At 61.8% G+C, this 135,988-nt stretch overlaps 1 protein-coding gene across 6 annotated transcripts; it reads right to left on the bottom strand.

Moving 5' to 3' along the window:
- Positions 1-14,550: 14,550 nt before the first annotated feature.
- BAHCC1 (BAH domain and coiled-coil containing 1) lies at positions 14,551-81,454 on the bottom strand. 6 transcript variants are annotated; one of them, XM_064583099.1, is made up of 28 exons: positions 81,282-81,454; positions 74,357-74,760; positions 50,678-50,857; positions 40,291-40,413; positions 35,558-37,297; positions 35,115-35,220; positions 34,603-34,811; positions 34,276-34,434; positions 33,904-34,076; positions 33,443-33,773; positions 32,082-32,909; positions 28,079-28,278; positions 27,819-27,955; positions 27,357-27,485; positions 25,199-25,316; positions 23,794-24,089; positions 22,867-23,045; positions 22,474-22,775; positions 22,056-22,163; positions 21,810-21,966; positions 21,616-21,730; positions 21,452-21,527; positions 21,246-21,354; positions 20,541-20,660; positions 20,253-20,429; positions 18,973-20,150; positions 18,066-18,302; positions 14,551-16,741 (listed from the first exon to the last, which is right to left on the bottom strand). In XM_064583099.1, exons 1-28 carry the CDS (start codon positions 81,401-81,403, stop codon positions 16,535-16,537), a joined length of 8,220 nt encoding a protein of 2,739 aa, XP_064439169.1. In that variant the 5' UTR covers positions 81,404-81,454; the 3' UTR covers positions 14,551-16,534. The 6 variants fall into 6 exon arrangements, with proteins under 6 accessions (XP_064439169.1, XP_064439168.1, XP_064439173.1 ...); XM_064583098.1 differs by having other exon boundaries at positions 35,115-35,223; positions 81,282-81,452; XM_064583103.1 differs by lacking the exon at positions 81,282-81,454 and adding an exon at positions 75,494-75,509 and having other exon boundaries at positions 35,115-35,223.
- Positions 81,455-135,988: the final 54,534 nt, after the last annotated feature.

Raw genomic sequence — 135,988 nt, 5'->3', positions numbered from 1 at the left:
CACGTGGGGCGGTGAGCGCGGCGGTTCGCGGGCCGCGGCGGGTGGGCGGGACGTGTGGATCGGGGCCGCGCCTCGGGGGCCGGACGGCGACCGCGCCCGCGCTTCGCCCCTGGGACCCCCGCCCCAAGGCTCCCGCGCCGCTCCAGCCATCGGCGAGGCCCCCGGAGCGCCCTGTGCTCGCAAAGCACTCTACCATCTTCTGGCTGATTTGCTGTGCGGGGCCGGGGTGGTGGCTGCCCTCGCTGCACACGCGGGGGTGAAGTGACAGCCTCAAAGCCATCCAGTCTGTTAGGGAGGAGGCCGCTGCTCGGCCGCGGGGCCTCCCTTCCCCTGGGGGCCGGGGCGCAGGGCTTCTCCCTCCCACCCCGCCCCCCACCGCTGTGCCCCCAGGGGACTGCGCTCAGGGACCCGGGAAGGAAGGAGCGTGTCTCCGGGCTAGGCCGGCAGGCTGAAGCAGGTCGGGTGGAGGGAAGAAGACGTGGTCTGCTGTGGGTGGTGGAGGGACCGGGTGCGGTCTGTTCATTCATTAATCGAGTCCGCTATTGATGCGTCCTACTACAACGTCCTGGGGATGCAAACGGCAGTGGCCCCAGCGGAGGCTAGGGGGCTAGCCTCCCCCCGGTTTCCATTAATTACTCCAAGCTACTCCAAAAGGAACATACAAGAATGTTCTTTGATACGAGTCACTGACATGGTCTTACATTACATTTTTATAGTACCCTCAGACAGGGATTTGAGGGGAGAGTTGAATAAATGGAAATCCAATGAATTAAAGGACAGATTGTGCAGTACCCAGGGCCAGCAACAAAGGGGAGCTGTTACCACTCCAGACCTGATGGGCAGGGGTAGTCACAAGAGAGGCACCGCCAGCAGGAGCTGTGACCTTGGGGAGAGGGACACAGCGACCTGGCACGGAGGAGAATGGATATACATACTGACCTCGCTTTCCTCCTGCCTGCTTTTCTTGTCTGCAGGCTCCTCATTGGCTAAATCCAGCCGGAGCAGGGGCGAAGGAGTCCACTGACACTGTGCTGGCTGGACAGCCTCTGGCTACCATGCAGGGCAGCTGGGGCAGTAAGGTGTCCAGTGCCTCTTCTGAGGTGTAAAATCATCTTAGAAATGTTGCTGTTTCAGGGGCAGTGGCATATAATGTAAGTGAAATCCATGTGCATCCTATGCAGAGGTAGCCTCCCAATGCGTGGGACAGGGCTCAGCTGAACCCTTCTCTCCTGCAGAACCATTTGGAGGCTCTCCTGCCAAGACAGCCTGCAAATGATGGGTGCAAGGCAAGGCAAGGCAGTGGATGAACAGTGCTTCTGTCAGTGCACGTGAGCAATGAAGTCCAGGTGCCTCCTCCTCCAGGAGGCCTTCCTGGATGCTCCATTTTCATGAAACAGTTGCCGTGGGGGACTATAAATCCAGTGGTAGGGACTGGCCTTGTTCACTGTCCCCTCTTCACGGTGCCTGTGTCTGCTGGGTGCTCAGCACACACCGGAGGAGGAATGGACCATGCCTTTTGCCTGGCTGAGGCCAAAGACAGGTCTTCCCTCTGCAGTAGGGGCATTTATTCACCCAGAGGGAGGGGGCCTTTCTCTGTCCAGCTGGGTCTCAGCCCCAGGGGACCCCAAGGAGAAAAGAATGTGTTCCAGGAGGGAGGTTCATGTAATAGCACAGCACATGTAAGTTCAGGGTAAGGCAGCCTGAGCCAAGGACCTGCAGAGGTTCGGCGGGGAGAGGACTCCTGGCAGAATGGGGACAGGGGAAGGAGGTGGTCCTTGAGATGGCTTGAAGGGCAGGTAGGAGGGGGGGCGGAGGAGAAGGGGAAGCAAGGGACAAGGAGGGAAACGTGCGGCCTCTGGGGAGCCTGATCTTTAATTCATGTTGATGGAGCCACCTGCCGGTCCTCCGAGGCTGGCCCCGCTCAGCATGAGCCATGTGCTTCAGCCCACTGCTGCGTCTGTCTGTTCTTTCGCACGGCTGTGTTGTATTTCCTTGTATGGGGGTGCCATGGTTTATTCTCTCAGTCTGCTGTTAACGGACCTGTGGGCTCTCTCCAGTTTAGCGGTAGTGCTGCTATGAACATTCTAGTGCATGTCTTCCGGGTTTGTGCCCGGCAGTGGGGTTGCCGGGGGGGCACGTGTCCAGCTTGGGTCCAGATGCCACCAGTCCTTCAAGTGGCAATGCTGACCGCCATTGCCACCAGCAGTGTGGCGGGTTCTGGTGGCCCTGTACCTGTGCTGGCCCTTGGGGCTATCTGTCCCTTCCTCTGCCACTTGGGGCTGGGGGGACACACGCCGCCTCTTGATCTTCCTAGTGCCTCCGCGAATAGGGGGCAAGGGGTGTTATCCCCATTTAGAGGACAGAAACTCTGGCCACATCTGCCAATGAGCACTGGAGCTGCTTCTGGAATTGCAGTCCCAATTCTTTCAGAAAATGACATGTGGCTGGTATGGATAGCTGGCCGGCCCTGGGGCACGGAGCTCCATCGGGAGGTCAGGACTGGGGCAGAACAAAGCGAGCTGGGAAGGGGATTCTGGGCTTTGGGGGAAGGCAGGGCCGGGGGGGGGGCGGGGGGGAGGGCCTATGGTGTCAACAGGGTCAGCACACAACTGGTGGGGCTTTGCTGGGTGCATGTTTGTGCCCGGACCCCGAGCCGGGTGCAGGGACATGGCGGTGAACACACACAGGCAGGGGCCCTGCCTGCACGTTAGTGGCAGTCCAGGGCAGCGGGTAATCAAGGAAATCCACAATAAACACATAATTACAGGCTGCGATGAGCAGTCTGCGCTCTGAGAGGCCTGACCCGGCCTGACATGAGGACCGAGAATGAACTGGCCTCAGAGATCACAGAGTCCCGGGGACTCTTAAAGGAGGTGTTCCAGCAGAATGGGGATGAGGGTCTGGGAGGAAGTGCAGAGGTGGAGGGGGTAGCCCTCCGAGCCTGGGGCTGGGGGGGGCGGGGACTAAGCCATACCCAAGCTTGGCATTTGTCTCCACAGGAACTCCAAAATACAGTGACTTAAATGAGGGAGACCTTTCTTTCTCTTTCACGTAAAGCCTCCAGGAAAGCTTTGGAGGCTCCAGGGTCATCGGGAACCTGGGCTCCTTCTGCCCTGTCGCTCCATTATCCTCAAGTGCGGCTTCCTCCTCGCGGTCCAGTTTGGCTGCCCCAGCCATCACGCGCATGACAAGCAGCAGGAGGGGAGGAGGGACGAGGAGGAGCACAGCCCCGATACTGAAGGACACTTTCCCCTGCACATGCCACTGCTGTTCACCCTCATTGGCTAGATCGTGGTCCCAGCGCAGCATCTAGCTGCAAGGGAAGCTAGGGCACGTGATCTTGACCTTGACCCTGGACAGGCAGGGGCCCAGCTACACGTTGGGATTCTGTTACTCAGGGAAAAGGGGAAAACAGGTATCAGGACCGGTCTCTGCCCCCGCCCCGCCCCCGGAACTGGAAACCAGGGGATGCTGCTGAAGGCCAGAAATGACCAGTAGACGGGATCCCCATCCTTCCCAGCACATAATGTGACCCTCAGCGCCCAGCAGTGGAGGCCGCGGGGTCACAGGGCGCACCGGAGCCCCCACCGATGCCCTGTCCTGCTGGCATCTACTTTCATCTCATTTTCAGAGATGAGGAAGCTAGGTCTCAGGGCAGCAAGGGCCCACGGCTGACAGACAGACCAAGAGAAGCAGGCCTGCTGAGAACTTTCCAGAACTCTGCCCATCTGGGGGAGATTCAAGACCATGAGGCCCCCGTCACTCCCTTACCCAGGATGCTTCCTCTCTCCCAGTCCCTTGTTGACCGAGGCTGTCCTTGCCCCCTCTTTAAGCAGGACAGGGGAGGGGCCATAAACCCCCTCCCATCTTCCCAGAGCATGGGAGGCAGGACAGGGACAGTGATGGGTGGCCAACCCCTGGATGACGAGTGTGCTCTCAGTGCTGGACAGGAGCCCAGGCAGAGAGGAGAGGACCTGGGAGCTGCCCCTCTCAGTCCTGGCATGCTCCCCCCTGACCACCCTGCTCAGCTCTCCGTTTGGGCCCCAGCGCAGCATCCTCCCCCACCAGAAGGGCTCTCAGATCTGAGTCATCGATGTTAACTCCCTGCTGTGTTCTCTGTCTTTACACTCACCTGAAAGTTTACAAAGGGGCACATGCTTGTAAAAATAAAAACAGACATCTCCGGGGAGCATGAGGTCTAAAGTCAGATCCTGCTCCCCAGGTGCGCTGACGCCTCACCTACAGGACCCAGAGTTGATTCGGGGTGGCGGCTGCCAGACCGTGTCTATACCCACGTAAGTGCCGCATGCACACACACAGATGTGGAATGGGCCATGGGCACGATCAGGCATACACCGCCCCCTTGCTCCCCTCCCCGGCCGGACACACAGCGCTGAGCGGGGTCTGCCCAGTCCGGTCGGATCGCTGCTGACGGCCATGTGGGCGCTTCCAGATTTCTGTTGGAAGTCTTGGCCTTGCAGCACTTGTGCGGTGGCTTTGGGGGGGTGGGTCCCCAGAAATTCACCACCCTTTCTCCCTCATCAGGCCTCCACTGGCCCCATCGGCCACCAGAGCATGCTTGCAGGACCAGAGCCGGGGGGCGGGGAGAGGGTGTGCACTGGCAGGAGGGGCTGCTGTGAGCCTCGGGCTGCTCTGGGAGAAAGGGGTGGCAGGCCGGGCACCCAACCCTTGGGGCTGGGGCCCCCAAGCCCCTCCAGTTATGACTGAGGGACTCCCAACGCCAAGTTGCTCACCTGAACTTGCCACCAGAACAGCCAGGGGCAGCCCTGGCCTCTGGGTCTCCGGAGCCATCAGAGATGCAGAGTTTCTCTTGTTGCTGGGCTTGGCTTCTCGGCGTGCTGGCCAGGCCACCTGTCCCAGCTTGGTTACCCAGTAGGAACACAGGGTTCTCACTGCACGTCCAGGAAAGGGCTTCCTCCCTGGGCCAGGGGTCAGTGCACTGTGACGGTGCTGGCCTGGGTCCTGAGCTCACCGCCGCGCGGGGGGAGAGGGAGCGGGGTTCGTGGCTCTATAGAACTGTGTGGATCTGGTGAGGGCAGTTCCTGCAGGAGGCAGGGGCATCTGCTGTGGGAAGAAGTGGCCAGGAGGCCCCACTCTGGCCCCGTGGAAGTCACACATTCTCCCTCCACTCACACCCATGACTCCGGGGGCCCTGCTTGGCACAGTGCAGCTGTCTGAGGGTCAACAAAAATATTTCCTGGGGTGCCTGGGTGGCTCAGACAGTTAAGCATCTGCCTTTGGCTCAGGTCATGATCCCGGGGTCCTGGGATCGAGTCCCGCATCGGGCTCCCTGCTCAGCGGGGAGGCTGCTTCTCTCTCTCCCTCTGCCTGCCACCCACCCTGCTTGTGCTCTCTCTCTCCTGTCAAACAAATAAAATCTTTAAAAACAACAAGAACAAAAAAACCAAAACATTTCCTTCCCCAAAGAGGTTGACCTAGAGCACGTGACCATGGCAGTGGGAGGCGATGGGGACCACAGTCCCCTGGGGCGTGTGCGCTCCCTGAGTTCTGGTGAGATTATGCCCAGTGTCTGTGGCCTCCAGTAGATGCCAGCAGTACCCACTGCCAGCATCTGGACACCTGCTGGGTGCACCTGCTTATGGTCAGGTGGGCTAGGGAGCACTCAGTTTGACAAATAGATGGGTTTCAAGGTCAACCCACTGTCCCACAGTAACAAATAAATATAGGATATCGTATAAATTAAAATTTTATTTTTTATTTTTTTTTTTAAGATTTTATTTATTTATTTGGGAGAGAGAATGAGAGAGAGAGAACATGAGAGGGGGGAGGGTCGGAGGGAGACCCCAGCAGGAGGAAGGAAGAGAAAGGAGGAGAGAATAAAATGCATCCAACCCCAGACAAGTCAAGATGACCTCCTTTCTTCTCCCCGTGGGGTCACAAGCCACTGTTGGTGTTCCTGATCCCTCTGCTGCTGACCTTCCATATTGCCCTCGCCTTTAGCCGGTGCCTCAGGTGGGTGGGTTCTCTCCCTGGTGGGCTCATCCAACATTTATTGCTGAGGGGGTCAGATCCCTTGTACCTTTTACCCTCCTGGGATTGCAAAGGTCCCCCCTTAACACATCAGCACGCCACGGAGGAACGTTCTTGAGGTCCCTGGTCCCGCCCATGTCTTCCTTCCCACTGCAGACCAGCCTGGTGACCCCACACCCTTTCCTCATTCACTCAGTGTGGCCCCAACTCCCATTTCCTGGGCTGGCCGGGTCCTCCCCTGGGTAACACACTGCAGACCAGCCCAGCTCTGAGTCAGGATAGAAAGCAGAGCCCAAGTTCACTGGTACAACCTCAGAAGCTTTGCCTTCTCCTCCAGCTCCTGCATGTGTCTGGGGCTGAGCAAGAAACAGCCCTTATGTGGGGCTGTGGGTTGCACCCCCTCAGCCCAAGCTGCAGATGCCAGGGCGGGTGTGGCATGGAGATGGTCATAGTCCTTTGCTCAGAAAGGAGTTCCTTGGTTGCAGGGGCTGAGGGGGATGGTTTCCTGGGCAGGTCCAGGGGTTCACAAGGCCGGTGAGGAATGCCCTGGTGGAAGGGCCCAACGTGATCAGCTTGCTGCACAGCTGCTAGGTCCCCTGAGGCCCCCTGGTAGTACAGTTGTGTTGTTGCTGACACTTGGGTATTTGTCAGTGGGGATCTAGGTCAGCTCCTGGGAAGAAAGTTTCATGGTGGTGTCCTTGTGCACGTCCTTCCTGCCCACTGTGTTCTCAGCATGAGCCCATGAAGCAAGCCTGAGGCTGACTGGGGGGAGGCGAGCTGACAGGCAGTCCTGGGGTGGGTCACATGCCTACTGGACCATGCAGGGCTCTTCTGTAATGGACCTCCGATGACGTTCACATGAGCAGGCAGATGTTCAGCCTCTGGGCACAGTCCATGATGTCTGTCCACTCTCCTTCTCCAACCTCCCTGAGTCATGTCATTTGCTCCTTCCAAGTCCTTCATGTCTGGCCAGATGGCTGGACCCTGCCCAGGCCTCTGCTCAACATTCTGCAACCCCCCCTCCCCTGCAGGGAGGATTGTTCTGCAAGGCAGGGCTGTGATGGCACTGAGGTCCACTTGGGCCTGGGGCTGACGCATCTGCACACCCACCCTGCCTCTTCCTTGGTCAGCAGATCATGGGGCTTCACAGAGGCCATGAGTTTGTGTCAGGAGTGGCCTCCAGTGCTGTGGGGCCTGCTTGGCCTCCTCTATGTCCACCCTTTCTGCTCCATGCTGGACGCTTGCTAGGTGCACCTGCTTATGGTCAGGTGGGCTAAGGAGCACCCAGTTTGACAAACAGCTGGGTTGCAAGGTCAACCCACTGTCCCACAGTAGCAAATAAATAGAGCATATCGTGTAATTTAAAATTTTATTCATTATTTTTTTAAAAAGATTTTATTTATTTATTTATTTGGGAGAGAGAAAGAGAGAGCACATCAGAGGGAGGAGGGTCACAGGGAGAAGCAGACCCCCAGCTGAGCAGGAAGCCTATGCGGGACTCGATCGCGGGACTCCAGGATCATGACCTGAGCCAAAGGCAGTAGCTTAGCCAACTGAGCTGCCCAGGCGCCCCATAAATTGAAATTTTAGATAAGGGGCGCCTGGCTGGCTCAGTTAGTAGAATTTCGACTCTTGATCTCGAGTTGTGAGTTCCAGCTCCTCGCTGGGGGTAGCGTTTACTTAAAAGAGATTTAGGCGAACGACGAGTAATTTTTAGTGTAAGTGTATCCCTAATACTGCATGGACCGTACTTATACTAAAAGTTATTTGTTGTTTATCTGAAAGTCGAATTAAACTGGGTGTCCTGTATTTCATCCGGCGACCCCCACGGGTTGGGTGTGCAGTCCTGCCTGAGGACAGCACGAAGCCAGGAGACCCAGGCGTCACTGGCGGTCCCACGGGGGTCGCCCAGCAACGCAGGCTCACGGGTCTCACCGGGTCCCCCACGCAGGGGAGCGCTTGCCCGAGAACCCAGGGCAGACCCTGACTGGCTGAGCTTGGGTCACGTGCCCACTCCCTAAAGCCAATCACCTTGCCAGAGGGGGCGAGGCGCCCTGATTGGCCCAGCCCGGGGCATGTGACCGGAGGGCGGCGGGCAGCCCGCGTGGCCCAGTGCGTGCAGGTCGGGTGGGCGGGGTGGGTGAGGCTGGGTCCCAGGCCGCAGGGGCGGTTCTTCCGGCGGCCGGAGGGCCTTCCAGGCCTGCGGAGTAGTGGCCTTGGGCGGCCTCCGAGGGCTTTGGGTGTCCGAGGCCCGCGGGGCTGGGGGGCGTCGTTCCCTCTGTGTCCAGGGGCTGGTGCGGAGGCCCCGGGCAGACGTGGTCCCTGCGCGGAGCGCTGCCGGGCGGGGGGCTCGTGCCTCCCAACTGGGTCGCCCGAAGAGCGGAGCCCCAGCGGCCGGGGTGCCTCCCCCGGGACCAGAGGGGGTGCCCGGAGGGCTCGGTGGTGAAAAATATAATTACCCTGTCGGTGCAGTCCCCCGACACTCGGCCTGCTCGCTGCCGGCCCCCAAGTCTGTTTCTTATAAGTGAAAGCAGATTTCCTGACAAGGGGCAAGATCTTAAACTTGTTCAAAGGCTCCCAAATAAAAAGGGTGGTTTTAACTTTCCCCTCTCAGCAAACCAAATTGTGAGGCGGCCCCTAAACCATTCCATCGCTGCGGGAAGGGTTCGGGTTTAGCTCACCCCCACCGCCATCTGGAGCGCTTCTTCTCAGTGGAGCCCCCACCCCCACCCCCACCCCCAGGCTGGGCCAGAGCAGCTTTCCTCCAGGCCTCGGGGCCAGCCTGCCCCAGGGTCAAGGACCCAGGCCTAGAGGTGGTTTTCTGTCGCGTTGTTTTCTAAGGTGATGCGGGTGGAAGGTGGTGCCCACCCGCCAGCCTCGCCTGCTTTCCTCCCAAAGCTGCTTCAGCTTGAATTTTCTTCTTTGGATTAAACCAGTTAAAGGAAGCAGCTGAGATGCCCCTAGAAGTACTTTCTGACATGGGCTGGGTTTCCTGGGAGAGGAGCAAGACTTCTCCCTTCCTTGGGCTCCTTGACCTGGACTTCTTGGCCTGCAGCTGCTCTGTACTGACAAGGGGCCCTGTCTGGCGGCCTCCAGCACAGCTCCTGTGCTGGCCTTCCGTCCTGCGGGGCTCTGAGCGCCTGGAAGGTGGGGACTTCCTGGAATCCCCTCAGCTCTGCATCCCAGTACCTGGCAGAGGGCCCAGCACACAGTGGGTCTTCAGCATGTACTTGTGGAAATGACAGACGGGTGGCTGAGATGCAAACAAGTTGTGTTCCTGCTGGGAGCAGATCACATCTGCAAGGACTAAGAAATCCCTTTCCTGATGGGCGGGACGGCTGCTTCCGCGGTGTTTGCAGTATATGGGAGGCGTTGGCAGCTTCCCCGCCAGCCCTGGCTATCTGCAGCGGCCGTCCCTCCCCACTGAGGGAGACAGGACTGGTGAAGGTTTTCTCTGAACCGTAGGCATTGGCCTGGGACGCCTGAGGTGCCGGGTCAGTCCTGGGCCTTTTCTCTCTGTGGACAGGTGCAGTCGGCCTTGGGAGCCCTGCAAAATCAGACAGCCCGCCCATGGGAGGGGATCCCCCCCCCCGCCCCGACTGAAGTTAGGGCAGCCCGTGACAGAGAGCACCCGAAAACTCAGGCTAGGCCAGAGAAGGGGGATGATGTCGGGGGAATGCGGAACCTAAGAAGACAGTTTTCCAAGTTGGCAGTGGCACCAGGTGGCTTTGCGGCGTGCTCGTTACAAGCCCTTCCTGGCAGCGCTCGGTCGGCTCACCTCCTCCGAGGCAGGAACGGGGCAAGCCTTTGGGCGAGCACAGCGATGACTGCTGCTTTGGTTGGGAGGGCCTCTCCCCTGCCCTCAGGCCTGGAGTCGAAGGGCGTCTGAGCCCCCGAACGGCTGTAAGTGCCGGGGAGCCCCGGAGAGCTCGGGCCACAGACTCCATCCCCTCAGGACCGCACCAAACGCAGAGTGGGGTGCTTACAGGCCACCCTGTCCCCTTCTTGCCTGAACGGCGCCCTCGCAGGACTCCCAAGCCTGTGCGCTGAGGATGGGAGGTTCTGCAGAGACGGGTGTCAAGACTGCAGAGCAGTGGGTCAGGGAGCCGGACAGCGCCGAGGGCCGGCCCCTCCCCCACAACCCAGTTACAGCCTCTATGGTTCCCATGTCCTGGCCAGACTGGAGGGAAGGAGGGGCAAGGAGGGGCGTCCCAGGGCTGTCCATAGGGCCCACAGTCACCCCATCCATCCGAATCCTCCCCAGGGGTCTGGTCCCTAGTAGATCTGTTGGAGACTCTCTCCCGGGGGCTGGACCCAGGAGCGGTGTGTCAGTGCTCCTGACCGGGCAAATCCCAGCAGCTGGGGCCTAGGGACGGGCAGCCAGTGCGGGGAGGAGGGGCGTTGACACCTCCTACCCCAGCTTCTACCCAGAACCCTTCTCACCGGAGGTGTCTCTGCTCACCTGGCCTTGCTCTCAGTCCTCTTGCTCCGGTCCTGTTGGTCTCAGAGCATTTGCCCCAGGGGCCCCCACGCTCCTGTCATTTCAGGGCTGGGCAGGCAGCTACACAGGAGCCATGGCATCCCAGGCTAGTGTGGAGAGGGGGAGGCATGTCTCGTGGCTTTGGGACCCCCCCCAGGCCTCCTCCTTCACACAGGGGCGGCAGGAGGGTGCATACCTGACGCTTAGGAGGCTCTGTGATCATTTGTCAGAGAAGGGGGTGTGGCCCCCTACATGCTCCCCAGGGAAGCCCCTGTCAATCCCTGGACCGAGCCCCTGGGGCGGCTGTGAGGACCCTTGGTGGAGTTGCTGGGGCACCTCCCTGGGCCCCGAGGGATCGCCAGGTCGGGGAGAGCGGGGCCCCTGAACTGGACGGGGCTGGAATCTGGCTCCAGTGCATCCAGCCTGGGGCCAGGCGTGTGTCCCCACACTCCCACCTGGGGCAGTGGTGTGGGGCCCAGGGAAAGGGCCCTGTGTGCGTGTGCCTCCAGAAGTCCCTTTTGCCACCTTGTGGAACTTCACCTTCATCTTGTCACATTCTCATCGGCGGCAAGAGGCAGGGACCCTGCTTTACAGCAGTGGACTCAGGCCTGGGCTGCAGCAGGGAAGAGCCAGGCTGCACCCCACCTGCCGCCTCGCCCCACCTGCCTCCCCCTGTCCTCTCCGGAGGCCTCCGTCACCCCCACCAATGGCACTCGGGCCCCAGGTGGGCACCGAGAGGATTCATTTAGTGACCTCCCGGCCCGTCTGCCTGGGGCAGCCCTGCCTCCATCACTGTCCCGGGTTTGAGTGGGCGACCTGAGTCAGGTGCCTAGAGAAGGGCGCAGGAAGCTGGCTTTTAGAGGAGAATCAGCTTTGGAGGGTGCTGGCTTTCACCGGGACCCCTGGGAAATGGGACGGGGTGACGGCCAGGGGGCTGGGGATGTGGAGAATGGAGGTCGGGACCCCTGGGGTCCTGGCAGGAGGCAGGGGAGTCTTTCGGGTCACTCTCCTCTGTCCACTTCCTTAGCTGGCACCCAGGGGCCCCCGAGGCAGGTCTCTCCTTGCTGCTCACAGCTGCACTGATTCAGGAGGCCGTTAGGGGCCCTCCCGGCCAGTGGCCTTTGGCTGGCTGAGTGCCCAGATGCCCGCTCGCGGGCTGGGCCACGGAGCTGACCTCTCACCTGTCCCCGGCCTGGGTCTGAGGCGGGCTCCCACCCAGCCCCAGGCTGGGGCATAAACAATTAAAGTCCCTCGTCCCCCGATTGGTTTGTGGTATTAAAAACGAATGGCGATCAGCCGGGTTGTCATTTCTACCTGATAAAACATCACTTGTATCGATCTCGCTCACCCAATGCCATCATTTATCTTGCCTCGCGTTTCACATAATGGCTCGTTTGTCTTGATCAAAGTGTAGTCCTGCATGTTTAACCCTTGGGGCTCCGCTCGTGTCCACCCCCTTCCCTCACCTGGGCCCTGTTCTGGGGGGTGGGAGGTTCTAGAAGGCAGGGGCCACCCTGTCTGAGTGAAGATGGGAAGCAAGAGGGGGCAGGGAGGCACCTGGAGGGGGAGGGGATGGGAGCAGGTGCGGCTCCTGGGGCTCACCCAGTCCTGCTTTGGCCCCGCCTTGCGGTGTCCCTGTAGTCACCAACCTCCGGGTCACCTCACCTGCCCACGTTCCTGGGCCCCTGGCCACCCCCTTCCCCTCCCCTGCGTTCCCACCCTCACCCCCCCTGGCTCTCTGGCCCCCACCCCAGGCCCTTAGAGCTGCTCTCTGGGCGCCAGCGCCTTCCCCGGGTGCCGGCCGGGGCCCTCACCCTGGCCCAGGGGCTGCAGCTGGAGCGGTCTCAGTGGGCTGTGGACCCTCTGCCTGGAGCCTTGGCTGCATCCTTCTGTGCGGCAGACAGTGTGACAGTGCGGTTGCCACCCCGATCGGGCCTCTGCCACACTCTAGCTCCAGCATCGGGCCCCTGTGCCTCTTGGCCACTGGCGGGTCCTCACCTGCTTTCTGCCCGCCCTGCCCTGTTCTTCCTGCAGGACAGCCCAGGTGTCGCCTCCTCCGGGAAGCCCTCGCGGGCTGTTCCTCACGGTGTCCCTGATGTCCCTGTCAGTCTGGCTGCAGCAGGGGGCCCCGGGCTGGAGCTAGCAGGCCTGGCTCAGCCCCAGCATCCAGCGGAGTTCCACGGGGGACTCTTCTGGTGTCCTTTCCTGGCTGCCTATCTCGGGGTGCCCCAGCGTCTAGAAGGCTGCTCTGGTGTCCCCCCACCCCATGGCTGGCTGTGGTTGGCACCAATGTCAGGGGAATGGAGGCCTCGAACCCATGACAGGCAGCAGGAGCTTTCCCACCTGGCCACCGGGCGGTCATTGCTGCCCTTTCTGTGCCTTGTCACCCACCCCACCCTGGCCCCGCTCCAGGACTTCCGCTGTGACTGCTGGTGCCCACTGTGCCCCGCCCTGCCAGGCAGGCCTTGTGAGCAGGAGGTGGCACGGTTGCAAATCCCGGCTCAAGGACCCCAGAAGCCTGAGGCAGTGGCCCCAGACCTTCGTCCCCTCCCTGGCCCCGGTCCCCTGGATTCTGCCCCCGCACACAACTAACGTGTGGAAGCCCCTGAGGCTGAGGTCTCCGGAGCCTCTGGCCTTGCCCCGGCCCCTCCTCCCCGGCCCACCGAAACCTAGGTTAGCAGGCTCTCCTTCCCTCAGAGCTGCTACTCCTGGCATATCAAGTCCCACAGCTCAGCCTGGCCCCCAAGGCCTCCTCTGGGCCCACTCTGTCCCTCCCTGCCTCAGCCCTTGGGTTGTTTGGACCGTGGGCCGCCAAGGCTGGAACCCCACCAATTCACCTCTGCTGATTCATGGACTGAGTCCAAGGGCAAAGTTTTTCCGCCTTCAGGCATGGCTGAATCCAGGCGTTGAGACTATTCAGTCAGGGTGCGTTCAAAGCAGACGTGTGCCCCGACTGTACACAGCCCCAGGCCTCCTGCTCAGGCACCCCGTTCTAATCATCCCACTTGGTGGGCTCAGAACCGCTGCAGGAAGAGCTGCTTGCCCTTCCATCCTGTCTCCGTGCTCAGGGCCCTGTCCCCTCTGCTCTCTCTGGCCAGGTCGGTCCCGCGGAGGAAATGAGAAAGGGCAGTGGGGTGTCAGCAGAGCTGGCTGAGGGCAGCCCCAGGGTGGGTTGGGGGTTGTGTGTGTATATGCACAGGTGTGAACAGCCCACGGTTCCTTACACGCCCACGGCGGGGTCCGTGTTTGTCACAGCCCCACTCCCCACACTTACCTTGCCCTGCACACCTGCCCCAATCTGAGTCCCCTTCCTGGGGTCTGTAATCCCAGCTGGGACCTCCCTCCCCAGGGACCCTGGAGGTGGAGGGAAAACGGAGTGCCTCCTCCCTGGCTAGGTGGTGGGGTTCTGGAAAGACCTCGGGCCTGCAGCCTCACTGGGCACGGCTCTCTCTAGCTAAGGGCTTGTTGGGGTGGCTTCCCAGTCCCCTGATGTACCCGCTTCCTGACACCCTCCAGCCTTGGGGGTTCAGCTCTCCATCAACAATCTGGAGCATTGTTGTTTGTTACCCCTACACAGGCTATCAGCGGAGATGATGTTTGTTGAATGAATAAATTCCTGCTCTCCTTGAGGAGGGTGTTTGCCGTCTGGTCTGCCCAGGCCCCTCCCCTCGCTGGCACTTTGGGGACCACCTTCCCCTCCCCTTGTGCCTGTGCCTTGCGGGGGGCTAACCTTCCCCTCCTCTCCTCCAGGAGCACCTGCCCTGGCCACGTGGACGTCTGACTCACCTCCGGTGAGATGTGTAAAAAAAGGGACCCTCATCTTGAGAGGTCTTGAAGGCCAAAGCCACCCCAAGCCCATTCTGGTCGCACAGTCCCCTCACGCATGTGAGGCCCCGAGCCCTGAGGGGGTCCCCTCTGGCTGACTTGGGTGGCAGGCCTGGCCCGGAGGCGGGCACGTTGGCTGAGACCCCCCCAAGACACCACGGCCTCCGGGGAGTCGCCGCGGACGTGCACACGGACACCAAGGCACAGTAGGATTCCGGACCACTGACCACCTGTACAATAGTTCATATATTTATTCTTAAGCAAGTTATCAATAAAAAATTTAATACTAAAATGCCTTTACATAGAGTTTGCTGTTCATAAAACCTTTGTGTTTTTTTTTGTTTGTTTGTTTTTAGTGTTTACATTGAAAAAAAAAATCCAACCATCCTCTTAGTTTACACATTTACAAGAGCCGAGCTCCGCCAGGTCTAACCGCGGTCAGAGGGCGGGCCACACCGCCCACATGCACGGGTAGAGGGACGGAGGGGAGAGAGTCAGTGCGAGGGCCAAGAGAAGGGTCTTTTCCTTCGCTCAGTGCCTGGGCTTGAAGAGAGCCTTACGCTCTAACTTTTGTGGCTGGGCTGTCCCCACTCAGCGCCTTGGCACCCGGCGCGTCTTCTCCACTCTGCTTGTCCAGCCGCGAGCAGGCCCTCGGGCGCCGCCTCCCGGGTGATCGCCAGGACTGAAATATTGCACTCGTGCCGAGACAAAGGGGAGAACGGGGTGGGAGAGGTAAGCTGGGGTGCAGGGGGCCCCCTCCCTGCCCCTGTACTTCCCATGGAGCCAGAAGCGGGAGGTGGGGCCGGGGTGGTTTCCCGGCTGGAAAGGAAGGGCAGAGAGGGGCTAGGTTGGGGTTCCGGGCACCCACAGACATCCCACATTTCCCGGGGACCTGGGCTGCAGGTCTGTGGTCACACAAAAACTCGTCCTAAGGAACAGTGACTAACTTGGGGGTTTTCCTGGGGCTCCCAGGGGGTGTGGTGGCACGTGGGGACACATGGCCCTCCATGTTTCTGGGACAAGGGCCACTGGGCCATGGGTCTGGCTCGCCCTGTCTCTCTTGCCACAGGAGAAGTGAGGGGGTGACAAATACTCTGAGGCTCCCGGGGTGGTGCTGAGGGTCTGGGTGCAGGGTGAACAGCCCCTGAGGTGTGGGTTCGGGCAGGCAGGAGGGACCCGAGCTGGCCCCACACCCCAAGCACTGGCCTGCCCGCCAGGCCACCTGCCCTGCCCAGTGGCCACAGAAAAGGCCCCGGAACCTCCACGTGAGTTGGTGGGGGCTGGTCCCTTCCCTGCTCTGAGTGGAGGCTGGGCAAACTGGCCATCACAACGGAAATCAGAAATACCTTGGAATATTCAGGAAATAAAATCAAAACATCACTTTTTCGTATCGATACTTTAAAACATTTGTTCATATTTGTTTTGTTTTAAACCAAGGTAAGATACATGTATGGCTGTCACAATCCCAGGCTGGGGGGACCGGCTGATCCTGGTTTTCATTTTAGCCTCTGGAAACCCTTCTCTCCCCAGGGACCCTCATCGTGACCTCCCCCGCCCCACACCCCGGCTACACGTTTCCTCCTTCCTGTTTCCTCGTAGGTGGATCAAAAGCGAAGAAACAGCAGTGTGACTCCATCTCACGCGGTTCCGCGATCAGCGCAGGGACTGAGGGTCCCGTCCACCCCCCGTGACCGCCCCCACCCCCAGCTGCTTCTGTTGCCACAGACGCCCCTGTCAGAACTCAGCTAGGCTGAGCAAAACAGTGCATTTCCAACGAAAACCCCCAGAACGAAACCTACACACACACACGCACGCACACACACACACGCACACGCATGCACATACACCCTCGTCACGCGTGTGGGGAAAAAATCCTTTTCCACTATTTTTTTCCATAAAACTTCCCGCAGAAATACAGTATTTACAGAGAGAAATAAATAGACAGCACACCTGATTTCTGCTTTCCCTGGTGGGAGACAGTCGGAGGTACTAGGGAAAATATGGCTTGGATTCTAATCTCTCGGGAACTGCCGATGGGGACGCGGAGCGCGGGGCCAGGCGGCAGAGGCTGGAGGACCCTCCGAAGCGGCCCGGCGCCCCCACCAGGCGCGCCCGCTCCCCAGGGAAAGGAATGCGAAGCCTGCGCCTTGCCTGCCTGGGTTTGCGTATTTGCTGACTCGATGCTGGCTCCCAGCTGTTCCCTCGGTTCGGCCAGGCTCAGCACAGGATGGGCGCTCCGTCGGCCGCCACCAGGCGCCCCGTGGTGGGGTCATAGGTGCCCGCCAGGTAGTAGAGGTCCCGCCGGTCCTGGCACTTCCGGCTCCGCGTCATCTGCTCGTACTGCTCTCGCCCCACCACCTGGCACTTGTGGGAGATGGTCTGCACGTCGTTCTCGTCCTCGTGGCAGGACTGGTACAGCGCATTCTGGGGGGTGGGGGGCAGGAGCAGGGAGCTGGGCCGGGGCCTTGGCAGGGAAGCCCCACCCAGTCTGGGACGGGCCTCTCCGTTCTGGGAGGGTCACTTGGATCAGCCTTGGAACCGTGGACCCCCCGGGGCCTGACAGGGTCCAAGAAATGCTCCTTTCTGCACCATCTGCAAACTCGGGTTCTCCCCGCGGAAGAGCAGACAGGGTGCTGGAGGCCTTCTCTGTGTGGGTGTGCATTGGGGGGCAGGGCGGGGCTGCTGCGGATGGGCGGTCTCGGTGCCGGTGAAACCACCCTGCTTTCACACGGAGCCATGGGGGTGCAGCCGGGGAGGGACCCGGTGACCTGTCTCCACCGCCTCAGCCCTCAGCTGCGGGGCCTCCAGGTGTGGGGGATGGGGAGGGGGCCTCCACAGATGGGACTACTCATCTTGCTTTGGCTGCCGTCCCTGCTACCCCTGGTGTCCTGCCCCCACCTCCCCACGGCCCCCCACTTGCCCCAGGTCCCCCACTTTCCCCCACCTCCCCCAGGCCCCCCAACCCCTAGTTCCCCCACTTCCCCCACCTGCTCCAGACCCCCCACTTTCCTCAGGTCCCCCACCTGCTCCAGGCTCCCCACCTCCCCCAGGTCCCCGCACCTGCCCTAGGTCCCCCACCTCCCCCAGGCTCCCCACCTCCCCCAGGCCCCCCACTTCCCCCCACCCGTCCCAGGTCCCCCACTTCCCCCACCACCCCCAGGCACCCCACCTCCCCCAGGTCCCCGCACCTGCCCTAGGTCCCCCACTTCCCCCCACCTGCTCCAGACCCCCCACTTTCCCCAGGTCCCCCACCTGCCCCAGGCCCCCCACTTTCCCCCACCACCCCCAGTTCCCCACCTCCCCCAGGCTTCCCACCTCCCCCAGGTCCCTGCACCTGCCCTAGGTCCCCCACCTCCCCCAGGTCCCCCACCTCCCCCAGGTCCCCGCACCTGCCCTAGGTCCCCCACCTCCCCCAGGCTCCCCACCTCCCCCAGGTCCCCCACCTGCCCCAGGTCCCTCACTTTCCCCCACCTCCCCCAGGCCCCCCAACCCCTAGTTCCCCCACTTCCCCCACCTGCTCCAGACCCCCACTTTCCCCAGGTCCCCCACCTCCCCCAGGTCCCCGCACCTGCCCTAGGTCTCCCACCTCCCCCAGGCTCCCCACCTCCCCCAGGCTCCCCACCTGCCCCAGGCTCCCCACCTGCCCCAGGTCCCCCACTTCCCCCCACCTGCCCCAGGTCCCCCCACCCCGTCCCAGGCCCCCCACGGGCCGCAGGCCCCCCGCCACCCACGCTACCTCAGCCCTCACCTTCCCGTCGCTCTGCCGCTTCCCCAGCTTGGTCTCCTCCGGGTGGTAGAACCACTTGACCTTCACCACCATATTGCTGCCCCATGACTCCCACATGCTCTCAATGCGGCCGATGTAGGGCAGGTTGGGCCGCCCAGCCGACAGGAAGACGGCACAGTCCCCGATGCGCAGCGTCTCCTTGCCCCGGACGATGGCCTTGTAGAACAGCTTCCTGGCTTTCCCCTTCATGCCCCGCCTCTGCAAGGGAGACAGCCAGAGGCAGAGGGCAATGAGGGGCCCGGGGGTCTTGGGGGCAGGCGGCAGCCAGGAGGTGCAGGAGAGGGAATGACACAGAGGGAGGGACGGAGGGACGGAGGAGGGACAGATGGCACCTCTCATGTGCAAGCGTGCGGGCTGGACAGGGTGCCCCAGTGCGGGAGGGGGGCCACACCAGCACCTGCCCTGCACGCTGGGTCGCGACCTCAACGTCACCACCGAGAAGGAACGTGGGACCTGGAGGTTGGGAGGGGAAGCAGCCACGAGCTGTCCAGCGCGGTGTGGCTCCCGGGGGCAGAGAGCCGCGAACAGCTGCGTGTCCGTCCCCGGAGCGCAGCGGGCAGCGCCCCCCGCAGCCCCCCCACCCCCGAGCCGCCGCCGTGTGCACGGTCACGGAAAGATGTGCTGCCACCACACGGGAGACAAACCCCGGGTACCCGCCCCGCGGCCCCGCACAGGTGGAGGCCTCGGAGGGGACGCGGCGGCCGCGGCGATCTGCCTGGCCTCGGCAGGCGGGAGCTTCCGTCCTTCCCAAAGTTTACTTTTTTTTTTTAGTTGAAATGAAATAGAAAAACCTAAAGCAAGAAGAGGGAGAGGGAGCAGGCCGGCTTGCGGGCAGCAGGGGCTCCGGCCGGGAGGCGGGCGCACCTACCTGCGTGGGGTTCCCCGACCACTTCCAGAGCTGCCGGGCGGGCAGGAAGGCTGAGATCTTTGGCCGGTTTTCCACGGAGGGGAGCCGCTGCCTCCGCGGGAGCTCTTTGGCTTTGGAGAAGCTCAGAGCCTCCTTGCGCTTGAGCTTGGACTTGCTGCCACTGGGGCCCGAGCCCGCGCCCCCGCCGGCCCCCGCGGCCCTGGACAGGAAGCAGCGCTGGGCGTGCGCGTGGGGCCCGCCGGCCTTGGAGCGCAAGGCCTCGGGCTGGGCCAGGAGGGCGGGCACCGGGTGGGAGAGGCAGGTCTGCAGCAGCAAGGCGGGGTCCTCGTCATCCGAGCTGTAGGAAGAGCCCTCGTCGTCCGAGGTGCAGAGGCTGGAGGTGGACAGCGAGCCCGAGGACGACGAGGTGGAGGAGCCTGAGGAGGAGGACGACACGGACAGGCGGGCGAGGAAGCGGGAGGGCGCGCCGGGGGCCAGCCCGGGCCCGTCCTCCTCATCGTCCGAGTAGGAGCTGGGGCAGTCGCTGTCGCAGGGCAGTGGGAACTCGGCCTGGCCCGCGAACTTGCGCAGCGCCAGCCCCATGGGCAGGGGGTGCATGGGCGCCCGCCCCTTCCTGTCCTTGCCCACGAGGGCCGGGTGCGCGTAGCTGGGGCTGGGCAGGGGCCGCCCCAGCTTGGGCCCGGGGTCCTTGTCGCCCAAGAGCAGCGCCTTGCAGTTCTTGTTCTTGGGGGAGGTCACGCCCTCGTGGTCCAGCTTGACCAGGAACTCGCCGCCCGCCCGCCGCCGCGCTCCCTTCTCGGCCTCTGCGCGCTCGGCCTTCTTGGCCCGCAGCAGCCTGTGGGCGCCCCCGGGCAGGCCCGGCCCGGCCCCGCCGACGAAGGGGGCGTAGGCGCTGGCCAGGCTGCTGAAGGAGTCGGCGCGGAAGCCGTTGCCGAACACGGGCGCCGCCATGCTATGCACGGGGAAGAGCGCCTCGCGGGCCCGCAGCTTCTTGGTGCTGCCGTTGAGCTGGAAGAGGTTCTGCAGCGCGGCCGGCCCCTTGCCGCCCGCCGCCGCCGCCTTCCGCTTCGTCTGCGCCACCGCCGACCAGCTCAGCAGCGGGCTGCCCCGGCGGCCCAGGAGGTGGTCTGAGGCCCCCGCGGGGGGCTTGGCACCTGAGGTGAGGAGCTCCGCTTTGCCTAGGGGGAGGCCAGGTGGAGTCAGAGGCCCCACCTGCCCCGCCTGGGGCCCCCCACCCCGAGGGGCTCCCCCACCGGTGTCCTCCGCACTCCCGTGAGTACCGGCTTTGTCTTTGCTGACGGACTTCTTCCCGGGGGCCTTCGAGGCTTCAGGGCCGTCGTGCGCTTTGGGGGACAGGCTGGGGGCGGGGGCCTCGCCGGGCGGGGGGGCCTCGAAGGAAGCTTTCTTGGTCCTCCGGCAGCTGCTGGACACCAGCAGGGCGGGCGAGGGCTCGGTGCCTGCAGAGTGGACGCGCGGCCTCAGCACTGCAGCCCGGGGAGGCCCAGCCTGCCTCCAGGCCTGGGGGGCCCCGGGGCTCCCCGCCCTCCCCACCTGGCCCCGGGGCTCACACTGGATTTTGAAGTCCGGAGGCAGCAGCCTGATGTTGGAGATGGCGATATGGCCGGTGTCGCCGTCATCAAACTCCACGACCACAGAGTCCAGGTCCTCCTCCTCGTCGCTGCAGGTACCTGGGGATGAGGCTCACCTGAGCACCGGGCCCCCTCTCTGGGTTTGTGCGGTTCTCCGCGACCGCCAGGTGGCCGGGACAGGAGGACGACGGGATGGGCTCCTGGCGCCTCACAAATGACATCGAGACAACTCTGCCCCCGATCACGTCCGACCTCGGAGCTGCCACAGCCGCTGGGGAAATGGACAGCCTCCCCCTCCGCCTCCTGCGGCTCGGCTGGAACAGCTGCCCCACGTCCGCCGTCCGTCACCCCCACCCTGGGGCCCACACACAGGGACTCGGGGCCCTGGCCTCCCCCCAGGCTCCCCCCCACTCACCCCCTGCCTGGGGGGCAGTCAGGAGGATTCACCCCAGGGGGCCCCACGTTACCAGTTCACGAGTCCCAGCGCTGGGGCTCTGGGCCCCTTCCCTGCCGGGCCACGTGGACGGCCAGAGCCGCCCACACCGTCCCCACCCCGTGCACCCCCTTGTCTTCTCCCGGTGCCCAGGGAGCTGGCCCCATTGCCGGCTCTGTCTGCGGGGGGCCCTCCCACCTGCAGCTTTGCCCGAGGGGGCTGCAGGCGGCCTCGACGGGAGCGGGGCTCACCTCGGACCACGTTGCCTGGATACAGACAACGGGACTTCTGGCTCCAGTAGGCGCAGACCCTCGTGCCTGGTGGGAGGTAGCGGCTGGACTGCGGCCGGACATCCAGAACCTGCGGGACCGGCAGGGACAGGAGGCGGGCCGTGAGTGGGCAGGCGGGGCGGAGGGATGCCCAGGGCGGCGGGCCACACGGGCGCCCCTGCACTCACGGCCTCCTGCAGCAGCTGCTCCAGAGAGTAGATCCTCTGCCGGTTGCCTCTCTCCCCCTCAATGACAATGCTGTAGCTGGGGGGCAAGGCGGAGCATGAGGGCCCTGGTGTCCCGGCCGCCCCCGCCCCCCGCCCCCCGCCCCCCGCCTCGGCCCGGGCCTCACATGTCGGGGGGCTGCAGGGTCCTGACGCTGCCCGCGTACAGCAGACTGTCCTCCTTGGGAATGAGCACGGGCAGCCCGTCCTGCAGGTCCTCCTTGTGGATGGTGCACGAGCGCGCTGAGGGGACAGGGCGTCAGCGCCGGCCCCGCCCCGGCCCCGCCCCCGGGCACCCAGGGCCACGCCCAGGGCCGCTCACCCAGGGCTGCGCTCTGCTGGGCGCTCAGAGGCCGGCTGGCCGCTCTGGGCTCCTCCTCTTCTTCCTCCTCTTCCTCAAAGCTGCCGTTGTCGTCGAACGCAAAATCGTCCTCCACAGCAAAGCTCTCCAGCAGCCGACTCACGGCCCGGCCCTTGCCCTGGGGGGCCAGAGGGGTCAACTCCCTCTGGAGGTGGGGGTGGGAGAGGTCTGCGCCCTGGCCGGGCGCCCGGGGGGTAGGGACGCTACCTGCTTGCCGACAGCCTTGCTTTTCACCTTGCCCACCTTCCTGCCCTTCCCCAGGATGGCCTTGGCATTGCGTGGTGACAGGGCGATGGACAGGGCCCCGTTCTTCCGCTGTTAGGGGTGGGTGGGAAGGAACCGAGGTCAGGGCGGCACCAGCCTCCCAGCTCACAGCCAGCCCAGGGTGTGGTGCACGCTGACCCCGAGTGAGTCTGGGGGTGAGTCCAGGGGTGTGGTGCACGCTGACCCTGAGTGTGACCCAAGTGTGAGTCCAGGGGTGTGGTGTGCACTGACCCGGGGGAGGCCATAATGAGCAGGGAGAGAGGGTGGGGTGAGGGCTCCTTTGGCATCTGGTGCCCACCCGCCGAGCCCAAGAGGGCTCCATCAGGGTGCCCAGGAGCCCACAGCGCCCGCTGACCCTCACCCGCAGTCCCGGCTGGAGGATCGTGCTCTTGCGTGTGGCTCTTTTGAGACGCTCGCTGGCCAGCTTGCTGCCCTCCTCACGGCAGGTGAAGGCCCGGGTGGGGCTGAAGAGGGTGTCCCTGCTGGGGGTGGCCCCCGGGTCTGCCCGCAGGCTGCCTTTGGCCTTGCCCTTGGCTTTCTTTTTGCCTGGTGCGCCTGGGGGCCTGCGCCCTGGGGCCCGCTCCAGCTTGGTGCCCACCTTGGCCTTCACCGTGCGCCTCTTGACCTTGACCTCGCTCTCTGGGCTGGACAGGCGGCAGGCCCCTGTGGGGGGAAGGCGGCTGTCACAGGGGTCCCCGATGCTGGGACCCCCACCAGCTGGCTGACCCCTGGCCCACCCTTGCCTTCGGGTTACCTAGCAAGCCCTGCCTCTCCTTCTTCTTCTTGGCCTTCTGGTTGGCCTCCATCTTGACCACGGAAGAGGGGGAGGGCCCCAGCATGGCCACGCTGGCCCCCGCATGCAGCACCAGCCCGGGCTCCTTGGGGGGTGCCTCTGTCCCCAAGAACCTTTCGCAGTTCTCACTGTCATAGCCACTGCCTGGGGGAGGCAGAGGGTCCAGATGACTTGGTGCTGGAGGAGCACCATGCTGGGGTGGGGCTGGGGGAGCCGATCGTCCGTGCACACGTGGTATGTTGGGGAGCTGTGGGGGGGCCCGTCACTGTTGCCCTTGGGGCTACTTTAGGGGTCAGGCACCTGGGCCAAGCATCCAGGATGGGGAGGGGAGGGGCCCCTCTCTGATCTTCCTCTCCTTGCCTATTTTCCTTTCTTGTGCCCTGGGCAGTGGGGCGTCCGCCTTCGGGCCTGGGGATCCCCCTCCCCAGGACAGCCCCTTCCCCTTACTGCCCTCCTGCTTCCTGCTTCCTCTTCCCCTCCCTTTGTTGTTTCTCAGGCGAGAACTTGGTGGGGGTGGGCAAGGCCTGGCGGGGAGGAAGCATCTATTTTCCCAGGCGCCTGTTTCTAGACATGTGGGTTTGCTGGGGGCCAGATAACCCTCCAGGTCAGGCCGGCCGGACACTGCAGGAAAGCAGCCTACAGCGGGCAGAAGGGCTATTTTTAGCCCCCCTTTCAGGATGTGTCCAGGGGCCCCTTTCCCCGTGGCCCTGCAGAGAGCCACTGGGCTCAGCCGTGGGGCGGGGGCTCCTTCCCCAGCGGCTGCAGTGGGTCTGGCGCCCTCCAGGAGCCCTGACCTGGCTCTGATGGCCGTCTCAGCCCGTCGGCCCTCTCCCCCAGACCCCGAGGGACCGCAGCTGAGGTCCTGGCTGGGGCACTCACACCAACCACTTGCCTGCCTCCTGCACTGCGGCCACCGCTGCCTGGCCCGGGAACTTGGGCGTCTCCCTGCTGGCGCCACCGTCCTCCGGCTGTGCGTGCCGGGCTGCCCCCGGCACCTTGGTGCCCTTGGCTCGGGACAGCTTCTTCCGGATGCGTCCCCCCGGAGCGGGCTCCTTCCGCCTGAAGGGGCTGAGGCCAGCAGGCAGCCCCTTGCTCTTGACCTTCGGCTTCAGCTGGGCCACCTTGTGGGCCACAGCAGACGCCAGCTCGCCCTGCCCACTGCTCTTCTTGCACTGAACCTTGTCCTGTAAACGAGCAGGCAGGAGTGGCAGTCATCAGGGCCCCCACCCCGAGCCACGGTCCTGCCGCCCTCAGCCTGCCCTCTGCCAACGTCGGCTCACAGTGGCACCTCCTCGGGTCCTGTCCTCCGAAGGGGCCAAGGGGGCGCCTGGCCCTGGGACACAGGGCTTGCCCACTGGAGCCTCGCCGGTGCCCATCCCATCCCCCAGTCCTCAGCACCCCCCAGACTGCCCACCTGGCTCAGGCTCGGGGGAGGGAGACCATGGGCCCAGGGCCTCCACCCTCCACTCTCACCCTGACCTTCCGCTTCCTGCCCGGTCCCCACTGCCAGGCAAGGCCCCACAGCGGGATGGAGAGAGGGTGCAAACCCAAGATTCAGGCGGGAGCTCCAATCCTTGGGAAGGGAGGGTCTGGACTCCCTGTCCTCCCTTGTCCAGACGCTGCTACCCTCTAGCCAGGGCCCGGCTTTGTGGGCCAGCCGAGAAAGTGGCTGCGTGCAAGTAGCAGGATGGGGCTTCCAGGGCTGGGGGCTCGGGGCCACGTGGGCCCAGGGAAGCAGGGGGCGGCCTTGCCAGGACTCCCCGACAGGGCCACTGTCCAGACCCTGGCCTCAGTGGGGGGGCCCAGAGAGGACGGGCAAAGTGGCAAGACGTTCAGCCCCGCCTCTCACCTGTCCCTCCCAGGACCCTGGAATGCGGGGCGGGGGGGCAGGAGGTGCCCCCTGCACCCAGAAGGAATGGTCTGTGGCAGTGTGAGAAAGCCCGCCTCCAGGGAGCCCACCCACTACGCAAGGGGCTGTGCCTGGCACTGTGGACAGCATGGGCCCTCACTGCTGAAGAGTCTTTCTGGAACCCACAACAGCATGTGTTCTTTTTCTTTCTGCTGGAGCATGCTGAGGCAGGGGGCCCATCACCAGCCCCAGCCATGCCTGCGGGTTTGGGGGCCGGCCTCTGCCGTGGGCCACCTGGAGCTCCCCGGGCCTCGGTTTCCTCATCTGAGCAGGGGGATCCCAGCTGGGGGCTGGCATGGGGCAGGTGCGTGGCCTGCTGCGGTCTGCCCGACACCCCGCACCCCCGAGCCCCCGAGCCTGGGGCGAGGCTGCCGCAGTGCTCACCACAGAGGCTGGCTGCAGGCCCACATACACGCCGGACTCCAGCCGGTTCCGCTTCTTTGGGGGCTCGTCCCCGCCCCGCAGCTCAGCACACAGCAAGCTCAGGCTGGACCGCACTGCCCTGGGGGCATGGGGTGCAGGTGGGCAGGGGCGAGATGCAAGCACACCTCGGCACCCTGGCCCCGTCCCCCGCAACGGGCCCTGTGGTGGCAGCCAAGAGACCCCGCCCCCTGTCCCCCTGCAGGCTCTGCTTCCTGGACAAGGCTGTCTTCCTGTGCCAGGCCCCTCAGCACATGCGTGGCTGCTGGGTGGCCCAGGGTGGCCAAGCCAGTGCTGAGCCCTCCACCCCCCTCCCCGCCCGGCACCTGTTTCCCAGACAGGGCCTCTGCTCGCTAACCGGGGAGGGGCAGCCCAAAGCTCAGGAGCCAGGGCTCTGTGGCCAGCTGGACCACTATGTGACCGAGCTGTGGCCTCAGTCTTCACACCTGGAAAATGGGGACGGTAACTACTGTGGCTCCCTGCAAAGCTGGGGTGGGGCCACATGGGTCCCAGACCTGGCCCTCGGTGAGTGCCAAGGCCAACTGCCCCAGAGTTAGGAACAAAGAGGGTGCTAGAGAGGCTCCTGAGAGCCGGGTCCCCTCCCTCCTGCCCTGCCACTGCCAGGAAGAGGACAGGGTCCAGTGGCCAGAGAAACTCATGTCCAGGCTCAGCCTCCCAGCCTCCAGGGACCCCAACTGCTGGGCTCACACCCCGTCCTTAATTCCAGGTCTAGAGGGAGGGGACCCTGCACTCCACGGCCCATGTCCCAAACAGGGCCCGGAAAGCTGCTGACACCAAGTCTCAGCGTCCCCGTGCCCCACAGGTGTGGGGCCGGGAGCTTGACTGCCTGTGGGGCTGGGCCTGTCACCCGCCCCGCCCCCACTCACATGGTGTTCATGCAAACGAGTCACAGATGGAGGCTGAGGGCCCCCGCTTTAGGGGGGCCCAGAGAGGCGGTCAGGCGGGAAGCTGGCTATACAGGGACGCTGCCCACCCTCCACTCTCACCCTGACCTCCCGCTTCCTGCCCGGTCCCCACTGCCAGGCAAGGCCCCACAGCGGGATGGAGAGAGGGTGCAAGCCCAAGATTCAGGCGGGAGCTCCAATCCTTGGGAAGGGAGGGTCTGGACTCCCTGTCCTCCCTTGTCCAGACGCTGCTACCCTCTAGCCAGGGCCCGGCTTTGTGGGCCAGCCGAGAAAGTGGCTGCGTGCAAGTAGCAGGATGGGGCTTCCAGGGCTGGGGGCTCGGGGCCACGTGGGCCCAGGGAAGCAGGGGGCGGCCTTGCCAGGACTCCCCGACAGGGCCACTGTCCAGACCCTGGCCTCAGTGGGCTCCACCTTGGCCAGTGGCCCCAACGGCCTTGGCTGGCTCGCAAAGGGACACCCTGGGGGTCCCCTGCTGGGTGGCAACTGCACGGTGGGGGGGACGGCTCAGGGAGGTCCCCAGCCAGGCGGCCGCGTCTGGCCACCACCCACAGGCGGGGCGGACTCCCCCTCCCTGTAACCTTCTCTGCATTGCTAATGTTTTGTGACATAAAGCCCTGAGATTAATTTTTTGCCTCTGTCTTAATTGAAGAAACCATTTAGTGCCGATTTAACTATTATTACCAAATCATCAGGATTGATGCAGTGCGCACACGCGCTCGCCAATCACGCTTGCAGGAGCTCGTTGGATTTATGCAAATAGGTCTGCCGGGAGAGGCAATTTGTAGCCGAGAAGGACAATTATGCCCGGCCTGGGAGCGTGCCAACGAGTGCGTCGGGCGGGTAATGGATAATAACACGGCGCCGGCAGCGTGACCGACCAAGTCAGGCAGTGCAGACCGCAAGGCTGTTCTGAGGGGGCGAGGCCACGGCCAGGGGTGTGGACCTGCTGTGGCCACGCTCCAGGCCCGCCGTGGCTTCCGAGAGGAAACCGCGAGCATCGGGAAGGGGACGTCTGCAGGGGGCTCTGTCCCCTGGACGCTCACCATGCCTAGAGTTCTGGGAGGGAAGTGCTGGGTCTTTGGGGCAGCTGAGGAGGGGACGTCGGGGGGGCGAGGGGCGCAGAGGGGGCCTTGAGGGCCCCCCGGCCCCACCCCGGCCCGAGGCATCCCGTGGCGGCCCGCGCACCCAGGACTTACTTGACTTTCTTGCTGTCGCCCCTGGGGAGCTGGCCCCCAGGACGCAGAGTGGGCAGCAGGCTGGAGTACTTGCGCTTCCTCGGCCGGCCGGGCCCTCGTCGTGCAGGGCCGCGCGAGCTCTCCTCTCTCCTGGAGGCCGCAGGGGGGGCGCCGTCAGAGGCTGGCGCCCACCCTGACTCCCCGACGAGGGTCCCGCAGAGGGCATGGGCTCTCGGAGGGCTGCGGGGGCGGGGCAGGCCCTCCCAGGGCCTGGCCTGGGGAGCTTGGCCCTCAGACGGGGGCTGGCTTCTCTGGGCAAGCACCTCAGCCTCCCACTGCATCTGGGGGCCATCCCAGACCCCAGCTCCGGCCCAGCGTGGCACCCACGGGCGGCTCCCTGACCTTGAGGCAGTGGCCCTGGGCTGTGCCCCCTGCCCCGGCCCTGGCGGCAGCACCGCCCGCCCCCGCTGGCCCGGGCCGTACTCGTGGTCATGCCTGCGCTGCAGGCGCGCTAGCTCCTGCTGCTTCTCCTTATAGCGCCGCTGAAGGTCCGCCAGCCGCACGCGCATCTCCACCTCCTGCGTGTCCAGCCGGTCGATGGCGGCCTTCAGGGGGCAGACCTGTTGGGCAGGGGCACAGGGGCCCGTGAGCTGGGCTCGGGCCCCACGATGGGGGTGGCCGGGGGTGCCCGGAGGTCCCCTGGGGTTACAGCCCCATAGGGGTGGCCAGGGCCCCCCACTCACAGGCTTGGTCTTGGGGGTCCAGGTGTCCTTGCGCTGCAGGATCTGCATGCGGGGTGTGAGTGTGGGAGCCCTGCAGGTGTCGGCAGCTGGGGGCTGGGTGGTGGTGGAGGGGCTGTCCAGGCCGGCGGCCTCCAGCAGGGACCAGGCTGAGGCCAGCGTGGCCAGGCGCCGCAGGTCAAACGCCAGGGCGTCCTCTTCCTCTGCAGGGGACACGAGGGTCAGTGTGTGTGCAGGTGCTGGGCACATCCTGCCCCTCAGAGAGGCTCTTGATGTCAGCCTGCCTCTCTGTATGGCCCAGACCCTCCAGGCCGCCCAGCTCCCCAAAACACGAGGACCAAGGACCAGGGGGAAGTGGCTGGGAACGGCGAGATGGGCATGGGGGCAGGCACTCAGCTCCGGAGACATGGAGGGGGAACATCTCTCTTGGCTACTGTGGGCCAGGCCAGTTGGAATGGCACAGACCTACGGAAGAGCCTAAACAATTTCGGCGCTAAAGGAAGTGGCTTATTATGCTTCACACGAAAGTGCCCATGTGTTTGTGCCCCATGAACAGTGGGGTGAGACGAATGGCCCAGTGCAGGGTCAGAGCTGAGCCAGTGGAGGGCAGCATCCATCCAGGGGAGAGGCCTGGAGCCGAGACTCAGGATGGGGCAGAGTGGTGGCAGAGACGGGGAGTCAGGCCCGCAGGGGCAGGCTGATCCCAGGAGGACCAGCCAGGAGGAGCCCCGTGTGGCCAGACGGGACGCCTGGGACAGAAGCGGTCAGTGGGCAGTGGTGATTTTCAGAACGTCCCGCTCTGCCCTCCAAGAGGGCTGGGGAGCAGCAATACCCCAGTTGCAATGAGCACCCCTAACACCCTGAACTTGGCTTCTAATGCCATCCTCCCAGGACAGGAACCGGGCTCCTTGGAGAAACGGCTGGTTCCAGGGCAGGGGAGGCGTGTAGTGAGCCAGGAAGTGTCCGACAGGGACAGGGACACGTCGGTGCCCACAGGGGCCAGCTGAGGGGGCCCAGTCTGACATAATTCCACCATCAAAGTAAACCGTGAGAGTGGCCGATGACAGCCGGTCAAAGAGAGCGAGACCCCACGAGTCACACAGACACCAACAGATAAATGCGCGGGAGGATGCGTGAAGGGCGGGGACAACACCCTGCTTCACGCACCCCTCGTAAGATACTTGTTACGTGCACAGGGGAAGTGCCTGGCCATGGCCACGGCGCCGCAGGGAGAGCGAGCCTCAGCAACGGGACAGAGCAGCAAGGCAGGTGCCGGGAGCGCTCCGGACACCAGGTTGAGCTCCGGCCTGGCTGCGGGAGCTAGGGGGAGGCTGAGGGCCCCCCCAGCAGCCAGGGCAGGGCTTTCCCGAAGCCCTGTTTCAGCTAGAAGTTCCACACGGTGTCCTATCTGTCGGGGTCACTGCGGTGGCCAAGTAGCTCCTCCGCCGCCCCCCCCCCCCCAGACTAGGTGTGCCGAGACGCGTCCCACGGCTGAGCCTGGGGCAGGGCGGTGGGCACGGGGAGATGGGCTGGGGAGGGCTCTTCTCGGCTTCCAGCAACACACTGCGTGCTTCTCTAGTCCTGGGGGCTGTGGAGAGAGATGAGAACAGCCCCAGCTCATGCCTCGGGGGTATCTGCAACTCCGGGCCCTGGAAAGGCCTGGGCCGGGCCACCCAGACCAGCCACAGCTCTGCGGACATACACGAGGATGGAGGCTCAGACTTCCCGCCACAGTCCTTCAGACAGGTGGGGGCTGGCAGGGCAGGGGTGAGGGTCAGCTAGCAGAGCGGGGGGGGGGAGGGGCGCGTGGAGGTCAGCAGACCCGTTCAAAGTGGGGTCTAGGGGCAGGGTGGGATCTTGGCTCAGCCCGTTGCCTGGTTTCAGGCTCACTCAGGAGGAAGGGGGCAGCCACACTCCGGGAGGGACAGGGCCTGGACTTCCCAAAATTCCAGGGTGGATGGGAGGCTCAGGTGGCTCCTCCAAGAGCAGGAATGTTCTGGGTCCCTCAGGGCTGGGCCCCTGCGTGCAGGCCTCACCATCCAAGGCCAGACAGACACAGGGTCTGACTACCAATCCCCTTTCCTGCCCCCAGGCTCTGTCTGGGGCCCAAGTCCCTGCATCTGGTATGGAGGTCTGGGGGCCAGATAGCCTACCCGCCGAGTTCCTCGACCTGAGCCCAGGTGGGGGCAGGCCAAGTGTCCTGCAGCTGAGGCCTCCTGGGTTGGGCTAGTGAGGGTGACCATGAGCCAATGGCTTGGGTTTTGAGCCCCTGCCCCACCACAGCCCAGCTGCCAACCTGGCTACCTCCTTACCCCCACTTTCCAGGGGGCCCCTGGGGCCTTTCGCCAAACACCATGCCTGGCCTAGGGGGAGTTCAGGGGGTCCCTTCTGGGGAGCAGGGGGCAGGAGGCTCTGCTGTCCCTCTTGGCCCCTGCTTCCTGGGACATACTTCTCCCATTTTCACCCTCTGTGAATCTTCCTGCTCATCTGAGAACACAGCTGATCTCCTAATTCATTTCAGGCAAGGTGGTCACTGAGCTCATAGGGAACAGCTCTGGATCCGAGTGCGCGCAGACAAGCCAATTAACTGGGACAGAGGGGTGGGTGGGGGCCTGGGGGCTCCAGGAGGGGATGGTGAGGGTCTGGGGCTCCAGGAGCAGAGGGTGGGGGCCTGGGCGCTCCAGGAGGGGAGGGTGGGGGTCTGGGCGCTCCAGGAGGGGAGGGTGGGGGTCTGGGCGCTCCAGGAGGGGAGGGTGGGGGTCTGGGCGCTCCAGGAGGGGAGGGTGGGGGTCTGGGGGCTCCAGGAGGGGAGGGTGGGGGCCTGGGGGCTCCAGGAGGGGAGGGTGGGGGCCTGGGGGCTCCAGGAGGGGAGGGTGGGGGCCTGGGGGCTCCAGGAGGGGAGGGTGGGGGCCTGGGGGCTCCAGGAGGGGAGGGTGGGGGCCTGGGGGCTCCAGGAGGGGAGGCCTGGCCATGGCATCTCCTTGGTCCGCACACCCCGGTGACTGGGGCGCCTGGCCTGGGCTGCAGCTGCAGAGCCCACACGGGGACACACGTGGTCTACACGTGAGCGTTCACTCAGTGAATGGGCGCCGGTCCAGCAGGCATTCACATGCACAGCCTGGGTGGCCACACACGGCGCCCAGCATCCGCTCGTCACACTCTGTGCCAGCCACGCTCACGTGGTGGCTCCAGGCGGCCCCAGCCCTGACCGGGCGGGGGGGTCCTCACCCTGCAGCCCCCAGCCCTAAGTGAGGCCCTCCTCGGGGTCCAGTGGGGAGCCCACATGGAGGGGCTCCCCAGCACGCTGCCCTCGGCACAGCCCGGGCCCGTCTCGGAGGACAGGAGAGTGACACAGAGGCTCTGGGGAAATCCCCTCCAGACAGCACACGGGGTGCCGGAGGCGGGCAGCAGAGGGCTTCACGCACCAGGAGAACAAGTGCGCGAGCCGAGAGAACTTTGTTGGGTTCTTTCTATAAGTATCATGAGCACAACGCCTGGCTGGGGGTGCTCCCCCCGGGGCGGGGGTCTCTTTGGGGGCCCCCTAGGGTTACTGCTCAGGCAGGGAGGAGGGTCTTCCGGCCTGCATGGGGTCCCCACGGGCTCTGGTCCGGGGCTCACCGCGGGCTAGCGCCAGGGCTCTTCTGGGTGCTGGGAGCCCAGGAGCAATTCCACCTGCAGGTCAGCCCCAGGGCAGGAAGGACCGGCACCCCAGCCCCCAGCCCTGGTGAAACTGCAGGGGACATGTGGTTTCGAGGTCTGGGGACTGTCTGATTGGCCTCAGGCCACCTCCCCTGGGCCTGGGTGGGAGCGGTCAGGGCTGGATGCCTACAGAGGGGAGCACAACCTTTCCTGCTTTCCCCATTCGCCACCTCGCCCCCCGACGGCCTTGGCATCCTTGGAAGGCAGCTGCGGGGGCCCCACTGTGGGACAGCTGAGCCGAAGCCCACAGTCTGGCCAGCTGCCCTGGGGCCCCAGAGGGCTCACGGAGGGGGGGGGCGGTGCTCACCTTGCAAGGCCGGCTCCCTCCTCTGCTGCTGGATCTCCAGGTCAGCCAGCTCGCTGAGCAGGGCAATTCCATGAATCCCTGAGCTACAGGGCGAAGGGGCTGTGCGTGGGGGCCCTGGGGCAGCGGCAAGCTGCGGGTCCAGCGGGCTGATGCCTGGCAGGTCCCCCAGGTCGATGGTGGCTGCCACCAGGGCATCCAGGCCCAGGAGTGCCCTGGGCAGGTGGCTGTTTTTGAAAGTTGACCCCTGGCCCTCTTCCTCCTCCAGCTCATCCTCCTGATACTCAGCCCCCTCCTCCGGCCTTGCTTCCCTGGGGGCCTGCTGTTTGCCTGGTCTGGCCTCATCGATGGCGTCTGGGCCTCTCTGCTGCTGCAGGGCCTGGGGGCCCGCCCCTGATGAGCGCCCTGGCCCCTCCTCCCCACCCCCCTCCGCCGTGGCCCCCTCCTCTGCAGCCCCTCCCTGAGTAGAATGAGCCTGGCCAGTGGCCTCGGGGCCCCCTCCCTCGAGGAGGGCCCCACATCGCAGTTCTCGAAGCCCCTCCAGTGAGCTGGGGTCTGCTGCCTTCCCCAGGGGTCCCCGCTCGGCAGGGTGGGGGGTGGCGGCAAGGTCCTGGGGGGCCTCCCTGGCCCCTGAGGGCAACCCCGGCTCCTGTGGGCTCTGGGGGCTTCGCGGGGGCAGCTCCCCGGGCGGGAACGTCCTCGCTGGCTCAGGCTGGACCCTGGAGGCTGCAGTTTGCATAGTTTTGGGGTCCAAGAGGTCAGGAGGGTGCACCCTGGGGGATAGGGAGAAGGTGGGGCTGGCCGCCCGGCAGGTATATCCAGGAGGCAGGTCTGTGAAAGAACAGGTATCATCAGGAGGGGCAGCGGGGGTACGGGGGGCCCTGCTCTAGACGGGGACAGGGTGGTCTTAGATCCCTGACTCACACCTGGGAGGAAGGGTCCCCCGCCAGCCCTCTGCCTCTGCCTTCGGAGCAGGTGAGACAGGAACGGGGAACACGTCACATGGAGGGGGACTAAGACCCAGATTCAGGGCTGGGAACCAGTCCTGCAGGCCAGGCACTCTGTCACTGGTGGCCAATGGAGCCCAACCCTCGTCCTGCCTTGTCTGCCAGGAACTGGGGAGGAGACGGGGGGGACCCTGAGTGCTTCCCCCATGGAGGGACAGTGGACAGGGAAGGACAGAAAGAACAGAGGACAAGCAACAGAGCCCTGGGCCCTACCAGGGGCCTGGGTAGGTGAGGGCACCTCTTCAGGTGTCCAACGAGGGCAGCCCCCTCAGTTCAGCTCTGCATGCCCAGAAGTGGGAAAAGGTCTCTGCGTGGAAGGGGGCGGGCCACGGCCAGCCCAGCGCTGCCCACTCTCACCTGGTTCCAACGTGCTAAGGTCGGCTCCGGACCGCCGGCCCTCCCCACTCTTGTCCTCGGAGCTGGGCAGCTTGGATCCAGGCCCGGGGCTGCCCGAGGGGCAGACGGATAAAGTGCATGGGGCGCTGGGACGTGGTGGCGTTGTGGGGCAGCTGGTGGGGGGCTTTGGGGTAGGCGAGTGGCAGCAAGGTGACAGCTTGACAGGGCCTACGGTGGCCGGTGAGGGGGTGCCCTTGACTATGGGGGTTAAGGCAACTGGCTTGTGGGTGGACTTCAGGGTCTTCTCCTGGGCAGGCTCCTCCAGCTCCAGGTGATGGTCCTCGGGCTTCCGCTGTCAGGGTGAGGGAGAGGCTCAGGGCATCATCCCGCAGGGAGGATCCGGGGGGCCAGGCTGGGCTGGAGCAGAGGGAGGGAAGGAGCGGAGCACTGGGTCCCCGCCGGGTGAGGCCTGGGGCAGGTACCTGGATGGGGGCCGCCCGCGGTTGCTGCTTCTGCTGCAAGGCATAGAGCTCTTGTTGCCGTAGGAGCTGGGACCGGGAGTACACGGGTAGCTGGCCCGGGTGCTGTACGTGGGGGGTGGGGCCCCGGCCCCCATACATGGGGGGCCACAGGGAGGCCTGGTCCATGACGTCAGCTGTGGGCAGGGCCAGAGGAGCCATGAGACCCAGCGAGGACGGGACGCGGGCTGCGCCCCAGGCCCGAGACCCCCTCACCGACAGCTCATCTACCTCTCGCCTGCTTCCCGTGGCCCCATCCCCGCCACGGGCTGCTCCCTTCCTCGGACCCACTTCCGACAGCCCCACGTACAAGCAGCCTGCCTAGGAGGCTCTTACCGAGCGCGTGGGGGGCGGTGTGGGGTGCGGGCTCAGAGGGCAGGATGACGAGCTGGGCAGGGCTGTCCTGGGAGAGGGGGAACACGGAGGGCACGGAGCCGGGCACGGAGGTGGGGAAGCCTGGGGGCAGGTTCTGGTGCAGGGCGGGATGCCCAAGGCCTGGGGACACAAGGCACAGCAGTAAGGCAGAGTGGAGCGGGGAGCCCTGGCTGGCCGGGCCCCGCGCTCTGGGGCCTCCCGCACCAGGCCGAGGGCTGCTCAGCCCCAGGACAGCCCTACCCTTCAAGCCCGCTGGCTGCCCCCACCGCCTGCCCTGGGAGCACTGACCGTAGGAATGTCCCCCCATCCACAGGGAGGGGCTGCGGGTGCGGGGCAGCCAGGGCGGGTGGGCAGGGTGCGGGTGGGAGGCCGGGTCCCCGCCCAGCTGACCGCTCGGCAGGGAGGAACCGCTGCCGATCACAAGATGAGGGGCCAGGTCTCCGGGGCAGCCGCCTGCCGGGTGGATCCGGGAGAACTCCAGGCGGTCCTTGTTGTCCCTGCGGGTCACCGGGGGTGATGGGGGCTCAGCACAGCTGCTGGCCACCCACCCAGCTCTTCCACCCCATCCTGTCGCCATCAACCTTGGAGGGGCACGGGGACACCCCAGGATCAGGTGGGCCTCGGTATCGGGGCATCCATCCTGGCCGTGGCGGGAGAGTGAGCAGAGCTCCCCCCACCCCTGACACAGGCAGAAACCCCAGCAAAGCCCGGGGGCGGGGGGGGGGGGGAGCGCGCCGCCCGGCCCACTCTCTCCCAGAGCCGTGGCCTGGCTCCCTCCCCGATGGAAGCCCTGTTCTTACTGGAGCAGCAGCTCCCGGCCGGCGAGCCCCAGGCGGTCCTCAGACAGCCGTGCCCTTTCCTCCTCGGCCTCCAGGTCCAGTGCATGGGTGGCGCGGGGTGCGCCACCTGCTGCATGGGTAGGAGACAGCAGAAGGGTCAAGGGTCGGGGTGGCCGGGGAGCCAGTGGCTAAAGCAAGCAGGGACCCCGCTCCGAGCCAAGAGGCCCGTCGAACCGAGGGAGGATCTCCTGCCTTGTGGGCCCCGGGGCTCCTGCCAAAGGCAGGTGTGGGGAACTGGTGGCCTCGAGGGATGGGGGCGGGCTGGTCAGCCCTGCGAGGGACGGGACTGCAGACATGGGGAGGGGACAGCGGGAAAGCCCAGGGCCCGTCCCGGGTAAGCTTCGGACGGGCACACGAGGGCAGGTCAGCCCACTCCCCGCTCCCCTCCCCGCCAAGGGGCCTACCTTTGAAGGCAGGGGCTGCCCGGCCCTGCCGCCCGGCGTTGGCGCCGTAGGCCATCTCTGGCCGGCTCACCGTGTCCTTCTGCCGGGACAGGGCCACCGCGATGCCCACGGGCGGCTGCCTCACTTCCACGTCACTGTGCGGGGTGTCGTGCTCCCGGCTTCGGGCACAGTCGGGCCTCTCAGCCTCGCTGGGGGCCTGGGCTGGGCCCTTGGAGGCTGGGAACTTCATGCCCTGCTGGGCACAGCTGGCCTTGAGGCCGGCCAGACCCACGAAGGGCGCCTTCTGGCCAACGACCAGGGCCTGGTTGCTGTACTTGAGCAGGTTCTTCATGGCTGAGACCTCGTCAGGCGGGGCGGGCAGGTCCTGGGGCAGGAGGGCGGCCTGCTGTAGGCTGCCGCTGAAGGGGTCCAGGTAGGTGCCACCCTTGCGCTCCTCGCCAATGGCCATGGCGGTGCCCTGGCCCGACTGGATGCTCCACGGGGGCAGGTGGGGCCCGCCGTAGCCCAGAGAGGCCAGCTCCAGGGACTTGCGCTTGGCTTCAGCCCCGCTGCCCCCTGGGGCCACCTCGGGGGTCACCAAGTGCTGCTGATGCCGGATCCGGGCCACCTTCTGGGCCCCAGGGGGACCTGAGGGGGTCTCCTTGCCGGCGGTCTTATCCAAAGTGCAGCAGGCCTGGGTGACCTTCCCAGCCAGCGGGTCCTGGTGACTTGGCCGGGCGCAGTCCTGCGAGTGGGCGGGCAGCTCGAAGTAGCCACTTTTGTCCAGACCACCTTTGGGGAGCCCGGAGAAGGGGGTCTCGGGGCCTGTGCTGTTGAGATACTCGAGGCCCTTGAGCCGGGGGTTGAGCGCAGCCTCAAAGCCCCCAGGCCGCCGCTCGCCCTTGCCCTCAGCCTTCAGGTGGGCATAGGAGACCCCGTAGGGCACGGCATGCTCGGGGGCCAAGGCGCCATCGAGGTGCCGGTCTTTGCCCTCACCTGCCACGGCACAGGCCTCGGCGGCCTGGAAGGGACGGCTCTTCTCAGCCAGGTGTCCCACGGAAGGCACGAAGGTTGGCCCGCTGGCCTTCAGGTCTCGGGGGACTTTGTCCTGCAGCGGGCAGAGCCCGTCCGGGCCGGCGTGCAGCTGCAAGCAGGGGAAGGAGCCGGCGGCCGTGCTGAGGGGCGGGGCTGGCCCAGCGGGCAGGCCGGACGGCACAGTGTAGGCCACAGCATGGTGCAGCATCTGCCGCCTCTCCAGGCACTCGCTGAAGGCCGGCCCGGGCTCTGCGGGGCCCACCAGCTCCTTGGTGCAGCGCCCCGAGGCCGTGACTCCCGCGCCGGGCCGCACCAGCATGCCTCCCGCACAGCTGGCCAGCGCGGCCTTGCCCATCTCGCCGTCGAGCACCTTGGTGTTGAGGAGGCAGGAGGCGAGGTGCTTGGGGCGGCCCTCGCAGGCGCCGCGGGGCGTGACACCGCTCTCCTTGCAGTGGCCGTCCGCCGGCCCGGGCAGCACCAGCTTGTGCCGATCCTTGCTGCCCTCCTCCTCGGCCGCCGGCCGCTCCTTGCCCTCCGCCGCCTTGCCGGCCTTCTCTCTGCCCAGGAGGAAGCGGTCGAACTCCTTGGCACCCTTCTGCAGGGGGCCGGCCTCGCCTCGGTCACGGCTGCAGGAGCCGATGGGGTGGCCGGGCGCGGCCCGGGCCACGCCGGGGAAGTTGTGGTTGGCAGGCAGGAGGGTGGGCTGGGGGGGCAGGTAGAAGTTATCTGCATGCCAAGAGAACCGAGGTCACTGGGAGGGCCGGGGCAGGGGCTGGAGAGGTCAGACTCCCCGAGACACGCGCCCCAGGAGCCTCTCCGCCGGCACCAGCTGGCAGCGACCCGCGGCTACCGTCGAGAAGGTTTAGTCGTAAAACTGACATCGTGTGCAGTCCCCACGTTAACCACGTGCGCGTGCACACCCTTCAGAGCACTGGGCACATTCACGCAGTGGGCCCGTCCATCTAGGACTCCAGCATCGTTCCAAACCGAAGCTCTGTGCCCGGGAAACGGAACTCCCACCCGCCCCGAAGGTTTGACTTGCGTGCAGCTCCCAGGAGACGGGAGCTACAAAGGGCCAGGGCCCCCGGCGCCCGTGGGGCTGAGTGGGGGGAGGGCCGGGGCAGGTGGCAATGTGTGTGGACCAGGCACCTTTCCCCCACCCCGCACAAGGCCAGGGGGTCGGGAACTGGGCCGGGCTTCACAGACAGCCACCAGAGCCTTAGACTCTGGGGAGGGTGCTAACTCACAGTTGCGGGTCGGCTAAGTGGATGGTGGGCGCACGGCGTGTGGCGTTCTGGGGCCACCGCATAGCTGGCCGTGCCCAGACGCCCAGCCACCGGAGCGCGGCAGGAGAGAGCCCGCGGCCCGTGGGACCGTGCACGGAGGACCGCGAAATGCCTGGCTCTGACCACGCCCCCGTGAGAGCTAAGACCCCCAGCAGGAAGTGAGGCCACGCCTGAGGATGGGCCCCGGGGCGGCCCCCAGCTCCTCTGCATGGTCACTGTGGGCGCCCCCACCTGGGGCTCCGGTGACGGTTCAGAGAAGGAAGACGAGGAAGTGGCCCCTGCTGACCGTCCCTACTCCTACCCGCTCTCGGCTTTCGACACCCCTGCAGCTCGGAGGGGCCCCTCCAGGCAGGTGGGTGGTGGGTGGAGCCCTTCCTGCCCGGGGCCATGCTCTCCCTGGGGGTCCCTGGCCGGCCCTGGGGACGCCCACTGCTCCCAGAGTGAGGGCTGGGTTCCTGTCTCTGGGGACCTGGGGGGCCACCCCCCTACACCTGGCTGGGGTGGCAGACAGGCTGCGTGGAGGGCCTGGAGCCCAGAGGGGGCAGCCGAGGGGAACAAAGAAACATTTGCAACTTGTAAAACTGTCCTCAGTCACAGAAGTTCCTCGTCAGTTTCCTGCTAATTAAAACAAGGGGGAAGAGGGTAGCCTGGGTGAACCCTAATTAGCTTGATTTCTGAAACCCAAATGTTCTTGGATGGGACTCCACCAAAACGCTGAACGCCGAGAGGCCGCCGGTGCTCCGGGATGCCAGCTCTGGGACCCGCTGCCGGAGGGGTTCTGGGCTCTGGTTCAGCCCTGACAAGCGCTGTCAAAATAGCTGCACACGTGGGAGTTTGGGGGACCCAGCCCGGGGCCTGTGGGGGGCTGTCCTCTGGGGAGCAGAGCACTGGCCCAAGCTGAAGGAAACTTGGTTTGCTGGGAGCATCCGGCATCTCTCCGTCCCCTGGGGCTGGGGGGCTTTCCTGGCCCCGCCCAGGTAGGGTCTTATCTGCATCAATCCCAGCCAGCCAGTCCAGGCCCGGGTCAAGGCCGAGGCTTTCCGGACCTCAGCCGCCCTGCCAGGCCCAACGTCGCAAGACACACCAATGTCCTGGAGTGGGAGGCTTGTTGGGAGAAAGGGCTGGGGCGGGGGGTAGGAGGACATGAAAGTTAGCCGTGGGCTCACCCCCAAAACTTCCTCGCTGGGGTCCCCTTCCTTCCCTGAGACCCGCTCTGGCACACGCTGATCTAACCGCTACCTCCTAAGCCCTGCCTAGTGTCCTGTCCATCCTGCCGGGTGCTTGGTGGGGCCCTCCTCTGCCTCCACTGAGAGCCCCGTTCTCGGGGCTCCTTGGGCTCCCCCGAGCTACGTCTGTCCTCACCCGGGGGGGCTCCCATGGCACCAACCCTCACCACGAGTGTCCGGCCACCTCCTGGATACCGCTGGGAAAGTCCCTCTGTGTGGAAGATGGACCCCCCCCCCACCCTGAGCCGCTCCTCCCACAGCCTGGCCACGAATGGGGGCCCCAAGTCTACACCACCTGTCATCTGAAACACATAACCAATCCAACGGTCCCCCTGCCCATCTCCTGGGCACCAGCCCAGGGAGCCCTTTCTAAAACCCAAATGAGATGTCACTCCACCCAGGAAAAATCTTCAAGACAGGGCACGACGGCCTCCAGCCACTCCCCACACCTGTCCCTTCTCCAGGCAGCCACACCTCCCGCGGGCTCCTTGAGGGGATCCACGCCCTGGAGTTCGGGCCTTTGCACGAGTGTGCGTGTGCATGGGGGAGCATGCTCGCACGTACCCCTCCCCACGGCCCCACCAGCCCCGTCCTCTCTTCAGCAGAGCCCCGACCTCAGCGTCCCCTCTCCACGGGCACCTCTGGAGGCCCCCTTCCGCTGATGGGAGGGACAGTCCCTCCTCGTCTGCAGGGAGACATCACCTGCGGCCTCTGTCTGACCCGAGGCCCTGGTGTGCCAGTCGGGCCTGGGCCTCATGCAGCTCAGTGAGGCCGCCAGCGCAGGCTCCTGGGGGCCTCCGCCACCCCTACCCAACAGCATCTTCCCCCGAAGCTGCCCAGGCAGTGGTGGACAGGAAATAGACGTGCAGGAGCTGAGCTCCACCCCTCGGGACAGGGATTCCTGCAGATTCTTCCACCGCAGCCAGAAAGGTCCTGGCCGCGTGGCTGGGTCTTCAGAGTGCTCACCCAGGCCCAGCACGTAACCTGCCTCTTGGCCATGCTCCTGGGAGTTTTAGTCCTCCAGGAGCCTGAGAAGCAGGCTCACTCTCCCCCAGTCCCACGCCGCAGTGGCCTGAGACCCGGGGCGTAGGTGTGCCCAGGCTGGCTGCCTTTACCCAGTGCCCCAGAAGCCCCCGGCCCCACCCTGTCCCACCCTCCAGGATGCCCTGTGCCCCAGACCCCAGCACGGCCCCAAGCCGGCACTTGCCTTTTTGGGCTCCATAGAAACGATGCTGCCCATAGAGAACATTGCTGTTTCCATGGTGATCCAAGTGGCTCATGGGTAGAAAGGTGGATGCCAGACTCCCCGAAAATCTGGGGTACCCTGGAGCTAGAGAAGCAAGGAGACTGGCTGCAGAGGCACCTCCAAGGCCCAGGCCCACACCCGCCCTGACCCCAGGGAGGTGAGAGGTGGTGGGCAGCCCAGGGGCGACGCCCTGCGGAGCCTGGTGCATAGTCGGCCGGTGGGAAATCAACCCATCAATACATCGTATTAACTCTGACTCGACTAACACCATCCCTCTGGTGCGGCACAAATTGAATTGCTGATGGGCTGGGAGAGGAGGATGGAGGGGGTGCCTGTGGTTCCTCCCCAGCAGCACTCAGCGGCGCGGGAGCTCTGAGGCAGGGCAACCAAGAGGCGCTGGAGAGGCATCCTGGGAGGACGCACACGTTGGACACGGTCCGACTGCCAGCCAGGACGGCCAGGGCCAGACTCCACCTTGGCCTGCGCCGTCCGAGCTACCAGGCAGCCCCCGGGTTGGGCAGCCCATGCCCTGGGCTGGGCAGGAGGGCTGTGGCCGAGCCCCATCTTGCTGGAGGCAGCCGGCCCCGCGGGCTCTCCACTGGCGGGGCCTCCTTTGTGCTCGGAGATCTACAGAGGGAGCTGGCCCCCAACCCGGAGACCCTCCCTGGCACTTCTGAGTCATGCCAGGCAGGCCCTTCTCTGTCCCCCCTGGGGCCTAAACTGTCCTCAGGGCCTGGCCCTGCCCAGCACAAGAATGCCAGCCACACCCTGCCCCACGCCCCCCCGCCTGCCTTGGACCTTGGGGGCTTCAGCCACCTGGGACGCACACACTCACTGCCCCCAGAGGGCTGAAGACAAACAGAAGTTAGCGCGGCCTGGGAGGCCCGGCCCGGCCCCAGTGCCCTGGGCAGGCACAGGCGTGTCTGCTGGATGCCCAGAGCCACCAGCCGCCTTGAAGGCGGCCCTTCGCCGCTATAACTCCCGACCTGGCCCAGCAGGGAGGGGTCGCCGGCCGGCTGGGGCGGGCAGGACACAGTCTTGCTCTAAGACTCGAGCTTCGACCAATGCTCTGAACTTTTTCTCCATGGAAAGCGTGCTCTGTAGGAGTTTCTTTTGGGGACTCCATGATTGTCCCAAGAGCGACTGGCTCCTGGGAGGGAGCAACCATCCAGGGGCTTCCCCAGGGAGGAGCTGTGGCGGTGCCCTGCAGACTGCTTTCCCAAGAGGGCAGGGCCAGGTGAGAGCCTCTCATAGCCATGACGGGAGCCCCACGCCTGGGGACCAGGGGCAGCAGCACCCACTCCGAGTGCGTCACAGTGGAGTCCCTTCCATCTCGCTCAGTAACTGTTTCCCAAACTCCATTTATGACCGAACCCCTCTGCTGCCCCAGTAGAACATTCCTTGTAACAGCTGGTGGCTGAGCACTCCACGGAGTATCCTGTGGGAAACACCTTTCCAGAAGGGGCAGGGTCAGAATCACAGGACCGACCTCCCGGCCCCCACGTCCTTGGGCCTGGGGTATTGGCTCATGGCCTGAGGTGGGCCTGCTGGGATGCCGAGGCTGCCGGGGGGCAGGGTGGAAGCTGGTGGGGTCTGGGCTCTATCTCAGTGCTGGGGGCAGCTGCAGCTGCAGGTACATGGGGGGGGGGCAGCCTGGAGCCCACTGTGAGCATCAGGGGCCCGGGAGGCCCCTCGCAGGCCTGAGGCTAAGGGGGAGCCGAGCTACCATGGGCCAGGCTGTACCACTCGGCTCAGAGGCTGAGAATGGAGCTGCAGGAGCAGAGTTTGGACTGGAACACGGCCAGCATCAAACGGGGGCACTCCGGGATCCCCCGGGAGCAGAGTCCCAGTCCACATGGGGTGGCCTTGCATTCCGATCCCAGTGGGCCCTGCGGCAGAGGCAGGCCACCCCCCCAGACCCTAATGATGCCGTTTGATGTTCTCTGGCCCAGTGGGTCCGAGGTGAAGCTGTCGAGTCCCCTCCCCAAGGAATGTTCTAGGCAGAACGTGTCTCGGGCCCCACAAACTCGAAGCACCCCAGTCCACCAGCCCCATCTGCAGGCTCCAGAGGCCCTAGAGGTCTCCCTGCTTAGGGCTCACATCCCCAGGCTCCTCTGGGGACTCAGGAAAGGTGCCAACCGCCGCCACGGCCTGCCCCCTTCTAGCCCCTCCTGCTGAGGGCAGGGCCGGGTCCGGAGAGCCTGGCCAACTGGCCTGGTTTGTGTGCGGAGACGCATCTGGAACAGCTGCTCCCTAGATTAAACTCAGCTCCTGGAAGCCTTGACAAAAGCTGAGAGCGGGCCGGGGACGGGAGCAGCGGGGCAGGGGGGCCGAAGCCTGTGTGCGCTGTACGGGGGGGTGCAAGGGGGGGCGTAGCTGAACCTCCACAGCTGTCCCCTTTTAATCGCCTGCTGTTAAATGTTTTACGGGCCTCGTTTTGGTAAACAGAAGTCTGTAAATTCCTCCTTCCCAGAACCCGTTTCCCGGGCGTGGACCCCCCCATGACCCCTCGGGAGGTCCGGGCCTGCCGCCCACCCGCCCTCTTGGGGAGCAGGCGCTCAGCTGGCTGAGTGGTGAGCTCCTTCCCGCGGCGCCCTGTGGGGGCAGCGTGAGGGTGCCAGCTGGGGGTGTCCCTCTCCTTCGGAGGCTGAGCGGGTGGCCGTCCGGACCAGGATGCAGGGGCCCCCTCCCACCTCCAGCCTTCCCCTCGGAGACCCCAGGGCGGGGATTCGGGCTGGGGAGGCGGAGAAGGAAGAAGCAGCAGAAGGGGCATGGGCCGGGCTGGGGGGTGCTGGAAGGGACTGGGGAGGGGGGCCTCGGGCCTCCCAGTCCTGACATAGAAAGGTCCCCCAACAGGATCATCCTCTCTGAACTGAAAAAAATAAAGCATGATTTTACAAACCAGAGCAGCTGTTCTGAGAGGGCATTGGCCGGGTCCTTGAAGGGGCTATGGTGGGGGCGAACGTGGGGGCTGTGGTCGTCAGGAGGGCTCGAGGCGCAGGGAGCGGGGCGGGGCTGGACACCCAGGAACCCAGGACCAGAGCTCCTCAGCCCCACATTCCTGCAGGGGACAGCGCAGTCTGCGACCCCCTTCCCCCAACCTCGTACCCCTAGGGGTTGGGGCTACTGTGACCACCTTAGGGGACAGATGGCAAATTTGTGTAAAGCAACGGCCCACAGTGGGGGGGGGGCCGGCCCCAGACCCATCCCTGGGCCCCCACCGCCCTCGAGGCCCCGGAAGGCCTTGATGAGCTCTGCGGAGGGGCCCCAGGCCTCCGTGGGCATCTCACGGTGGACCCCCTCCATCCTGCCCCCGCTGCTGTGAGCGGCCAGGAGACTCAACCTAATCCCATGGCAGAAGGGACAACAGGGGACAAAGGGTCAAGGCTATCGCCCGACGAGTGTAACGAAGCAAAAAGGGTCAGGCGCTGGGTAGGAGCGGCACATACCAGGTCCCCGGGCTACCGGGGAGCAAAGTGACCACATACCGCGACCCCTCCCGGGATCTCCTGGGTCTTCGCTGGCTGTCCGGGAAGGTCGGAGGTGCTGGTGGGAAGTGTGGGGAGTGGGCAGGAGGAGAGCGGGCAGCAGGGACCCCTCCCCAAGTAGGGGCTGCTCCGAAGGTGGGGTCTGAAGCACAAAGGGGATGGGAACACTTTATAGGGGACACGGGCAAGAAGATGGGGGCCAACGGAGTGTGGGGCTTCTCCCGACACCCCAGTGAAGAGGCGGGTTCCTGGGAGGACCCAAGGTCTGCGGCAAGCCTCTGAGCCAGAGAGGAAGGAGGGGCAGCCCCTGTACCCTGTGTCGGCCCTCCTCTTCCAGTGGGGCCCTCGGGCCACCCCGCAGCACCTCCCCGCTCCCAGGTCTCCCTGCTCCACTTCCCCACCTGCCCCAGGCCAGACCCGGAACCTCTGCTCCACCAAGGCTGGGGGCCACAACCCTCCCGACCCTGCCCTCCCAGGGGCCACCCTCCTAGTCTCCTGGGAGGCCAGGTCTGGGGGCGTGGGGGGGTGTGGCCAGCCAACCAGACGACCAGGACTCTCTGGGGGAGGCTGGGGGATCTCCAGCCAACTTCCCCCCGCCAGGGTCCTGCCTTTCTGCAACTGACACCCCTGTCCCCCAGGCCACCTTGACCAACAGCACTGCTGTCTCCCTGGAGGGTGACACCCTCTCGTATCCTGAGGCTCCAATTGCTGGAAAGTTCTCACCTACCATCAAGCCGAGCCGCCAGGAGGGTCCCGGCATCAGATACGAAGGCAGCTCCCCACAACATGACCACTGGGGGCACGCTCTGAGGAACCCAAGTGCCCATCTGGCCAATCAGAGGCCCCGTCTCCTTTGTCAGGCTCACTCTCAGGTTGGGGGGGCTCAGCAAGGGTCAGCTCCGTCAGATGGAGCCCCAGCAGACCTCCCACCCCCACCCGCCTGCCGGCCCTGACGGATCCCACCCGGCCCTGGCACACTCCTGCCGTCAGAACCCTGCCACGCGTGCCCGGCTAGGGGTCCTGGCCCCATGCCTGACACTAACTGGATGCTGACTCTCTCCCACGTGACCCCCTTTTCAGGATGTCAGTGGGTTTCAAGTATGGCATGCAGATCTACTAAATGACAGCGACCTGCCGGAATGCCGGGTTAAGAAGGCTTCTGAGGCTGCATCCACGTGCCGCCTAGTGCTGGGACTGACTGACTAACCGGCACTGGCCGCAGCACGCGGGCCATCCCTGCTCTAGTACCTGAAGGGAATAACCTTGCAACAGCCCCCTTCCCGGGTCCCCCCTGCGTCCGTCCAGAGGCCCCCTCGCACTTGATGCTCGGACCCGAGGGTGTCCAGCCTGGGCTTTCAGAGTGACACCCCTTCTCCGGGATGGAGCGGGCTTTGGAAGCTCAGCCCTCAGGAGTGCCCCCGCCTCAGCCTCCCACAGCTGCGGGTCAGGGCCCAAGTGTGGGCTCGAGGTGATTCCAGTTTCATTCCACCTGTCAAATTCCCGGTTCAGGAGCTCCACGCATACACACCGCCCCCCACTGCCCAGGGTGCAGGGCCTGGCAGCCCTGGTCTCTTCCCAGGCCCAGAAGGGTGCTAAGAGCCGGGGGAAGGTGCCAGGCTCCTGCAGGTGCCTCTGGAACAAAAGCGGCGGGCAGTCTGCCCGGGATCCAGGCAGTTCGTGGACAGTCCCGGGCTCCTGGCATGTGCTCTGCAGGGAGGAGCAAGGCTCCGACTGCCCAGGACACAGATGCAGAGCTCCCTCAGTGGGGGGGCGGGGCCTGAGGGCCTGGGAGGGCTGGGGGCAGACCAGCATGACCCCCAAAACCTTCACTGACATCCCACAGTACAACTCTGGGTGCTAGGGAGTCCCGCTCCAGGGGCGGCCACCCGCCAGGCATCATGCCTGGGGGACCCTGGGTGTGTGCGGCCACGAGAACACCCCAACCCAGCCCCACAGAGTTGTGCCAGAGACAGGCCATCTGCCCGGGCAGTGACATGGGGACCTCTCCCCAGCCCAGATAGCGCTGTCCGCACATGTGCTCCCATAGCAAGTGTCAGCCCAGGAAGGTGCCAAAGCCCCTGGCCCAGCAGTGGACAGTGGCTATGGGGGACAGGGCGGTCGCCGGCGAACCTGCAGGGAGCCCTCCGCCTGTCACCGGCTGGCCAGTAGGCCGTGCTTTGACTATCACGCTGGGTCAGAAGGGCTCTTCTGGCAGGGCGGTGTGCAGATGGGGCAACGGAGGCCCAGAGGCCCCGTGGCTCTCCCAGCCCTCGGGTACCACTCTTGAGCAGTGAAGATGACCCTGAAAGGGGCAGGGGCCTTGGGCCTGGTCCAGCATGGTCCTGACCCCCCAGCCCCCCACAGCTGCCTGGGCACGGGCAGAGGACCATGCTGCCAACACCCCAGCTTGGGTCCCTGCAGGAGCTGGGAAAGGGGTGGCACCTACTCCCAACACGAGGAAGGCAGGCAGAGCCAGGGTTTGGGGGCAACCGGGGCCGCCGAGAGAAAGGGAGGAGTGGACAGCCTCCCAGGCGGGCTCTCTGGACTCCAAGCCCGCCGCACCCTTTCCCGAGCCTGTTTCCTCCCCTGTAAAACGGGTGAGCAGCCACCCACATACCACGGTGTTGCTCAGAGAAGTAAACAAGGCAAGTGCCATCCCTGGGCCAGGGTCAGCACAGAATGTCATTATCCCGAGCACCACAGGTGTGCTCCTGGCCTGAGCTAGAGCCAGGGACTGGCCCTGGCCTCCCGACCTCGGGGCCACCTGTGGCCATAGGACCCGGAGGAGCGCTGGGCAGGCTGGACCCGCAGCATGGCCGGTGCCCGGGACTGGCCTCACAGGGATCAGGTTGGGACCTGTGCCCTCAGCAAACGATTACACAGGTCAGGAGCCACATGGAGGAAGCCTGCCCCGGCACCAGGGTCAGGCCCACAGCTGGGGGGCAGACTACAGGCTGGGACCCTGAAGGGGACGTGGACCAGGGCAGGGGGCAGCCAGGGGCAGAGGGCACCGGCAGGGGTCACGGAAAGCTGGCAGCACAAAAGCCCCAAGGAGGCTCTGGAGGGGGTCCGAGGTCCGCAGGAGACGGGCCTCCCTCCTTTCCGTGTTGGGCCCAGGGGAGCTTGGGCCCCTCCCCACACTCTGTCCTCAGACCTCAGAGCAGCTAGCTCTCCCCACGAGCCACCTCCTTCCTTCCGGCACGGGCCGGGGTCAGGGAGGCCAGGCGGAGGCGCCGCAGATGTGGGGGTCATCAGTGGTTCTATGGGGGCAGGGCCCCGGAGACCTGAGCCATCAGGGAAACTGAGGCCAGGAGAGGGACAAGGAGCTGCCAGGGCCTGGGGGGGAGGGGCCGGGGCCCAGAGCAGAGACCTGCCTCAGGCAGCTCCTCTGGATCGTTCTGGAACACGAAGCCCCAGGCAGCAGGCTGGCCTCTAAGGTCACGCAGAGGTGGTGGATGCGGGGTGGCACCTCTGTCCCTCACACAGACACGCTCCAGGCTCCCACTCCCTCCCCAAAGTCTTCCAGGGGAGGGGACGGAGTGGGCCACGAGGTGCCTGGCAGGGTGCGGGGAAGCCTGGGGGCTGGGAGCAGCCCCGGGAGGCTGGTCCAGCCCTGGGGGGGCAGTAGCCGCCTCTGGCAGAGAGGCCCGGTGTGCCTGCTGCCCCCCAAGGCTCCCCCTCCACCACGAGTAGCCCGGGCTGTGGTGTGCAGCAGCTAGGCGCCCCCAGCTGAGCCCCCAGGAACAGAATCCCCTTTCACCGGCCCTGTGGGTGGTCCCAGCCCGGCAGCTGGGGGTGGGGTGGGAGAGAGGGACCAGGCTCCATGACAATGGGACCAGCTGTTCTGTGCCCCCCCCGCCCCCACCCCCGCTCCGACCCACCCAGGGCAGGCGGCCGGACACTGGCGCACCCCTGCCCTGGCCCATTCTGCCGCCCACTCCCACCCTAAGCCTCAGAGGGGAACGTCCAGCTTCTGGCAGGACCCTTCATTTGGGCGAGCCTAGGAGGCCAGGAGGCCTGGGGGCTGGACAGACAGGCTCTGCCCCAGGCCAGATGTTCCGGGGCGGCTCCTCCAGCTCCAGGGTGCCTCCCCTGCACCCCAGCTGCTCCGCCAGGGAAGCAGGAAGCCTGGGCCCTTGCTCTGGCGGCTGCCCCCCAAATGGCGAGCTAGGTCCAGCAACGGAGAGGTGGGCAGTCCTGCCTGGAGTTGGAGGGGTGGGGTCACCTGGGCCCCTCCTCTGACCCGGCCCCCACCTGCTGGCCCGTCCTGGTCTCCTGGCCCTTCAGGGGCCCAGCCCTGGCCAGCCCCAGGTCAGGGAGGGGGCGGTGAGCAGGCCTTGCTGGGCACCTGCCACCCTGCCCATCCCGGGGGCAGCGGAAGGAAGCAGGATGAGGGTGAGAGCCAGACCTCTAAGCAGCCCGCCCAGGCAGCCCACCATGCCCGCCAGCCCCCACTCTCCGGCCGTGTCGCGTGCCCCCCACCCGCCTCACCCCCCTTCCCTCTGAGCACACGCGGCAGAGAAACAGGCCCCGGCACGCGGGGAGCCAGTTGGCACCCCGTCAAACTAGCAGCCGGGCACGCGGCCAGGGCAGCCAGCCAGCAGGCACTGCCACTCGCTCTGGCCTCCACGCTCCAAGCTCACCGCGAGGCAGCCGGCACCACGTGGCCTGTCGGGGGGCGGGGAACCCCGCAGGAAGGAGATCCCGAGGCGGGCCGCTCAACGGAAGGCAGAGAAAAGGGAGCTGGCGAGGGGGTAAACCGAGGCACAGGCCGGGAGGGTGCATGCGGTTGCAGGGTCCCCGGGACACACACACACACCAGCTACCCTCAGGTAGGACATGGTAGGTCAGCGGGAGGGTGCTCTCCCCTTCAGAGCTGTTGCCCCTTCCCAGGCTCATCTTCGGCCTCGGGCGGGCCCTGCTCCCTACACGCCCGGCGCCCTGGGGGCTGCGTGGGTGCTTAGGAGGCCACATCCTCTTTTCCTCTGTCCTCTGTCCACCTGCCCTGGCCCACTGAGCCCCTCGCCCCGGCAGGCAGGCCCTCCCCCACCAGGCTGCAGGCACGTGGAGCCCGAGGAGGCGCAGGCGGTGTGTGGGAGCTGGTGGAGGGACAGACCACAGACAGAGCCAGTGTCCGGGCTGGCCTGAGAGGGAGAAACGTCCTCAGTGTGGCCTAGCCCTGACCCTCTCCCCGCTCAGGCCACGGTGGACGCAACTAGGAGGCCTGCACGCCCGCCCGCACGCACGCGGGGCTGGGCTGCCCTGCCCCCAGCCAGGTAGACTCTGCTGGTGTGGCCGTTGGCTCAGGGGAAGTGAGTGGTGGGAGGCCGTTGAGGGTGCTGTCTGCAGCCTGCCTCCCACCCCCCTCTCCCCACAGCAGGACAGGGACACCTTCTCCCCGGGCCCCAGGGCAGGTGGCGCTGCCCACAAACCGCCCTCCATGCCGGTAAGGTCCCCAGGGGTGGGACAGAGGGGAAGGGGATATGTGTCTCCTGAAGCAGAGCTGCTGCCCCGACCCTGGGCCACCCTGGCACGGAGGGGAAACTGAGTCAGCCAGCTGGGGCGCACCGTGCACCTGTGGCTGGGCCCGGGTGGGGCAGTGGCCGTTATTCCGTTACTTCGTTATTTTGAGGCGGTCCCATGGCTGCTGCAGGCCTCCCCTTGCCTGCTCCCCAACACTCGGCTGCACTCCTCCCTCCCACAGGCATCCTTCCCAGATGCTCCTGCCAGGGCCAGGAGCTTGCCTGGCGGACACAGAAGGCGGAAGGGCTGGAAGGGCTGAGGGCGGGGGGTGCAGAGCGCTGGGCCCACCCACAGCCGCCAGGCCTCGCGCCAGGGCCCAGCCCCCTCCGCACCGGCTCTCCCCTGGGGAGGCCCCTGAGAATGTGGGGGCAGGGAGCCGGGGGCGGCGGAGGTGAGTGCGGGCCAGGGCGCCTGCCCTGACTGCCCGGGGCCTCGGGGCGGGCCTGGCCTCCCCTCCACCAGCAAAGAGAGCCGCTCCTTATCGCCTGCCCAACATGTGCACTCTGCACAGCGCTTAAAGCCCAGATTATTTTAACAACTGTCCCTCACTTGTCACCTGTCCTGTTTGGAAAACAGCCCCTTTCTTGTTGCACAAAGAGGCTGCTCTGGCTCTCCTGCAGCGCCGGGTGCTAATCTCCCTGCCTGGAACCCGGCGGCGGGCGCAGTGTGTGGGTGCGCGCTCCGCAAACAGCGCTTGCCGCCCAGCAGTCACTGAGTTACGGCGGTGCCCGTGCCAGGAGCGGAGAGCCCTCCGTGCCCGCTGCCAAGTGCCATTACCTCTTGGTGCGCCAGCCAGCGCCGCCGGCCTTAACCCTTCCCGAGCCGCGTGGACGCCAGCAACCGCGGGCCTGAACAGACAGCAGAGAGCTGGGGGAACTGCAGGGAGCCCCAGAGTCCCAGAGGGGCCTCCGGGGCCTTCCTGCCGGCCGCTCGGCCTGCGCGCACAGGGCCGTGTTCCACGGGGAGGCCAGGGGCCTGGGAGGGACTCTGCTCTTGGCCAGGCCCCCAAGGTGGCAGCGTGAGCATGCTGACAGCTCTGTCCTCCCCACCCCGCCCTCCAGCTGGCACATCTGGAGCCCATACCTCTCTGGGTCTGGGGAGGTGGGTGCAGCCCGGCCCCGGCCCGCCCAGCTGTGTTCCACATTTCCTCGGCTCCCCCAGAGCCCTCCCAGCCCCACCTCCTTCCCTCCCTCTCTGCCCATCTGTGGTGCACATCTGGCTAGGACCACTGCCTGGTGCTCCCCCCCCTTTCCACCCAATTACCACCTCCCCTGTGGGGGCTTCCTCGGCAGGCCACAGCAGGGGAGCCCCTCTTCTGGCCCCCGCCGCGGACTTACCTTCATGGGAGTGGGAGAACCAGATCTGGGATGTGGCGGGGTGGGAGGCGCGGTAGGCCTGCTCTGAGGGGGCTGGGGCGGGGCCGCTGGGGTGCGCGGGGGCCGCTGAGCCCAGGCTGCCGGTGAGAAAGCTGCCCATGAAAGAGGAGGCCGGAGAGTTCCCCATCAGGCGGCTGCCGGCTGTGGACACGGGGGGCAAGAATGAGTCTGAGCAGGGCAGCCCCACCAGGAAGCCCTGCCCCGGTGCTCTCTTGGGCCCCCAACTCCCAGGGCTTCTGTCTTCAAATAGCCCAGAGGCCCTCCGACAGGTGCGCTCGGGGTCCAGTGCCCTCCGGTGACTGTCTGCACTCCTGCCGCCCCCTCCCCCACCCTGGCAGCCAGATGCCAAGCCCTGGGCCTGTGGGGAGCAAGCTGCTCTGCGGGTGGGCCTTCTCTGCAGAGGTAGAGCCCCCGACTCTCCAGGCCATGGTCCCTCCACCAGCGGCCAACCTGCCAGACTGCTTTGCCCACACCTCCCGGAGAGCTCCAGTGTCAGCGGAGGCCCTGCTCCAGCCCTGCGGGCCCCGCAGCCTCTGCCCACCGCCCGGGCAGCACCGGGGGGACCAGCCTCTCCCCACAGTAGGGTCTCAACCTTCTCCCCCCGGTCCAACCGACTGACTCCTCAGCCCCGTCCCAGGTGAGCGAGACCGAAATGAAGGATGAGAGAAGCCTGAGGAGAAAGCTAGGCCTGCTTTTCACAGCCCCGGGGGTCTCTTGGGGTTCTGGCCAGGCCGGCAGGCGGGCGCCCTGTCATCTGCCTCCCAGGACCCCTCTGTGCTTCCGCCAGTACTGGCCTCGCGGCCCCCCAGGTCCACCTGCACCCTCGCCACTGTGTCCCCTCTCTGCCCAAGTCCGGCCCACCGCCAGGCTGAGCAAGCCCCCCTGGCTCTCCATGCCGACCGGGCATTTGCGTTCACAGACCGCTCTTCGAGGAGCGGCCCCTGGTGCCTGGCGGGTGGTTTAGGGCTGCACCGCACGGCCCCGCTCTGGCCACACCTTGTCACCTCTGTTCCACGGGCAGTGAGCCTGGCTTGGGACCATCCCAGGGGACGGGGAGCAGGGACCTGGGGGCTCAGCACCCTGTGGGGCTGGGTGTTGGGGCCCGGGGGGTTCACGGTGGCTCTGGGGGTCCTGCCCAAGGTGAGTCAGGGCAGCCGTTTCCCAGCCTGGGAGGCAGGGGGAATTTGTGAATTTGTGATTCCTCACCCAGCCTGGCGTGGCCCTGGGAGCTTCCCAGACACGGGGTGACTCAGCATGGAGGAGGCAGGGCCCAGAGCAGGGGAGAGGGAGGGGCTGCCCCGGGGGGGACCCTGCCGGCCTCTCGCCCTGCCAGAGTGTGAATGGGACGTTACGGAGGAAAGGGGCCTTTCCTGTGCGTAGGCCACGGAGGCAGGTCTGTGAGCTCCGGCGGGGGCACCGGGCTACACGCTGACCTCTGTGGTGGGTGTCAGGCTGCACGGAGACCCTGAGCGGACCCAGGGGCAGGGGACGAAGGTGCCTAGGAGCCAGGGACTTCCCGGACCACAGGGCTGGGACTGCCATGGGCTGCAGCCAGACCACAGGCGTCCAGCCAGTGGGGGGGGACTCTGGGCTGGGAAGGGAAGTGTTGGCCTCCAGGGGCCGCCGGTGGAGGGGCAGGAGTGGGAGGGCGGCCCCTGCTGGGCTCTAGGGACCCTGGGGGGGCCATGCCTGGGGGATGAGCAGGCCTTTTCCTGCCTCGCCCAGGCCCGGCCGAGTCTCCCAGGGCCTCCCACCCCCGCACCCTCCCAGGGAAGTCCCTCCCACCCTGCTCCTCCCGGGACAGTGGGAAGCAACCGAGTCCAAGAGTCGGGCCTGGATAAAGGATTTCTCCAGGAGCTCAGCCTGAGAAGCCCGCACCTTGAGCTCTCCCACACCGCGGGGGCGAGGCGGCGGGCCAGGCCCCAGGCTGGACGGGAAGTGAAGCTCAGAGTCCCACCGGGCCCTCTGGCCCTCGGGTCCAGGGAAGCTGAGGCTTGGAGGTGGGTCCCGCACAGGATTGCCCACTCCTGGTGCTCCTACAGAGGCAGCAGGCAACCTCTGAAGAGCCCCCCACCCAAGGGTCACCCACCTGGGGCCAGGACAGATGGGGAGCAGGCCCAAGGCCCGGTGGGCTGTCCTAAGCTGAAACCTGGGTTGGGGAGGTCCCAGGACATCATGGCCCTCCCCCAGGAGACTTATCCTGGCCCTGGGTGGAGATTCTCATGGGTGCCCTGTTCTGATGCCATCCCAGAGGGGGTCCCACTGCACGGAGCGGGGGGGCGGGGAGCAGCTCAGCTCAGCCAGCCCCTGGTCTTGGCTCCACAGAGCAGGAGACACACCAGTGACAGGCGGTGCTTCCTGCTGAGCCAGAGCCCCCGAGCCTGGGGCCGACCTCCCCCACACAGCCTATCTCCTGATCGAGGGGACCTTCTTGGGGACCCTCAGAGAGCTGGCTTCTCAGAGTCCAAGGAAGGGAACCATGCCCCAGAGCGTGGGGAATGAAGGGGATGGGACAGCGTGCCAACCCAGCCCCTCCCCCACCCCCTGGCCCTCAGGGCCACCCCTGCCCCCCTGCTCTAACCCAGCTGCCCCCAGTGGGCCCCGGGCCTGGTGGTCTGGCTCAGACCGTCCACCTGGGAGCCTCTCTCCACTCTTTCCCTTTCATGTTGAAAACAGAAGAGCCTCGTCATGCAGATATGATGTCTGCATCTTCACTGTAAAATGCACGCAAGGAAGGAAGCAGGGGTCCCTGGAGACCCCAGGCCCCAAGAGCACACCACAGTGCCCTAGGCGCACGTGCCCTCGCCCTGACGCAGCGCCACAAGGGACTTCCGCCGCCCCCCACTGCACACACCGACACCCCATGCCCTGAGCCACGGCGAGAGACTCCCTCCTAAAACCCCAGTCTGCAGCGCCAGGTCCCGGGGGGTCTCCCATACCCCCTGACCCGCAGGCCAGTCCCCCCGGCCTGGAACATGTGCCGTGGGGCTCCACACTGCTTGCTTGGAAGGGCTCAATCCCTTCACTGCCACCCTGGCCTAGCAGCTGAAGGTCCTGCAGGCCTTGTCAGGTGGGCTGCAATGGGGGGTGGCGGGAGCGGGCTGATGGCCCCTGGAGCCTCCCCTACCCGGCTCTCACTGTCACCTCCACCTCCAAGGAGTCTGGAGATGGCAGCGTGCCTGGCCAGCAGGGGCATGGGCAGACCTGGCTGCCACCTCCCAGCCCCTCCCGCCAACCAGTAGCCAGCCCCAGACAGAGCGTGAGCAGAGGCGGCCTGGGCCCCGGCCAGGGCTGGAGCCTCACGAGCCAAGTCTGGCCGGGAACTGGGCTGAAGGCTTCTTTCCTCTTGGCAGGGTCCTTGCCCACGGACTGCTGCGGTCACCAGCCCGGGAAGGGACAGTGGGAGCCCGCAGCAGGGAAGGCCAGAGAGGTGCTCGGTTAGGACGCCCCCGCCCCCAGCTAGGAGCCCCGATCCTGGAGCCACCCGCCAGCCCCTCTCAGACCAGGGGCTCTACTAACCTCACACTAATTGCTTTCTCGCAGTCCCGGACGGCAGGCCCACCCCACCACGGGGCATTGTTCGTCTGGACTCACGGTCCCAGGTACCTCGACTGGGGTTTGAACGAGGCCCATCCGCTCCGAGGCTGCCCCAGCCCCTCCAGCGTGCACGGTCCAGCTGGCCACTCCCCCGGGGTTCTCGGTCCGTTCTCATCACAGATATGGCACATATGTAGGATGGCCTCAGGAAAGGGGCCTGGACGCGGTGTGAGGTGTCCACAGGGCCAGAGGCAGGCCATGCTGTGCTGCACATTCTGCACGGCCCCCGGGCCTGGCCAACCCAAGCTGGGGTTTGCAGCCCGACACAGGGCTCCCGTCCCAGCTCCAGCACCGCCCGAGCTCTGCCTAGTACCCCACGGACGCCTGGCCTGGGCACCGGGCTGGCTGAGAAAACTGCTCCAGGGGCCAGCATGCCTGGGAGGGCTGCCTGACACCCCCCAGCGGCCTGGCTCCCCAGGCCCAGCCTCGACCCCGAACCCCATCTGACCCCACGCCCCAAGGCCTAGACAACCTGGACTGGGAAACGAGCCATCCCTGGCCCCGGCTGTGGCGGCCGCTTCCCTCCCAGCTGCCCCAGCCGGATGGAGCCGGGCTGGAATGCCCTGAGCTCCCTGAGAATCTTGAGTGGCTGCTGAGCCCAGCCTTGGCCCACAGGCTTCTGGGCAGAGAGGACAGCACCCAGCTGCATCGGCCCCGGCAGGGGGGCCCCACGTGGCCAGGCAAAACTGAGCACAGCCGGGTCTTCCGCCGCCGCCCTGTTTGCCAGGCCTACCTGCCACGGCCCAGAGCACAGGTGGGGCCGGGAGGAGCCCCCAGTCTAGGGGCCGCTGAGACTGACCGGCAGCAACACAGGTGGCCCTGGGCCATGCAGCCTGAGTTTGGGGTGCCAGTACACCCCAGGCGGCCAGGTGCCCACAGTGCCCCTGCACCCCGCTCTCTATCCAGCCCCCACCTCCACACCAGGCCGTCCTGCGGTGGGGGCACCAGGAAGCCTGTCTCCTCACTGCGACCCCAGGCTGAGGGCGGAGGGAGCAGAAGGTGGGGAAAGACGGGCAGACAGAGGGCCTCAGAGAGCTGGGCAGAGCGAGCATTTGCTTTCCCTTGAGCGAGCCACAGGGACAGCATCCTCCCTTCCCGGAAACCAGGATGTGTTGTGAAGAAAAGGCCAAGATGGCTGCGGCCGTTCCTGAGGGGCAAGCCCCTCCGGGGCTCTCAGGGCTCCTGTGGCTTCCCGAAGCCCGGCTGACCGGCTGTTGGCCCGGGACTCCCCGGCTCCGCACCCACCAGCTCCCACCCTCCCGCGCATACCTACTCGGGCTCCCCACGTCCCCCAGGCCCTGCAGGGCTCACCTGGGCGTCGGGGACACCCGACTCCCCTGGGGGCGCCCCTGGGTCTCACCCAGCACACCAGAGGCCGCTGAGACGCTGGAGGGACGGGAGGCCTGCCTAGAGGACCAAAGGGCCCCTCCTGCGCCGAGTCAGGCCTAGAGGGAGCTGTGGAGAAGAGGAGGCAGGAAGGACGCGCAGCCCACTGCATGGACCAGACCACAGCCCTCTTGTGGCAGAGGGGGCTGCCCAGATCTGGACAATGCCCTCTCGTTCCAGGACGGGGAGCAAGGAAGGAGAGTGTCCAGCTGGTGTCCAGCCTTTAGTCCTGCAGGGACGACGAAGCAGAGGCCTCGGTCCAGCCAGCTGGAAAGCAGGGGGGAGGGGGACAGGGATGGGGAGACCAGGCCCTGGAGGGAGGGGTCGCTCTGGGACTGCCCCTACCAGGAAGCCCAAAGTGCCACGACACGGACCTCGGAGTCTGTGCCACACGGCGGCCCACGGGGCCTGCTCTGGGTGTACTCGATCTGGAGGCTCCAGAACAGTCCCGGCTGGGCTGGAGCCCACCACTGGCTCAGGCAGGAGGTGGGAGTGTGCACGCGCAAGCACGCACACACGCGGGGGCAGAGGGGCGGCAGCGGGACCGTGTGTGGGCGTGCGTGTGGGCGTCTGGGCGTGGTCACGTGGCTAGGAATGTGCACACCTGGCTATGGGTGTGGGTGCTGGTGCGGGCTCAGTACGAGCTCTGGGTATGGATGTGGACACGTGGCTCTGAGCGTGGGCGCGGACACGTGGCTCTGAGCATGGGCACGGACACGTGGCTCTGAGCGTGGGCGGTGGTGGTCTTGCGTGAGTGGCCTCTAAGACCCGCTTCCCAGGGTCAGACTCCCACCAAACTGGTCCCCGTGCTGGCCCGGACCGTGGACGAGGCTCCTGGCCTTTGGTTCTGTCTGCCCCCGGGCTGACATGGGAGGGGGCAGCAGGCTGACCGGCTGACTGGGTCCTGCCCACCTCCTCCTCCACCCTGGGAGGTGGGGGCACATCCAGGCTCACTAGTGGTAGAAGGGAATCCTAGTCTCTAGTCTTCACCAAACTATAGCTCGAACACCCCCAACTCCCGAACTCCATGCTGCTTGGGAGTAGGCCCCTCCCCAGGCCAGCTGCTCAGCCCCCAGCCACCTGGACCTGAACGTGGCTCCGGGAGTTGTGTGGATGCTGGGGGACAGGTGGCAGGCCACGTGGCCAGGCCCGCCTCCCCACAAGCAGCCCACCCCCTCTGCAGCAGAGAAGTGGCTTAGACTGACACGAAGCCCTCTCCGATGGGGGATGCCCCTCTGCAGGGCCAGCCTTGCTGGGCAGCCTCTCTAGGAACCACGCATTGTCCAGATCTGGGCAGCCCCCTCTGCCACAAGCTGGCAGCCCCCAGATGTTGGCCTGTCCAGCACCATTCACTCACTCGGTCTGGCCAGACACAGGCCCTGCCCCGCCTCGAGCCAGCCCTCTGCCACCACGGCCCCGGGAGTCCCCGAGCACTCCTCCCAACGATCCCAGCTGCCGTCCACAAACCGAGATGGTGGCTGGACAAGACGAGGAGCCTGAGACAGGCACAGGGAGAGAGGAGGGACAGAGAAATGGAGGAGGCAGGAATGTGAAGCCGTGGGGGAGCCTCCTGGCGGGCCCAGCCCTAGGAGGTGGAGGCAGCCCAGGCTGAGGGGCACCCGCCCAGAAACATGAGTGTGTCACATGGGAAGCCCCTCTCCAATGGCCCAGGAGAACCTTCCAGAAGCCCGGGTTGGCCCAAAGGCAGCAGTTCTCAGGCCATAATAGGAAAATTCTGTGGTTGCTGAGCCACCCAGCTGACAAACGTGGAGGCAAGATGACAGGGGAGGCCCAACCACCAATAGGCCAGAACTAATAAAAGAAAAGGAAAATCGGATATAAGTCTGGTTCTTATTAAAAGGGTAAATTTAGCCCTTTGCCTGGGCAAAGGGGCCGCCCTCGGACTCAAGGCTGAGAGTGACTCATGGGGCCCCTCGGTCGGGGGGTCTGGGCAGCAGCGGCTGAGAGCCACCCCCTCTTTGCTCCCTCCTGCTCTTCACGCAGCCTTCCTTCCCTGCACACTCTCCCCGGCAGGCAGCCAGCACCTCCCCCTCCAGGACACTCCTGAGGGCAGGCAAGTGCGGGGGGTGTGGGGAGGTGGCCAGGGCTGGTCACCACCACCCCCTGAACGCCCCCAGCTAGAAAAGCATCCTTGGCCAAAGCAAGGCACCTCCCTTCCCACCATCTTGAAAGAAGCCAGCCGCAAGGAGGTGGACGCTCTGGCCTAGACGCTGCTCTTCTGCCCCCGTGCCCTGGGCCCAGGCCCCCAGCCCCTCGAGCTTTGCCTGGATATGCCCCATGTTAGCTGTGGGCAGACGGAGGCCCAGGCAGGTCTGCTCACAGGGTTTGGTCTGACAAGGTCACACCAGCACAGGAGGGACTCCAATGGAAGGCTCCGTGCCTGTGGGTGGGGAGTGTGCCCTACTGGCCAGCCCTCCCCATTGCCAAGTGGACCCGGCCATAGTGTCCTGCATAGCCTGGCACCAGACTGGTGTCCAGTGAGTGTGATCTTCCTCCTCCCTCTCCAACCTCATGAAGGAGACATCGTTGCCTGCATTGGGCAGAGGCTCCAAGGTCAGCACCGCGGGAGAAATTAAGGGGTAGGAGACAGGTGCTGGATGGAGGCCACTTGGGGTCAGGCTCACTACCATCTTGTACACCCGCCTGTTCTGTGGATTCATCCATACGTCCACCCATCCCTCCCTCCTTCCCTCCATCCATCCCTCCCTCCTTCCCTCCATCCATCCCTCCCTCCATCCATCCATCCATCCATCCTTCTCTCCATTCATCCCTCCCTCCATCCATCCCTCTCTCCATTCATCCATCCCTCTCTCCATTCATCCATCCCTCCCTCCATCCATCTCTCCATCTTCCATCCATCCATCTCTCCATCCATCCATCCTTCTCTCCATTCATCCCTCCCTCCATCCATCCATCTCTCCATCCATCCGTCTCTCCATCCATCCATCCCTCTCTCCATCCATCCATCCATCCAACCATCCATTCATCCATCCATCTGATTATCCCTCCCTTATGGGTAGTCACAACCCCCAGACCAAGTTACACAGTTAGTCCCTCTCCTGCCACCCCTCAGTTTATCTGGAGGCCACCCCTGTTGCATGCCCACCTGGGTGCCAGCCGTGGAGCAGGCCCCAGCCTCCTCACCCCCTCACCCCAGGCTGTTGGCCACAGAGGCAGTTTCCTCGGCCCTTGGAGCCAAACTAGAGCCTCACCAAGTCCGGCCTCTTGCTTCCGGCAGGGTTCATAAACCCCTCTGCTTTCCTAAGTAAATGCAGGACTCTCACCCTGCCTGGAGGCTGGCAGTTTCGGGGTGGGGCACTTAGAGGCAACACATCTTCCCAGGGTGAGGAAGGCTTGGCAAGACTCTTCAGAGAACACCCCACATCCTGCCCCAGGTCCAGCCACAAGGCCCAGAGGCTGGGCTGGCTTGGGTGGGTGTGCAGGGATCTGAAGACCCATCCCAAAGACACCTAACAAGGCTACAGGCTGAGCCAGGCACCCTGCGCCCACACCCAGGTGGGACAGGCCCTGGTGTGTGTCGGTGAGCTCCATGGGGGCAGGCCAGGGGACAGGGACAGCTGTGTGCCCTGGGGTCATGACCTCCAGCTGTGGGGTCAGCTACCATGTTGGGCTGGGAGAGCTTTCCCTGGCTACTGAAAGCATTCAGGCCGGCTTCTGCTCCCTCATGCCTGAGAAGGACCGGGGACCAAGGGCCTGACTCGCTGCAGAGTCCTGGTGTGGGGCCAGGAGGGGGACCCGAGATCACCACAGGTCACTGCATGGACCAGCCTCTGGTCTCTGAGAAAGAGAGACCAGTTCTTTCTCAAGAAGTTCTGTGGGTCCCTGATGCCAGGGCCAACTTTCTGTCCTTGTTTCTCTGCCCACTCCTGCAGGTATGGTTCGATCTAGCCACACCGGGGCTCACCCTCCAGGGCTGCCCCTTCCTGACTCTTTATTTCTCAAGACTCAGTTGGCATCCAGCCTCCGCTGTGAAACCCAGCCTGACTCCATGCAGGGCTCTCCATTCAGCACCCGGCCATGCCTTCAAGTGGGCTAAACACCCATCTAGCCCCTGTAGAAGAGGCGCAGGGCCAGGCGTGCGCCCCGGGTGAGTCCAGGGTCCCAGCAACTCAATCCTATGGAGAACAAAGTAACAGCAACGGGCTGACCCAGATGCCCCGGAGAGCAGGGGTGTGGGCAAGGTGGGGTGGCCAGAGGGACACTAGGATGAGGCCACCTGACCCCAACCCCCCTCGAAAGCACACGGCCACCTGTGGGCCCTGACAAGGGCCCAGCTCAGGAGGGGGGCCTCTCAGCCTCAGGGGTTTGCTCATGGCCAGGTAGGGGGGGCCTGAAGGAGGGGAGACTGGCAGGAAGGGCAGAGAGCCAGGGAGCACCCCAGGGCAAACGCACACACACAGGAGAGCCTGGGGACACGGAGAGGAGAAGCCACAATGAGCACGTGAGAGCCGGCAAATGCTCTGTGGGATGTGAGCTAGGACGGCCGCAGGGAGGGAGATGGAGAAAAGGCTGGGGTCTAATTAACGAAAAATGCTGTTTATTTCTCAGGGAGATTGCATCGCCGTGCAGGGGTGGTGTGGGGGGAGCTGCCGGCAGAGGAGGGGGCCCCGGGGCAGCTGCCAAGCCTATGCCCTGGGCCACGTGGGGCCTAGAGGTGTCCTGCCAAGAGAGCTGAGGTGACTCGCCCGAGAGCCGCCAAGTGAGACCAAATCCCCAAGGGGCCCGGGGAGGGAGACTGGATCCGGGCCTGCCCAGCACCCACACCCAACGCTCCGCTCCCAGCAGACAGGGACCCGGGCCTCTCCTGGCAGAGACATCCAGGGAGCCCGACCTTCTGACGGGCCAGCCCTCCGCACCCCATCCCGGCCTTCCCCACTGCCTCTCAGGCCCCGGGGCCAGAAGCAGGGAAAGGCCTGGCTCCCCCGGGGGCTGTCACTGGCTCCTGGCGCAGTGCTTGGCCCACAGTGCTCGCGGGACAGTGCGGCAGGCGCAGGGTGGGGTGCGCCCCGTGCGCTCTCTGTGGCCTTGCAGTTTCTTCTAGCAGTACCACTGCTCCGACGAACCACCCCACTCCCTTACAAGTACAGAGATGAGGGCGCCTGGGTGGCTCAGTTGGTTAAGCGACTGCCTTCGGCTCAGGTCATGATCCTGGAGTCCCGGGATCGAGTCCCACATCGGGCTCCCTGCTCAGCGGGGAGTCTGCTTCTCCCTCTGACCCTCCTCCCTCTCATGCTCTCTGTCTCTCATTCTCTCTCTCACAAATAAAAAAAACAAAAAACAAGTACAGAGATGAGGCGTTCTCATCCCAGAAACAGTAAGCCTAAGGAGAGGGAAAACCTCACTTCTCAGAGGTAGAACCATGGTGTTTCTGGGCACCCTTGAGGTGCAGGGCAAGACGAGCAGCTCTGGGGGTGGGCGAACCGCAGCCCACGGAGCTGAGACCCCCAAGAAGAGGAGCAGGCCTGAGGAGGACGGGTGGCCTCCAGAACGGGGCCGGACTAGAAGCCAGCCCAGGGGAGCCCATGGGGGGGTCGGGCCTGGGGCAACCCGGCAGGAATTTCCACCGGAGGGAAAACGCAGCAGCGTCCCCTGCAGCTCGCACCTCAGCGTCCAGCCCTATGCTCCCCAGCTCCCCAAGGCCTGGGGCCTGCAAGGGGCCAGGGCGAGAGGCACTGGGGCAGAGAACCAGCCCTGGGCTTCCAGCCCCGAGGCCTGTGCTTCCACGTTGCTCCCAATGTGACCACAGGGCAAGCAAGTGGTCCCACTGAGCTCTGCCACCAGGACCCCGTCTGCCCCAGGGGACTTGTCCCCGAGTCTAAGAACTGATCCCCTCGCCCCAATTCACAGCCTGGGCTCCAAGCAAGTGTTGTGTGCAGAAAAGGCTCTACTGCCAAAGGAGGGAAGGGGCTTTGTGCTGGGCTGCCCGGACAGGACAAGGTCCCCAAAGAGCACCTCCCACGCAGCCTCAGGGGCTAGGGGGCCACAAATGCACCATGACCTCTGGCTCCCTGTCCAGTAGCCAGGCCCAGGGCCAGCTCCCTGCTCCTCGGGGGGACTCAGGGCCTGGCGAGGCTGCCCAGGGTCTGCCCTGACCTGCCCTGGCTCCAGGGGGCTGGGGGGGGCGGGCAGGTAAGCCCAGGCCACCTGCTGACCTCACCAGGGCAGGCACCTGGTTCAGGAACAGCAGGAAAAAGCGCTGCGCGGATCTCACAGTGCCGCATCCCCGTCACCCAAGCCACAGCCGGAGCCCTGGGCTCTGTCCGCACGGTGAAACTCGAACCCGGCTCATTCATCAGACAAATGATTACGGAGAGCGACCGCCATGTGTGGGCTCACCCACTCAGCGTGGCCCAGCCTGGAATCCGAGGAAACCACAGGCCGGGCACCCTGGCCTCCAACAACGGCCCTTGGATCTCTCGCTGACCCGCACTGTCCTCGAGGCCATTTTGGGGCCAAGTCACCGGCCTGCTGGTGGCACGTCTTGGAGCGGACATCTGCCGTGCTGCCGTGGACAATGTGCCCAGCCCACAGAGGAGCAGGTCCACATTTATCTGGGGGCCCTCCACGGAGCAGGCAGCAGGCTTTCGGAGGGGACAAGCCAGGTGGGGTCACTGAGGAAGCGATGACAGGGTTGTGGGGCAAGGAGGGGGCTGAGCTGGACAAGAGGGGAGAGAGGCTGAGAGGGAGGGCGTTCTCCGGTGGTCTGACCAGGTCCCATGCAGGGAGCCCGGGAGTGTGGGGGGACGAAGGGGACCACCCTCGGGGCCTGCAGCTGGGCCTATCAGGGCAGTTACAGCCTCAAGAGGGGTCCAGATCGAGTGGGGCTCCCAACGACCCCTGACCCCTGGTATTCATGCCTATATGTAGTCCCCTCCCCTTGAGTGTGGGTGGGATTAGACTCACTTCTACAGAACCGCTGTCCCCAGCCAGCCCCCAGTAAGGAACTGAGGCCTGTGGCAGCCCTGGGGGGAGCTTGCAATGGGGCCCCCCACCGCTGAGCCTTGAGATGCCCACAGCCCTGGCCGACACCTTGACTCGGACTCCTGACCCACAGAGAGTATGAGGTAATAACGTTTGCTGCTTTAAGCTGCCAAATTTGGGATGATTTGTTACACAGCAACAGCTAACTAACACATAGAGAAGCCACAGAACCGGGTGGGGAGGGGTTTTGCTGCACGTACAGTGGAGCCCAGAGCAAAGAAGGAACCTTCAGGAAGGACCAGGAGGGGAATCAGCAACTCAGGGCACAGATCTGCCTCCTACAGAAAAGCTGGAAATCCGGGTTAAGTTCCCCCCAGCCCCACCCTGGCCAACGGCAGCCTCCTGGCCCCGGCGACACAGACACACAGATGCACCCCCAGCGCCCCCCGCGCCCCAGCTTCCCTTCAAGCGGAGCCCAAGGTCACCCCAGCCCTTGACCACTGAAGGCACCAGCAATCGTGGAGGTCCCTGTATGGGGTCTCGTCCTGGCCCCCTCCCCTTGTGTCTGGCATTCCAAGGACCGTTTGCTCATCTCCCACACAAGGGCCCTTCTTTCTTAATCATTTTGGGTTTCTACTAGGTACTTGTCACCAAATCTACAACAGGTCATGAAGGATGGGATAGTCTCATGTACAGCTTCCCAACTTTTCTCAATCTCATCTGTATTCACACACACTAAGGACTTTTTAAGAGCTGGCCTAAAGAAGCACTACCACTTAATTTAGATTTAATTCTACTGTTAATTTAAAATAAATTAAAAGCTTATTTTTAGGAGACCCAAAGGGATGCAAAAAGTCTCAAAAAGGGGACTGGCTTCAGGCAAAGTGCCCACGAGTGACCTGCTGGCCGGGGTGGCTGGGGCACACAGCAGGCTGAGTGGACAGGACGACTGCCCCACTGGGCAGACCCGGCATGTCCTGTGGGTGCCAGAGTCCAGCTCCTTTCCGCTCCCTGCCGTGCACCCCGGCCAGGGACAAAGGGATCTGCTATCACTGTCCTACAAGGTGCCGCTGCTGAGGCCAGAAGGCAGGTGGGAGCCCCAGTTCTGCCCTCACCATATTCCCGTCCACGCCCGGGTCCCGAACCGCCACCTGGGGGCCGCCAGGGCCCTGGGGAGTGCTGGGGAGGAGGCATCTGGGCTGGTGCCCTGCTGAGTGCAAGGCGCCTTCCTGAGGGACAGGAACCTGAGCAGGGGGCTGGGAGGGAAGCAAGACTGGGGCAGGAGGATTTGTGAGGAAGGACCTCAGGGAGATGTGCGGGCTGGGGTAGAAGATCTACGAGGCAGAGGGGGAGTAGGAAGGCCCAGAAACCACCCGAAGCTCAGGGCTCCCCCTGGGGCAGGTGGGCGGTGGAAGGGAAGGGGAGTTGGAGATGCCTCCAGAGGACACACATCTCCCACCCACCATCACCTGGGGCCACCACACACCCAGGCGGGGGTGGCCGGCAGCCCACTGGAGCCTCCCAGCAGATGTGCACGGGTCAGGGGCTGCCCATGGAGAGCCAGAGGAGGGAGGCATGAAGGGAAGGAAGGAAGGGAGGAAGGAGAGAGGGAGGCCAGCGCTGACCTCAAAGTTTCCGGGTCTCCTGTGCTCAGTGAGGACGTGAGTGGCAGAGGACAGAGCCAGCCCACTGTGGGTGGGTGACCCTCCCCGTCTGCAAGTCGGTGGTCGCCACCCGACTTCCCCCCGGGGGTCTCCCCAGCCCCTCTGTCCTCGTTAAGCCTCACTCTCCTTGGCCAAAATCCACCTCAGGTCTGGGCACAGGTGCCTGCCAGGGGTCAGGGTTTGAGGGTACAGAAAAGGGGGAGCAGAAAGGAGGCTGCAGGGCACACCCACAGTGGGGGAAGGCTGGCGCGCTGAGGACAAGGAGGATGGGCTGGGGACAGATGCGCTGGGAGAGGAGAGACCCCAGGCCCACTCACGGCTCAAGGCCGGAGTCCCGGCCCCCGTAACATAGCATCTCTTCACGCTCACACAGAGAAATGAGAGGTAAGAGAGATGCTCACAGAAACATCCCCCCCACCCCCCCGCTGACCCACCCGGGGACCTGCCCCGGGTCATCTGACCAAGTACCCTGGTGCCATCTTGCCTCTGGCCTTGGATGGCCCCCTACGGGCTGCAGAGAAAGATGCTCAGCAGCCCCCACTCCATCTGTGGGGCTCCCAGACTCACAGACCGCCCTGCCCAGACCCAGGGTCTCCATCTTCATCCCCGTGATGTCAAACCCTGTGAGAAGCCCCAGACACAACTGACGAGCCCCCATGCCTACGGCCCCCAGAAGCAAAAGCCAGCCAGGAGGATGGTAGGCCCCCAGGGCCAGTGCAGGAGGCAGAACCCGCTTTCTACCTCTGTGCTCAAGGCCACTGGACCTCTAGACAGACCACGGGGAGGGTCTGGAGGGACTGTGACCCATGAAGGGGGGCCCCCAGGAGGTGCCCCATGTGCCTCCCTGCCTGTCCCCAGGGAAGCAGCCCCTCCTGCAAGACGCAGGCACCAGTCACTTTCTTTCCAGGCCTCTGGGCACATCCTGGGGGGGGGGGTGTACAAGTGTGTGTGTCCAGCCAGCTCTAATGGACTCTAATGGGCTCCGAAGACACAGAGCAGGGGCCGCCGGCTGTCAGATGGCCTGGACACGGCCAGTCCCACCACGCACACCTCCCTGGCCAGGTATCGAGCCAGAGAACCAGGAGCCGGCTCCCAGGGCTCGAGGTCCAAACAGCAAAGCGGCACCGCGTGAAGGGCCTGCCTGCCCGGGATGGAGATGCCACGGAGGGCAAGGGGGGAGACCCACGGCCCCTGCCTTCTCTCTGCTCCCGTGTCCCTCATTTTCCTTTGGTTGGTGGCCCCCACCCCACCCCTGAGTCCAGTGCCTGCGCAGCCACCCACCAGGAGAGGGGCAGCCCTCCCCAGCATCCCTCCTCACCCGCCACTGCCCTAGGACTCAGGTGAAGCCTCTGGCTTCTGCCCCCAACCCCCGCCGCCAGGGGTGACACTAAAAGGGGGACAGCTCACTCTGCCAATCTGTTTAGGGCTGACACCTTTTAAAATGTGGCGCACACAGCTTGGGAGCCTCTGTCAATGACAGAAGATGCTTCTGGAAGGTGAGGAGTTGCTGACCTGGCCCCCGGGAGGTGTCCACACAAGCTGGGGACATGCAGAGGGCACTGCCAACATGCGTGGCCCCGTGAGGCGCTCAGGTTTGGGGGCAGGGCACCTTGGTTTTCAGTGAAGGGTCAAAGCAGACCCTGGCACGTCTCCCACCCCTCTCTCCCCAACTCGGTTCTCCCAGAGAGGGTCCTTATCTTCCCTTTACTCCAATGTGGGAGTGAAATTGCAGGCGAAAAGCTGAATGAGGCTCTCCTCATACCCACAGGCATGTGCATGCCACCCAAGCGTGGCACGCACACCCACCTCGGGGCCCCCACCGTCCTGGGTGGCCCAGCTCCGGCAGGAATGAAGGGACGAGGACACCCCAGACTCAGGACTCTGCAGCCCCACGGGAAAGGGCACCAACCCCACCAACACTGGTCTGGGGAGCTGGGCAGGGGCTGCTGCGCGGCCTGGGGGCTCAGGGCACCCAGAAGGTCAGGGCCTGGAGGCCACGCAGCACATGGGACAGGAGATGGGCTGGAGGCCCAGGGAGGCCCTCCAGGGAAGGAGAGGTGGAGTCCGAGCAGAATGTGGGGGCACGTTCAGGGCTAGGGGGGCCCGGGAAGAGCTGCACGGCAGAATCACTGGGGGGCTCTGAGAGTAGGTGAGGCCAGGCCCCAGTGGGACCAGCTGCAGATAGAACGTGTGACAAGCCTGGGCACCGCGGCTGTGTCAGCCGCCCCCTGGAGAACGGGCTGGGCTGGCTCCAGGAGGGGCAGGGAAGGGGAGCTGAGAAGGGGCCTGGGCCAGCACCGTGGCCAGAGCCTGTGGGTGGCTGGGCGCAGACGCTGAGTCCTGGGAATGGCGGGAACTTGGTATGGGGAGCCCTTCCTGCAAGGGGAGGCTGGGGTCTCCAGGGGTCCACAGTGAGAGTGGGCACGAAGGAGCTAAAGCAAGGCGCGCGGCTCGCCGGGGCCAAGCCGTGCAAGTGAGGGCCCTGAGTGGGCTCCACCCTGGCAGGGGCCCAGGAGCTGAAGGACAGAGCAGGTGGCAGGAAGTGGCGATGCACCAGCATGCACATTCAGGTCACCAGACACCTGGCCCTCCCAGGGGCGCTGGAATGGGATTCCTTGAAGGCTGGTTGTGGGTGAGCGTGAAGACCTGGCCAGCGCCGTGAGCACAGGTGAGCAGGATGCGACCTGCGACCATGCACTGGGGGCACGCGTGAGCTCAGCCCATTGACACGCTGGCTGCCCCCGTCGGGGTCTGCGGGTGGGCCTCCGCCTCTGCCCACACAGGGGACGGGGGCTGCGCCCAGAGGCACTGCCTGAGGCGGAGCCCGTCCCACGGTGCTGCTGGGTGGACGCCGGGCGGAAGCGCAGGCCCAGCCCACTCCCACCACCACGTCCCCACCCTGGGCTCGGCTCCTCAGGTCTCTTGTCCAGCTGTCCCCGGCGGGCCTTCTTCTCTCCCCTGTCCAGCTTAGCTCAGCACGCCCACCTCCGAGATGGAGGGGCCACCCCAGTGCCCGGCCCTGGAGCCGCCTGTGGAAGTCCCGAGGAGGAAAGCCCCTGGCTTCCCCGAGGGACAGGCCGACGGACCCAGCCAAGAGCCGCCATCCAGTCCCGGGAAGATGGCAGGGGCGGTTCAGTCCTTATGTCATTTACGTCAGGACTCTCTTTCTTGGCACGGTGCCCCAAGAAGGCACTGCCCCCAGGCCACCCTCGGGGACCCCAGCCAGCTGCTTAGAGGCTTCTGCAGACTGCATGCCAGTCCTCTCCCCCCTCCCCATTTCTGGAAATTTCCAGTGGAAAACCAAGTTCCTGCCCTGGGGACGGGGAGGGGCTGCTTCATCTTTCCTTCCGGTTCCAGGCACACAGTGGGTCCCCCCCACCAAGCCTCAAAAGCATTTGCATCTAAAGACACTGGACTCTTTGTTGGGGGGCCGGGAGGGGGGAGGGGAGGGAACCCAACCCACCTGTTCATTCCCTTCTCCTCCTCCCCACACCCCAGGTCAGAATGAAAAAAACCACTTCCTGGCTGATCCCATCTGGAACCTAATCGCCCAGACAGCTGCTGCGGCCCTCGGAGACCAGCTCCTGGCTCCCAGCTCAGGCGCCGGACGCCTCCCTGCCAGGCCTGCGCGGCCCCGGGGTGATCACAGCGACCCGAGCTCCTCCAGCGCGGCCCGGGGCCCCCCGGTCGCCTGTCCTCCGGGGGCGGCTGCTCACGGGGCCACAGGACGCACTGATATTATACATTACAAACAGGGGCGGCCCACTGTCAAACAGACCTGCGTGATCTAAATGGTATATTATCCCATAAAAACGTCAGAGCCAAGGTGGAGCGGCAGTGCCATGCTCCAGGGTCCCAAGGCCCCACCTTCTCCCAGGGCTGGGGGGGTGGGATGGGGGCTGCGGGACGTTTTCTAGACACCACACGCAGGCTTTGATTATGTCCTGATCCCCAGTCTTTGGTGTGAGAAAGGAGGCCCCAGAGGTTAATGAGGACCGGGGAACCGGGAGCTGTTCCCTGGTGGACGAGCAGAGGTGGGGGGACATCAGAGCACGTCACCCATCTGCCAAACAGGGCGCGTGCTGTGCATCCTGACACCGCAGAGTCACACGTGGAGAAAGTAACGTGATGCTGCAGGAGGACCTGGGGGTGGGGGGGAGGATGCTTCAAGGGGCACCCCGGAGAGACCAACTCTCCAGGAGGCTGCAGGCAGAGGCCAGTTTGAGAACCTTCTCTGGACAGGTGATGATGCGCCAGGCTGTCCTTCGGAGGGTCCTAGGCCATCTGTCCTGGGGGGCTGGTTTCTTCTCAGAAACTGCCAGAAGTCACTCCCAGGCTGCATGCAGATCGGCCTGGCTCAGGCAAGGACTGAGGACATGAGGCCAAGAGAATGCGGGAGAATGCGCCACGCCAAAGGCTGTGAAGGGTCTTCTTGTGGCACTCTGTGACAGAGACCAGCCCAGGGGCCAGGCAGGGCCCTGGTGTCCCTTCCATGCTGGCCCTCGAGGAGGAGACCAGGGCCCCTGTGAGAAGCCCACACGCTGAAGGAAGGCACGAGCCGGGGGCAGAAATGAGGGAGTGGGGCTGGTGGGAATCCCCAGGGACTCTGGTCAGGCCAATCCAGACAGCTTCCACGCAGGGTCCAGGGGTGCAGGGCAGCTCCCCACTGCTGGGGCCCAGAGATCTCTCCCAGGAGGCAAGCAAGGGGGGCTCCGGGGGGTGGTGACCACGGCCTCTCTCTGCCCTCCTGGAAAGCACTCATTCCCAGTGGTACTGGCTGAACTCTCTGGTGCTTGGGAACCCCCACCCCCACCCCCTGGAGCTAGACCAGGGACATCCTGGGACGTGTAGTCTTTTAGGAGTTAGGAGGGCCCGCAGGGATTTCCGGGGGCGGTCCACTAAGGAACAACAAGGAAGAGGAGAGACCAAAGGGGATTACCCTGACCCTAATCCCTGGGTGGAAATTCAACATTCCTGGAAGTGGCTGAATGTAGACATCTGCTGCTGAAGACACAACCAATGCTGCAGTTCCTGCCTCGGGTCCTCCCCGCAGTGGCTTCTCAACCAAAGCCGACCCAACTCTTATTTTGGCGGGGAGACCTGGGAACTCCCTAGAGAGGAAAGACCTCCACCAAAGTGTCCCCCCCACTCCTACCCTCCTCTGACCACTGACCCCAGACACCAGGAGAGAAGCGCCAGCTAGGGGACAGGGGCGCTACCTGCCCAGCTCCCGCCGAGGCTGCCGCGCATCCCGCACACTCCAGCACATTATTTATGCTCACAGCCCATTCTGATGACATATGTAAGTTGACAGCGAACATCCTATCAACTTGCTGGAGTGTATCTTGATTGTTAAAACACACTCTTAAAGGTGTACGATCGTTTATCAAATTAAAATAGCCGCACCTAGCCTGTCTCTTTTCTGCCTCCCCTGAGCGCCCCCCCACCTTCAGCCTCCCTCCTCCTTCAGCCTCCCAGGCATCCTGCCCTTGCACTCAGGCCCTCCTCCTGAGGAGACACTGTCCTGTGCTTCCAGGGACCCCAGGCCCGGCGCCCCCTCCCCACGCTGCCCCAGGCCAGAGCAAGCCCACTAATCGCCAAGAAGTGACAAACGCCAGAAGCCCCACCAATTAAATTTAAACTCATGCAAAGCTCAGTGGCCAGTAAATTATTATTTTTATTAGCTTGAACCAAGTTCCCGTAAGAGAGAAAGTCAACTTGCTCCCATGAATGGCTCTTGTATAATTTATTTAACTCTGTGCTCTTTGCCAAAGCCTGGAATATTTTTAGCTCGTTCTGTTGTTGGATTTGGCTTTTTTATGTGTGTTTCTGAGGGGTATTTTTAGCCTCATCCGTGTTATTCTAACAGACTCCTATGCGTTCCGTCCTGTCTGTGCGGGCTGTTGAACCCAGTCTCGAGGCAGAGGAGGGAGATTTCTAAGAATAACCGGGGCGCATTTGGGGGTGAGTGTTTTCCAGGGGCGATGTGCTATCTGTACGAGGCCGCTCCCTGCCTCGCTGGCTAATTTGTTTTATTACTCACGTGACCTGAATATTCCTATAGGAATATCCTTATAGGCAATAATCAGACATGGGCAGCACAAGCCCCACTGAGAAAAAACCCACATTCTAAAAATGGCTTCGGAGGGGCGGGCAGGGCCGCTGTGGCCGGGCTGGTCTATGCGGCCGCCGGATCCCGGGGGCTCTGCAGCGGGGCGGCCCGCTTTGATGTCTGGTTCTGTCACTTCCCGAGCAGGATGGGTAGAGTCTTCAGAAAGTAACTCTTTTCACACCTACTTAATGTTGGTAACTGTTGCAGAAACACCATGGTGTCATTGAGTTAATGAGGTATTTACAAAAATGTATTTTTTTCTTTATAAAAAAATATCACATGATGAGGAAGGGGAACCTTTGATGGGGTCTTTTCACACTAGGAAATTATCTTTCTTCCTCCAGTGTGTTTTGCTTTCTTTCTTTTCGAGGTTGGCAATCAGAAGCGCGTTTTGCAGGGAAGGAGTTTTCCGTACTCCCAACAGAAGGGACCTGCCGCCCTGTTTATTCCCAAGCTCCCCCCCCCCCCCCCCCCCCGGCCCTCGGCACCTGGCTTCCAGGCCGGGACATTTACACCCCAAAAGAGACAAGAGAAGAAGCAGAGAGGAGAACCCAACCCGCGGAAATCGGCACCTCCACCTGCCTTGGGTAGAGGCCCAGTGGTTCTCGAAGGCTCGGCCTGAGGGGGGGATGGATAGAGAAGGATGGAGGACAGGAGCTGACCCGGCCGGAAGAGGGGGTGGGGACCGGCTTCTCCCGGGCCCTGCCGCCTCTTTTTCCAACGTGCTGGGAGAGGCGCGGTCCCCGACCGCTCCAGACAGTAGTGCTGGTGAAAAATCTCGGGTTGATGCGTTGTTGATTTTCCTTTTTTTTTCCCCTAGATTTCACAGTTTTGCCTCCGGACCATCTGTATTAGAGACAAGATCTAACACTGCACTAAAAATAATGATTCCAAACATTTTAATTGCACCTTTTGGTGACAAGGTTACTGGAGCAGCGCTTTACCGTAAAACCCTACAGCCCGATTATAAAAGCTACCAGCACTTTCATTTTTAGAAAAACAATGGCAGAAACCCTGGAGCCCAACGTCCCATCAGGGTCCTCAAGCTGACGTCTTGAAAGCACTGGGTGGGGCAGCGCAGGCCGGCGGGCAGGCGGGGGAGGGGAGCCCCTGGGCTCAGCCCGGGTGGCTGAGCCAGGGATGAGGAGTCCTGGGAAGCTGGGGACTCCATCCCTGGTGGCTGGGCCCTACTCCTCGTTGGACCTGGACACACAAGAAGGCACTTCAGAGCAATTTCCCTTTGGGCGGGGGCGGTCGGAGCAGTCGGGGCTGGGAGGGGCGGCTTGGCCTGGCCGGCGGCTCGGAGGCCGTTGGCGGAAATGGGAAGAAAGTCCGCCAAACTAGCCATTTGGAAATCCGCACACAAATGGGGAAAAAAATGTTTTTAACTTGATTATACTTTTTTTCTCTTTCTAAACTAGATCATGTATAGATACAGACCAAAGCAAAGTGATCTGGGGTATAATTCCTTTAAAAAAAAATTGATGTAGCTAAATTTTAAAAACCAATACAATATTCTGGCTTTCAGCAATTTCAGAAGGCTTTCAGCGGCAGATGTTTCTAGCTGGATGCCCGTTCGGCCAGCCTTTCTGTCACTAATGGGTTGGGCACCTCCAAGCACAATAGGTCTCTCTGGTCCCCCAGGGGGGTGGCTATGGCCTCCAGGAACAGGGAACACGTGGCCCTTCAGCCCCCCTCTGAGGGTGCCCTGGGGACCTCCAGCGCCCTCTAGAGCACCCTGCGTATGGGGAGGAGGGCTGGGTCTAGGTCAAGGACACAGACCAGGCCAGCGCCCACCTAGCATCTCCAAACCCAGCATGGCCTCCGCTCCAAGAACCACGTGCTCAAACTTGGAATGAGCAAGACAATGGTCCGGGCCACCCCGTCCACATTCCCACCTGACTTAGTGGTGCCTGCATCTGGCAAAAACAGAAAAGGGACATGGCGGCTGACCAAGACCTGGCCAGGCTGTGGGTTGATGAGTGGGGACAGGGGAGGCAGCCGTGACCTGAACTGACGGAGAATCCCACCTGGCCGGGCCTCCGCAGAGTGGGATAGCCCTGGGGAAGCCTCAGCGTCAGGGGCCCTTCCAGACCCTTGTCTCGGGGATGCTCCTACCTGCCAGGCTAGGGGGCACAGCGGGTGTGTGTGTGTGTGGGGGGGTTTGCAGCTGCTCCCTCCCCATCCCCCAACCTGCAGGCTCAGCCTTTCCCCCCCTCAGCAGGGGCTGCAAGCCTGCAGCCAGCAGAAGGGGCTGGTAGAGAGGCTGCACTGTCCCTGCGGCCAACATGAGCCTGAGCTGCAGCCCCCCAGTGTGGGCTGAGCTGGGTGGGCAGCACGTCAATGCAGGGGCAGGAGAGACACTTAACTTCAGGGACAGCCAGGACAGATATTTTTAAATCACCAATTTCCCAAGCAAGTACGTTTCCTCTTTCGAGTTATAAATCTAGATGGGAGAAAAGAAAAGGACAGAAAGAGGGAACAGCAAGGAAGAGCTAAAGAAGGGCAGCCTTGCCGAGGCCCCTCACCCAGGGCTGCGTCCAGCAGAGCCTGGGAGCCCAGCCCCTCCACTCCTGCCTCCTTCTAACTTTCTGAACCTCTCCGTGTTGTAAATGCTAAAAGCCCATTAGTAATTAAGCAATTTTGCATATTTTTTTCTTTTTAGGAAATTTATGTTTTTCTGTCTGACTGCCCTCCCTTCTGACATTTTCCCTTCTAGCCGAGTCTTCCATCCGTTTTAATCCACACAGTAATTGTAATCCCATTAAAGCAGATATAATTTTATTAGTATTCACAGTTCATCAAGCTAGCAATAATAACTGTAACCGCCAAATTAACAAACAAACCCAAAAAAGCGGCAAACACCATTTCTGGTGTTTAGAACAAACTGTAAACAAGAGCAAGCCAGCCTTCAAGGTTGACCAGCAGGCCCCCTCGCCAAGCCCCAAACCTTTTTCCTGCAAACTCTGTGGGCTAAGGCCAGTGACCTCCAGGGTCTCCTCGAGGTAGCTGCCCCTTGGCTCCCCGCTGCCTGGCTCTGCTTCTCCTCGGACCTTGCTCTACAGGAGAGCACCAGAGCTGCCCAGAGGGGTTAGTGTTGCTCCGGAGGCCTGGGTCAGCCCTGCCAAGGACCAACGCTCTCCGGAAGAGAATCCGAGAGGGCAGGAGCGCCGGGCGGCCCCGTTCTCTCCCCTTGGAGCAAATTCGCTGCGCACTCGCCTGCACCGAAATCCCGAGGCGCCCCGCGCCGCCCCCAGCCCAGCCGAGCCGGCGCCCCGCACTGCCCTCCCCCAGGGCCGCGGGCCGCGAGCCTGGGCCGCGCTCTGGCCACGCTTCGCCCGGCTTTAGCAGGATACCAGAGGCACTTGTTAAAGCACATACAACCCCTGCAAACCCATTCTCACCCTGACACTTCAAGGCTTTATATAGAAACAGGATTTGCTCGTCTTACACCAGCAGTCCCTATTAACGCTCACCCCGCGCACACACCGCCCTAATCCGCCAGGCCGCGGCGCCCCCCGCCCCCAGTCACAACAGCCGTTTTGTTCCCGCAGAAAGTGCCTCGTTGTCCCAGCCCCAGAATGTCTTAAGGATGTGAATGCAGAATGCAGAAATGAGGTTTCCGGGGAATTTAGTTTTTCTGCAGGAAGGGTGGGGGAGGGGCGGGGGGGGAGAGGCTTTATTTTTAGCCGGCTCCGGGGCTGCCCCTCCGAGACCCCGGGGACCCCGGGGACGGCCGCTCTAAACCGCGATGATCCGGCTGGGGGCCCCGCCACCGGAGCCCCGGCAGGGAAATGAAACCGAAGGCTGCTCGGCAAACGCTCCAAGGAGAGGAGGGGCGCGCGCCCACTCCCCCGGGACCGTGCCCACCTCTCGGCTGGGCCTCCCCTCCCGCGCCCGCCCCCGGCCGGCACTGACCTGTGTGCGAAGCCATGGGCAGCGGCGCCGGGAAGTACTTTCCGGGCTGGAAGTGAGCCGGGGGCTGCGCGGCGGGCCCGGCGGGGGCAAGGCGCGCGGCGGCGGCGGCGGCGGCGGCGCTGCGGTGGCCCAGGCTCCCGCGCTCCGGCAGCAGATGCGGCGGCGGCGGCGCGAAGTCGCGGCCATCCATGCCGGGCCCCGGCCCCGGCCCGCCGCCGCCTCCGGGGAGCAGCGCGGCCGGGGCCCCGGGGCGGCTCGGCGCGCGCGAGCGGCGCGCGGGCGGCGCGGAGGAGGCGGCGTCCGGGGTCACCGGCGGGGTAGCGGGCGGGTCAGCACGCCGGCGGACTGGGCTCCTCGGCGGGCGGCCGCGCGCCGAGCCGGCGGCCGCCGTGCGGGTCCATAGTCTGCGGAGGCAAGCACAAGAGACTCGGTGACTCGGGGCTCGGCTCGCCTGGGGGGTCCGCGCCCGCCCGCCGCCCGGAGCCGCGGCCGGGCCGGCCGGCCGGCCGGGCCCGGGACACTCGGCGCGTCTCCCGCCGCTCGCGCGCGCGCCGAGCCAGCCGGTCCCCGCGCGCACACGCACCGTCCCGGCCGCGCTCGGCCCCGAGGCGCCTGGGGTAACCCGGCTGCAGCGCTCGCCTCTTCCCCTTCGCGTTCCCGCGGGTCCCTGCGGCGAGGGCGCCGCGGCAAAAGGCTGCTGGCTCCGCTGGGTGATAAAAACCCAAATCTGCGAAGCCATCACGCACACACACACACACACACACACACACTCACACGCACACCCTCTCCCCTCCCCCGCTGCCCAGAGGTGTCTCGGAGGAAAAGGCCTGAGGTCCACGCTCGCCTTTTTCCTCTCCCCCCTCATTCCGAGGTTCAGCTTTTACTACATTCCGCTTAACCGAATAACCATGCTAATTAAGCGAGTAATTTTATTGATTGTAACTCAAGAGTTGTTGTTTTTTTATAACCTTCCTTTTCTCCACTTCTCCCATCCCCCCACGCGTCTTTCGGCCCATTCTTTAGAACGCGCCGCCCCCCCATCTCCAACGGGATGAGGCCCCCACCCCCGGCACCGAAGCCGGGACCCCGGGCCAGTTCCCCAGAGTCCCAGGAGTCTGCGTCCGCCGCCGGTGTCACCTGGGCGGCCACGCCGCAGTGCCCGGCCTGCCGTCCCCGAGCCGGGAGCTTCCCGGCGAGGCTGGAACAATTACCCCGCCCCCCAATCAAATTCGCCCAGGATCTTCCTCTGCGGACTGGGGACTTTGGGGCGGGGGTGGGGGGGTGGGGGAGTGCTCTGAGAGTCAGAAATTGTTCTCTCTTAGCGCCCCAAATCGGCCACAGAATTTCTCCCTGCAGCGCCTGCCCCGGGTCGCCGAGCCAAGTCGGTCTCCGCGCGGCCGCGCAGCCCGGGTACGCGGGGGTCTGCGGCGGCCGGCTCAGCCCTCGGGCCGCGGAGAGCCGGCCGCGCCCCGCGCAACCTTCGCCCTAGCTCAGGTCCCAGCAGACCCCCGGACTCAGCCATGGGTTTCCAACCTCCCGGCAGAGCCACTTAAAAACACCCCCACCTCCCTTCTTTCCACCCCCACCCAACTAGGGGAGTGCACTTCGAGGCTGATTGTGGAGCCACGGAGCAGGCGACAGAAAATGCACGACCGTGCGCCCGCGTGAACCTCTTTCACTTTGCATATTTCCCCTCATTTCCTAAATCCGCATTGTTTTAATGTTTGATATCACCTCCAACAAACGGGAGATGGGTAGGCTCAATAGTCTTGATTGTGAACCGTGCAGAAAACGTGTTTGTTTTTTTTTTTAGCCGTCCCACGAGCGACTAAGATGTTTTCCATTTCGTGAATACCATTTTAAATTGCTATATTTAATGCTACGGGTTCTACAATGTCTTATTTGCAGACTATTTTGTGTTTGATTTAATCTATAATCGAAAACATAATGTATTAAGTGAATACATATTTGCTCAGCTGATAAGCTTTTTTAATATTTATTCGGAGCACTTTTGCATTGTAAACAAATGGGACCTAGACAAAGAGTTCTCTTTGTCTCTCAACTTCATACAAAGGGGTTTGGGGTTCCCTCGCCTCTGGGGATCGCCAGCCCTCTCCCCCGGTCTAACAAATACCTCGGGTCGCCGCCGCTCGGGCCTGCAAAGCGAGCGCCAAGCCGCCGGGGCCAGGGCAGCACCGGCGAGGGGGCTGCCCGCGCCGGGGTCAGGGGAGGGGCTGCCCGGGCCGGGGGCCTCGGGGAGGGACAAAGAGAGAGGAGGAGGGGAGGGCGGTCTGGAACCCGCAGCTTCAAAGGCGCCGAGGGCCGGGGGCTGAGCCCGCGGGGGTGCGAGGCTTCCCGGCGGCCTCCGGGGAGTCGTGTGTGCTAGGCTTTTGTTTTGTGGGGTTTCTTTCTTCCTGTAAGCGATTTCAGAATTGTCGAGACAGCGCGAGCTGCTCGCGATTCTCGGGACGCGGGCTCGGCTGCCAGGAGCAATTTTGATCTTCCACCCCCCGCGGGCGGATCGCGGGCTCACCAACCCGCCAGACTGTTGTCGCAGACTGGGGGTGAATTACTGTTGCCCGTCCGTGCAACTGCAATCCTTTCAGGGTTGGAAGGACTTTCCTTTGTGTTCTTTGCTCCCGAAGAGAGGCCGCGCAGCGCCTCCGCGTCTGCCAGCGAGCGGCTCCCGGGGCCTGCGGAACCCAGGCGGAGGAGGGCGCGGGGCGGGGACGCGCGGCCGCCGCGGCCTGGGCCCGAAGCCGCGGAGCCGTCACCCGCCGGTCCCGGGGCTCTAAGCCCCCTCCCCCCGGCTCCGGGAGAGGCCGCGGCGGAGGACAGCGCGGTGGCCATAGGCCTGGCCGGTCTAGGGGAGGAAATGGAGCGAAAAGCTGCGGAAGGCAGGGGGCCTCGCGCCGGACAGAGAAATGATGACAAGGGCATTTCGGAAAGAACCAAACTTCAGAACGCTGGGCTCCTCCCCGGGCTAGCGGGGCTCGGTCCCCAGAGCCGCCGCCCCCACTGTGCGTGGCTCGCGCCTCCTGAATCTGGGGCTCCTTTAGGTTTGCTTTGGTTTTAACTAAAGGACTAAAAAAACCGCCGCCGCTTCGGCCGCCCTAGGGTTACGAGCACCCCTTTCTGTGTGGCCTCCTCGGGCGCCGTGGGGCCTGCAGGCTGGGCTGGAGCCAGGGGCGCACCGCGGCGCGGGCTGCTCGGGCGCCGCCGCAGAACCCGCTCCCTGCGAAACTGCCGCGCCCGCCCCCGCGGGAGAGGGCTGAGGGCCGGGGCCGCACCGGAACCCGCGCCCCCAGGGCGCACTCGCCCGCAGACCCCGCCTGGCTGGCCGTGGTCCGAGCCCCGCGCGCTAACCGGGACGCGCGCGGTGAAAACGCCCCGCTGCGCTGGCCTCGCTGCCCCCCTTCTCCTTCCTCAACACCCCCACCCCCCCGGAAAAGAATCTCTGAAATGTTCTGCAATGAATTAGGCTCTGGAAACCGAAACCCGAAGAACTCGCATTACCCCTGCCCACCCCGGCCCCTCGCCCGCACCTAGCCGGCGGCCGGAAAGCCTCTCTGGTCAGCGGCCCGGGCCGCCTAAACCACCCGAGCCGGCCCGTTCCCAGGGCCGCCGAGCGATCGGGCGGGGCCGACCCGGGGCTGCTCGGGGGAGGGGGCGAGGTGGGGGGGCGAACAATCGGGGTTCGTTCTTGGTGCCGCCAGAGCCCGGCTCGCGTTGGCGGGTCCGGGTCCTCGCCGACTGTCCGCCCGGAGCCACCCGCGCGGTTCGCGCTGGACGCAGCCTGGCGGTCCCTGTCCTGTCGCGATTATTTATTTTTAATGCTGGGTGTCGATCGAGACAACAAGCGCTCAGAGCAAAGCAAGGACGCGTTACGGGGGGAATTTTAAACCGATCGATAAGATTTTTCAGAGGAAAAAAAAATCGCTCTTATATATAGTCCATCTTAAAAAAAAAGCCTACTCGACATTATAACGGAATTTTTAAAAGGGAAGATCTATATTTCTTAACATCACAACCCTGAATTTATCTTGCTAAAAAGAAAAAAAAAATGTAAATCCCCAAAGCCAAAATAAAATAATAATAAAAATACAAAAACAAAAAAATGAAAGCAATTTCAGTTACTTACTGGAGGTTGTTTCCTGGATACAATTGAATGCAATACAATTAAATCAGTAAATGTGACTTTGTTTTGTATTCCTATTGGTATTTTCAATGTGCTGACTGTTGCACTGTAAATGCACCGCTTCCACAACAACGACTCTAGCGAGCCCATCCAGAGCGGCTCTCAAACCTGCAGCCCGGCGCGGCGAGCCACGGGCCCTGCATACTAATAAGCTCGTGCCACTCAGCCCCGAGCAGCGGGCGCGCTGATTGGTCGCGCAGCCCTCCGCGGCCGGGAGCTCGTGCCACTCATTCGGCGTAAACAGGCCTCCCAATAGGCTGGCGCCGGGCCAGAGAGCTGCCAATCAGGGAGCAGCAGGGCTACTACTGAGCCCGATGGCGCCTAATTCAAGCCCGGCGACTGCGCAGCTCCTCTGCGCAGATCGTTGCTGCTGAATGGGAATGTGGTGGCGCAGGGCGGGAGAGGGAGCGAGGCGAGTGGGAGCGCGTGTCCGCGCATAGGAGGAGGCTTTTTCTTTTTCTTTCTTTTTTTTTTTTTTAAACTTTAATCCAGCAGGTCTAACGTTTGGCTTCTGGTGCACAGAGGCCGGGAGAAGAAACAGCAACACCCGTGAAGGCAGATGTTTTTTAAATACCTGAGATCTGTCTGGCAGGTGGCTGAACCCTGCGCAAGTAGGCCCGAGCTCCAGGCATAGAGGCCTCCTCGGGTTGCAGGCCCTTCTACCACTCCAAGACCTTCGTCTGCTCAGGCCGAGGTCAAGAATGCCCGCACGCCCAACGCCTGGGCAGCGCGGGACCCCAGAGTCACCTGCCCGGTTGTCTCCTTTCCCTGCCTGCGGATCAGACCTCAGGGAGAGGGTCCTGCCTCTCTGGCCATCTATCTGCCAACTCTCATTTTAATCTCTCACGGCCATACTTTGCAACGGAGCACCGATGAAACTGAAAATCGGGGAATTTATGTCTAAGACAAAGATTGCTCTTTTCATCTGCAACTCGATTTTAAAAATATGTTCACCTTGATATACACAATGCACAGTATTTCTCAATGCCACTCTTCTGCATACCCGCTAAATTCTCTCTCCAGTTAAAAAGAGCCACTGAACGATTATCTCCATCGTTATCAGATGCAAAGCACTTTTAAAAAGATTCTCCAAATAAATATTTCTGTTGGAATTTGGTTTCCCAACAAAATGCTATTTATTCTCGAGGAGTCAAGGTTAGGGTTAGGGATGTCTCAGTAGTGATGGGTACATTATTTTTACTGCTCTTTCTCATTGTGAATCTCTGCCTCCCTCTCTGGGGGACAAAAAAAAAAGGATATTTAAAATAGATGCTAACAAACGCATGCACACGCATTAGAAATTCTCCACTGGCTCATTCCAATAGGGACACGAAGGGGTTAAACCCGAGGCCTTCTGTTGTCTCCTTCCTTTTCCCGCCCCCCCCGCCCTTTCCCGCGGGACCGCCGGGATTGGCTGGCACGCTGCCAGCAGGCTGTCAATCACCGAGTGTAAACAAGGCGCTGATTGGCTGTTGTCCAGTCCGCACAGGGCCTCCTGAAAAAAGCAATTACTGGCTCCGCGGTTTCAAGGCGCCCAAGGCCGCTTGATGAAAGGAGATAAGCTGGGGACAGTTTCCAGGACCCCCACGGGCCGACCCCGGCAGCCGGGAGCCGAGGTGCGCTGCAGAACCCGCGGATCAAAGGAATCCGGAGAGAAAGGGGAAGCAGGCGCACGGCCCGGGCCGGCCTTACCCCGCGGGCATCTCTGACCTGTGGTGGGGGATTTGGGCGGCGGGCGGGGGCTCCGGGATTCGGCGCCCGTTTCGGGCGGCGCGGCCGGCGGGGCAGCTCGGGAGAGCCGGGGGCTGGCAGGTAAGCACCGGGACACCGCGATCGCGGGACAGGGCGCGCGGTCCCGAGGTGAGTCTCCGGCGAGGCCCCGACGCGGCGGCGGGGACAAAACCCCCGCGGCCCGAGCCCCTGGCCAGTCCCGAGGTCGACGCCTTCGGAAACGACCCCGGGCGGCGCGCGGCGACCGCGGGAGGAGAGGCGGCATGCATAAATCCATAAAGCGCCTGGAGATCCGATTAGCGCGCGGCTATTCATTAGGCCGTGGGCGATTGAATTAGGTCCCCGTTGCGGACCCGGGGGGGGTGAGGGGGGGCGGCTCCGGCTTGGCGCGGCCATCGGGGCGGGGGGTGGCTGACGACGGACCACCGGGCTCGGGCCGGGCTTCCGGAGGATGGAGTCTCAGTGGCGGCCCCGGCGTGTGTGGGGGACTGGGTTCCTCCGGGTCCCGCCCCCGCGGGTATGTGCGGAGGCCCCCCGCTTCCCGCGCACATCCAGGAAAGCCGGCCCGGCTCGGGAGAAATCAATCTCACCCAGGGGTGGGCGGGCGGGGACGGCCATCGGCCTGGTCTCCGGGACCGCTTGCAGGGCCAGGCGGGGCCGGAGCTCGGGCTGGGAGCGGCCTGCCGCGCGGTCCCGGAGCGCGCCGGGCTCACACTGCGCCCCGGGCTCCGGTGACCTGGTGCGCGGTGGCTGCCCGGTCCGTGCGCCTGGGGGCCCCCACCCGCTTCCCGCAGCCCCTCGGCACAGCTCTCCAGCCTCGGAGCCCCGACCCCCGGCAAAGCGCCGCTCGCTGACAACACATTGCCTATTCTGGCTGGGAAACGGAGTTCCCCATTTCTGACTTGCTGCAATAAGCTTGTTTTCTGGCCCAGGAACCTTTTTTTTTTTTTAATGTAATATTAAGTATTAAAGCTCCATTTGAAATTAAATATATACCTGAGCAAAATACATCTAAGAAAAACATCCTCCATCCAAGAGAGAGAAGACCTTGGCGACCCGCAGAACACTGGAATTTCTCCTAGCTCCCCAAGTGCGCCGCTGCGGCCCCCGGTGCCCATGAGCCGGGAGGGGACTCCTGGCGTCTCACCGCCTCGTGGGAGAGACGCAGCGGCTTCTAGTCTCCAGGATCCCCCAGCCGGTGCGCGGAAGGGTGCCGGCTGGGAAATCCCCAAACCCTGCTTCCACCCCCGCGGGCAGAAGATTGTCTGAAGGTCCTGGAGCCTGGCTGATGGGCCCCACCCCCGCCACACTGGAGACAAGCTGGCTGCTGAGGGAACCGACCCGCAGAGAACAGCATGGGTCCGGGACCTCCCTGCCCTCCACAGGTTGCAGATCGCCTTCACTGGTTCCTTGCCGCTCACCTTCACCAGATTACTAATCCAGGGGCTGAGAACTAGCTTTCAGAACCTCTGCAGCGCTGTGCCTGCCCCTGGTGACTTGCACCTGGACTCAGGCTGCAGGCTTGTGGAGAGCCTGCCAGCCTTGGGTGTGCAGCTCCCTGCCCCCTCTGCCCCCCCTGCCCCTCCTTCTGCCCCCACCATCGCTTAAAACAAATCTAGTGGGCTCCCCCGCCCCCGGTGCTGTTTCAGAACAGTTGTTACAGCAAATAACTGCAGATGGGCCTGCTGGCTGCGTCAGGTCTGGCAGCCTCCCAGCTCGGGCACCGGCCGCTAGGCAGCTCCCAAAGTACCACCAAAATAAGCTCCCAGTGTTCCCCCTTGAGGCTGGGGCCGGGCATGTTTGGCTGGGAGCGCTATCAGCTCTGAGGAAACCTCCGGTTTCCTTTTCAAACTCTCCCTGCTGTCCAGAGCTGACAAATGTTTTTAATTTTAGAGAAACATGGTGTACGGATCTGTAGACTCGCCTTCCACCAGGGTGGGAGAGAAAACCAGAGAGAGGTCAGAGAGGAGAAAAGAAGGGGTCCCGATGGGAAGCTGGGTTGAGCTGGGGTGTCCGGGGCCCTGCGGTCGCCCACAGTTTCACAGGGGAGCGGGCTCCCACACCCCAGCAGCCCGCGGGCCCGCCCCAGCCAGGAATGCTGCCAGAGGCGTCCTCGAGCCCCCAGCGAGCGAGCTTCCTGCAGGAACCCCGCTTCCACGCCTCTCCTGGCAGACACCGCTCCTGGCTTGCCCTCTGGCCTCGAAGAAGATAAACAGATGCCCGAGAAGCCAGCTGTTCTCGGACACCTGGGCACGCACTCCCACAGACCACACTGAGATCCACGCGCACACGCCACCCACGTGCCGCCTCGCATGCACACGCGTACGTCACACACGTGTGCTCACATCCCCAGCTTATACATACTTCACACTCAGGCACACATACACTGGAGCATCACAGGGCACATGACACCCCCATGTGCACAAACGTACACGCACATGCTTCCGTTACCACACACCGACACGAGTTTACAGCATGCATGTGTAGCAGCATTCTGGAGAACCTGCCTTCCCCCACGCAGCCGAGCGGCCCCTGCCACCCCAGAGCCTTCCCCCAGCCCTGGAGCCCCAGCTGCCGTGCTCCCCGAGAGGTGGCAACAGATCTAGGTCTCCCGGCTCCCAAAAGACCACGATCCCGCTCTGTCTGAAATCATGAAATAATCATTTTTTAACACAAGAGGGTGGGAGTGTTGGGTGAGTTACGTAAAATTGTGAATTAGTCCCTGCTCCAAGTAAACACCTGCTTGGGCCAGAGAGCAGCAGAGCTGCGTGCTCGGTAATTGTGTGTCGGGTGTCTCTCCATTGTTCCCTGGGCCATTAGTCAAAGGGCAAATTAGGAACAATTTCTTGACAAAAATTGACTCTTAATTCTCCATGCCCCCCTTCCAGGCTCAGGGGGCCAGGTCCAGAGGGCAGGCAGGCAGCCCGCCTGAAGGGGGGGGCCTGTATCCACAGGTTTGCACTTGCCCAGCATCTAGAGCTTGTGGGGGAGAGGAAGAGGGGTGAGCTGAGCCAGCACCCCCTACCCTTGCTCAACAGGAGACTGGTGCACGTCCACTCGTTCCAAGGACAGCACAAAGATTAGGAGTTTGCACCCCCCTGCCTAAGTAAGAGGGATAAAAAAAGAAGAAAAATCAGACACATTCCCAGAAATGCCCTAGCTGGAGGAGATCGGCCCCAGCACCACCAAAGCCGGGGCCCCCACCCCATTTGCCTGAAGGAAGTCTACTGCCACCAGATTGGGGGGGGATGATTCTTTTCATCAGGGCCTCTGGCTGGTGCACTGGAGGGAGCAGAGGTGTTGGGGGAAGGTCAGTGTGGGCCAGCCCCAGTCCAGACTCGAGAAGCCCTGCCCCCCACATGGCTCCCTCACTAGGTCCTCATCAGGGCAGCCTGGACCCCTGTCTTCCCAGGTGTTCTCAGCCTTGGCTGTGGCTGGGGTTGGGAGGCCCCCTGAGACCCCTAGAGGTCCTCCCCAAGGTGCTGCAACGGGGACTTTGTGCCTAGACTGGAGGGTGGTCTTTGCCACGTCTTCCTCTTTGGGGGCTTAAACTTCGTTAGGGCAGGCCTACTTTGGAGGGGAGAGGAAGGTAAAGATCCCCTGGGCCCCCTCCCCCAGAGAAGGGGGCTGCCCCTCCCAGCAAAAACAGCGCCTCCAGTCACAGAGGGCCAGGTGACAGGGGAGAGGCTGCCAAGGAAGAAGAGTTGTCCTGGGCCACGCCAGGCTGGGAGGGTCCTTGCCACACCTTCTCCAGGAGGTCTCCCTCCAGCATCGCCAGGCCCTGTGCCGTGGCTGAATGCCTCCCAGGTCCCAGCTCCGGCCTGAGCAAGGGGCCTGCATGCTGAGGCCAGAGCCCTGCTCGCTCAGAAACCTCCGGCCCCTCCAGGCACAGCTGGTCCCTGCAGGCCACAAACAGGCTCCAAGACAGACTTAGGGATGTGGCTGGAAGTTTCAAAAGGCAGCAAGAGCTGCTGGGGAGCCAGACTTTGAAGTTGGATGAACAGCTTTCCCGGGCCCCTCCCTCCTGGGGGGGTAAATTCTGTTACTGGTTGCTCCAACCAGGTCAGGAGGCTGCCCAGCCCCCTCAGCTCAGGGAAGGTGCTTGTTAAACACAGAGTCGTAATTTGTGGCTAAATATAACCCAGTGTGTTCACACGTAAAGTATAATTCAGGGTGCTAGTTGCGCGAGGTTATCAACAGGAGACCCATCTGGGTTAAATTGAAGTGATTTTCATAAAAGGGCAGGAGCGTCCCGTTGCCCAGCTTCCCCTCCCAGACGTTTGATTAGTGGCAGTGAGACTGTGAGGACCGCCAAGGAGGATGGAGCCGGAGGGGAGACGCGGGAGCCCCCCCCATCGCCTCCTCACTGCCCGCTGTCCTCCCCCGCTCTCCAGCCGCCTGGACACTTTCTCCCATAGGCTAGAAGGCAAGGGACCCTCCGGGGAAGTCTGGGAAGGAATCAGTAGCGTGCGCCAGGCCGCCCTCCCCCAAGGCCAACTGCTCCCTCCCTGCCGATAATCACCCTCCAAATCCAAACCTGGGGGGGTGCATTTCGGAGGTCTTGCAGTAGGCTGGTCCGAAGTGGGCCCTCCTCTTCCTGCCTGTGCGGAAAGATCCCAGCCCCAGCCCATGGGAATGGAGGTGGGTGGCCTAGTGGCTGGAACTGCCCTGCAGGGCGACAAAAACTCTGCTGGGCCGCACGAGGGGCCAGCTACACGGTGCTTCCAGGCACACACACCCACAGAGACGGGCTGCACGCCCTCTCTGGGAGGACACCTGCCTGCTCCCAGACCAGCCAGAGGGAGGGCCAAGTAAGCAGTTGCCGCGGGCCACTCCTTCAGCGCTGTTTGGGTGTGTTTACACATGTCGCTGTCAGGGTATGTCTGGACAGGGTCTCTGGGGCCGCACTTCCCGGGCCTGATCTCACAAGGGGGGCGGGGGGAGGGCCCCGAGAGAGGGGGTATGGCTGGGTGTCAGGGTTTCCTCTGATAAAAGCCAGCTGGCCCAGGCAGAGCCTCAACAGACAGGCAAGGCCAGGAACAAAACCTAAAGGACGAGTCTGGGACCAGGCTGGCCCAATTTTCAGGGGACTGAGCGGGCCACAGCTCATCAGACCCCGCCCTTAACCCACAGCCAACAAAGTTCTTCTGAGCACCAGCTACAGGGCTCAGCAGCAGGAGGGCACAGGGCCCCCCAGGTGCAGGGGAAAATGGCACCTTCCCCTTCCCACCCCAGCCTCCGGAGTGGGCAAGAACCTCAGAGCAAACTTCCCGGCTGGATTTTTTCACATTCCCGAAGATGGAAAAACCCCCAGTCCCTGCTAGACTCCCCTTCCTACCTCTGTCCCAGCAGAGGGCTCCAGATGGTAAGGGGCTGCCTATTCAGACTAGCTTCTGACACTCAAAACCAGAGGCCTGGACAGTTCATTTTGGCAACCCTCCTGTTCTCTTCCTGCTGTAAAGTTGTTGCTGGCCACGCTCCCCACTAACATCCCAGACCCCGCTTAATGGGGTGGGCCCACCTCACAACCTCCTCTTGCCCCTGCGGCTGAGCCACATCCTCACCCTGCCCTGCAGTCCCTAGGACTTTTCTCTCAGTCTGATGGCCAAGGCTGGCGGCTCCCTTCCTGGGCTGCCTTTGGAAAGAAACTGGGGCTGGGAAGGCACCAGATACGGCTGTTCTCCTCCTTCTTATTGCTGAGGGGTTGAGCGCTCGGCCTGTTTACCTGCAGCATATATGAACCAAAAATAAATTATTCCCATCAGAGTTCCCACAGAACAGTTGGGGCCTGTGGCAAAGCCCTTTCTCCTCCCATTCCTCCAAGCAAAGGGGCTGGCCCAGGCACCACCACTCCAGCCCGATCTGAGCATGCCCACCGTCTCTTTTGTTAACAGGACAGTAGATCCATTCAATTAAAAATCATTCAATAGATCCGTTGTTTTTTAAATTTTTGTTTGTTTTTGACCTGCAGAAATATATACTGCATCCCAATTCATGATGCATCAATACAGGCTGCAGATGGCAACTGGGGGTGGGGAGATGCCGGGAAAGTGTCCCGAAGGGAGAATCCCCAGAGAACTCCCCCTTCCAACAGGGCAAGCCGGGATGGGCAGAGGGGCCTGACCCGGAGCCAGCGCCGCGGCGGCCCGGCGCCCTCGGCCCCGGAGAGCCACTTCCGCCGGGGCCTTCCCGAGCGCACCAACGCACTGCTCCGGGGCCTGGCCTCTGGCCGGCGCTGGGCCGTCTCCACGGGCGCACTCCGAGCCCCGGGGAAGCGCAGACGCAAATTGGGCAATTTTCTTTCCACCAGAATGCATTTTCTTGGGTTTGCACTTGCATTTTTTCATAGCGGGCATTTTTGAGGCAAAAAGCCACCACCCGAGGCGGGTGGGAGAGCAGAGCCCCGACATCCAAGCTAGAAACAAAAGCCCTCTGGACCGGGCCGCGGGGCCGGCGGTGGGCGCAAGACGGAACGGCCCGCGTCGGGAGAAGCGGCACCTACGGCTCGGCGGCTCCGGGTCCCGCTCCGGGTCCCGCTCGGAGGCAGCTGCGGCGCCGGGCTCCACCGTCCCGACCTGCTCTCCGGAGCCCGCCCGGTCCCCAGAGTGGGGAGGCGGCTGGAGGCGCCATAATCGCAAATTTATGGCCCGGGTGACGCGCTTCCCTCTCCCACAATGGGGCCCGGTGACACTAAACGGAAAATTGATGAGCGAGGAGCGAAATCGAATCTCTACCCTCCACGCCGGCTCGACTCGCTTTTAGAGGCAGGGGCTGCTGGACGGGACGCGGGGAGGGGTCGCCGCGAGGTGGTGCGGTTCGCGGCCCCGCGCCGGACGCTTCCTCCCAGCTCGGCCCGGTCCGCGGGCTTGGGGGGAGGGGGGACCGAGACCCTCGTCCCGCGCCCCATCCCCCCACCCCCACCCCCCACCCCGGGCCAGCCGACTCTCCGCCGCATTTCGCACCCCAGTCCCACCCGCTCCGACGCGCCCCCAGCCCGCTCCCCAACTCCGAGGCCCCCCATACGGCGAGGAGCTCCCCGCCCCCACCGCACAGAGCCCAGCCCCCACCAGAGCAAGTGGGAGAAGAGCGAGTGACCACGCGGGGCGCGCCTGCGGCGGCTGCAGAGCTGGCCGCGGGCGCCCGCTCTCCTCCGCCCCGCGGCGCGGTTTCCCTGGGGCGCGCCCGGCGCCTCCTGGCACCGACCCCGCCGCGCCGCGTCCTTAAAGGCGCCGCCCGCCCCGCCGGCCTTTGTCCGTGCCGCGGAGAAGGTCACGCCGGGGGGCGTGGGGCCGGCGGCACGGCCCGCGTGAGGGACGCTGTCCCCCCCATCCCCTCCGCCAGCCCAGGGGCGGAATTCCGCGGCGGCCCAGTAGCCACCAGGCCAGAGGCTTCCGGAGACCTCCCGTCTTGGGCCCGATGCATTGTCGTGTGGGGTATACAGTTGGGGCCAAGGGCCTGGCTTTCAACAACTGAGGGTGAGGGGGTGTGCTTCTGGGAGAGAGAATGAATGAGGGACCCCACTGGGGGCTGCTTGCAGAAAGGAAGGGCCACGTGCTCAAGAGAAAACACACCCCCACCAACCAAGCTGACAACCTGGCAACCTAGCTGAGCTGGGCTCTGGCCAATGAGGGGCAGTCCCAGGGGACAGACACGCTCCTGGTTGGGGGCCCAGACCAGGATCCACAGGGCAAGTCTTTAGCCAATTCCACTGGTCCACCTCCCTTCCCTAAATGCCTACATGGACATCTGGGTGCCAGATGGTGTCCTAGACACTCATTTAATGCTCATGCCCATTTTATAGATCAGCAAACTGAGATTGGGACAGTTAGTGACTGGCCTGTGTTCTTACCCAGGGGCTGGGTACCTGGGTCTCAGATTCTGCAAAACCAGGACATGGATTGACTGGCTTGTGGGTCCGTGATAGCTCCAAGACTCATGGGCAGGGCAGACTGTGTCCTGACTTCTCCAAGCCCTTATGCTTGTAGACGGAGAGCAGAAAAAGTTGGGCCTTAGGACCCCTGTGGGCTAGAACACCCACAAGAAGGATGCCACCAGGGCCCCATTCTCCCTGGAAAGTCCCCTCTGCAGGCTCTGCCAGCTGCGCCTGTTTTTCTGAGTCACTGGGATGAAGGCACAGTGAGGCAGGTCACCATCCCTACAGCTGGGAAGAACTGCTAATATATGGGAAGAATCTGGAAGCCAGATTCCAAAAGGTCACATTGGACTGAAACCAGTAAGATTATGTTTAACAGGCTGGATATGAACCTCCACTTTTAGGTTCAAAAATCAGTTGTAACAATGCAGGCAGTTTCCCCCTGAAGATACGATGTGCCGACGTGCAGCTGTCTGTACCTTTCAGCAGAACTGGCTTCCCCCGGCAGAGGCCCCTTGTGAATTTCTCCGAGCCCCAGCAGCTGAGCCTGTGCCCTTGGGGGCCCTCCCGGGGTGTCAGGCTCACTGGGGGAGGGGACACAGCTGGGCACAAGAGAGAATGGGGTCCTTGTGCTGCTATCATCAAACCCGGGGCTGGATGAACACAGCTTTGTCTGCACCCACACTCCCGTGGTCACCACGGGACCAGGGATCAGCGCCTGGGGCTGGGGGCCCTCGGAACAACAGTGGCTCTGCTTTTTGGCCTCAGTTAACCCTTGAGTGGGTGTTGCACGCATAGTTTTTCCCTGGCTCTGTGCTTGGGGGCTGGGGGCATGCAAGAGAAGGGTAAAAATCAGTGTCAGGGCCCAAGGTTTGAAACAGTGTTGTTAAACTGAACCTTTTCTAGATTTAAATGGCTGCAGCTATGGGGGGAAGATGAGAGGGGGGGCCTTGGCAGGGGGCGGGGGCGGGATCCAAGTGGAGGTAGCTCACGGGGTTACTCAGGCTTCCCCACAGACTGCCCTTCCTTCCTGTACCAGGCTCATCTGGGACTAGAAGCTCAACCCGATGGCACCCCATTCCTGGTCTGGCTCTGGCATGCACCTCACTTCTGGGGAGTTCTTGGTCATGTGGAGCAGGTCCCACACTGTGCATCCATCAGCCCCGCCAGATCTCAGCCGGGGACACCCAACTATGGTGGGGAGAAGAGCCCAGACATCAAGGCCGGAGGACCTTGCTGTGACTTCAGAGCAAATTAGGGTGGGGGGCAGTCAGAAAGGGCTTCCTGGAGGCAGGAAGGGCAGATGGAGGGCGGGAGGGCAGATGAGGGTGATTTGCAGGCTTTGAATTGGGGGTCTGGGCTTGAATTGCCACAGTGGATCTGGGCTAGGAAGTGGGGTCCTCCCTGTGAGTATGCATTGTTCTCTCTTAGTAAGTGCAGGGTGGCAAATGGGCAGCAAGGAGTACAGGGGGCCCCAGACAACCCCAGGGCTGCAGCATCTCTGGCCCAGGCCGTTCCTGTCTGGCCCACCGATCTTCTCCTGGGCAAGCAGCCTCAGGGCCCAAAGGAAGTGCCCCTAGGTAGGAGTAGGATGATTCTCTTCTTTGTAATTTCCCATATTTCTCAAATTTCTCTTTTTTGAAATGTATTCTTTTTGTAATCAGAGAAATCCGAAACAATAAACATTACCCCCAAACACATCTCCAGGCCCAGAGATCCCTATCCCTTGGCCACACTGTTAGGGAGCACTGGGACACCCTGCTCCCTCTCCTGGCTGCCCTGGCTCAGTGCTCACTGTCCTCCCCAGGCGCCTCAGCCCCATCCCTGCCCCACAGACACCTTGATGGTTTATAGGCCCGGGGGTGCCTCAGTTTGCCCTACACCCCCTTCCCCAGGTCCTGTGGAGACCACCAGCTGGACTCAGGGTGGATGCCACCTGCTCTGGCCCTGGTCCCTCGGTCCTCAGAGTCCAGTCCGGTCCACCAGCCCCCAGAAGCCCTTCCCCAAAGCTAGGCACTTGTCTCCTGAACCCCCACAGTAAAGTGAGCCCTGGGCAGTCAGGCCCCTGCTCACGAGAGGCCCACAGCCCTGAACGTTCCATGCCATGGCTGAGGGTGCCAGCTAGCCAGTGATGGCAGGCCAGATGGGGGGCCCTCTGGGGCTGAGGCCAGCCTCCTTCACAGTGTCAAGGGCCCACCCAGGGGTCAGGGTCCTCTGCCGGCAGGCGCACCCACGTGTGGGGGCCCGTGGGAGAAGCCTCCTGATGTCTCTGTTGTGGGCAAGAGTGAGCTCACTTCCTTCTGGATCCCCAGTTGGAGCCCTGTGTCCCTGCCAGTGCCGTGGCCCCATCCTGCCTGCACAGGGCTCCTGGCCGATGCAGGCGGAGGGGCTGGAATCCCCTCACCAAGCCTGCCCAGCAGTGGGCTGCCCTATTTTCGCCACAGTGATTGCTCTGGGGGCTGGTGGTGGCTCTTCCCTGCCCCCACCCCAGGATCGAGAGCCCTGGGTTGGAAACCCCCGTGAGGGTGACAGGTGTGGGGGTGCTAGAGGATTTCCAGCAGAGGCTGCTGGGTGAGAAGTTGGCCCCAGGGAATTGCTGGCTTAGCATGCACTGGGATGAGGGGGTGCCAGGAGTCCTGGGGGTGGACAGAGCAGGTTGAGGGCCCTCAGAACCCTGGGGAGGGGGCAGGAGAGATTCCCCAGCACAGAGTCAAAAAAAGAAATCTGTGGGGACTAGGCGGGGGGTGAAGGGGGGGTGGAGGTGGGAAAGGATGAAAAATGGCCTGGGGCCACAGCGGCCGCCAGCCATCCTCACCGACCAAGAGGGAGAATGGCGGTTTCCTGAGCACTGAGCCTCAGTCACCAGGTGACCCCGCACCACTGGCCAAGGCCACACAGGCAGGAAGGGGAGCAGCCAGGATTTGGACCCAGGCCATTGACCTCAGTCTGAGCTCTAGCGGCGGGCCCACCCAGCCCTGAAAACGCAGGCGAAGGCAGGATTTGGGTTCTGATGGGCAACCTCACAGGGGCCGTTGCTGGCCTCTGGCTCAGGACAGCCAGACTTGACCCAGACATCTGAATGGCCAAGGTGGGCCTCCGCAGCGGCCTCGGCTGAGCCCGGCGCTCGCGTCCTCCCCTGTGGCCCTGAAGCAACCCTTTCCCTCAAATGCAGGCTGGTTGGGCTCAGGTGCTCAGCCGTTTCCTCACCTGGAAAGGCCCCTGGGAGCGCGGAGGCGGCCAGGCTGGGCTGTGGGGTCTGTGGGGAAGGGGCTGAGCCAGAGGCCAGGGCACCTGGGACAGAACAAGAGTGGGGCCCAGCCCCAAGGTGGACAGGACGAGTGGGGGCCGGGCGCAGCCTGTTTCTTCCTCCTGTTGGGTGATTTACATCATTAGTAAACCTGGGATACAAAGTTCAAAGGTTTGAGTGGCGTGTCAGTGGCAAAATAGGCCCCCAGCCGCGGGTGCCCTGTCCATTCTGGGCCACGAGGGGAGAGAGGCCACATTAGGCCTCAGCCGGTCACGTGGGGAGGAGGCTGGCCCCTAAACCCCACGTGCCCCTGGCTGCCTGGGCCACACACAGCCTCACTGTGCCCGCACACCTGTGCCCGTCCCCTGTCACACGGTGCGCAGCTACACCCAGGGCCCACACCACACGACACCCACAGGCCCCCCTTGTGAACTGGACCCAGAAATGGAGCCTCTGGGGGCACTTCCGAGGTCCCTCTCCCTACCGTTTCTAAGGGGCTGCCTAGCACCCACAGGGCCCAGGGCCCCCAGGACTTGGGACGAGACCCTTCACCTCCTGCAAGCTCTTTCTGGCCCAGCTGCACCTGCTTAGGTTCACCCCACCACCAGGCAAGCAAGGGCCTCCTTGGTCCCAGGAGACCCAGGCCCAAACCCAGGTCGGCCGTGTACCGCTGGGTCACCTCACCTCCCTGAGCCCAACGTGCCCCCCCACAATCACGGGGAAGACCCTCTCTCGGTGGGGACGAGATGGGTAGGATGGATGGCGGTGTGGTCTCAGGTGACAGAGAAGCCTGGAGGCAAGTGAGGGTGCACAATGGTGGCCTGTGTCCGCATTGCCAGTGTTCTCCTCGGCCTGAACCACTGTCGGGGGGCCCTTTCCCCACACGGGCCTGTTCCCATCTGGCGTTTGGGTTGAGGAGTTTGGTGACTTGCCCACAGCTCTCAGACCCCACACCCCACTTTTGCAATCACATGGCCGGAGTAACTGTGTGATATTTTGGGAACCCTGCTGGAGTGGCTGGGTGGTGACCCCAAAAGATGAGTCCACCCAGATCCTGTGGGTGTGAATTGGTTCAGAAAAAGTCTTCTCTGTAGATGTAACCGAGGTAAAGATCTTGAGGGGAGGGCATTCTGCATTCGGTTGAGCCCTAAACCCAATGGCAAATGTCCTTTTAAGAGAGAGGCAGAGGGCGCCTGGGTGGCTCAGTTGGTTAAGCGACTGCCTTTGGCTCAGGTCATGATCCTGGAGTCCCGGGATCGAGTCCCGCATCGGGCTCCCTGCTCGGCAGGGAGTCTGCTTCTCCCTCTGACCCTCCCCACTCTCATGCTCTCTCTATCTCATTCTCTCTCCCAAATAAATAAATAAAATCTTTAAAAAAAAAAAAAAGAGAGAGAGGCAGAGGGAGATTTGGGGCAGCCAGGTGGTGACGGAGGTGAGGACCTCATAGGGCCACCAGAAGCAGGAAGAGGAGGGCTGTGCCCACACCTGGATTTTGACCTCTGGCCTCCAGAGCCGAGAGACTACATTTCTGCAGCGTCAAGCGCCCAGTCCGTGGTCATTCGTATGACAGCCCCAGGACGCCAAGCCCCACGTTGGCCCTGGCGTGGGCATCTCCTGTGCTCCCGGGCGGAGGGCGAGGGCATGAGCCCGTCCCCGGGAGGTGCCCGTCCTCCTCTGCGCTCTCTGGACAGCGCTGAGCCCGAGGGAGGCTGCACAGCCGGTCAGGGGAGGACGAGGATCCCAAGACCTGCTCTGACAGGTGGGGAGCGAGGTCTCGGTCATGGTGATGCCTGCTTGAATTTGGAGGTCACCAGTTTGGAATCTGGGGCAGTTAAACTGGGTTTAGGCAGCGGCTGATGTTCTCTCGGAGAAGGGCCGCCCCTCCGTGCGATACGTCTTCTGGAGCAGCGACAAGCCGCGAACGATTGTGAGCCACGCACACAGACCTGGGGGCTGGCTGGTGGCCCCAGGCCTCCATCTCCCCTTCCCCCACGTTAGTCTCCACTTACTATGTTCACGCACGTGCACGGAAGAGCACGCGTGGTCGTGTAAATGCGGGCTCGACCCCACACGCGGGTTTGCTGTGCTCCTGCCTTCACCTTTCGTGCCCGGCTTCCTTCAGTCCGTGTTGCTCCTGTGAGCCTGATCCGTGCGGTTGCGTGTGTCCACAGTTCCTGTTCATAGCCCCGTGACATTGCATCGCGGGAAGAAACCACAATCTGTTTATCCATTCTCCTATTGATGGGCATTTGGGTCGGTTCCAGTTTGGGGCTTGCAGAGCGACGCGCCCCACCAAGGGATGTGTCTACCAAATACTACGAACGTGCCGTTATTTAGGAAGAGGTAATTACTTAGTGATCTTGAGATGAGACTACCCTGATTAGGGCAGGCCGTAAGCCCCATGACAAATGTCCTCACTCGAGTGGGGCAGGGTGGGGGGTACACAGAGGAGAGGCCACGTGGCCACAGAAGCGGAGACCGGAGGGATGTGACCACAGGCCACGGGGTGCTGAGGATTGTCGCAGCCGCCAGAAGCCAGGAGGGAGTCACGGACAGAGGCACCAGCCCCGCCCATAGCTTGACACCTGGGGCCTCCCAAACCGTGACAGGGTATTTGTGGGGGTTTTTTTGTTTTTAAGATTTTATTTATTTACTTGACAGAGAGAGACACAGCAAGAGAGGGAACACAAGCAGGGGGAGTGGGAGAGGGAGAAGCAGGCTTCCCGCCGAGCAGGGAGCCCGATGCGGGGCTCGATCCCAGGACCCCGGGATCATGACCTGAGCCGAAGGCCACCCAGGCGCCCATATTTGTGTTGTTTTAAACCGGCCACTTTATGGTCCTCTATTACGGCAGCCACGGATGCTGGCGCAGGGCTCCAGGGAATAGACAGAGTTCGAGTAAGGAACTGGCCACGTGATTGTGAGGCTGACAAGTCCACAGACCTAGAGCTGGCCGCTGGGAACCCAGGAAGCCCGATGGTCCAGTGTTGAGTCCTGAGGCGGGAAAAAGGGGTGCCCCAGCTCCAGCAGCTGAACAGGAGGGCATTCCCTCTCCTTTTCTGGAGGGACCCCCTCTTTGTTCTCCTCAGGCCTCTAGCCCACTGGACGGGCCCACCCGCATCCGGAAGGGCGGACAGCGGCCTCAGACGCTAACATCTGGAGTCGTCCTCACAGACACACTAGAATAATGTTGAACCAGCTGTCTGGGCAGCGCACGGCCCCGCCACACCAACACATAAAATTAATCACCACAGGCAGATGCCTAGGAGTGGAGGGACGGGTCCGGCTTGGGGGTAGCGATTGGCAGAAACCACCAGACAGGCCTTCGCTGCGTGGGGGGTGGGCGCTCCAGACGCTCCACAGCCTCGCTGGGCGCTCACACTTTGGAGCTTTGACCTCTAGCGTTCCCCGGGGGCCGTGAGGGTGCTGTCATTGTGCTCTACGTGGTTGTTTCCCTGATGATTAAGGAGGCTGAGCTGTTGTTCCTCTGCACGTTGGCCGCTTGGAAATCCTAGACGTCTGGGGAGCACCTGTTCAAGTGTTTTGCCCAACTCAGAAATGGCTTGTTTGCCTTGTTTTTAATGGCTTTGTGGATGTTCTTTCCATATTCTGCACAGGAGGCTTCGGTTGGGTATCTCTCTATCACGGTATACAGATGTGACTCAGTCCATCCAGCACGCCACTCTGGATCTCGGGGCTGTGAGTTCAAGTCCTTTGTTGGCCGTAGAGATTACTTAAAAATAAAAATCTTAAAAAAAAAAAAGTTATACAGATGTATGGGGTGGATATTGTCTCCCTGTTTGTGGCTTACCTTTTCACTCTCCAAATGGCATCTGGATGAGCCGACCTTCTTAAATTTAATGGAGTCCAGCCTTTCATGGAGAGCGCCTTTCGTTTCCTATAGAAGAAATCTGCCAGTGACAATGTCTTGAAAAGATTCTCTTATTTTTATTCTGGAAGCTTTTTTTTGGTTTTACTTTTCACATTGTGGTCTGTGATCCATTTTTAATTAATTTTTGTATATGGTGTGATGTAGGGATCAAGGGTCATTTTTTCCCCATCAAGTCCAACTGATAGAGCGCCTTGGATGAGAAGCCCACCCTAAGGCCATCTTTTTGCCCCCGCACTGCAGTGGCCTTTGTTATAAACCAGTTGATTTGACGATGGGTTGGGGGAGGTCCTCATTCTGACCCTCTCTCCTGTTCCATTGGTCTGTTTGTTTTTGTGCCAATCATCAGAGGCTTTTGCTCACTGCTCAGTAAATCCACCCACCAGCTGGAGCAGAGCAGGCTGCAAGGCTGGCCTGAGAGCTTATCTTGGACTTCCCGGCCTCGGAGTGTCTGCCCAGCTCGCTCCTCAACCCCGCAGACTGTGGCATTCTCCTCCCCCAACCCCACAGCAGTCTCAGCAGAACCCAGAATTCCCAGACCAGCAGGCGGTCCACCGCCCTGAGACCCAGCCGCAGCTCCCAGGCAGGTTACTGAGGTCGAGCACGCCTTCTGGAGAATGCTGTGGATGAGAGTAGGGCAGCTCTCAGGGAAGGGGCATGCCAAGGTCAAGACCACCTGCCATGCAATAGTCCTCACTGCCAATCCTCACACCATCACCCTGGACCAGGTGTGGGCCTGCTGTGTGTACCCAGAGAGTTGGAACCTTGAGGAGCCAACCACTGGAGCTTACACTGCAGTGGGGGTGGGGTAGGGGCGAGAGCGCGCACCAACTAGTCAACTCTAGAGCATGCTCAAAGGGAATGCATGGACCCCAGGAGGCTGGAGGGGTGTTGCAATTTGAGACAGGGCACTCGAGACAATGTTTGAGCGAAGCAATAAGGGAAATGAGGAACCAAGTCGTGCAGGCATGTGGCAGGGGAGGAGGGGATGATTTCAGGCTGCGGTGCTGGCAGATGCAAAGGCCCTGAGGCTTCTAGGAATGAAAGGAGGCCAGTGGGCCTTCAGTGGGGGCCGGGGTGGGGGGAAGAAGAGATGAGGCAGGGGCTGGGGGAGCCAGTGGCTGGATCCCAGAGGTCTTTGCAGGTACTGGAAAGACTGGTATGAGAGGCCAGTGGAGAGCTTTGAGTGTGGAAATGACAGCTGTGGCAGTCGGGAGGCCGCTTGGAGGGCCCAGCCAAGCTCGCGGGGGAGGCTGCAGGTCAGGGGATGGCTTTCAGCCTGGGGAGGACCGGGGTTGGATTTTGCATGAATTTTGAAATTCAGAACCATGGGGATTTGCCATGCCTATGAGGAGCAGAGTCAAGCATGACTGTAGTCCTGGGCCTGAGCCTGGAGGGATAGGGGGCCTTTTGCCAAGAAGGGGTGCTGAGGGCTGGCAGGCTTCAAGGAGGCTCGGGGGGCCCCTGAGCACATGTTCGGCATAAGGGAGGCTATCAGGCAGCCAGGTGGGTCTGACGTGCGTGAGAGGCACCCACCGGCTTGCAGAGTCAGACGGGGGAGTCCCGGTGTAGCTCAGATGGAAAGCAGAGGTGTGGATGAGGTCAGCGCAGGAGTGAGAAGGGGGAGAAGCAAGCGGGCCACCAGGCCAGGGAGTGTCCTGGAAGCCTGGAAAAGAAAGGTCTTACCAAGCAGGAGTTGTTCCCTGGGTCAACCGAGAGCAAGACTGAGCACCAACCCTTGGATCTTATGCAGTGGCGGCCACCAGCCACCTGGACAGGCCCCTGCTTCACTCCCCTCCCCCTCCAGGCTGCGTGCCAGCACACAAGACTGAACCCCACCCCACCCCAGTGTGGACCGCAGGGTCCCCTCCCTGAGCTGGCCTCCTGGCCCCAACCTCTCAACCCTGTAGGGAGGCCCCAGCCTCAGGGACCATCCCCTCCGTGCCCCGTGAGCCCGGCTGTGTCCCCAAGCTGCCCGGGCACCTCCTTGTTTAGAGCCAGCCCTCCTGGCAGGGGCGGACTCCCCCAGGCCCCGGTCGGACCCGCGCTGGGGAGGGAAGGGCCCCTGCCTCCCATCCCCGTGACCCCAGCAGTGCTCTGGTTCATGCCTCACCTCGCCCCCACCTCCACCCAAGCCAGTGAGCAGCCCTTGGAGGCACGGGGTGAGTGTCCTGGGGCGGCTGAAACAGAGCCCGGCGGCCCGGGAGGCTCAGAACCAGAGACGTCCTCTGGCAGCTCTGGGGGCCAGAAGTCCCAGACCACGTGTGGCTCTGAGGCACAGTCGGGTCGTGCCTCTTGGCCTCTGGTGGCCACAACAGTCCCCATCCCCGCCACCCACCGGCCTCCGTCTCTTCTGTGTCTCGAATCTCCCTCTGCCTCGATCTTCTTTTCTCTTTACAGTTCTTACTTCTTTTTTAAATTCTGGTGAAACGTACATACAATGGGCCATTTCCACCGCTTGTAAGGACAGTTCTGTGGCATTAAGCACAGTCACAGGGTTGTGCAGCCGTCCCCACCCTCCATCCCTGGAGCCTCAGTTTAGAAAGACACCAGTCACCGATCCCTGGGAGCCAGGGAACCCCGCCCCCACCCACTGGCAGGAGCAGGGAGCCCCTGGGACCCTGCTTCTCCTCCTCTGGCTCTGCCCACCCCACCCCCCAGCCAGCAGGGGCCTTGGCGGCTCTGATCCTGATCCTGCCGAACCTCATCTAAAAACTGGGAATGAACGGCCGGCCTTGCAGACACAACCCAGGAAGGGCCAGCAGCTTCCCCCAGGAGCCCCCAGGTCCCCCAGCCCTTCACCCCAGCCTAGAGAAGAAGCCCTGGGAGGGCAGTCGGGGGCCCAAGAGGACATTGGTGGGACAAGCTGGCTGCTCTTGGTGGGGGGGCGGGGAGCGGCCCTGAGTCCTGACGGTGATGTCCTGGGTCAGCCCCTCCTGTCCCAGCTGCAGGAGGGCAGAGGGGGAGCCCTGGGGAAGCCAGGCACAGCCCAGTGTCCCACAGGCCCAGGGCAGCAACTGATGATCACCTGGCCAGCCGGGAGAGCCACAGACCCCCTCTGTCGGCCCCTCCGCTGCTCCCAGGTATCACCGCCCCCCTGTCTGAGGCTGCCCCGGATGGCCTGGTGTAGGGAGGGCCCTGGCTTCTCAGCTCAGCCCAGCAGGCTGTGACACATAGCCCTCAGTCTCCTGTCCAAGCTTTGGGCCTGATCCTGCTTCCAAAAGGGGGGAGTGCCCAAAGCCTTGGTTGAGTGTGGGCCCCAGGCCTTCCCTCCTCTCCCGGCCGCCTCAGCCAGGCCCTCTGCCTCTGCAAGTAAGGGGTACCACTGTGGGCCTGGCCACCTCCAGAGCTAGGGAAGCACAGAGGGCTGGACAGGCCACCTGCTTGTTCCTCCCAAGGCCAAATCTTGGGTGAAGTCTGGTGGCCCGACCAAATCAGTCCCCATGGGCAGCCCCAGGGCCCCCAGTGGAGGGGGGCCTCTATCCACCTGCAGGTGAGGAACTGAGGTCACTTGCCAAGGCCCCAGGGCTGCAGACAGAGCCTAGGGCTGCCTGGCCCCAAATACTGCACCCTGCTGGCTCCTAGGCTGTGTGTGGGCAGAGAGCCATCCCGGAGGGGCAGCTGGGACAGGCGGTCATAGCTGCATCACCCACCCCCTTGGCCCCACTTGGTCTCTGCAGCACCTGGATCTGGTCTCAGCACCTCAATGCTTTTACTGTGGCTTTCCTGGCATGTTCCCAGCCGGGGTGTCCCGGGCCCAAGGAAAGGGGGCACTGGGAAGGCAGCCCAGCTGCAAAAGTGCCTGGGTGCTGAGGGCTCTAGCCCAGCCCAGGTCCCTTTCAGGGCCATGCACCTGCATTCACAGAGGAGGGGCTGGGCTCCAGGTCCGGGCTCCCTCCTGGTTCTGAATTATATCCCATTTTCACATGAGGTCATCCCACACTTAAGCTGGGCCCTAAATCCAATGTTAGGCATCCTTGTAATAAGAAAAGGGTAAAGGGACATTTCAGACTCAGACGCACAGGGAGGGAGAAGTTCAGTGAGGGGGAGGCAGAGACTGGGGGGATGCCTGAGGCCACCAGGAGCTGGAAGAGGCGAGCAAGAATTTCCCTGGGAGCCTTGGCAGGGTGCTCAGCCCCACCGACACCTTGATTTAGGACCTCTGGCCTCCACAACTGTAAGAGCATAAATTCCTGTTGTTTTCAGGCACCCAGTTAGTGGACAAGTGTCATGGAGATCCGAGGGAAATCACGCAATACTTAAAAGTCCCAACGGTAGAGGCGGTAGAGATGACCGAGTGAAGGGATACTCCGGGGGCCTGGGGCCCTCCCTGCGGCCATGGGGACACGCGGCATGACAGCCCCCCGCCCTGGCCACCCTCAGCCAAGCCTCCCCACTTAGCCGCCCGCCGGCCCCGAGGCCGGCTCCGGAGTTTGACCGGCCCCGCTCCCAGCCCGGCTCGTGGCGGCTCGGCCGCTTTCCGATGACTGTTCTCCGTGACTCTCCAGGAGGGCTGTCCCAGTCCCACCCTCTTGGGCAAACACCGAGGGGGGCTGTCCTCCTGTCCCCATCTGGTCCACTTCACAGGAAGGGGTGGAGAAGGGGCGCTCTGGCGCGCAGGGGGCCGCGGGCTGGGTGCGGCCGGGGAGCCAGCACAGCGGCCCGGAGGCTGCGGCCGCCCAGGCCATGTGGCGGGAGGCAGGGCTCCGCGCGCCGCCTCCCCGGCTGGTGACGGACATGCAATTAACCCGCCTGCGGTTACGTTGGCAACTGGACTGGAACAGGAAGTGAGCGTTATAAACCAGGGCCTTTCAAGTTATGACAAATTCATCAAACAAATGAACCCGGGAGCACAGAGGGCAGCGCACCTCCATGCGCGGCGGGAGATAAGGTTCGCTCCAGCTCCCAGCACGGAGGCGCCTTCCAGCCCTTTCCGGGCCCTTCCCCGAGCTCCAGGCAGACCTGTGCACAGGGCAGGGCCAATACTAGCAGGTGTGTGATCTCTCTTCGGGCCTCAGTACCCCCGCCCGCCGCCCCGAGAGTGGCTGGCACGGTTCGATTTCCCTCTGGAAGTCCAGATGCCAGGCTTGGCCCAGTGCTGCCAACACTGGAACACACTCCCCGCCCACCCCCACTTGAGGGAACGAGTTCCAGAACCCAGTGTTCTGTGGGGTCTGGCCGAGCTTAGTGGCGCCTCCGGGGATCACCCCCTGCCTGACCTCTGCACGGCCCGCCTGGTCCCCAAAGGCCTGAGCAGCTGAGACCTTTATGTTCAGGGACTATGCTCATAGGGGCGGGCTCTCTTGTAGGTTTTAGCCCCAGGGTGGGTTTGAAGTGGCCCTGAGCGCACAGCAGAGCCTGAACGGTGGTGGGAGGGGGACACAGCTCCGGTGGGGAAGGGGCCCCTCGGGTGCGGCCGTCCATCTCACAGCTAGGATTCTGAGCCAGGGAGTTTCCATCTCTTGCACAAGGCCACTGGCCAGCAAGGGCTCACCGCGGCCCCGGCCCACCGAGGACCGCGCTGGCTTGTCCAGACCTGAGACCCGAGTCACCGCAGCACTGAGGCCGGAAGAATGAGGACAGGCTCCCTCTGGGGGCTCAGGGCTGAATGCTGGCTGCAGTGCTGAGGGTCCCCAAGCCAGCGCTTCCCTGGCAACTGGTGGAGTCAGCTGACATCGTCCAGCACAGGGTTCCCATGTCCTGCCCACAACCACCTGCCCCTCTTCTTGGCATGAACTTGTTTTTTAATATAGAAATAGATGTCGGTGTGTGTGTGGGGGGGGGTTGTTTCTTAGCTCCTTCTGCCCAAAGGGCCCAGAAACTGAAGTCCCAGTAGCAGTGAGCACGCCTGGTGCCCAGACCTTGGCTTCCAAATTCCATTCTCTTCTAAAAGGAACGAGGGCTTTTTGGATAAATGACGGGTTCCAGGGCTGGGGCAGGGAAGGAAGGCTCCAGATGTGCCTGGAATGTCTTGTGGGGCCACAAAGGAAGGAGTGTTCAGAGGAAGAAGGTAAAGGCGTGGAAGGCAGGAAGAGGCTTGAAGGGGTTCCCACCGGCCAAACCTGGGACAAATAGAGCAACAGAATAAAGATAGTAAGGGACTGCTATCTTCATTTATGGTAGAGGTAGTTCATGATGTAAATAGATGAACGAATACAGAAATGGGACAGAAAGCAGACCCTGAAATGCGGAAGGAATACCACAATTAGCGAACATGAGTTCGGCAGCCAGCACATTAATCACTGATTTAGGGAAGAATCCACAGTGAAGTCTCCACCGCTGGTCAGTGAGAGGCTGGGGAAAACAGGATGTTGACACAGATTCAGCATATCTCCTCACAAAGTTTTTACTAATTATTGCTTATTAATTTTGTGAGTTCAAAATACGAATTAATTAACCTTATGGCGGAAAAACCTGGCAGACGTGATCTTAACATTAATACCACCTGCGTTGGGACAAACAGACATCGTGTGCCTCCCAACGTGACGTACCAGGAAGAAAAAGACATCCTTTCTGGGATATTCCACCAAAACTGCAGAAGCGGGACCCAGTGAGGAGGAAACATCAGACAAACCCAAATGGAGGGATATCTTACCAAGTCAATGGCCCATACATTTCAAAAATATCACGGTCACGAAATATTAAGACCAATTCTGAAGTTAAAGTTTTTGTTTTTTTTAAGATTTGATTTATCCACTTGTCAGAGAGAGGGAGAAAGCACAGTGGGGGGGGGGGCAAGAGAGAGAGAGGCAGAGGGAGAAGCAGGACCCTGAGATCACGACCTGAGCCAAAGGCAGACGCCTAACCGACTGAGCCACCCAGGCACCCCTAAAGATAAAGTTTTATTGGGGCGCCTGGGTGGCTCAGTCGTTAAGCGCCTGCCTTCGGCTCAGGTCATGATCCCAGGGCCCTGGGATCGAGCCCCGCATCGGGTTCCCTGCTTGGCGGGAAGCCTGCTTCTCCCTCTCCCACTCCCCCTGCTTGTGTTCCTTCTCTCGCTGTCTCTCTCTGTTTGTCAAATAAATAAATTTTTTAAAAAATCTTTAAAAAAAAGATCAAGTTTTATTTATCACATTTTTAAAGTAAGCTCTACACCCAACATGGGGCTCGAACTCATGACCCTGAGATCGAGAGTCACACGCTTCACCGGAGGAGATAGCCAAGCACCCCCTATATATCACATTTTATTTTATTTTATTTTATTTATTTATTTATTTTAAGATTTTATTTATTTATTTGACAGAGAGACACAGCGAGAGAGGGAACACAAGCAGGGGGAGCGGGAGAGGGAAAAGCAGGCTTCCTGCGGAGTAGGGAGCCTGACGAGGGGCTCGATCCCAGGACCCTGGGATTATGACCTGAGCCGAAGGCAGACGCTCAACGACGGAGCCACCCAGGCGCCCCCTATGTATCACATTTAAAAAAATTTTTATTGAAGTACAGCTGACAGACAATATCGTATTAGTTTCAGGCGCAGGACATAGTGAAAGCACATTATATACATTATGAAAGGGTCACCCCGCGAAGTACCAACACCACATTCCTCACCCTGATCATCACATCCCTGCATCTTACGTTCTCTGTGACTGCCAGATCGTCCCTCTCAGTCCCCTTCACCCATTTCGTCCACACCCCTTCTGGTAACCGCCAGCATGTGCTTTGTATCTGTGAGTCTGTTTCTGTTTTGTTTTGTTTTGTGTGTTTGTTTTGTTTTTTAGATTTCCGCCTTATAAGTGAAATCATATGGTATTTGTCTTTCTCCGACTTCTTTCACTCAGCATAATGCCCTCTAGCTCCATGCACATCGTTGCAAACGGCAGGATTTCATTCTCTTTTGTGGCTGAGTAATATTGCATTGTGTGTGCGCGGGCACCACTTCTTTATCCATTCATCTATCCATGGATCTTTGGGGTGTTTCCGTGTCTTGGCTATTGTAAATAATGCTGCAACAAAGAAAGGAATGCACGAGTGCTTTCAAATTCGTGTTTTTGTTTTCTTTGGATGAATCCCTGGATATGGGCTTGCTGGATCGCACGGTACTTCTATTTTTAGTTTTTTCAGGACCTTCCATACTGTCCTCCACAGTGGCTGACCAGTGCGTGTCCCCACCAACAGTGCACGAGTGTCCTTTTCCGTGCACCCTCACCAACACTTGCGCTTCTAGCCATTCTGACAGGGGTGAGGTGAGATCTCATTGTGGTTTTGGTTTGCATTTCCCTGAGGATGAGTGATGAAGAGCGTCTTTTCATGTGCCTGTTGGCCATCTGGATGTCTTCTTTGGAAAAGTGTCCATTCAGGTCCTCTGCCCGTTTTTTAATTGAATTATTTGGGTTTTTTTCATATTGAGTTACATGAGTTTTTTATACACTTTGCATGTTAACCGCTTGTCAGGTATGTCATTTGCAAATATCCTCTGCTGCTCAGTAAGTTACCTTTTCGTTTTGCTAATGGTTTCCTTTGCTGTGCAGAAGGTTTTTGGGGTTTTTTGTTTTGTTTTGTTTTTTAAGTAATCTCTACATCCAACGTGGGACTCGAACTCATGACCCCGAGATCAAGAGTCGCAGGCTCCTCCGGCTGAGTCAGCCGGGCGCCCCAGTGTGCAGAAACTTGTTATTTTCGTGTAGTCCCACTTGCTTATTTTTGCTTTCCTTGTCCTTGCCTGAGGAGACGCATCCAAAAAATACCACTAAGGCCGATGTCAGAGAAATTACTAGGTTTTCTTCTAGGAGGCTTGTGGTTTCGACTCTTACATTTAAGTCTTGAATCCATTTTGAGTTTATTTTTGGGTATGGTGTAAAAAAGTGGTCCACGGTATCACTTTTTCTAAAAAGTATTTTTAAACATTTTCTTAAATTTTAATTTTTTTTTAAAGTAAACGCTATGCCCAACGTGGGCCTCGAACTCATGAGCCCCGATCAAGAGTTGCATGCTCCACGGACGGAGCCAGCAGGGCCCCCCCAGTGTATCACTTTTTAAATTAGATTTTGAAAAAGTGACCCTTTTGTCCTCTGACCTTCTGGGTTGCCTTATCGGCTGACAGCAACTTCCAGTGTCCCAGGGTGCGCGTGGCCTTAGGCAAGGGGCTGGCGAGCCCCGGAACCCCGCTGTCCACTAGCTGTGCTGCACGGAGCAAGCACCTGCATTTTTCTGGCCTCAGTTTACCCATCTGCTCGACATGCTTTCCTTGGCCTGCCTTCCTCCCTGAATGCCACGGCACTGACCCTGACCACCAGACCAAAGTGTGGCACGCGAGCTTTCCCAAGCCTATGGGACGAAGCCACAAAGAAAGACTAGAGGTCCAGATCAAGGAGACTGAGGAGACAGGACAACAGACCAACCTGTGGCCCCGGGCTGGATTCTGGAGCTCTCTAAGACACGTTTGGGGCAATCCGTGAAATCTCCCGGGGTTTGTGGTTGAAGACTAGTGTCACGTCAGTAGTAATGTCCTGATTTTGACTGTTATGCCACGGCTATGTGGGAGCTTGTCCTTGTTTGAGGAAATATGCGCTCAGTGTGAAGGGAGAATGGGCATCGTGTCTGCAACTTACTCTCAGTGGTTCAAAAGAACTGTACAACACTAGGACAAGACAATGTGGCAAAATGTTAATACTTGAGCAATCTGGGTGGACAGTACATAGGGACTCTGTACTATTCCAGCAACTTTTCTGGAAGCTCGAAATCCTTCAAGAGCACAAAGTTAAAAAAAAGCAGCCCGGGGGCGCCCTGGTTGGGCGTCTGCCTTCGGCTCGGGTCATGATCCCAGGGTCCTGGGATCAAGTCCCACGTCCAGCTCCTGGCTCGGTGGGGAGCCTGCTTCTCCCTCTCCCTCTGCCTCTCCCCCTGCTCATGCTCTCGCTCTCTCTGTATCTCTGTGTCTCGAATGAATAAATAAAATCATAAAAAAAAAAAAAAAAAGCAGCCCGGCCTGTCCGCGCTGCAGGCTGGAGGAAGACTCGCAAACCCCACACCCATCCAAGGGCTCCTGTCTGGAGGATGCGCATGGTTCCCCCAGCTCAGGCAACAACTGGATTGGAAAATGAGCAAAAGGCATGAACAGGCATCTCCCTGAGGAAGCCATACAGGTGGCAAGTAAGCTCTCACGAGAAAAAGTTCAACGCCATCGTTTGTCAGGGAAACGCAAGCCCAAACCACAGTGAGTCACCAGCACGCACCTCTCAGAAGGGCTCCCACAGCCGCAGAAGCCAGGGCTGGAGAGCGTGGGGGCCGCCGTGGCGCGGCCTCTCTGGAAAGCGGCTTGGCCGTGTCTCTTAAAACTGAACCCACAACTACCTCAAGGGCCGTTGCGTTCGTGGGCATTATTTCAGAGAAGTGGAGACTTGTGTTCACACAAAACCCTGAGCTCTAGCGGACACCGTGGCTTTCTTGGTAACGGCCAAGACCAGAAACAACGCACATGACCTCGGACCGGTGGGGCCGCGACACTGGGGACCCTGCTCAGCAGCGCTTGGGGGCTCCCGGGAATGACGCTGAGTGAGGAAAGCCAGGCCCAGAGGTCCCCTACTGTGTGACCTCCTTACATGCCACTCGTGAAATGACGAAATTATAGAAATGGAGGCCAGGCGGGTGGTTGTGGGGGATACAGTGGGGGTGCCCGAAGAAAGCAGCACGAGGGACGCTGGTGGTGACCGGAGTGTTCTCTATCTTCACTGTATCCGGGCCAATATCCGGGTTGTGAGGCGGCGGGATCGTTTTGCAAGATGTTACCACCGGCGGAACCTGGATAAAGTGTAGGTGGGATCTCTGTGTTATTTCTGACAACTGCACATGAATCCATAATTATTCCAAAATAAAAAGCATAACAACAACAGATCCTAAATGATATGTGTGTGTGTCTAATGTGATGTTGTATAGTTGCTAGATATATATATTGTGGTATGCTATTTATTATATACATTTGCATATGCAAATAAAATTTTAAGTGTTTAGGAAGTCCCTAATGGCCGGTCGGCAGGATCCCACGTTGGCTCTGACGTGCACTCAGACGGAGAACCGTCGGCTCTCTGGGGACAAAAGTCTTCTCAAGCCCACAACCTCCGCTAAGCCGCAGCCCCCGAGCAGACGCTGGGCTAGTGCTGGGGGACAGGAAACAAGGAGGGGACCCTGCCTGTGTGCAGCTCGCAGGCTGTGAGGGGACAGAGGTGGGGCTAACGTAGAACCAGCCAGCAAGGCCGGGGAGCATCTGCCATCTCGTGCATCTCACACTTGTCTGGGACCCCTCGTTCACGCCCCCAGCCAGGCCCAGGGCCCACCCCTCCATCCCGAATCCACCCAGCTCTGGCTGGGCCTGGGTGTGGTGATCTTTTTTTTTTTTTTTTAATATTTTATTTATTTATTTGAGAGAGAGAGAATGAGATAGGAGAGAGCACATGAGAGGGGGGAGGGTCAGAGGGAGAAGCAGACTCCCCACCGAGCAGGGAGCCCGATGCGGGACTTGATCCCGGGACTCCAGGATCATGACCTGAGCCGAAGGCAGCCACTTAACAAACTGAGCCATCCAGGCGCCCCTGGGTGTGGTGATCTTGACCACTCACACTCACACTTTCCATAGTTTGGAAAAACCCGGAGAAAATCACTCTGATGTCTTTCGAAGTGAGTTTCCCCTGGGGACCCTGCATCAGAATCACTAAGAGAGCTATTCTGTGAGCTTCCCAGGCCCCACCCTGAATTAAGAGACCAAATTTCCTGGCCAGCAATCTGAATTTGAAGCAGGCTCTCCTGGGGATCCGTCTGCATGTGAACAGGACTCTCAGCAGTGAGATTCTCCCAGCCCGGAATTTCCACTCGGGCGGAGTGACAGAGGCTTATACAACATTTCCTTCTTGCAGTAGTCTGAAAACAAAAGTGCTCACAAATTATTTGATATTTCTTCCATTAGTGGGTAGATCTGCGTCCCCCCAGCCCCGTTGAATCAGGGCTGGTCTTGCTGACTGACTTGGCTCAGACAGAAAAGACCTGCAGCTTCTACCTAATTCTCTCCCTTCAGAGGCCCGAGCTGAGCTGTAAGCAGCTTGGCGCTCCAGGCTGCTGGGGCGTGAGGAAGCCCAAACCACAAGGAGAGGCCACGGGAGAGACCCACAGCTGGTATCGACTGCCAGAAATAGGAATGCAGGTGTTTCCAGATGATTCCAGGCCCCAGGCCGTTCAAGTCACCCCCAGCTGTCTTCCCAGCCAAAACCTCAAACCTTGTGGAGCAGAGACCAGGACCTGCTGCGCCTGATCTAAATCCCATGGAGAAGCCTAAGCAGAACCCCCCAGGGGGTTTCTGCCCCCTAGATTCCAGGGGACCCCTGCTTCTGTCCTGGGGAGCACCTGGATATGCAGCTCTTCCCTCCAATCTGTGAGCCAAGTTAACTCCAAGAACCCTTACCAACGCAGGGATGCTGACCAGGAGGTGCTGTGGACATCAAGGAGGAGGTGGCCGAGGATCTGGGAGGCAGGGAGGAGGCTGGAGTGCGAATCTAGATGTTCTCAGCACGCAGGCGTGGAAGATCCAGCCCATAGTGTGGTCCTCCAGAGAAACCGTGCTGAGAGCCAAGAGAAGAGGGAGAAGAAACAGACAAAGGAGGGGAGACGGGAGAGCAATCTCGGGGAAGAAAAGGCCCAGAGGTGGTCTCCAGGGAGCTGCCCAGGGAGGGAAGGGCCAAGAAGCCTTTGGGGGGCCTCTGGAGGCCGCTGCCCCAGCGAGGAACGGTCCCAGCAGGGCCCACGGCAGTGTATTCGAGAGTGCGCCGGAACTCCCCTGGCGGGCCGCACACCAGGCCCGGCTGAGCGGCACGGAGACCAGAGCGAGCATTTAGCAACGTCCACAGCAAGCTGGCAGGGTCATCGACGTCTGTGGAATCCAGCAGCACAAATCAGGGCCCTCACTGTGGGTGCCTTTGGGGTTTTTATTTCGTTTTTCTAGTCATTCATTTTATTCTATTTTACAGAGGTACTGGTTCCAAAGGCTTGGAGAAACACCAAAACAAGACAGAAGCCTTGGAGTGGACTACTCTTTCCGGATGTTTTGCTGAGGACAGAGGGAGTGGGATAGAACGGGATAGAGCGTGGGCTACAGGGAAATCCCTCTACCAGGAGGTGTTTGGGGTTGGTTTGTTGTTCATGATGCTGTTTACTTTCAGGGTGAGAGAAACTTGAGCGTGTTTATACACAGAGAAAAGCCAGTAGAGAAAGAAGGGTGACAGGACACAGCAGAGATGTCACTGTCAGAGTGAGGGCCCCTCTGGAGCTGCAGGAAGACCCCTCGGGAGTGCAGATACACACACACCCACACACGCACGCACACACACAGAAGAGGAAAAGGGACCAAAAATGCAAAGGCAGAGCTGTGGGTTCGTTTATTTGATTATGAGAATGTAGGGTATACCTCAGCACCAACAAAATAGAAAAAGAAATCTAGATTATTCTCTAGGAAAAAAAAAGCCTAAAATTGACTCAAGAAGAAGTAGAAATAACCACCGGGAATTGGCAAGATGGTCAAGAATCTATCCATAAAAATGTCACCAGACCCAAATGGTCTTAAGGTGGGTTCGAGCACATTTTCATGGGACAGATAAGGAGCAGATCTGGAGACCCCTCCAAAGCATAGAAGATAGGACTCTTCCTGGCTCTTCTACCAACCCAAAATGGAAAAACCAACAGAAATCTGTTTCAACATCCTGTGTTCTTTTATGAACACAAATGCAAAAACCTTAACTGAAATGTTGCATTTTCTTTGTTGCTTTTTATAAGCTTCTCCAGTGGAAAGCTGAATTTGTTCCTTTTCAGTCTTTCTTGCCTTCCAATAATGTACCTAGGGTGTACATTTTCAATTATTCCTTGGCGAGAGCACATAAGTTTATAGTATTCTCATTGCTTCTTCATGTATAAATAGTTTACAATTGCTATTTTGATTTCCTCCTTTAGCCAAGAGTTATTTCGAAGGGTGTCCTTAAACACCCAAGTGACTAATTTTTATGTAAACTTCTTCCTCTTAATTTCTAAATGCTTTCATTGTAGTCAAGGAATGTGAACTGCATGATTTCTGCTCTGTTAATCTATTAGATTTTTTTTTCAATTAAGTAGGCTTCACACCCAATGTGGGGCTCAAACTCACAGTCCTGAGATCAAGAGTCAAGTGTTCCACCAACTAAGCCAGCCAGGTGCCAAAAATCTATTAGAATTCTTTCTTTTTTTTTTTTTTTAAATATTTAGTTAGTTTAGAGAGGGGGGAGGGGCAGATCAAGAGAGAGAATCTTTTTTTTTTTTTTTTTAAAGATTTTATTTATTTATTTGACAGAGAGACACAGCGAGAGAGGAAACAAGCAGGGGGAGTGGGAGAGGGAGAAGCAGACTTCCCGCGGAGCAGAGAGCCCGATGCAGGGCTCAATCCCAGGACCCTGGGACCATGACCTGAGCCGAAGGCAGACGCTTAACGACTGAGCCACCCAGGCGCCCCAAGAGAGAGAATCTTAAGCAGACTCCATGCCCAGTGTGGAGCCTGATGCTGGGCTCAATCTCATGACACTGAGATCATCACCTGAGCCAAAATCAAGAGTCGGATGCTTAACCGACTGAGCCAGCCAGGTGCCCCAATCTATTAGATTTCTTTTGTGGCTCAATAAATGGACAACTTTGTGACTGGTCCATATGTGTGAAATAATAGAGCCTCTGTTCATCCATCACAAAGTTCTATTATAGAGATCTGTTGGATCACATTTGTTAATTGTGATTTTTAAACCTGTCAAATACTTCATTGTTTTTTGTCCACTGGGTCTCTCAACTTCTGAGACTGATGTGTTAAGATCTATGTGCAGATTTGTGTACACTATAATTTTTTTTTAAGATTTTATTTTTAAGTAATCTCTACACCCAGTGTGGGGCCCAAACTCACAACCTTGAGATCAAGAATCGTGTGCTCCACCAACTGAGCCAGCCAGGTGCCCCCTGTAATTTTTTGCTCTCTGTGTTTTGAAGATATATTGGTTGGTTTATAGCAGTTCACAATTGGTGTGACAGACTCTGTCTCCCTTAAAGATAGGGGTGTTCATGTGACCTAGTCCTGACCAAGATGTGGGCAGAAACCTCTGAGGACTTCTCCACCTAAAAATAAAGGGAAGTTTTGCGGAGATAAAGCTTTACGCCTTGGCCCTTCCCCCTTCCTCATTTTTGGAAACAGGATGTAACCAGAGGCACAGCAGCCATCTTGCATGAGGACACAAGCCACATGCTGCCAAAAGACAGAATCTGTGCCTCTGACAATTTCCTCAGGTAGCTCTGTTAATCTTGGACTTCCAACTTCTTCACTTCTTTCCGCATGAGACGAACTCTGTTTGTGCAGGTCACTATTTGTTAAGTTTTCTGTTATTTGCAACTAAACGGCTACGGAACAGCTGATGCAGTTGGCACAGACGGCTCTGTGGTGGCTGGAAGTGAAATGCAGTGGGCTTTTGGGGATCTCTTTACATGCCTTTAGCCTTGAATTCCATTTCTCTTACTAATATTAGTACATATGTTCCTTTTTGTTAGCATTTGATTTAGCATGTTTTCTTTAATCCTCTGCATTTTTCTTTCTTTTTGTTGTGGTAAAACATACAAAATTCATTATTTTAACCATCTTTATATACGATTCAGTGACATGAAGGCCATTCCCCATGTTGTGCAACCATCACCACTGGTATGGCATTTTAAAACTGAACTGAAGCACAATCTACTTATACAGACATGCACCTACATTAACTGCGCAGTCCTTCCGGGGCGCCTGGGAGGCGCAGTCGGTCGAGCGACCAACTCTTGGTTTCGACTCAGGTCATGAGCTCAGAGTCTTGAGATTGAGCTCTGCATAGGGCTCTGTGTCGCTTGGAGGCTGCTTAAGACTCTCTCCCTCTACCCCTACCCCCTGCACTTTCTCTCTCTGTCTGAAATAAATAAATCTTAAAAAAAATACATGTACAGCCCTACAAATTCTCACAGTGCAGCCAACACACAGATGAAGAAGCAGCACATTAGTCTGCTGTCACCCTTGGCCTTCCTTCATTTTCTCTGCTTGCACAGTGTTTTCTTCCGGGTGGGTGTGCAGGTAGCAGAAACTCCATCTCACCCTGGCATCAACAGTAATGAAGTTTAACGTTTCACACGACAGAGGGGGACTAGCACCAGAGTTGACAACTGAGGTCCAGCAGTGTCTCCCAGACCTGGGCTCCCGTGCTCTGACTCAGAGACATGGGGAAGGGCCGGTTCTGCCCTCAGGCTGGGCGAGGTGACTGGTGGTTGCAGGCTTCCCACCCAAACCCAACAGGATTCAGGGGAAGACCAGAGCATCTCCTCTGGGAGCGCTGACAGAAATAATGGGCTTGCCCTGGAGTCCTGAGCACGTGTCCCTTTGCATGCGTTCATGCCCACCCCGCCCGGATCTGGCTTCAGCAGCAGACTCACCAAGATCGGCCTGGGCTCTTCTTGGCATCTGGGGGTCTGTGGATCCCTTCTCAGAATAAGGTTTTTAAATACAGCAAACACATAGGATTATAAAAGAAATCGATTGTATTCAAATACAATCATCAAAGTCTATATGATTTTTGTATGTTTTGTACACACGTATATTAATATATCATAAAAATCGATATGTGATATTTGAGCTTCTTCATCAACACATTACATAGCTACCAAAATTTGGAAGTATTAATGGACAGAAACAGTATTTCAAGATGCCTGCACAAAACGCCAAGTTGCAGTTGGAAATGAGAGAAAAGAAGTGTGATGACTGTCCCAGCCAGCCTCGTGGGCCCTGGGACTCCCTCCAGAAACTTCCCGCCTGGCTCTTTCCATGGGCCCAGGATGGGTGTTGGGGTCAGCCTCCCTGACAGCCCAGGTCTGAATTTTGAAACTTTATTTATCCCAAGTGTCTCTGCCTTTGAATGCATGACTTTAACTTCTTCGCATTTATTGTGATCACCAGTGTACTGAAATCCAGCCCTGTGATCCTGCCCCCCCCATACCCCCTCCCGCCCTCATTTCCTGTTTCTGTTAGATTTGAAAGTTGTCTTTGTTCCAACTTTGTCTTCTAATGGTTTGCAAGGCTTTTATCATATTTCTATGCACCTACTGGTTACTTAAAATTTTCAGCATGCATATTTGAACTTACCTTTCCCTGCCCGTGTCAAGAATTAATCAGTATCCAGATTGTCCCCATGACTAAGACACACTTTCCAGCTTTATTTCCCTCCTCCTCTCCCCACCCTGCTCAGGATGAGATCATCTGGATTTTCCTCCCAGACTGTTGAGAGTATTTTCCAGCACCAGTTCTCCGATAAAAATAGTTTCACTGACTCCTGTAGGCCATGTCTTCCTCTTGGATTCATCTTTCGTTTTGCTAGAGCATATAATCTAGTAATTATGTCAGATAGTATTTGTTGGAAATAAACTCTCCGAACACTTGGCATGACCCAAAAAAGTGTTTGTTTTTCCTCCCAGCTGAATGGCTGTTAGGCCTGGCAGAGAATCATAGGCTCAAATAATTTTCCCTCCAAACTGTGAAGGTACCCCTGGATTGTTTGGAATCCAAAGTTGCTGATGTCTGACATCAGGCTTATCCTTTTCTTTCTTTTTTTTTGGAAGTAACATGTTCTCCCCCCCGCCCCCCCCCACTGGGAGCTTTTATTTGTTCACTCTGTCTGTGTTCCAAAGTGTTGTCATGTGTCTTCTTCAGGACGGGGCGTTTTCCTGGACTCTTTGTTGAAGTAGATAGCTTCCCTTCCAGTCTCCATCCTTTGGAATTCCTTCTAAATAATGGAGTGTAGGAAATTGTGGAGTTAGTTTTCATGCTTCTGCAATTTTCTTCCTTCATTATAACTTTTCACCTTTTACTCTGTGTTCTAGAGAATTCTCCAGCTCACTAGTTCGTGTCTCAGTTGTTTCTATTCTACTCCTTAGCCTTTTTGTTTGTTTGTTTGTTTGTTTTTAAGTAATCTCTACACCAAACGTGGGGCTCAAACTCACCATTCCGAGATCAAAAGTCACATACTCCCCTGACTGAGCCGGCCAGGTGCCCCTGAGTATTTTTTTTTAAAAGTATTTTCTATTTCAGGGGCGCCCGGGTGGCTCAGTCGTTAAGCATCTGCCTTCGGCTCAGGTGGCAGAGAGAGACACAGCGAGAGAGGGAACACAAGCAGGGGGAGCGGGAGAGGGAGAAGCAGGCTCCCGGCCGAGCAGCTAGCCCGATGCGGGGCTCGATCCCAGGGCCCTGGGATCAGGACCTGAGCTGAAGGCAGACTCTTAACGACTGAGCCACCCAGGCGCCCCTGAAATAAAATCTTTAAAAAAAAAGTATTTTTTATTTCAACGTCCAAACTTTTTATGTCCCAAGATAGTTGACTTCTGGAAGGTATCTTTTTAAACTCACTTTTATGTTTTTCACAACAAACATGGTTTTGTTGTATTTTTTTCCCTCTGAACATATAAATAATATATTCTTGTAAAAATTTGTATGATACATGACCTTATTAAAAAGAAAAAAGAAAACAAAAATCATCTGAGAGTTCACTTCCCCAGAGGCTGTTTTTAAAGGATAAAATCTCTTTTCTGTTCTCTCTAATGGTATTACCGATGCCGTTTTAAACATTTTATGTGTTCTGGAAAGTCTTGCTTCTTCATGTGCTAGCACTGCTAAACTCAGGTAACACGTAGACCCCGAATGTAACTGTTCACATTAGAAGCTTCTGTTTCTCTCACCGGCCCAGGCAAGTGATCCAGATGGGGGTAGGAGGTCCTGTCTGCAACACGTGGCTTCCTCGGTCGCTCTGACTGTCCCCGCTCTGGCCGCGGGAAGGGGAATCATGGAAAAAGGCTCAGGGGAGGTCTCCGTGCTAGTCTGAAGCTGACACACATTGCTTCTCCCACATGCTGTTGGACAGAACTGGTTACCTGGTCACACCGATTGCAAGGGAACCCGGGAAAGGTAGTGCAGCCAGGGGCCCAGGGGTGGACAGTTACGACATCTGCCCTTTGGCCTCCAGAGGTCCATGAGCACCCAGGCTTCCCCCCGGGGGAGAAAAGCACCTCATCTCCAGGGAGGCGGCCCAGCCCAAAGCCTAACTCTCTCGAGCACGTGCAGCCTCCCACTGGGTGCCCCTGACATACTGGCTGTCCAGTGACCTGCCCCTGCCCCCTGCCATCTGATCCTTCATCCGACCTTCGCTGCAGACCCCTTCACTGAAGCCCCTGAGCAACAGCAATCCGTTCTCCCACTGTTGGAGGTATAAGCACTGGGCTCTTGCACCCTGTGGGTCCCAGACCCCTGGGGCCACACCGCCTGCCCGCCCTCGCTTTCCGGTCACGCCACCGGGAAGCAGCAGAGGCCTGCCAACGCGCGCTCGCACGCGGGCCCCGCTCGGTCACTGCCCCAGTTTTCCTGCACGTGTTGCCACGACATAACAAGGGAAGTGTGTTATTATTTCCAGCTCGCCCCATCCGTTTCCCTGTCATCCGCGAGCTGACCACGAAGCCAACTCCACATGCTTTCGGGCTTTGTCACCCCAGCTCCCTGGGCACCCATTTCTGTCTCAGGGTGGGCGTACCAGGCTATGGCTCCCACAACAGTGCTGCAGAACAAGCCGTGGGCGCTGGGGCTCACACTCGCAGCCCCTCGGGCGCGCCCCCCGTTAGCACACGGCTCTTCGGGGGGCAGCCTTCCGCTGCTCGAGGCTCACCCTGCTCCCTCCCGCCTGCCAACCACCTGTTGGCCAAAGGGGTCACGCTGGCCGGTCCCAAGTCACAGAGAGGCGTGTGTCCCACTCACCCGGAGGCCACGCCTGCGGGCAGACGCCAGATTCTAGCACAGGGGAGGGAAGAACGGGCCAAGTTCAATCACTCCGCCGCACAGCCCCTGGGGTGACCGCACACCCGAAGAGAAGCTGCTTTCTCTCGGGAGAAGCCACAGAAGGGCTCCAACTTGGCGGTGGCCTGAACCCCCGCCTTTGTTCAGAGCCCCAGGCTGATGGCAGCTCGCAGTCTCTGAAGCTTCTCGACACCGTCACCGGGGTCATCACTGTTTGGGCCCCCCGGAGGGGGGTGTTGGCCCGTCATAGACGTGGCACCTGTCACGTCTGCTCAAGTTCCACCGGACAAGGGTTGGTCTCCCGGCCACGCCTACTCGCTAGGGAATTGGGGAAATGGAGTCTAGCCCACGCTCAGGGTGGGGGGGCGGCAGGGGAACCCGATCTCGGCGGACAGCTGCAGCCTCTGCCCCGCTTCGGGTGTTGGCTCACTTGTGCCGGCCGGAGCTTCCCGGCGGGTCGCCGACTCCAGGTCTGTGCTCATCTTCAGATGCCAAGGGTCCTATTTGTCCATCAGCAAGCTGTCGGTGGCCTCCAGCCACTGTGCGGAGGGTCCAGCAGGCTGCTGAGGGCATCAGTGACTGCTCAGGGGACTCCCTGTTCCTTCCAGGTATTGGTCACACAGAAGGTCTCCTCTTTGTCCACGGTCTGCTGCTCGGCACAGCCGGGAGTTGAGCTGCCCCCACAAGATCCCCCCCCCCAGAGATCATCCTGACGGTTGCCCGTGTGGCCCCACAGCTGCATCCCCTGATCTACTGTCACCCACCAGCCCTTGCTTCCTCTGCTTTTAGCTCGGTCTCTTCCCTCCGGCCCGAGCAACAGGTCTCACCACCACCCATCTCCCTGGAGCCCCTTGGGATCTCTGGTCCACTAGGGGCACCCTTCTTGTGCTCCTGGTTAGAATGGATTTTAAATTTTTCTGTCATTTCCTGGTTTCGAGGGTGGGAGTACAGAGACTGCCAGGAAGGGTCTAGACCACCAACTTTACTCAATCTCCTTGAGGCATCTAAACCTGGTCAGTTTGCAGGACTTGGCCGCTTCATCCCCGGGAGCAGAATTTCTAAGCACAAGCTGGTGGGGTCTGTGGGCTGCAGCTGGACCTGGGCTGGCCTCCTGGGCCTGCCTCCCGATCCCCTGGGCTTGGAGTGGGGAGCCCCCGATGGAGCCTTACGGGTCTTGTGGCCTTAGGGATAAGGAGTTGCACGGGGACTTTGGTGCCAACACCTCCAGTGATGTGGGGACTGAGAAACCTCAGCCAAACCCGAAAAGTCCCAGGACGGGCGTGATGTGGCCGGTCCCTCTGGCCGGCAGCACCTCAATCCCATGTGCAACTCGCCCCTGGCAGGCCCACACCCCCCAGAGCAGGACATTCCCAATCTCTACAACTGTCCAGTACTTTCACAGATTGCTGTGCTCAGGCTCCTACTTGGGTTTATTTGTGATTTTATCTTGAGCCCAGATTTGGAAACTGCCCTCTCTGAGGCCTGGGGCCACGTGTTGTGAATGTCTCTCCTCGTGGAATTAAGACCGTGTCTTCTACTTTCAAAGAAGGTACAGGAGTGGCGTGGGCCGAAGTCCTCCACGTAGAAGCAAGCTGACGTGCTTGTGTGTGTGTGTGTGCGTGTGTGTGTTTCCCTAGGGAAAAGGAGACCAGAACGAGCAATCTGGTATCCTCGAGATGGTTGTCACCTTCTCCTCCGTGGGGAGACAACAACAAGGACATTGTACAGGGGTCAGGATCTTTCTCCCTTCCACAGGGCTTGGATGAGGGCACAGGCAGAGACCCTTCCCTTGACCTGGAAGCAGCCCACCCGCCGGGAGGAGACAAAGAGCGGCAGGTGCACAGCCTTGGCTGTGGAGACTCCAGATCTGAGAGGCTCTGGGTGCCGGCTCTTGGCGTTCTGACATTTCCCCCTCAATAGGACCCCGCTCAGGGGGACAGAGGGCCACTCCTTATCCGGGGTGACCCTGAGAGACGCCAGGCAGGGGGTGCGGCCAGGACTGGCCCCTGGGCTCCACTCCCCCCCTAGGGGACCCAGTTCGGGGAGGAGACGCCTCTAAGCGGCACCTCCCTTGGGGGCTCTGGCTCTCAGGGCACCCTCGCTGCCTCCCGGAGCGCTGCGTTTCTTTGCGAGTCTTCAGAGAGACGCACCGCGCAGGGCGCGCGGGGCGGATCCGCCCGCAGGCCAGCAGCGGCTCTGGCCCAAATCCGCTAGGGCCTCGGGCTCCAGGGCGCGCCGTCGTCCCGTTCCGCAGCGTCATCCGCCCCCCCGCATAGCGGAGGCGACTCCGAGAGGGGCGAGAACGCTGCGGGCTGCGGCCGACGAGCCACGGGCCCGCGAGCCGCCATCCCGGCCCCGGGCGCGGGCCTGCCGGACGCCGCCCGGCAGCTCACGGACACCCGGGGCCCCGGCCCCGCCCCACGCGGCCTGTCCGGCCAGCCCATTGGCCCAGACGCGCGCAGCCCGCGTGTCCGCGCAGCGCCATTGGCCCGAGCCTGCGGCCCAGACAAAGGGAGCGGCGGCGGCGGGCGGCGATTGGGCCGGGGCGGAGGGGGCGAGGCGCGGCGGCCGGGGGGCGGGGGGGAGCAGCGCGGAGGAGGCGGGGCGCGGGGGCGAGGCGCGCGGGGGGAGGACTCCCGCGCGGAGGCGGGGCGGGGGCGGGGCGCCCTGGAGGGCGGTGGCCGCGGGGCGCGGGGAGCCCGCCCGCCCCTCCGCCGGCCCCTCCGCCCAGCACCCCTCCCGCCCCGGGGCTCCTGCCCGACCGCGGCCGCTGCCGCCTCCTCGTCTTCCCCGAGGGCTCCGCGGCCGTCTCCGCAGCTCGGCGGGAAGGTGGGAACGCGGAGCTCAGGCCGAGAAGGATGCGCGCGGGCCGGGGGTGGACCTGCGGCGAGAGCCCCTGCCCAGCGGCGGGACGCGCCGCTCCCCGGCCTCGGCGCCGCGTTCCGGGCCTGCAGGGCCGCGAGGGTCTTCTACGGGGATGGCGCCTGGGAGGAGGCGCGGGCCCTGGCAGCTGGATGCAGCGCCCGGACAGGAAGCTCCTCGCGCTTCTGAAGAGTTGACTCGGCGGGGCGCGTCGCCGGGGAGGGAGGGACGGGCCGTGGGGCGACCGGCCGGGCGGGGAGTGGCTTCTGGGGGCCCCCTCGCCAGCGGAGGGCCCGCGAGGCCGCCCTCGGAGCGCCGCCAGGTACGTGCGTTTCCTTGTTTCCCGCGCGCCCAGAGCGCACCCGGGTAGGGAACGAATAAAAACCCGGTTGGTGTGTAAGAGCCTTTCGCTGCAAGCGTGTCTTTCTGCAGGGCTCTGGGAGGGCCGCTAAACGCGGGGTGGACGCCGTCCCGGGTTGAGCCTGCAGTCCCTGCGGGAGGACCGTCCTCCGCTGCACCTCGGGCCTGGGAGCTGGTGCCCCTTTGGAAAAAGCCTGTTTTCTCCAGGTTCCGTTTAATTCGCCAAAGAGACTACGAGCCCTGCCTCGGCCCCAGAGCTGGGGCGACGGCGCTTTGTTCCCTGCAGTCTCCCGCCCTTATCCCCTGGAAAACCCGGATTCTTTTTAGAGCTGTGATGCTCAGTTTGGGGGAGGGTCGGAGGAAGCTCGGAATGGGGAGACCCCACCTTGGCGGGCAGCTCCCCTAGTTCCGTAGTGAGCCCCTCTTTGCCCCAGGAGCCCCGGACTTGCCAGTTAGGGGAGGCTGTGGGCTTTGTTTTTTGGGGGGGTTGATAGGGGAGGCCCCGTAGCCGGCCTGGGGCGGGCTCCTTCCCCTCCCCCATGCCCACATCAAACAAAAGAAGTCCTCCGAGAATCGTTTTGGGGGGAGAACTCTTCTGATTGTGAACCTGTAGCCCCCCTCACCCCGCCCCTGTTCTTAGGATGGGACTGAGTCTTTTCAACAAAGGGGAGGGTTGGAGAGAGTTGAAGGAAAGGGCGCGCTTTTATTTGGGGACACTTTAAGGAAGAGAATGCACCTTCTCCTTCTGCCCACTTTCCCACCTGATTGATGGGGCTTTAGGCGATGTTTGGATTTGGGGTGTTTTTGTTTGGAGACTGTTTCACAAAAGGAAGAGTTCTACGTGGGAAATTGGAAATTTGGCCTCTACCTGGTGGGGGAAAATCCCCCATGGAGTGAAATGTATTTCTTGCTGTTTGGGGGAAGACTGAAAATTAAGAGATTTGATGAGTAAAGTGGAAGGGATGATTTTGTGTCCTTTTCTTCCGGCCCCCCCCCCCCATAAATGAGAACAAAGGGCCTAGGCGAAAGGGGTGGGGGTTCGGATGGGGAACGCTATAAAAAATGCCTCACCTCCCATTCCCCGTGGACACCTGAATATTCTCCTCGGAGTTTGGGCTGGAAAGAAAAAGGAGGCCCCCACCCGGAGTCAGGTTCTGTACCAATACCTAGCTCCCGAGACCCTCCTTCAGGTCGTCCCAAGTCGTGGTCACCGGGCTGGGGAGAGGGGGTCCCCGACGGCAGGAAAGGCCCTCTCCTTTGGGCAAAGTGCGCAGTTTCGGTTTCCACCTTCCGGGGCCGAAGACCAGGGGTTCGCGGCGCCCTGGCTGCGCGCGTCCCCGCTCGCCCTGGCGCAGACCCGCGTCCACCAAAGCCCCGGAATAAAACTCAACAAACCGTAAAGTCTCTCGATTCCAGTAGAAAAGGCGCCGAAGATTTATGATCCCCGAATTCCCCACACTAATTATCCCTGTTTTTAGTTGACTTATGGGTGGTGACCAGTAAAGTCATTTTCCATTTTAGAATTTTTTTTTTTTTAAACATGAATGCAAGTTTCACTCCTTTCTTACCCGCTTGGGCGAATCTTTGATCTTGTGGGAAGAAAAGAAATCCGGCCTTCCTCTGCCTTCTCCACCACCTCCGGTTGGGCGCACCCGGCCGAACCCCCTCCATTGCAATTTAGGGGAAAGTATTTCTTTTTCTTTCTCCTGCTGCCCAAGGGCATTCACAGGGATTCCTCCCAGGGAACCCTGGCTCGCGGCGCGTTGGATGCCCTGCGGACTGCTCGGGGCTCTGAGATCCGCTCGGGCCCCCACCCTAACCGGCGGCGGAGGGTGAGCCAGGCTGGAGAGTGAGTCCCCCACGGTCCCGGTATGGTCACCCTTCGCCCTTCACCTTCCCAGAGACCCACGCAGGGTATGAGCCTGGGGCGTCGAGGGGCCCCCACTGTGCTGAGGGGGACCCCCGCGGATCCCTCGCCACTGCCTAGTGGCCCCATCCCCCATCCTCCCTTTGTTTGCTTCTCTGGACACTGAGTTGAAAGTGGCAGGAACAAAATAATTAGATGGAAGTCAAAGATTAGGCGGGGTGCGCTGGCCGCCTCGGCGAGGCCTGGCCGAAACTCCGCCAGCGCCTCATAAATCTCCGCGGGCCTGACAGAGAGCCGCGTCCTCCGGTTATCTGGGAGTTTGGAGCTGCTCGACCTCCTCCTTGCCGTCCCCCCAACACCCCTTTTCGGGAGCGTGGGTGGAGAGTCCTTGGGGACCCCGGTTTCTGGCCAGCGCACAATGCCCCCGGCCCAAGCCTGGAGTCAGTTAATTCTCAGAAATGGATGAAGGTGTTGCAGGGGGAGGGTGTGGTCTGGTCGGCCTGGGGCCCAGGACCCCCATGCAAGGAGGAGCAGTACAGACCCCCACCCCATTCGCCAACCAGATAAATATCGGGGTGCTGCACGTCACCTGCTCCACGCTGCCCCAGGAGGGTGTGGGGTGGGGACAGAGAAGGGTCGGGGTGTGCATTAACCCCTCCGTGGGCGACTCCTTTGTCTGGCCGGGCCACTGCGGAGACCGCCCAACGGCGGGCTAGGCCTCAGGGCCCGCACAAGTGCAGGAAGGAGCCAGCGGGGCTGCGAGGCCCTTCTCTGGCCCAGGTGTGCAGACTGCGGGCAGGGACGCGGGCCGTCGGTTGGGGGCTGAGCCACGAGGTCCCAGCACTGGGACCGGAGATCCGGGTGTCCGAGCTCTTCCGGGACCACGTGCCATCCACCCGGCCGCTGTGCCCTAGACACTTCCAGCCACAGAGGAGAGAACGTGAAGGAAGTCTTGGCCCGTTTAGATTGTTGTAAAAACTCGAATTAATTCGTAAAATAGTAACCGTGCTTCCCAACACAGAGAAGAGGTTGAGGGGGGAAAGTCTTTTTTTAATTATACCCCTTGTCGTGGCCGTTGTACCTGACCTCTTCCTACTATTAAAAGAAATGTTGCCACATTTAATTTTTGTTGCCATGAGATATGGAGAGGGTAGCCCCACATTTTGAAGTAATTTGATAAGCCTTCAAGTAGCAAATCCGAAAGGGAGGCTGGCCCCAGGTATAGTTGCCTGATAGCCTGAATTTACAATGAAAGCATTCTCCTTTATGGATATAATAGATTAGATTTCACAACTTAATTCACCGGAATGGCTCCATTTAAGGGAGCTCCGGCTGATTTTATTACGCCAAGCCAAATTGGATGTTTGTGGTCTTAACGAAAAGCGATTGTGACATAAAATATATAATTTTTAAGGTAAAAAAACAGCGGGTTCGACCCTGTCCCCTCCTCTCTCCATCCTTCCTTCTCACCCCCGGTTCCCCAGTTTGGGAAATACCGAGAATTATTTGTTTGTTGTTCTGCCCCAGAGACAGGAACTCACACCCGGGGGCGGGGGGGGGGGGCGCCTGGAGCTGCCTGCCTTGTGTCCCCTGCGGCCTCTCCCGCTCGGCGCCGCCCGCCAGCCCTCCCCGTACGGCGCACTCGGTGCCCTTTTCCCGAGCAGGCTTGGGGCTGCTCCTCGGGGTCCTTCGAAACGTCGAAATTCCCAGCACTGGCTCCGGAGTCTCGGGCCCTCGGAGCATCCATGGGGGCCGGAGCGTCTGCCGGGACAGCGGCCCCCCCGCAGGACCTTCGGCGGGACAGTGGGGACCGAGCAGGCTCGGCCTGGCTACTGCGCGCCAAACGCCTGCGCTCCCACAGGGCCTGCTCCGCGCCCTCCCCGACGACCAGGGCTCACGGAACCCACTGCGCCCTCCACCCCGGACCCAGTGCAGCCCGTGGGGAGTGGGCGTCAGCTCGAAGAACTTTCCAGGCCCAGCCGGCCCCCGCCTCTGAGCCCGCCCCGGAGCCCACGGTCTCTGCGCCCCACGGATAAAGGCGCGTCCCGCGTGGCCCGCGGAAGACAGAGGTGCGGGTGGGGGCTTGTGGTCCAGCCCGGGCCTGGCCCGCCAGCGCCCGCGGCGCATTCTGCTGTCACTTCTGATTGAGGTCGGGCTCTATCTTCCCGACGGCGGCGGCGGCGGCATCCTCTTCCTTCCCCTCCCCCACTGATTGGGTGCTTTGTTGAACACCGAGGTAGCCCCCAGCCTCCCGGCGCGCAGTCCCCCTTCCGGGGTCGGCCTCCAGGCCGCTGCGACAAGCCGCTCACGGCAGGGTCTCGCCCGAGACTCGGGCCACGACGCGGCAAGCCCGGCGCGCGCCCTGGTCCTGCGGGGCTGGAGCCGCCGGGCCGCGAACCCCGCACCCCAGCCGCGAGGGCGGTGGTGCGGGTGCGCGGCTGGCCGCCGCGGACGCCGGCGCGCGCCTAAATTAGATCTCCGCGGCGCCTGACCTGGTTTTTTCTGGGCCCGATCGCCGCAGCTGCTGTTTTTTCCAGAATTCCTGCTGCTGGGGGAGGGGCGTTATTATTATTATTTTTTGGTTGTCACAACCTCCTGGAAAAATGCCCCGGCCGCGGAAAGTGTAACAATAAGCCAGCGGATTTCTGGAGGAAGCGCCCCCTCCCCTGCTTTCTGCCGGGACGCCTTTGCCCTCAGGCTGCTGCAGGGACCTCAGCAAACAGTGGGGACCTCCGCCCCTGCCCCAACCCCCTGCTGGGCTTTCAGCTCTGGCTGCAAAATCTACCTCCACCTCCGCTTTGGGGGCCCGCAGCGCTCCGAACTGGGGAGACAGTAACCTTCTCCAACATCGGTGGGGCGGGCTGCTGGGGGGGATGAGCCTTCCCCCCTGGCCCCCACCCCTACCCCAAACCTACTTCAGGTGGCCCCTAACCGGAGTGTCCCTTCCCCAGGAATCCTATTCCTGTTTGCTTTCGGGGGTCAGCGCTAGCCCAGAGGCAGTTAAGGATTAATGGGCTGGGGGGCCCTGGGGGCTGAGCTGGTGGGCGCTGGGGATGGAGCCTGGCACAAGTGGTCGCAGCTGGCATTTGGCCTCTCTCTGTTGGGCACATAGTCTTGTTCAAACCGCAAGGCTGAGCAGAAGGTTTATGAGGACCACAGTTGCGTGTTCACCTGTCCTGCCAGGGAGGAGACTGGGGAGCTCAGGTGCCAACCACAGCCATTACTCGGCTTTCAGCTTCACCCCTGCAGACTCCTAGGGCAGAGTGTAGAAAGAGGAGGGGACTCTCGCCGTCCTGGCCCCTTCCCATAGTGGTGCAAGAGGCCAGGAAAGTGGCCATGTCCAGGAGGGGCGGGGGAAGCCAGGCTAGCCCCTGGTCTTGTGGAGTGCGGCTAATCCTGGCCTCTAGCCTGAGACTTGCCGGGCCAGTCCCATTCTGCTCCCCTGTCCCTGGGGGTGAGGAATGAGTGTGCCATCTCTGCATTCGCTCTGCTTGGTCAGGAAAGAGAGTGGGGAGGTATCGGCCCCCACTCCCTCTTGCCCCAGACCCAGAGACCTCTCTTCCCAGGACCCCCTGACCCATCCCTCAGGAGGCAGAGACTCCACCTGTAGCCTCCAGGACCTTCCCGAGGCCTCTGGTTCTGCCCATAAATGTATTTACGCTCGCGTTATGCCAGGTGCATGGATGGGACCCCAGCATCCCCCAGCCTGCGTGGACAACAGGAACTGAACTTTAGTCTCCAGGTGATTAAGGCCGCAGGGACTGGACTTCATTAGTGGTTGTTACGCAATAAAGGCGATAAAATGGCCCCTACTTATGATTTCAAAATGCAATTTATTTTAATTTACGTTTTTAAGTACTTCTGGGGCTTGATGGGGGCAGCTAGGGCATCAGCAGAGGGCTGTAGTCCCTCCACCGGAGGGACAGGAATGGCCTGGCTGAAACCGGCGGAGCAGCAGGAGATGGAGAGGAAGCTGCAGCTGCTGGCCGTGGCCTTAGGCTAGCAGGAGTAGAATATTCTGGGCTGCCTTTTAAAAAGCGGTGAAAAGTCACTCCGAGGCCTTGCCCTTCTGTTCCTGGACGCTGCAGAGAGGGCTTGGGGAAGCATTCCTGAGCCAGACATCTGGAAGCTTGCTGGGCAGGACTGTCCCCCAGGGCCCTGGGATCGTGGGCACAGTGGTCCCCCACTCATCCCGTGGGAAGCAGGGCTGGTTCCTCAGGTCCAGAGGGAGCCTGCCCGGTGCCTTTAGAACCCTCCCGCCCCCCACTGTCAGGAGCCCTCCCTTGGCTCTGCCCCCCTTCTCCTGGCCTGTGTGTGGATCGTGTTCCTGTTTCTGAAGCCTCTGGAGGGTCCAGCGGACTCCTGCTGGCACTCTCTGCAAGGCCGAGGCCTGGGGGCCCAGACAGCCCCCGCAGGTGCGTCTCCTTGGTTCCTGCGGCACCCCTCTGCCCCCTCCCCACCCCGTGCCCGGACTGCAGGGCAAGGCAAGAGCCAGCAGGGGACCCATGAGGGGTGGGGGAGCCAAGCCTGCCAGGGTGGGACCCGGCATTGAAGTGGAGGGGCCTGGCTTTGCACAAAAGGGAGAAAGAAAGTATGTGAAGGACCAGGACACCTGAAACACTGTGGCCCTGGTGGTCACAGGATCCAAGGCCACCAGCCGCTGCCCTTCAGACCTGGTGCTAAACCGTCAGCGTTGTTCACACGTGTTAGACTATGAGAGCCGGGGTTCCCAGCCCAACCCCCCCAACACACGCACGCGTGCCCCCTTGTGCCAGACTCCATCCCCAGCGCCCATGCATGCGCCCGCGTGCGCGCGCACGCGCGCACACACACACACACACACACTTTCACAGCAATGGCCCAGAAGACCCAGACTACGGCAGCTTTGCCCCTCCTGCCACTTGGTAGTGGCCATGGGTTACCCGGGTAGGGGCTGGGGGCAGCCCCTAATTCCTCTGTCTGCGGCCTTGCAAGCTCCTGAGGATGATGGGGTCTACACCCACTTCCCCCCACACCCCTCACCAGGACTGTCCTGGGTCTCTGCCTGCCTCTCTCTTTTACTCTGGGCGCCTTGATTTGCGGAGTTAATTGGCAAACTTCCCGGAAGTAAACTTGAGGATGGAAATTAATAATTTTCCTGGCGTTGAACTCACTGCTAATCATGCTGGCTGGGAGTTGGGGGCCTGGGTGCACAAGGACCCCTGAAAAGCCATTAGCATGAAGAAGGCCTTCTGGGGGGCCGGGAATCCCTCGCACAATTTAGGGGCTGTGCAGCCCCAGTGGCCGGGCGGAGCCTCAGCAGGTGTGAGGGCACTTTGCAAGGGTTCGAGCCACCTCTGTACCCCTCCCATCCTGGCTCTCTTGCTGTGTGACCTGGGCCTAATGGGGTCTTCTGGGGTGCTTCCAGCTGAGGACACCAAGGACGTCCTTCACAAGAGAGGTGCAGGAAGTGGGGAGCCCTGACTGGGTGCCCAGAGACCTCCGGGCTGCGGGGGAAGAGGCCCTTGGGAGCCCAAGAGGAGAGACAGCAGAGGGTGGCCAGGGGCCGCGGTAGGGGAGCAAGTTACCGTGGTCTCACTTGTCCCCTCAAGCAGAGGGTCTGGTGCCTGAAGACCTTGCGCGGGGCTCCCTCATCCTATAAAGAGGCCTAGCTGCTTCTCTCTCGTCTCCGGGCTGGACAGGCCTTGTCCTATTGGGGTCGTGAGGGGAGTTAAGGCTCCTGCAGAGCAGACCTCCGCTCAGGTCTCCAAAGCCCCAGGAGGGCGGCGGGCACAGAGCCAGCGGTTGGGTCCTCAGCAGGACCTCTGCACGGCCCGCGGCCCTGCCCATTCCTGGGCCCGGCCTTCAGCGCCTTCTGAAGGATGTGGCAGTGCAGGGGCCCTCTGGGGTCCCTGGTGCAAACACAGATGCCCTGGCCTTACCCCGGAGAGAGGCCTGGGAAGCCTGGGGTGACCAGCAGGCTCTGTGGTGGCTCTGACGCGGCCAGTCAACTACCACCCAGGAGACCTGGACAGGCTGCAGGGTCAGTACTGGGGGCGGGGGCCTGGGATGCCGCCCAGCCCGCAGGCCAGCCCACCCCAGCACCTGAGCTGCTGAAATGGGACCAACATGAGCCCGAGGAGCCAGGCTAAGATTGAGGGGGAGGGGCAAAGATGGGGGGAGGGCAGTGAGAACAGAGAGAACCCAGCTTGGCCCCATGGACTAGGCTCCCAGCTGCCTGCCCCTGCTGGACAGGGCTTCCCACTCACCTGGCAGGGGCAGAGGCCCCTGTGGCCCCCTCAGCTGTCCTCTGTTTACCCCAAGCAGAGCTGACCCCTCCTTGGGCTTGGTGGTCTTCTGCTGGGCCACCACACTCCCAGCCCCAGGCCCCCCCGAGAGGACTGGCAAACTGCTCTGTCTGGAGGCCCCCCAGCCGTGGGGTGGGGAGGGGTGGGGGGGGAAGAGACCCGGCTCTGGCTCCCACCTGTACCTGCTGCATTTACGGCATTGGCACTGTGGGTCTCCACGGCTGCGCTGCCATGGAAATGACGTTAAACTCGAAGACAAGGGCACAGAGAGGTTCAGTCGCTTGCCCAAGGCCACACAGCAGGATTTGAACCAGGTCTGTCTGACAGGGTTCAGACCGCCTTTGTCCAAGACATGACATACTGCAGATTAATTAAACTCGTCATACCAGCAGGACACCCGATGGGTCCCTCCTCCCACCTGGGGCTGTGTCCATGGCCTGGAGCCACACAGCTGACCTGGCTTCCTGGGCTAGGCCGGCTGGGCAGACTGCTTCTGAGGGCGAGAGGCTCATGCCTCCCTGCCCAGCTCAGGGGCCTGGAGTGGGCTGGGGGCGCAGGGGTGGGGGGAAGCACTAGGAAAGGGGGTGCCACCCCTCCAGGAGCACATCTCACAGCTCACGCGGACCACTCTCTGTCCGGCAGAGATCAGATCAGCACAGGGCACACCGCTCTAGCTCTGACCCCACCCCTACCGTGACTGGGGGCCTCCGTGCACCCAGGCTGAGCCCGTCCCGGTCGTTGCAGGTGACGGTGTTCTGGCCTCAGGAAAGCTGGTGAGAAGTCTCTGTGGGCTTCGGGGCATTTTGCAGATACAGCCGTCCTGGCAAAGCCCCCCACCTGAGAACATCCCCAGGCACCCTGGGGTGGGGGTATGGCAAGAGCATGGAAACAGAAGGCTGACGGCTCCCTCCGGGGCTGTAGGGGCCCCTTCTCCCCACCCCTAACCTCTGGCTACACCAAGTCCTGCCCATCCTGCCCCTGGTGTCTTGTCTCTCAAAGTCCCCTTCTCAGCCTCGTCCCTTTTGTGTCGCTGCCCCACCCCTGGCCTCCCTGACCCAGTCTTTCTCCCAACTCGTCCTCATCCCTCCTAGGCCCACACGTAACCAGGGACCTTGATAAGCCACAAACCATCCCCAAGCTCCAGGTCTAGTGGGCCTCTGTCCTCCCTGACCCCATCCCAATCCCCAGGATGGCTGTCCCCATGTCGCAACACAGTGGACATTCAAAGGGTGCTGCTTGTCCGCTGGGGAGACCTGGGAACCAGGCTGGACAGCAGAATGGACTCCCCTTCCCATCGGGGTGGACCCTGACCAGTGGGTGAGTGGGCCAGGTTGGGGCCATGGGCTCTCGGACCCCCATCCCGGGGCTTGGGAATCTGCGGTTTGGTGATGCTTTCATCGAAATGGAATTTGTTCTATGCTTGTTTATTGATTCGAGTTCCCGGGGCCCGATGGGCGTGGCTTGCACGTGCTGCCCCCCCCCCCCCCCCCCGCCCCGTGTTGCTCCAACCCTCAGGGGTTGTTGCTTCTCCAGGGGCCTGCAATCAGGGCCACCTCTCCTGGGTGGGCGGGGCCAGGGGGAGGCCCAGGCTGGTGAGGACAGCAGGGGGTGGAAGAGGTCTGTGTGCGCCCCTTACCCAGCTCTCACCGCTCTGCTCTCCTTGGGCTCCATGAGTGCCTCCGTCCCGGCCCTTCCTCCCCAGGACGGTGCCCTCCGTCCTGCAGCAGGTGCCCCCAGGGCTCTCTTTGGGTGGGCCTGCAGGGCCCTGGCCGATGCAAACCCCACGCTGACCTCCGCGTACTTGGAGAGCCAGAGACGGCAACGGAAAGGCCTTCCCAGGGGCCCTCAGAGCCCCCACACCGAACGGGCAGGGGCTCCCCTCTCCTCCAGGCTCACCACCTTTGGGATTCTGTCAGAGAAGAGCTTGGGAAGTCAGTGATGGGTCCCTCCCCGAAATCAGGCTGGTCCAGCCTTCATCCCCTACGCAGCCGGACTGCGGTCCTACCCTGCACCCCAGGGGCCCTTGGCCCACACCTTTCGGATCTTCCTTGAGACTCTGCCGAGGGAAAGGGTGTGCCAATTCCTGTCTAGATTTCTCCTGGTGCTGCTCTGTACCCAGCCCTCCAAGGAGCCCTGAGCCTCACACCCCAGGCACTCCGCCCTTCACCTCTAGCCCTCCTGGGTCCCATCTGCTCCCTGCTGGCCCCCGGGCAGCTCAGAGGAGACAGAACAGGTGCCAGGTCAAGGAGCCCTGCCGTTGGGGCCTGGGTGCGGCAGATGGCGCCCGTGGGCCCCCGCAGCGGCCGGTGGGAGGCCAGCGGCACTGGGGAGATGGGTTCCAGCCAGGCCCAGCGGTGGTGACCGCTGCACCCCGCCTCTCAGAGCCTCAGTTCCCACCCAGTGGCCCACAGCGTCGCCTGTGTGATGCTCTCGTCAAGGATGCCTACCCTGAATCGAGGGAAGAAGGAAAGCCCCAATCCAAGGACGTTCTGCAGAACAACCATTCTAGAGGCTTTCCAAGGTCAGTGGAGAAAAAGACGAAAGGGGGGGTGTCTATTCTCCAGGAAAGCGGTTGAAGAGATGGGACCAGTGACTGCGGTGCGCGGCCCAGACGGGGTCCTGGACCCCCAGGGTTGAGGGGGTCTGCTGTCTGGGACTATGGACAGAACCAGGGCTTTTGTGCAGGAGCAGGGTGGGACCTGGTAGACGGTGCGTCCCCTGGGTGGGAAGATGCATGAAAGCCCTCCCTGCACATCGGCTGCCCAACTGTTCCACGCCAGCCCAAGGGATGGCCAAGTGTTTGGACAATGTCATGGCGTCTCCAGCTGACTCCCAAGTGGCTCAGCGATTTGCTTTAAAGGGAGGAGAAGGGGCAGATGCCACCACATCTTTTTAAAGATTTTATTTATTTATTTGACAGAGACAGAGACACCGAGAGCAGGAACACAAGCAGGGGGAGTGGGAGAGGGAGAAGCAGGCTTCCTGCTGAGCCGGGAGCCTGATGCGGGGCTCGATCCCAGGACCCTGGGGTCATGACCTGAGCCGAAGGCAGTCGCTTAACCAACTGAGCCACCCAGGTGCCCCACCACCGCATCTTTTTAAAAAGAGCTGCTGGGGGGGTGCCTCTTGATCTTGGGGTTGTGGGTTCGAGCCCCACATTGGGTGTAGAGGTTACTTAAAAAAAAAAGCTCTTGGAAACAGAGTCAATATACACAAACACATTTTATTTGTATGTACTTACAAAAAGATGTGTCCCGGGGTCCTGGGGCAGCCCCCAGTCGGCAAACGTGGCCTTCGCGGATCCTAGCGTGTGTTCTGGTCTCTGTGGCCGGAACAGCCGCTGCTTCGGCGTCTGCAGCGTTCATGGGTGGGGAGGTTCTATTGCTCAAATGCACCTGAAAGGAGCGCTCACAGCCCCCTGGACACCTGTCCTCACACCTGAGGGACAGAACAGCCTCGACACTCCCCAGAAGGCACTTGGAGGGGAAACCACGGTAGTTATAAAGTCCTGCCTCAAATATGGACACCAGGAGTTTGCTATTAACTCATTTTTATTTTTTTTATTTTTAATTAATTAATTAATTTTATTATTTTGAAAGATTTTATTTATTTATTGGAGAGAGAGGGAACACAAGCAGGAGGTGGGGGGAGGGAGAAGCAGGCTTCCCGCGGAGCAGGGAGCCCGATGCGGGGCTCGATCCCAGGACCTGAGATCATGACTTGAGCTGAAGGCAGACGCTTAACCAACTGAGTCACCCAGGTGCCCCTATTTTTATTTTTATTTTTTGAGAGAGGGAGCGTGCAAGGGGGGGAGGAGGCAGAGGGAGAGGGAGAGTCTCAAGCAGACTCCCCACTAAGTGTGGAGCCTGATGATGTGGGGCTCGATCTCGCCACCCTGAGATCACGACCTGAGCCAAAACCAAGAGTTGCACGCTTAACCCACTGAGTGACCCAGGAGCCCCTTAACTCATTTTTAAATAGGAAACTGAGGCCAAGAAAGACTAAGGCTCAGGAGAGGCCAGTGACATAGTGGCTCAAGCTGACCCACGCTTCACTGTGCACAGGGCACACCGCCTCCGAGTCACAGCAACGCCAGGAGAAAGGCATTATCCTGCTCCCCCTCCCACCAATGAGACACTGGAGGTGCAGGGAATAGAAACACTGAGCCGAAGGCCCTCAGTCCGGGAACTGGGAGCTGGGCCCTAAGCCCACCTGCTTCCCCCCGGGAGCAGCCCCTGGGGAGGGAGGAGGGTGAGGTCCCCACCCAGCCTCCAGCTCCAGGCCCCTGGCTACACAGGAGTAGACTCCCCACATCAACGCCCCGGGCCGGCTCTGCATGCTTGCAGGGGGGCGGAGGCTGTGCCCGCCCGCGCAGAGGGCTTACCCTCGTCCCTACACCGGCCTGAGCGTGTTACTGCCACCAGCAGGTCTCACGCCGGCCAAGTGCAAACCACAGAAGGGGAAACGGGCTCAGAGAGGGTCTGTGGCTTGTCTGGCTGATGTGGATCCCCTGGGACCGCGCACGCGCACGCTCCAGGGCCCTGGGAAAGCTCCCCTGTGCCGCTGAGGACAAGGTCGCCGTCCCTGGGGGGAGGGCACAATCAGCCCACTGAGCTCCCCCCCCCCCCCACCCCGGCCTTCTGCATTTTCATGAGGCAGGTCCCTGGTGGCCGGTGCGGTGCTCGGCAGAGTCATCTGGCTAGCTGCGGCCTCTCTTCTTCTGCTCCTTGAGACCCCGATTGGCCTGCAGAGCCCCCCTCAGCCTCCTCCGGGGATGAACAAGGCCCACAGGCCCAGCTCATCGAGTTTGCCTTTTCTCCTTTAATTCGCTTTTCCTGTGCATGAGTGAGATCCTATAAGGAGACGGTGGGCCTCGTGGGGCTGTGGGTGGGTCTGGGCCGGGACGGGGCTCTGGGTCCCGGCCCATTCATCCTCTGCAGCCTCAGCTGTCCCTGAGGCCCGGGAGCTCCAGGCAGGGAGAGGGACAGACAGCCTGCTTCTCAGAGCTCACATGGCAGCCCCTGGCCCCTCCAGACCCAGTCAAGGATGTACGGCCTGGGCTGACTGTGCTGGCCTCCCCTCCGCAGGCGTCTTCCTGGTCAGGACATCCCCTCTGCCTCCCTCCACTCTTGGGCACACCTCACCCATGGCACCAGGCTCCCCTTGGTCCCCTCGAGCCAGCAGGCACCCCTGCATCCGCGTGTCCGTCCCTGGGCAGTGGTCAGCCGGCTCAAGACAAGAACCCATGTTTCTGTGGTGAGGGCTGGGCCTGGAATCCAGGACTCTGGCTCTACGTTCAGACCCCCGTGTGACAGCAGCACCCGGGCTGGGGGCAGTGGGAGACTCAGCCCATGCCCACCATCCGGGTCCTGCCTCCCCCTCAGGACTGCTAGCACCATGTCCCCATGTCCCCATGAGGCCGGAGTACAGGAGCGGGGTCCCCCGGCCAGAGAGGGAGGCAAGCAGGGAGGCTTGGCATAGGACACAGCCCTCTGCACCCCAATGCCAGCAGGCACCGGCCATCTCCCACCCCCTGTTCCCCACAATGGTCCCAAGTCCTATTTCTTAGTCCCCCAGACCACATCCGCATGGCCCTGCCCAGGAGGCTCTGCTCTTTGCTCTGCCAGGAATTTGTTCCCGGCCAGTCACATCTCCTTTGTGGGGACTCAGCCAGCTCCGGAGAGGCTGGGGGCCCTTGTGCCACTGGGCCTGGCAGGACAGGCCTCTCCTGCTGCTGCCTGGACCCTGGCCCACCTCTCCCCGGCTAGGCCCAATGCCAGCATGGTGCCTGGGACGAATGAAGAAGGGGACAAAGGAGGAGTCAGGGCCACTATGCCTGGGTGAGGCTGATGGGTGCTCAAGGCAGCCCCCACAGGAGGGGTCCCCTGGGAGGGACACCCCCCACCCCTGCGTGGTCCCAGCCCCCTCCACCAGGGAGGATGTGGGAAAGCTCTGCCTGGTCCTGATCCCTGCCCCCAGGGCCTGCACCTAACCCTCTGATCCACGTGAAGGCAAGCTGTGTGTATGTGGGGGGACTCTGGGTCTCAGGGGCTTCAGGGGTCACCTGTGATGCTTGTTGAGCCGCAGGCCCCCCACAACCAGATGCAGAGGCCCAGAGCACCAAGCAGCTTGCCTGAAGCCCCACTGCTAACTAGAGCTGGAAGTTTCCAGCCCTGCCATCAAAGCAGGTGCTCCCCACCTAGGGTACAGCCCCTTCCCCACCCCCCAGCTGAGGGCCTGGATCCTGGGTCCTGGGTGGGGGAGGGGCAGCCGTAGTGTCTGTGGGGGACGCTGCGGGGCTGGGCTCGCCGCCCTGGCCCAAGGCCTGTGTGGGTGTGGGAGGGAGCCCAGCCACACCTGTCCCGCCGCGGGCCCTGGGGTGGGGTTTCCCATCTGTGCTGGAGCCCGGTCAGGTTTCTCACCTCACCCCGGGGGCAGGGTGCAGAGCAAATGGGCCCTGGCCAGCTAGGAGTCACTGCCCAGCCCGTGGCCTGCCTGCCAGGGTTCCTGACAGGAAAAACCTGCGGGGGGGGGGGGGCGCGGCTGGGAGCATCGCTGCACCTGCAGGGGGGGAGGCTGGAGGGGCCCCCTCAGGCCCCTCCCCGCTCCTCACCCAGGCCCCTGTATGGTGGGAGAGGGGGGCCACGTCCTGAACCTGAGTGTCCCCGGACCCCGAACCACGCGCCTCCTGTCATTTCACAGGTTTCTTTTTAACCTGATCTTGTCCCAAGCGTTAATATCTGTGAAGTCGGAGGCGTGATGTGTTGGTTTTGTTTTTTCTAACACATGCTAAAAGAAGTCATGCATTTAAAGAAACTTTGCAGGGCCATCTGTGGATCCTGTCAGGCAGCCGGGCCTGGGGGAAGGCTAACCCCTCCTCTGCAAATGCCGGGCCCAGAGGGGGTCCGGGCAGCAGTCGGGGTGATCTGAGCAGCCCCAGAGCAGGGAGGCCAGGGCCTTGAGTCCAGTCTGGAGCCCCCTGCCTCACCTTTGACAGGCCGGACCCCCCAGAAGCAGCCTGTCCAGGCAGCCGGGGTCCCGTCCGGCCTGGGAACAGTGTGCAAGGCCAGGGCATCCCAAGCAGGCTCCCCATGGGCCCCACGCACCCACCCCTCCGCTGCGATCATCTGTTTGGGATGCTCCCCTCATCTCAAGCCCCCCCTTCCAAGCTCCTCCTTGGCCTGCGCAGGGTGGGGCAGTGGCCCCTGTGACCTCGGCCCCTGGGGCCGACGGTGGGGAGAGACATGCGTACTGGGTTCTGCAAGTCCAGAAAGACGCACACACTGGGCGCGCCCCAGGCCCAGAGCCAGCGGTTTATGCTGGACCAAGACGCCCCAGCCCCTGGGGAAAGGCCAGGGTGATGGCGGAACGCAGAGGCGCCCCCTGGTGGACAGAACCGCGGGCCGCGCACAGCCGCCTCCCCTGGGCCGCTGGTCAGCCCCTCAAAGCCTGCGCCCCTCTCCCGCAGGGAGGGGCAGGCAGTGAGGAAGGGAGGAGCGTGCGCCCCTCTGCTCTCCGCCTCCAGGCTGCCAGGGCACTTCCCCACCGGCTGTGAGCCCGGCCCTGCCCTGGGGCCCTGGGAGCAGCTTAGAGGGAGATGAGCCCGACACAGTGACGACAGGGTCCCTGAGACACCTGGGCTGGGTGCTGGAGGGGCTAGGACCCTCCTCCCCAGAGGGGGACTGTGTGTCCTGAGGCCAAGGTTACCAACGCGGAGCCCCGTGCCGTGGCTGCCTCCACACTCAGGAACCTCCAGAGAGTCCATCATCCTGTTCTATCCACTTTTGACAGATGGGGAAACCGAGGCGCAGCGTGATGGAGTCACTACTGGGCCGGGTTGGGTAGGGGTGGAGGGGAGGGTGTCAGAGCTGGGACCGAGATGCAGGCTGGTCCAGGCTGCAGGCAGCCAGCGGGTCAAAGGGCCCCCACACCGCTGCCTGCAGGACCCCCGGCGGCTCAGGGCCACTGCCAGCCTGGGCTGTGGATGTGTGGCCTTTAGGTTCACCTTACCCGCCTGAAGCAGCTTCCCGGCATTTCCCACCTTCCCGGGTTCCCCTCTGGCCCAGGAGAGGGAATGGAGACAAAATCTCTTTTTTTTCAAAGATTAAAAATGGGTTGAAGGAGGAAGGAGGTTTGGTAGTTCCTTAAAAAGTCAAATACAGAGGGCGCCTGAGTGGCTCAGTGGGTGGAGCGTCGACTCTTGATCTCACCTCGGGTCTTGATCTCAGGGTCGTGGGTTCAAACCCTGCATTGGGCTCCACGCTGGGTATGGAGCTTACTTAAAAAAAAAAAGTTTAAATGGCCGATTATATGTTATATATGTTTTAGCACATGAAAACAATGACTTCTAAAGGAAAGGGCCCCGTGGGAGGCACACAGGGGCTCCCTGCCCCCCGCCCCCCGCCCCATCCGTCTGAGGGTCAGTGTCCTGAGCCCGCCTCCTGGGCTGCCAGGCCAGCCCCACTTACCGGACACAAAAAGTAGTTTTTTTTTTTTTCTAAAGATTTTATTTATTTATTTAAGAGAGAATGAGATAGAGAGCATGAGAGGGGGGAGGGTCAGAGGGAGAAGCAGACCCCCCGCCGAGCAGGGAGCCCGATGTGGGACTCGATCCCAGGACTCCAGGATCATGACCTGAGCTGAAGGCAGTCGCTTAACCAACTGCGCCACCCAGGCACCCCACAAAAAGCAGTTCTGTCCACTTTGTTCTTCTTCAGAGATGGATGGGGAAGGGTGACATCATCGGCACAGATATGGGCTGGGCATCACCTGTGGGGTCCCCGCATCTGCACCCTCCTGTGCCCCTGGTTTCGGGATGCTCTGTCGTCCCGCCACCACCGGGAACCCGTCAGGGCCTGAGCTGGGCCTGCGGGCCGCCGCAGGAATGCGAGCCTGAGTCAGAACCCCGTCCCGCCACTGCCAGCCGGGTGGTGTTGGACACACCGCCACCTTCCTGGGCCACTGAGTCTGCGTGGAATCACCCCACAGGGTCTGTGCCAGGAGTAATGGTCTCGGCGTGTGAGCCTGAGCCGCAGGCTGCTGGTGATGCTCCAGGATGGTGCTCCTCCTCGTGGGGCGTTTGGATGTCCGTGATTGAGCACCTGCCCAAACAAAGCCGCAGGGTCACCTCTCAGGCCTTACCGAGTCCTGCAGGAGGAACACAGACCTTCTGGAGGCAGCTCTGCTGTTTTCAAGCTGGGCTGCCTCAGGGCAGATGCTTAACATCTCTGAGCCTCATTTCCTTACCTCTAAAGTATCTACGTCCCAGAGACATGAAAATTCATGTAGGAGAAACACTTACTTGTATGACACCTAATATAGAATATGACCTCTCAAAGGTGGGTTCTAGGGGAGGCTGTCTCTATGCAGTGGGTTCAACGATAATCCCACAGCCCCCTCCCCCCAAAAAGATATGTCCACCTGGAACCTGAGTGTGAGCTTATTTGGAAAAAGGGTCTTTGTCAGACCACCCTCAGACAACCCCCCG

The sequence above is a fragment of the Mirounga angustirostris genome, unplaced genomic scaffold, assembly GCF_029215605.1.
Source record: "Mirounga angustirostris isolate CCGP_5_RB_7025 unplaced genomic scaffold, mMirAng1.0.hap1 SCAF_17, whole genome shotgun sequence".
NCBI lineage: Eukaryota > Metazoa > Chordata > Mammalia > Carnivora > Phocidae > Mirounga > Mirounga angustirostris.
The sequence above is the reverse complement of the archived record's forward strand: the minus strand, read 5'-3'. Positions and strand labels throughout refer to the sequence as shown.

Bases quoted from the DNA above. Each gene is read 5' to 3' on its own strand.
- BAHCC1 (XM_064583098.1), bottom strand. From the start codon at position 81,403: ATGGGCACCGGGGGCCGCAGCGGCGCACTTGGGGAGCTAGGAGAAATT. The intron at 50,858-74,356 runs GTCAGTGCCGGC...CCGTGTCCACAG, and splicing joins GCCCATGGCTTCGCACACAG to CCGGCAGCCGCCTGATGGGG. The intron at 37,298-40,290 runs GCAAGTGCCGGC...CTTGGCATGCAG, and splicing joins TTTCTATGGAGCCCAAAAAG to ATAACTTCTACCTGCCCCCC.